This window comes from Strongylocentrotus purpuratus, unplaced genomic scaffold (genome assembly GCF_000002235.5).
Source record: "Strongylocentrotus purpuratus isolate Spur 01 unplaced genomic scaffold, Spur_5.0 spur5_scaffold_3, whole genome shotgun sequence".
NCBI classification, from domain to species: Eukaryota; Metazoa; Echinodermata; class Echinoidea; order Camarodonta; family Strongylocentrotidae; genus Strongylocentrotus; species Strongylocentrotus purpuratus.
Window position 1 is genome coordinate 32,181,270 of NW_022145609.1, and position 109,860 is coordinate 32,291,129.

Consider the following 109,860-nt stretch of genomic DNA (forward strand, 5'->3'; position numbering starts at 1 on the left):
CCTTTGACGGCATACAGGGGTTCAATTCAATTCAATTCAAAATAGTATTATTTTATTAAAATTAACAATTATGAGTCGTAAACATTATATTGAATTGTGCATAATTAGAATCAAAATAATGAAAAAATACAAGAAGCATAAATTAAGTTTGACTTGTTGTGCATCTTATTTAGGTATTTTTTTCTCCAAATGTGTGATATAGCAAAGAACAAGCTGAAGATGAGAGAATAATAATTTACGAACCTGATTAGATTCATATTAAGGGCATGTAACTGTCACCAGTATATGAACATAATTTGAGATAGAAAAGTATTAGGTTGGAAAGATAATTGACAGGTGGTACATACATTGACCTGATAATTCATGATTATACATAATTATGTACATGTATGTATTTTTGTTTTATTTTACCCTTCCAAGAAGGTTAATAATATGTCTGTTCCATGAATTTTTTTTAAGAAGCTGCTTTTCTAGTTTGGGCCTATTGTTATAGGATAAGTCATTCAGTGGACTCGACGTCCACAGAAAGTCAAATGCAGGCATGACTATTATCCCTTATCCGATTTAGGCCTATCTAAAGAAATTGTTGTTGATATATATGTTGGGACTTTCTATAACCCCCGCGAACAATTTAGCATACTGGTGTAGAACCCGTTAAAGCAGTCATAACACCTACAGACTGCTTTTTGTTCTCGACAAGACGTCTTCTTATCTCTGAACCTCTCTAGTACTCTCCTTTTCACTTTCTCTCTCCCCCTCTCTATAATCTCTCTAAAAACTCTCACTTCCGCTCTCTTTCTTTCTTTGTTTCTCCCCCATCTCTCTCTCTCTCTCTCTCTCTCTCTCCCTTTCTTTGTCTCTTTCTCTCATTCCCTCACTTTTTCCGATTTTTCCTTTTCACTCTCCTCTGTTCTATCTCTCCCTCTCCCTCCCCTCTCTCTCTCCCTCTCTCTCCCTTTCTTTGTCTCTTTCTCTCATTCTTTCACTCTTTCCGATTTTCCCTTTTCACTCTCCGCTGTTCTATCTCTCCCCTCTCTCCCCCTCTCTCTCTTTCTCTCCCTTTCTTTGTCTCTTTGTATCATTCTCTCACTCTTTCCGATTTTCCGTTTTCACTCTCCTCTGTTCTATCTCCCCCCCCTTTCTCTCTCTCTCCCTTCTTTGTCTCTTTCCCTCACTTTTTCCGATTTTCACTTTTCACTCCCCCCTGTTCTATCTCTCCCTCTTTTGCAAATCCCTTCCATTCACCATCATAAACATCCTTAAGAAACAATTATTGTTTCTTAAGGATGTTTATGATGGTTATACATGCACTTCCATTACCAAAGTGATGTGACTAAAATTTGACGATTAATTGTGAAGTAATATTTTTTCCAGTGGTATATTTATATTTTCCATATATTAAATAAGTTTAAGTGATCAGTATCTTTGCTAGATTTTTCATGGTAAAGCATTCGAATAATTAGAATGATTTATTAATCCTGATTCTCAGTGTATTGCACATATTTCCATTTCATTAATGAAGCATTCTTCTTCATCTCGTATCCTTCGATTGCCGAGTTCTTATTCAGTTCTCCATCTTTATCAGGCTTTAATAGTCGAAAGCGGTTGGTGGCATCTTGATAGGGCCACTATCTTCCACCTGCCTGCTTAAATCTTTGTGCCGACTTCTCAAGGATGCATCTCCGCTCCTCTCATCGGCTGCACCCTCAGCTGCCTTGGTGATCGCTTCTAGGAATCTTTCCCTCATCTGTTTTTCTGTTTCCCTGATCGTCATAGCGATCGCCTTCTTTATCATGTCATTGAGGAGTCTCTTAATTCACAAACCCCTCTCATCGGCTGCAACCTGAACTGCCTTGATGATTACTTCTAGGAACCTTTCCAGCATCTGTTTTTCTGTTTCCCTGATCGTCACAGCGATGGCCTTCTCCATCATGTCACTGAGGAGTCTCTTCACCAACCCCACTCATCGGCTGCAAGTTGAGCTGCCTTGATGATCACTTCTAGGAACATTTCCATCATCTGTTTTTCTGTTTCACTGATCGTCATAACGATGGCCAGCTCTATCATGTCACTGAGGAGTCTCTTCACCAACCCCTCTCATCGGCTGCAACCTGAACTGCCTTGATGATCACTTCTAGGAACCTTTCCACCATCTGTTTTTCTTGTTCCCTGATCGTCACAGCGATGGCCTTCTCCACCATGTCCCTGAGGAGACTCGCGACCACCTGTTCCTCCTTTTCTACAGACACCTCCTTGGTTGTCATGGGTACAGCCTGGCCTGCATCGCCTGCTTCAGTCAATGTCTGTTGCCGGATTGGCTGAAATGCTGTTCCATAAGGCTCCACTTTCTCAAGTCCTGGAGCGGCTGTGTTCTAAAATAAAAAGGAACAAATGAAAAACAAATAGTATGATATTTCTTCTATGACTCCGAAAGGGTCATGATTGTTATTTTAAACAAATCTTTTGAAAAGTACCAACAACAAAAAACACCATTAGTCTGTCATTATTTCTTTTAATGGGACATGCAAAGCGGGCTTGCCGAATAAATGTTAAGGTTTGCTGTAGCTCAAACTATATATTTTTGTTAATACATTGTACATGTATCTTATTGGACCAATTTCAGAAATTCCAGCCGTTCGTTTTCCTTAGTCTATACATAGATGCAGATTTTTCCTGTTGTTATACTTTTAGATATCTATCTTTTTTTTTACAAAATGCATACCTTAGTGACCTCTAAATTCTCTGACACCAGTTTTTCCTCGGCTCCATGTTCACCGGCTCCTAGATTTGTAACACCACTGCCTCGTTTGCTGTCATGATCGAGATCATCGGCGGTGTCGTTTGCCGCATATTTACTGTCGACAACACTCTCTTCTGATGAAACAGTTGATGAAAGCTCACTTTCGTCGACATCGATGCTGTAGTCACCCACCTTGTCGATGACGACTGTCCCTACGGTCTGGTAACTGCGACGGTTGATGACATCGAGACTCGTGATGCCGAGCATGTTCTGTTCGTTGTGGCGAAACAACAAATAATTTCAAATTGCTTTTGGTTTTGTATTGTCATGAAACTTATGTTAGTTAGTTATTTTTCGCCCGCGTTCCAATAATAATATTAAAGAGTTTACGTTTGGGATTTAATTATGTTAACAGTAAGTTATGCTAAAAATTTTGGTTGCATGTTTTTTGTTATGCCTGTAATTTCATTACAAGATAGAACGAGTAGTTAACACGATCACTCACTGTGATTGGATCATAGTCGGGATCTATGGGGTCTGATTTCCGGGATGATTCAGGGAATTCGATGTAATCGTCATCATCGTCGTCGTCGTGATGACGAAGGGGTGTTCGATCCCAGTGCGTCGGTCCATCTACATCCATGATGATGATCATCGGGAGGTCCTTCTCCTGCTCCCTCTGAACACAAACAAATGAAGCAATTTGTTTGTTTGTTTGTTTGTTTTTGTTTTGTTGTTGTATTGTTGTTACCTTCATATTCAATTGATACTGTTTAACATCACTTACGAGAATATTTAAACAAAATCATAAGGAAGAGATTTATAGCATAAGAAAAGTGTTTCAGAGAGAGGCCTACTGAGGAAAAGGAATTAACAAAATTAAAGCCCATACCTACATGTATGAGATGTTTTAAAGATGTAATATATGCCTGTAAATTTAGAATCATGGACTACTTACTCACATGATTTAAATCTCTGTATAGAACATGAACATTACATTTTTTCAATTCGGGGGGGGGGGGGGGTGGGAGGGAGGGAACATATAGTGCAAATACGACGACAAAATATTGAACATGAATATCATTTTTTCTTCTTCATGGGGGGGGGGGGGACCTGTAGTGCTATTATGACGACAAAACATTGAACATAAATATTAGGCCATGTGGGATCGGGATGAAGGCTGGGTGACGCCCCCCTCCCGCGGCTACGCTATTATTATTAGGTAAAAGGTTGATATATTTATATATATCTTCCTGTCATTATGAATACTCGCCTCCCTTTCTAAACGATATTACCAGTGTCAATATTAACCGCCCAATGATCAACAAGACTCTCTGATTCTCATTATTTTCAAATACCTTTTTATGATAGTTGGTTATTCTTGGACGTACAAAGTTGATCCCAAGTTCATATACGTCATCATCATGATCATGATGACGTTTGGACTGAATACAACCCATTTTGTAAAATGATTCGAAAGATTTCTAGAGAACGATAAAATCACAATGATTCCTCGAGAACTAGCTAATGCTAATGAGAGGCATATTATGTAAACAAAACAAGTCACATCGTTGCTAGAGCGTTTACCTTTGTAACGCGCATGCAGGGCGCATGCAGGGCGCAATTCATTATGACGAAACAATGATTACGCGTTGCATGCACAATTAGAAGGACAGGTACTATACGCTAACAGCTAGAGGTGACAATGACAATGGCAATGACGATGATATTTATTGTAATGTCACCCATAACCAGGGTATTAGAGAATTGTTAAAGACTTGATTGGCGTCCCTTTTTCGGCCGGCATCTTGTCAAGAAGAAGATAATCAGTGATATTTTCTGATGATAAACTATTAATTTACTGCGATTGGCAGCCTTTCTTTAAAGTCGTTGTTTCTGTATGCATTTGGAATAGATGAAGAATAATTTTTACCAGCCAAAACTCTCCAAAATATATCATTAAGTTTCTGACAAAAATATGGCACAAATTCTACAAAGCGTCCATCAAAAACTCTCCGAGAAACATATAAATCACCTGTTGTGCATACGTGGAAGACTGCGTATATGCTGCCTCTTTTTCACGTCTTAGTTTAGATTGTTTGTCCTTTCAGCGGTCACTGGCCTTTGAAGATTCTTCTCAACACCTACACCGGGGCCCTTCAAAGGGAATCTTCATTGAAATCACTCTAATCAATACCACATTTGGTTTAAGTGATTTTCTAGTTGAGCTTCTGCAGTAATTAATGGTCTCTTCCCTTGGTTGCCATTGGAGATGCAGAAGAATTAATCATCAATCTTCATTCGTTGCATGCACACTCTGAAGAGATGTTTATGTGGCTTTCTCCTGCCTACTCCCTACACGCCTTCTACCATGCAAACTGCCTTCTGGACCCCTCCATTAACTATTTTCCTAAGTGAACATAAAGGACATTAATAAGAGTTAGACAAGACTGTTTATTTCACAGAATTTCTGACAATTTCATTATTCAATTTGCTTTTGCATTGCTCCATTGTTGAAATAGGAAAATTTGAACATTGAGAATGCTTATAAGATTTAAAAAAATATTATTACTAAACTTTTTTTTAAATCATGACCTCAAGCAGTGAAAAAGATATGAAAACACTTCGAGAATTTCGCATGAACTAATCACCTGTTATACTCAGAAGAGCGGCTTTGTTATCTCTGCTTTCCGGGGTGCGTATACTTCCAGACATGCTGTCATGGTAGTTTGCAGCCCATATTAATTATAGATTACTCATGTGTGTCCCATTAGCGGGCAATGGACCTTGATGACACCTCTAAGCATCTATAATCCATGATCTTTCATATTATGATCCTCTTCGGAATAACTGCCATCAGTAAACAGATAAGTGATTTTCCCTGCTGCAAATGATTCTTTCATGTTTGGCAATTGGACATATGCAATCCCTAGCTCATCGTTGTGTTTCTGGAGAAGAAAAACAAAACAGATAACGATGAAAATTATACCTAACACTTCATTTCCAATGTATACATTTACATTATTCAATCAGGTAATTTCATTATACTGTGAAATCTGACTGTACATGTATGTCATAGGACATAATCGATAAAGATTGTCAACTTTATTAAAATCTTTTCTATCAGTGACCTCAGGCTTCACGCCAATTTAGCGCTTGTCAAACATAAGTATTCTGCACAAATTATTATCCACCTTTAAGTAGTGCATATTGCTAGGCTGAGTTGGTTGTCTTCCGGTCTTTATGTCTTCAATATCCGCGGGCATCATAGAGATATATATCTCTATGGCGGGCATCGATCCCCTGGGATTCCTTATAATCTTTCAGACCGGCCATCTCCTTGCTGCGAAATGATGCGAGTCTTCTGAAGAATTAAGTAGACTTTAGTCACTTACGGAGAAGGGCCGACCTCTCAAGCCCAATTCGAAGATACGAAGTCTCCTAGTTTCTACAAGCATGTATCATAGAGGACATAACAGAATAACAAAAGGTTATACTATACAACATCAAAGTTTCTCTTTATTATATAATGCAACTTTTTAGTGATATTTGCTCTGTGTGATAAATAGCCTACGTAATGTGCCTGAAAATAATATAATACACCTACAAAAATTGATCACCGACTTAATGAAGCATCAACCACATGTACATGTAACTACTATTGCAAGAGTATGTTAGTCACCTTGTATGCATATTGTGATGAATGAGCTTGCCGTCTCTTGGTCTGTAGAGTGCTGTCAAACTACTCTACTGTTAAGGTACATGTAGGTTCAGGTACCGTGCTGTATTGTCAATGCCCATATCTGGCATCGAGTGTGCTCCTTGCTGACCTCTAGCTTCATCTAGATGTCAAAGTTCAAAGTGCAAAATTATTTCCACATTTTCTTTCAAGCAATACTATAAACTACATTAATCAATTATATATTTTAAACAAAATTCTATTTTGAAATTTCAATGGACAATCATTATATAATAGGGGAACATACTGATCATTTTAGTTTTAGACCAACAAAGAAAATGAAAATTCAAAACTAGACTGCAATGGATATATAAAATGTGGTGGGATCACAGCAAGTCAGTAAAAACTGAAAAGTTTGGCGCTATTGCAAATTGCAATATTATACATCATTAAACACTACAGAAAAAAAAAAAAATATTAGAATGATACGCACATAAGGAACAAAATCCTATTTGGTTGTGCATTGCTTCAGGGTTTATACCATTAATGGATTCCTAAGATTTGAATCATTCAAACAACATTTTTGTCAAAATCATTCTTCTCTGTACCATAGCTGAGGTGAATGATCTCCTCCCTTAACTTCTGAAGGGATGGCCTCTTCTCTATGTGGCACGTATATACACAGAAGTCTTGATCCCCAAGATCCTTCAGACCGGCCATTTCCTTGCTAAGAATCTAGGCGAGTCTTCTGCAGGAATGGACTTACTCTTTACGCAATGCGTAGTACTGCCCTGTCAGACTACACGCTGGAAATGAATGAGATCGCCTGCTTTTCCAGCACATCTGGGTGCTTTTGAGAGAAACATAACAGATTAAAGACAATATCACTTATATGAAACACATTATTTCCAATCAATGCGTTATCAAAATTTGCCAAAGTCTAGAACATTCTTTATTGTTGCCTTGTGCGCAAAGTGACAGAATAATGACAGCATTGATCAAAGTAATAAATTACACAAAATGTTTTGGATTATTATTCATCGAATCTTTTCAATGCTTGAAGTTCAGGAATATTTTAAAAAAATTATTCACCTGTAAGTATTTGCAAACTGTGGGAAAGGGTTGGTTTTCTCTCTGTATAGCGGTGTCGAACAGTAGGCTATGTTACTCTCAAGATAGGTCTCAGTCCTTTCCTCCACGGGCCTCCTTCCACTGGTCGTTCATACAAGGTCTTCGTCTGAATCACTCTCATTGGTACGAGATCTCAGATAGTTAATCTCCTTGCTGAACTCCTGAAGTGATGGCCTCTTCCCTCGGGGGCTGGAGTAGATGTTGAAACCATAGTCCCCAAGTTCTTTCAGACCAGGCATCTCCTGGCCAACGAAGGCTGCAAGTCTTCCCAAGGAATAAACATCACTGCTTACGGAGAAACCCTTTCCTTTGAGAGCACACTCAGGAGCAATGTAGTTGTATGCCTGACTATACTTGTAGTCACGCTTTTGCGTGGCTGTGAAGGGCATCCAGGCTGGGGAGAGCATATTCATATCGCTGGACCATCCGAAATCAATGATCTTAGCTCGCCACTCTCCTCCAGACTTCACTAGGAGCACATTGTCCTCCTTGAGATCATTGCACAAGAAGCCCTTCTTGTGCATCACTGTGAGTCCATCTGCTATATCCAACATGACATTCATCCAGGCGTCTTTGTCCAGCTTGGGGCCCTTGCCATCTATACAATTCAGGATTGAATAGCTCTTGCCTTTTTCTACATCCCCACAGAACTCCATAGCAATGCCTACCACGTCAATACGCACCTTGCAGCATCCGTAGAACTCCGGGAACCACTCCATGCATCCCAACCTCTGGAGGATTTTCATTTCATTCTGGAGCTTCTCGATTGCGGATTTCCTATTTCCGTCAACGCCTCCAGGAGGAAGAGCGATGACCTTGAGGGCGACTGGCTCATTGGTCTTGGCGTGGCGGAAAAGATAGACGGTCCCGGCAGTTCCACTTCCAAGTTCGATTGAACCATTCGACTCACGAAATGGAACAAGGTCACGCATTCGTTTCACGATGGTGCCAGCTTTAGCCTTGCCTTTGGACTTTGGGGTAGCCTTTGCTGCATCGACGTCACTGTTTGACATTTCGATAACCTTGTCCAAAAACCTGTCTAGCCTCAAAGTTGACCAGGGTACAAATGCTTTCCTACACAAAGACAAAGTTATGAATAAAATCATACATTAATCCAAAATCAAACAGTTAAAATTTAGCCCACGCACATGTGAATAATAACGAGGAAAGTTTAACGTTGTTTCATAATATCACGTTTTGATATTAAAAACTCTAATACAAAATAGTCTATACATGTAGGCCTATAACTCCAGCAAAAAATAATTTAAGAAAATAATATGCTACTTATTTTTTCAATAATATTTTATCAGAAAGAATGGCTAATGGTCTGAGAGGTTCGATCAGGTAAAACGCATTGCTGAACATATTCAGGAAATTTCAATTGTTTACCATAAGTACTTACTCTTCATCAAACTCTAGTACATCAACAGCGTCAATGAACACAGGGGGAATCTTCCGCGGGCTTGTCGAGAGGGCGTCATAGAAGATCTCCTTAGTTCTAGCTCCTGATTGGTTGTCATCAATGGTGGTAAGGGCATCATAGAAGATATCTTCAAAGATATCTGGTGCTTGGTCGTCATCGATGGTGGAAAGGGCGTCATAGAAGATTTCCTCAGAGATGGCTGCCGATGGATCAACTCCCTGAGAGCTGCTTGAGGATGGGACCGATATCTCATTGTCCGTCTGAGTCTCTGATGTCTGGACCTGTTTGGAAAGATGACTCTACAAAAAACAAACATGCAAGATAAAGAACCATTAATACTCAAGCTGACTTATGTTAGGTTAATAAAATTATGAAGACTTTGCAGCACAATAACACAAAACGGTTGTGTAATATTAACAGAAAGTGTGTATGAACAAAGTATACATGGAGTTTGTCAAATATACAGATATAACACGATCTTTAGAAACACTTGGCACCTGAAAATCTGTATTATATCGAAAAGCAGGTGGATTTGTCATCCACTGATTTACTTGATATACAAAAGATGGTAAAGATAATTGACTTGTATTTCAGGATCCCTTTGTTTCCATGCACCAACTATAGTTTCAAACCCTATGAAGCAGTATGATTATCCATCATCTATGAAAAATTGCTATCTCTGACATCTCTTAAAAGTAAAATATTTAGGGATTGGAGTAGAACCTACCAGAAGTTCATCCTGTGCTTGCCTGCTTGCACGCTTCTCATCTTCCAAGCGGCTTTCCAGCTCATCAACGTGTTTCTAGAAGTTCATATCGGAAACCGTGGGATAACGATAAGCAGTTGAACAATATTATACTCCGAACATTCCAAAATATATTACTCAATTTAGATGTTGATCTTCTTATTCTATTATTGATTATCAATGTTACAATCATTGTGTCAGCTGATTTTATTCATTTTACAGTTTCATTATCTATAACGAGGCACAGATTAAGAATCTGAAAAAATCAAACAAACAATACTTTCTTATTCCAGACACACATAAATTATTTAAAAACAAACAGACAAAACTTTTGTATTCCTAGGTAATTGCAGAAGAATTTAAAATAATATAGAATCGATTGCTAAACAAATAACAATTACCTGTTGTGCATCCTTGGAAGACGTAGCCTGCCGCCGCTCTTCTTCCAGGCCAGTTTCCAGCTCTTCAATTTGCTTCTACAAAATCATAATCATTGATAGTTAGAGAATTTCTGCTCTTTTATATTTCAAGATTATAAACTTTAAATTACATTCGCTCTTTCCCACCGTTATCATATAATCACAATTATTAGTAGTAAAATCTAACTAAAATATGTAACTGTGCTCTTTTAGAAGAAAAAAAAACAGAGGCATCCACACTCAGAAGAGTTATCGACACACTACTTTGAGGTGGATTTCAAGAAATGCTGGAGTGAGTCCAACTCCAAAGGAAAGTGATTCCTATTGTGACTCCTAATCAATCGAAGTGCGATTGTTTTTATAGTTATGAATATTCATTACCTGCATTGCATCCTTGGTTTCCTCGGCCTGTCGTCTCTCTGCCTCGAGGATGGTGTAAAGGCATACTGCACTGCGCTGTGCCCTGGAGAGCTTGTCCACCATCATAACCAGGATGGAGGATGCGCATGCGTAGGGTTGCAAGCCCAGTGTGTCATTTAAATCCTGTGGTAAGTACACAAGAGTGGTACATATAATTATCAAGGGCGGATCCAGGTTTTATGAGAGTGGGGAGAAGGGGGGGGGGGGATTTTTTATAACGTTTGTTGACAAAAAAGCAATGTTATCCACGATTAGGTGAAGATGTATTACACAAAATTATCTGACAATCAACAACAAAAAACAGAACGATAAACTTTTTTTTTCTTCTTCAGTTTTCCAGGTGTCTAAGCGGGCAATATTTGAAATTTGGGTTGAAAGAATATTTAGAGGGCGGTGGTGGCACATGCTTTTGTCTGTCAGCTGTGTTAGTTACTTGGTTTCGAAAAAAACGGGTCGGGTGTGACCCCCCCCCCCCCCTCCGTAACTGCCACTTTTAAAAATAAATATAGGCCTATGTACATGTAGCCTACCTGTATAAATTATCTTATGATAATGTAAATCATAGACTAAACTTTTGGTGGGTGGTTATGCTTTACAAGCAACCTTTAATTCTCTCTTTCTCTCTCTCTCTCTCTCTCTTTTCTCTCTCTCGATCCCGATCATTTTCTCTTTCCTCTATCTTTCTATCTCTCTCTCTCTCTCTTTCTATCTATACATCTATCTGTCTACTATTATCTATCCCTTTCTATCCTTTCTCTCCATTCCTTCAGTCATTTTCCCTTCTCACATGACTATATCTAAGCCACTGTTTAAGAGAGCCCTTCTTCACCTGCCATCCCTCTATCAACACTAAGGCACTTTTCAAAGAACTTTTTTATTTTTTAAAGCCTTACCCGGATTCTCTTAGTCACGAGATCGAGTTTGTGCTGCGTGATTTGGGTGGTGAGTTGACCAGGCTCAAAGTGCCACACCCTAGGAATCTGCATCGGTATCGAAATGACGCGATCCAGGTCAGCAACGTCAGTGACGTCATAGGTATCCGTTTCAGATAGGGCATCACTTAATCCCAGATCAGTTGCGACCTCGGAAATCTGATATAAATTGGCGATTATCAGTTTATAATTTCGTTTTTGAAAATAACAGTTAAATATATATATATATATATATATATATATATATATATATATATATGTGTATTTTCTAATTTATGATTCATTGTCAGTAAAATACTTATTGTACTTTATATTATTGTTATCGAAAAACTGTAAATTTACATGAATGCACAAGAAAATCAAATCAAATCAAATTATATTAAGATGAAAGGGTTTCTTTGAGATACTGATTTGTTGATTTACTTTCTACCAGAACTTTGAAAGGGAAATTTAACTAGACATTAGCCTACGATAAATGAACAGGTGAATTAACAAACTTAAATTGTACGGTCAACGAACTAAAATTGTTCTTAATATGTGTCCAAAATGTGTCAAATGCCTTCTTAAAGCTTTATTGGTCATTTTCCGAAGTTCGGACATACACTTATGATAGGATGAGAGGTTAAAAGCGAATGATTCAGACAAAAATAAAAATATAAAATGCATGCAGGCCTACTCCAAAATGTAGTCAGAGATAAAGCAAATTTCTTGTGGTGCGAATTCATTGGTTCAAACTGTTAAAATAAACGAAAACATAAGTCGGTGGTACAGTTTACAACTAGATTATTCATACACTTCACAATTTTTGTACTTTATTTTTAGTATGTGAAATATCGATTTATATTTCTTGAGAATGTGACATGGCATGGTTGCGTATGGTTTGGTATTTATTTTCAAAATCACAATATAAAAATAAATACAAACAAAATAGAAAAGTACATATGAATTCAAGAATATAGTAGATGGCTGAATAGCCCACTCAACTTTGTTAATATTACAAAACTGTTTTTCCGTCGGGTCCAGAAAATCAAATGAAAAGTAAATTTACAATCAAAAATAAAATACAGCAATTTTACTCAAAACAAATTGTTCGTAGAGTTGGCAACAACAAATATCTTTCTAGTAATATTACACTGTTGTAATGAAATGCAAATGTCTCTGAAAAACAAATACACGGGTAGGAACTTAGTTGAAAAGTAGAGAAAATTAATCATCGAAATACATGTACAACGATTTTCGAACCTCTCACCTTGCTGCCGCGTTAAGGATTTTAAAACTATTTAACTTTTTAAAATTAATTTCATGAAAATCAATATGCCAATGCAACAAAAAAGAATGCAGTGTGTGCAGAAAATGTTGCCCTTTCTATACTCATGCATCTGAAGTACATGTAGTTAGGGATCTGAATCAAACATTATTACGCCAAATAACAAACTGCTTACTTACCTTTACATTCTTAGAGCAGTTCCATAGCGTCATTCCATTCATACGATAGATTATCATAGGGGGCACGGCTGGCCTCTTGATAGTGGATTGTGCACGCACTATGAAATCAGGCAATTCCTAAACCAAGGAGCAGAAAACGACAGAAAAAGTGAAATGAAATTGTGTTTTTTTAGTGACGGGATATAGGAAATCATTGACTTGGCATCATCTTTTTTTGTAAAATTATATTGATAGGCATGTATTAAGGAAAAGCAGGGCCAGAGGCGGCGGAGCGACTTCCAAAGTGTGTGTGTGTGTGTGTCGGGGGGGGGGGGGGGCACCAACAAAAAGGGCACCTTCAAAGGGAAATCTCAAAGGGAAAACACAATTTTTTTTAGACATTGGTATATACCCCTATGTTGTAATTACATTATCGGGGATGATTTCAAGATTTTTTTCTCTTTATACATCATATCAAATATTGCTTTAGTATCATACTTTGCAGTTGGGTGTGATGGTCTAAAAATTCATTTGCGAGCGGGGAAAATTGTAAAGATTTGTAAGGTCGCAGTTCGTAAAATTATATCTTATAAAGAGGAAAAAGCCAATCCTGATGGGGTTATAAGCACATTCTCATAACGGAAGACTGAAAAGATCTTTGATAAGTTACATAATTATGACATCTATAACTACAAGCGAGCTTTGGGAGAAATTGCTTTTAGTTGCTTGAAATTAGGGGCACGTTGAATGATGAGAGGAAAAGCGGAAACTTATCGAAAGATCGAAAGGGTTAAGACACTTATTAGAAAAGAAAAGGAGCACGTGTTAAAGTACAAAGGCTAATTATCAGGGGTGAAAATTTGGCACTTCTTACACCTAAAAAAAGAGGCATGCACCAGGGATGAAAAGGAAATGGGCATTTGCCCCCCCCCCCCACTTTTTTGACTGGGAAAAGAGGCACCAATCAGATTTTGATAGGGGGCATTTATAAGAAGTGAAAAGGGGCATTAATGAAAAAGGCATAGGTTCTTTATTATAATTTATGGGCACATATTGTTAAAAGGGTAATAAGAAGGGGAAGTGGCTCTTATTAACAAAAAAGAGGCACATGTTAAAATAAACGGGGCACTTATCAAAGACAAAAAGAGGTAATTATGAGAAGGGAAAGAGGCACTTATAAGGAAAAAGAGCATTCATTAGGAAGGAAAAGGGAGACATGTCAAACTAAAAGAGGCAATTATAGAGATGAAAAGAGCACTTATCAGGAGGGGAAGGGGTACTTATCAAAGTAAAACGAGTATCTCTCAGAATTGCATAGGGTTATTTACAAGAGATGAAAAGGGGCACTTCATGATGAGAATGAAAATTAACTATTTTCATAGATGAAAAGGGGCATTTAAGAGAAGAGAAAAGGGCTCTTTTTTAAATTGGGGCACTTATTAAAAAGGAAAGGGGGCACATGCGAAAATATAAGGTGCGCTTATCCAAGTTAAAAAGGGGTAGTTATTAAAAGGGGAAGGGCACTTTTTTTACAAAGGAAAAGGGAAACTTGTCAAAGCAAAAGGGGAACCTCACAGATTTTAATAGGGCAATTATCAGATGTGAAGGGGGCGCTTATCAAAAGTGAAAAGGGGTTCTTCTCATTTCAAAAAGGGGAACTTTTTAGAGATTTAAAAAGGCACTTATGAGAATTGAAAATGGACACTTATTGCATAGGAAAATGGGAACTTGTCAAAGGAAAGGGTCGTGTCAAAGTAAAAGGGGCACTTTTCCTATGCAAAAGGGGGCACATTTAGGGTACTTGAAAAAAAGTGGGAGGGCACTGTGCCCCCCCCTGCCCCATCGGGACCGCCGCCTCTAAGTAGGGCTCTCCAAAGCCCCCCCCCCGTTCCCCTTCTATTTTCTCTCTCTCTCTCTCTCTCTCTCCCCCACCCCCGGCCTAATATGCAGTATATGTAACTATCAATCACCCTTTCTTATCTTAATTTCTTTGTTACAACTGAGGGCAGCAAATACATCAAGCTTCACACTTAATACGCCTCGGCACTCCTTTCAGTGTTTATCATGCAATTAAAGGCAGGCTTTTACTACTTCAAAGAGGAAGGGATTAGATCATCCAGCGAGCCAGCGAGGTCGCTGTGACAGGTGGGTATCTCATTAACTCAGCTCTCATTTAACATTAAAAAAAGAGGATCATGGGGGACCAACAGGCACCGATTGGGGAAGTTTTCTATATAGAGGGAGCAAGTAGCTAAAAGTAGGACAGTGTGCCTTTAAGATGTTCCTTCGTTAATTCACATTTGCTACATACATGAACATGTATATTTTGTACAAGAACATTTGTTTCAGTTTCACATTCATGGACATGAAAACGTATCCTTGAAAAGTTACAAACCAATAAATTAAATTCAGTTCCCTCTGTACTATTAATACTTATTATACTACTACTACTACTACTACTACTACTACTACACCACCACCACCACCACCACCACCACCACATCTACTACTACTAATAGTACTTCTACTACCGCTTTTTACTTTTCGATAAGAGAGGCAATGTAAACTAAACAAGTGAAACGATATCAAAACAGATGCAATCATAGTTAAAGCAGAATTCTTGGTGCCATAATGTTATGATCATCATCATCATCATCATAATTTTTCAATACGAATTCTAAGGATATGTTCCTCACCTGAGCTCCGATGTTGGCATCCTTGATAATATCTCGACTGAAGATAGGGGTGTTGTCTTTCTTCAGCAAAGATTCGAATAAACGACGATTCGGTGATATATCAGACATTCTGTAACAAAAGAATAATATTTCGAAAACTAAACCGTATCGAATATACATCTAACGTCAATTTTAGTGGATGAGTACACGAACAAGCAAAGGCACGAGAGGTGACTTCAATGATTTCAGTCAGTTGAGCTTTTTAGAGTTAACGTTATTAGTAATTTCAACTGTTTTAAGTTTTGATTAAACATTTTAGTGATCTAGCATTCAAACACTCAAAGTATGTTGATCTTTGAAATCGAGATTGTAACAAAACAATGTTCTTACCTGAATTTGATCATCAAAAAAGATATTGATAAACACGATATATTATGCGGCTGTATAGCTTGAACACAATAACAATGTGAAGAATAACAAACAATGTGTTACTTGGGGAAAGTCCTCCCTCCAAGAAGATAAGTGCGTACAGAGTTACGTCATAATGGTCACAATACGTTCGTGCGCACAGACCCTTGTGTTTACAAACTTTTGACCAATCAGGGTAGACAATTTGTGGTTAAACGTCATAGTTTGTTGACCCTACGCCTAATGCGCTTTGGGCATGCACAAAGCATGACGCGTTATGCGCATGTGCCCCCTCCCCAACTCATGAATATGCAACAGCTACAGGCAAGCTTTGCGAGGCGAGCATACGTGTATTATAGCTGGGAGAAAGGGAAAGAGGCAGGACGGAGACGGATTTGAATTTCAAAACTGAAACCAACACGACAGTGGCCATCCATAAAGATAGCCGAATGTATAAATTAGGGAAATTATGAAATACGAAGTGAAGGCAAAAGGTATATTTCCAGCAACCTGCCCCTGTACGAGGCCCGAACTCACGACCTTGAGATTTAAAGGCCTAAAATAAAAACTTGTTGTATTGCCCTTTGCGACCGAACCAAAAATCTGAAAATCTACGGTCGGCATTTAAAGAAAAATAAAAGATTAACCGTTTTTTAGATTTTTTTTTAAATTAATGAATAAAAAAAAAAAGTACATTGTTTGTTTAAACGGGATATAAATGCATATTCTCACTCGTGCAAACCATGGATAATTATGAAGTGGAAAAGATATCAATGCAATGATGACGTTGAAATACATGTATTAAAGCATTAAAAACTGAGAAATATCAGCCAAAAGAGGGCGGAAAAAGAAGACAAAATAACAACATTCAAATATGAAAAATATCGGCCCAAAGAGGGCGACAAAAAAAAGTTTAAAAAAAAAAAAAAATCTTTTCCGATCGACCGACCCATGTTTTGGCACCCAAAGGGAAATACATCAAGTTTTTGCAGCTGGGGTTTGGGGATATAGTAAAGGGATCTGGGAGGAGGAAAAGGGGTTTTGTTTTTGCATCTGTTCCTCCTAACTGTCGCACATAGCTCCTTTTCTTTATTATATATAGCCCTGCACACAGATGCGACTCAACATCAGTTTCGAACCCGGGTCCATCACAGTATGTTCCTGTGTAGGCAGAGACAGAGAGGTGACGGTGCGGCACTCAAGACCACGTATATCCCTGGAGAAGCGAAGGCCGAGGGTTCGAATCCCGACACGACACTACTATCCTGTGGCAAGATATTAACCAGCACTTGCGACACCCCACCCAGGTGTTGAATGGGTACCCGGTATGATGCGACCGCAATTGTTGGTCAAACAGTTTTGAGCGTCCAGTAACGCCTGGCTGGAATACTCCCCAGGGAGTGGAGATTGTGCACACAATGTCTGCGGGCAAGCGTTGAATCCCATGACCGGGGTAATAGTATATCTGTAAAGCGCTTAGAGACATCGTAGATGTATTAAGCACTATATAAAAGCGGAATATTATTATTATTATTATCCCTAATGTTTTAAAACCAATTATTACAAAGGCACAACATATCGTAACATTCGCTTGGATGATATCTAAAAACCATTAGGCTGCTCTGAGCATGTTTATGTAAAGGCGGTATATAAATATCAATATGTATTGTATGTATGTTATTGTGATATCAAATATCAGTAAAATCCTTCTTTTTTTTTTTTGCAGCAGACAAGTGGAGCGAAAGCAAAGCGTTGGCGTTGTGTGTGCTTACTTCTGCGATTTTGTTTTTGTCGATGCATTATAGAAAATCTATCAAATAGTGATTCCAGAATAATATCTACAGCCTGTCAATTATTATTTCAATCAATCGTATCAGATGAAGACTGAATTACGACCAAAGCACACACACACACACACGCACGCACACACACGCACGCACACACACCCTCTCACACTCACATGCACACACACACACACACACGCACGCACGCACGCACACACACACACAAATCTCCAGCCCGACATGCCTGAAGGCTCATAAACAGGTTTAGAGTACACATTGAGAGTGGCCGATATGAACCGGATACGGGGTCATCCTGCAGATCACTTCCTGTTTCCTTTCTCTTACACCAGAATCAACAAGCAACGTAGCACGTCATCAGTTATATACACTAGATTTCATCAATATCTACTTGATCGATCGTAACTCTATGATGATGAGTAATGCTCTGATGGACACTGGACAATTCCACTTGATAAGGAACAACACGATAGTTTAATGTGATGATAGTAGTAATAACCATTTTTTTCGCGCAGTGTTTTGTTCATAAATAGAAAGGTTGAGAAAGAAAAATAAAGAGAAAGGGATAGGTGAAAGGGAGAGAAGAAGAAGAAGAGGAAGAGCAAAGGAGAAAGAAGATATAGCTCAGTATTTTGTTCAAAAATATGTGTCTATGCAGCGTGGAAGAGAGGGAGAGAAAGGAAAAGAAAGATGGGATAGGTGAAATGGAGAGAAGAAGAAGAAGAAGTAGAAGAAGAAAAAGAGGAAGAAGAAGCGAGTCAAAACAATAGATAAGAGTGACAGAGCATGCCCCTTATAGTTTATCATGGGCAGTGTTTCTATAAAAAAAAATGAATTTCTTTTTTAAGGGGCCGCCAGTATATTTTCCGGCAGTTCATTCCAAGAATATGTATTAATTCATTCTGAAAATTTCGTGATCGACAAAAGTTCATATAATTGGTATGGGTATAGTATATAAGAGGGACTAGAGGGAATATTTCTTTATTATCTTTATGTAGAGTATTGGGTAAGTAATTGGGTCATGTCAGTAGGGGTCAATCTTTCAAGGATTTTAGATTCGAATTAACCCAGAATAGAGAGGAATTTCATTAAAATGACCAAGATAGATTCCCTTTGAGGGCCTTTCCATTGTATCTATAATTCTTAAAGAGAGGGTTGAGCTCTGGGAAGAGGTGAAACATAATTTGTGAGCGTTATCATTGTTATTGTGCAAGTGTGGAAGAACATCAGATAATACATGTTCCCTGAAAAGCATGGCCCTTCAAATGCCTTCATATTCTAAATATGTCATGTAACATCGTAAAACTCGGGGGTAGGACTTTTACGCCACGTGTTCGTGTAGTCCCATATACATCTTTCTGTGTACAGTGTTTGTAACTTTACCAAGACTTGGCCAAATTTCTTATCATTTTGATGATTTCAGAACCTTGCAATACACACAAATTCTTATATGCTAGATGATCAACCTTTTCTGGTCGATTCCACACCGTTTCTTTCACGATGCAATCGCATGAACAGAACTCAACGTCATCTTTAATTCTGAGTTAACGAAATGCCCGGTTCATCGTCAGGAGTTGTACATTCACTGTTGCCCATAGAGATGGAATAATTTGTTCGCATCTCTTTTAAATAAATCATTATGCCAATATTGTTTTTTGTTGATAGATGAAGTTTATAACTTTTAGACCTTGATTGATTATAATTCTAAAGAGTCTTAGAGATTGATCAACACATTTCTGAGAAGATATACATTTTGTGGATCAAGACTAAACTATTTCGTCACAATCATTTCATAAATAGAGGATTTTCTTTGGAGAAATTCATGATATATTTTTATGCCAGTTGTAGGACAAATAATGCCTCATTCTTTGACTAAATCCGTCGTCAACATTATTTTGATTAATAAATAAGCCATCGTTGCACACTTACGGACATTCGCTGTTTTGCAAAAAAAAACATGTCTAGCCTATGCGTTAGCAATTTACTATTATTTCTGTTCCTTGTTTTGATGTATTTTGTTATTTCTGTTGCCAATGAGACAGCCCTTTAGACTTACATAAATACACCAGGAATATAAAACAATTTAGTGAACATAAAATACAGACATTTTAAAAACGGCCATTTAACATTAATTTCAAACAACTAACGAATAATCACTCTTATAGGATGTACACATGACTGAACCACATAACTTGCAAAACTTAAAAGCATTTAGAGTGATAATACCTGCATAAAATAATAGCGTATCGTCAAATATAATTTTGTTCTACCATCTTGAAGAAGAAGAGGGAAAAGGAGGAGAAGAACAAGAAGAAGTAGAAGATAGAAAAAGAAAAAGAAGAAGAATAAAAAGAGAATAGAAAAAGGAGAAAGAAAGAGAAGAAGAGAAGAGAAAGAGGAAGAGAAAGGAGATGGTTATAGAGAAAAGAAGAGAAAGATAAAATTGTTTAAAAGACCGGCCCGGAGAGAAGAGGAAGAAGACGAGGAAAGAACGAAGAAAGTGAAGAAGGGAAAGAAAGAGTTGGAGAAGGAGGAGGATGAGAAGAGAGAAAATTGCAGGAAGGAAGAAGATGCAGAGAAGATGAAGAAACTAAAGATAAAAGAATGATTAAACATAAGAAAAAGGAGAGGACTATGAGATGAGAATATGGATGAAGAAGATAGAAAGAGAAAGTCATAGAGAGAGAGAGAGAGAGAGAGAGAGTATGAAACAGCGAAAGAGAGAGATAAAAAAAAAGGTGGGACTGGGAGAGAGAGGGAGAGAGAGAAAGAGAAAGAGAGAGAGAGAGAGAGACAGAGAGAGAGGGAGAGAGAGAATGAATGAATGAAATAAAGAACAGATAGATATTATTGCATAGCAAGTGAGTAAACGAGAGCAAAAACCCAAACTTGGCACACGTTGAATGGCATACTTGAAGGGGCGGTGCTCCGAGTATACATCCGTTTTGTTCATTGAATGATTATACAAAGAAATGACAACCCATATATGGACTACATTCATTCATATGAAACTAGATAGAGACATGAAAGGCAATATAAGACAAGAATAATTATATTCATCAATTGAAACAAAACGTTTAAAGATAAACCATAATTCTCCTAACATGATTCCGTCTTTCGTGATCATAAATAAGAATGACAACCCATGTAGTGACTATATTCATTTATAGAAAATGAGATGAAGACGTGAACGCCATTATAAGACAAGAAGATATGCATTTATTGCAACATATCTATCAAAGATTAGATGATATTTATCAGGATTCTTAGCATATAGGTAAAAAAATTACAGAAATTGAATATCAACAACAATAACGAAAAGATGAATATTGGATTACTGGAGAAAAAAGAGAATGTTTGAAATTTATTTTAAAAAATAGCATGAGAGGAAAAAAAAGGCTAATTAGGGCTAATATGGAGGGGTGGTCTACCGTTGCCATGACAATCTGCATCATTTCCCGGAACTACTACCAGGAAGTGTTCATATCAGTCTTTTCACCCTCTGAACCAGACGACACCACTAGCGAGCTTACCAGATTACTCGAACCCATAGACAGCCTTTCGTTCATACCCGGGATCCATTACTAAAAAGCTATATTCGGAGACATTTTATTGGATATTAGACGAGTGCATCACACCACCAATTGGTGCATTAATACGCTATTGAGTTTCCCCTGACCGCGTCACGTTTACAGCTGATGTTGTGTCAAACTCGCGACGCTTCAAAACTTTTCTCATGGGACTGTTTTAGCTTTCAAAATCGCAGAAAATTGTTTTACTCAATCTTGTGTTTGACAGAGTGTTTGCAAATGTCTTATTGACAGTTAAACCATACGAATGATAGTGGACGATTGTGTTTTTGTGAGTATCGGGAATCAATTCGATATATTTACGTCAGATTTGTATGGAATAAAGAAATCTTCTCATCGGTTTGGATAAGCATTTTATTCCTTGTTTGGACCATGATCACGATGAGGTGGATACGTGGACCATGCCTTCTTCTCTTCGCTTTGATAATTGCCCAGTACTCTCGTAAGTATAACATACGATTCTCTTAATTTTCCCTCTTGTAAATAATATCGCCGGTGATCGTAGTGGAATGAATTGAAAATGATATATTTGCATATTTCCAAAAGCCCAGTGCACCTTATATGTAACTCTTCAAATATACCTTTTTAAGATGCTTGTATATGTATACCGTTTTGCATATTTTTCATGTACAGTATATGATTACTTTTGATGTATAATTATTTGTCAATGTATATTATGTACTATGTCTTTTATTGTATAGTTTAATATACTTTCCTGTACATCGTTATTGAAAACATATAATTTGACGTATTGTGTAGTGCCCTATATTTTTGCAAGATAAAGGTGATATGAGAAAAAAAATATGTCTGCCTGCAGAAAGTCGACAAGCTACACACATACCAAAAAGTTCTATATTCGCTTGTCGAACCGGGAAGTGTTATCAGTTTCCCCACTTAATTGCAACCACAAATCAAGAGCAATTTCAATACCATTTGTATATCGTATTGGAATCATGTGCCTACGTAATTGGTAATGTTCATATAATTCAATGAAGATTGACACGGGCTATACACAAAAAAAAAACCTTAACTTGACTTTTCGAAAGGCTTTACGATTGTGTTCTCAGCAAGTTTCGTACACTTTGAAAATCGGAAGTACATTATGACTATTATATGCACACAATTTGTATATGTCTTGACAAAACTAAAATAAGTGACAATCATATACTAATTTGATTTTAGGTCGATATTGAATCTTTCGTTCTGATATATTATGTCCCATTTATTGGTATTTCAATTCATAGTGGAGCAAGATAATGAGACAGGGATGAATAGTGGATGGAGGCCCAATTAAAGCCACGACAAAATCTAAGATAAATGACCTCAAAGGGCGAAAGCGTTATGATGTAGCAGTAATTGAGTTTAGAAATAAGAGTTCTTATTATAATTATATGGCATGTTGCTGAGCTTTCCACACGTCCCTATAAATAGGCCTTCACTATTGTCAAATCAAAAGTAAACTAATAAAGAGAAGGATAATCAGGTGATCAATGATATAATAGGAATAAACTAAGAGTGTAGGATAAAGGAGGATAAGACAGACAAAGACAGTGGTAACAACTGAAACCAAAGAAGTATAGGCCTAAGTGAGAGATGGAGAGTGGGATAGATAGAGTGTGTGTGGTTGAGAAACACTAGATGAGAGAGTGCGTGAGAAAGAGATAGAGAGAGAGAAAGAGAGAGAGAAAGAGGGATAATGTGAGAAACAGAGAGAGAATGTGAGCTAGAAAAAAAAAGAAGAAGAAAAGGATGTCAGGCAGGACATCATCTTACATGTGCATTTGAAATAAACTATATTAAGTTTGATATGTATTTTTGTATACTTCTTTTCCAAAAAATCACGTTGTACGAATTAATATCTCAAAATATGACACCCTTGCAGGAACAAATGGAGAAGAAATCGTCATCATCAACTCCACGCCGCTAGTGACGGGAGCCGTCACCCGGTTGGTATGCCTCGATGCGAGCGGGCAGCTAAGCGGAGATGAGCTGTCTGTTCAGAAGGTGCTACCAGCGGACGAAGGGCTACCCGTCCCAGCCGCTCCTTCCCTGGTCGACCCGGGTCATCTGGTAGCGGATTGGAACGCCAGCTGGGCAGATACCCGGTATGGCGTCTACTCCTGCCACGGTCTCGACGAGGCTCATAAAGTCATGACGGTCAAGATCAATAGAGATGGTAAATTTGATTACATTGTTTCTACCATTATCCTCATTTATAAGATGATGACGTGGATCCTAATAAAATGATTGGTTGAGAGCGTACACGTGACCCCGAGGCATTTATTTTGCCTAACATGTAACTTTGATAATGACCGGTCATTATAAAATGATAATGACCGGTCATTAGTAAAATCATGTTATACAACATCATTTTATAAAACAAATTAAACATAAACTTATAAAAACAAATAATACACATCATTTTTGTTCGGGCACTGGTAAAATTACCCACACTCTGTACCTTCAAAACCGTCCAAACACCCTCGGCATCGCCTCGGGCGTGTTAGAGTGTTCCAAAGGTACCTTGTTTTGGTAATTTTTACTAATGCCTTCACTGATGTGTATCATTTGTATATTATGCAGCAAAATATACCCCTACGTATAGTTCATGAAACAAAAACAAAATTGAAGTATATACGTGAAACTGAAATAAAATAAGAACAGATGCTTCTGAGCATGCTACATCACAAAGACACCAAGATGCATTTCCCTTCATTCAAACTTCAAATTACTTACAAGCACCCCCATAAACAAAAACAAAAACATTTAAAAGACAAACAAACAAACAAACAAAAACAAAGACAAACCCTGCTCACAAAGCTCCTTCCGAAATTAGGCTGTGTTATGGTTGTTACAGCAAGAAAGCGCTCAATTTTTTCAAATAGGATTGGTGAGATTGATCGATTGAATTCATTTATGGACTACTAAAAAACATGGATAATGACACAATATTACAAAGTGATTTTTGGAAAGAACACCCTGCTCAGCTGTGCCATTGCAGGGCGGCTGTTCTATACTGAGGGGTCGTAACAATAAAATAAAGACCATAACAATAACAATAAAATAAGACAGACGGGAGAAAATAATATCATGCAATCTAATTCATTAACATACCTACAACATGTCAAGTATAGTTTAGATAAGAGCCAGTTAACGTAAAGACAGATCAATGTTATACCATGATGATATATGAAGTGGATGACAAAACAAATAACAAAATATGCATATTCCCAAATTGAGTTCCTTTAAGGTAAACCACGGAAAAGTGTCATTGGCTCGTACTGAGTAGGGTAAACTAACCAAGGCGGTATTATTATCAATTATGAATTTGAATCAACCATTCTGATTGGTTCAGGGTCAGATATTTAAACAAGATGTCCATGCAACAATGTTCTTGATTGGTCATTGCCATTTTACGATTGATTGCCCCCAAAACTGTTACAAAGCCTCAGTTTTACTGACTCCACGTCTCCACCAATGTAATGGATTAAGCCTGTGGAATTCTATAACAAAACGAATAATCAGAATGATAGAAAATGATTGCAATCACGAAATGGAAATGAAAGATTGATGTCACGTTGTCATCGTCTATGTTCATTAAGTTACAGACATGTATTTTTTTAATGAGATGAAGAGATTGACGCTTATCGTTCGTTAATCTATGTTTTCTGACCACTTTAAACTTGGACAAAAGTAACTACACTTTCATGAATACCGTCCTACATAAACGTACAACATGATAAAAAATAATGAGTAGCATTTTGTGACTGCGTGGTTTAAGACCTTAAGAGTACGAGTTTTGTGTTACCATGACCGTTGATGACGTATATGTACCTTGATAGATAAAGATGAACATTGACCACTTTTGTCATTGCCACCAACTGGAAAACATGTACAAAAACAAGGATTGTTTATGGTTGGGTAAAGACTTAACAGTGCGTTTTGTTTTCTTTCTTGAATAATTTTCTTCTGGTGTGTTGTTGTTGTTGTTTGGTGTTATCGGCGTTTCATTCTTTTTTTAGAATATTTACGCCTTTCACTTTATTTTTTTTTCTTCTATTTTTTGGTACTATTTGTAAATTAGGTTGAGGCCTGCGTTTATATCTAGTTGCTATTTTGTCACGCAATGTCGCCTAACTCCGATATACGTGTAAATTGCCATACTATTGCATCGTGTGCGCCAACAATTTGTTATGTAACATGACTTGTACTAGAAATGATTATAGTTACTTTTTTTAAATGATACACGGCATCCTCTGAGCAGCAGCGAAGTAATCTGATTGGTCTATTTGGGACCCTCATTACTGCTGTGTGACCAGCTGTCAACAATTATATGTTGATATTCGAACTGGCTATCGTTTGGTTGCAAAGTATACCTAAAAATGTCTAGGGGCAATCGGGCGGGGTCGGGCATGGGCTCCTCTCTCAAATAACAAAAGAAAAAAAGAGAGAGAGCTAGAGAAGAGAGATTGTATAAACCGATTCCCTGTTCTTGATGAAGTTTCTTTATAACGTGAATAAAATGTTTGCATTAATGGTCATCACAGTATCTTCGAATACCTCACAAAGAGCTTCTGACAGTCTCCATACTTTTATTATAGCCAGGAGGATATGACCAAAACATAACAAAAGTGATATATGTTTGTTATAACGTTTTTTTCCCGATTCAAATAAAAAGCAAAAATGTCTAAAATTGGGTAAGATAAAGGGCATTATGATTAAAACTTGTATGCTACGATCGTTCAAACACTTTCGCCACCAGTCATGTCGGTCATATTATACAAAATGACCAAAGAACAGGAAGAAAAAGGAGAGGAGTAAGAACACGTACACGAACAAGAACAAGAAGATTAAGTAGAAGAAGAAGAAGGAGTACAACAACAAAAACAATGATAATGAGTAAAAAAACCAGAGGAACAAGAAGGATGAGAAGAACAAGAAGAAAAGAAGAAGTGAAATAAGTAGGAGGAGGAAAAGAAGAAGAATAACAAGAATAACCAAGAATAATGTGAAGAAGAAAAAGAAGAAGGTGAAGAGGAAACAAGAAGAAGAAGGAGACGAAGAAGAAAAAGAAGAAAAAGAAGAAAACAGGAAACATAAACTTATAAACACAAAACAGAAAGTGGAACTTCAAATGATCTTGCAATTTCTTCGTCAACTTTAGATCTTCCGATTACAGATGATGGTATTTCCTGAAGTTTTATTTGTCAATATTAATCATAATTTTCCTAAAAATCTTATTCCTCGTGATACTATTTCCAATGGTACAGTTCTTCAGGAATGGTAGCCAAAAAATGGCACCATTATTTTAGTTTCAAAGTCATCGGAAATTTAGGTAATGACCATCATTGACTATTACTGCGTTGTTAACCAGACAGGAACAACGGATAGTTGAATCTCAGGTGCTGGAGACTTAATGGAGAGTGTGTTTTTAGAACGTAATCAAGAACAGTTTGAAAAGCCTTGTAGATATTCAGGTGTACCATCGAAACGGGTATGATTCAAAATGGCGCAAGGTCGGCCTAGGAGGTTCATCAGAGGATCTAAAGTGGAGTTGCGATTCATTATTTTGGTGTTTCATTTTTTTTCCAAGCATGTGAGACAAAAATAGCGCATACTTTTTCAAAGTCATCGGAAATTTGTACAATGACCATCGTTGCCTATTACAGACAGGAACAACGGGTTGTTAAGGCTAGGGTTTAGAAGTTTGTTTTAAAAGCGTTGTAAACGACAACCTTGTAGTATTATCAACACAATATGTCTAATTCAAAATGGCGCTGGGGTGGGCCTTTGTCAGAGAGACTAAAATGGAGTTTTATGAGTGTGGTGGTGTTTCCTGTAGTAGAGGAAACTGAGTGAGGTTGTGGCAGGAGGTTTATCTACCCATGCTTCCGCCTGATTATAAAGACCAGTTTACACCAATAGAGTAAGTCTGGCTGTTGATATGGTGAAAGAGATGTACAAAAGATAAGATAATAAAAACGAAAAGATGGATTAACTTAACATTTTTTGTTGCCCTCGTTAACGTTAGTCTTAATTTGAATGTTATTTTTTCCCCGATCCTTTTCCCGAGCTCCGGATTTAACGATAAAAGTGGATGTAAATCTAAGACACTTATGTAAATGTGAGACATCATTTCTGAGCAAGCCACCGTTATAATGGGAAGGGGCGGGCCTTTAGGGGTTTGGGGGGCTCTTCCATTTATTGTCTACTACATGTACCTCGCTTCAATTCTTTCATAATGAAACCCTCCCCGTAGAATCTCTATATTGGTGACGTCCTTGGATTTTTGGTTGAGCTGGTGACTTCAAGAGTTTCTCAATGAAAATGCCATGTACTTCTGGCACGGTGTCGCTTTTGCTGGCCAAAAAAGCGTGTCGTGGTCGAGTGGATACGTCGTCGGACTGTCGATCACAAGGTCCGTGGTTCGAGTCCCGCCTCGGCACTAATGTCCTTTGGCAAGACTTTGATCTACATTTGCCACACTCAACCCAGGTGATGTAAATGGGTACCTGGCAGGAATTAATTCTTTGGAATGCTGGAGCGCTGTATAAACGGCAGCTAGGCTAAAGCCGGGGTAATACTAAATGCGCGTCGGAATAGAATTATCTAGTTAGACGGCGCTATAGAAATGTCTATTATTGTTATTATTATTATTAATCGACTCTGTGATTAATAGCAAAATTCATACCATACCTCTTATTCTGCTTAGCCGGACGGGTCGAAATACACTTGAATTTTTGGTTGAGTCACGGTGACTTAAAAAGTTTCAGTTTCATTTTCTTCTGAAGAAGAATTATTAATATAGAAAAACAGCGCTGTTAGGCGTGTGTAGTCAGTATAGTGCTCTGATTTGTACAGCCGTACATCTTCTAAGTACTGTATGTTAAATAAATACCAAGTCAAAAATGATCCGATACACTTTCTGATAGTGAAACGAAAAAATAAAGAAACAATTAATGCGCTAGTACTATTCAGAAAGTTATAGTTATATTAAAGCCCGTCTGTATTAGTTTGGCCAGGAGGGATTAGACCACCCAGCAAGGTCACTGATGGGTGGCTATCTCATCAACTCAGCTCTCAATTAACATAAGAAAAAGAGGATCATGGGGGACCAACGGGCACCTTTTTGGCATTGTTTTCTATATAGAGGGAACAAGTAGTACAGTAGGGCTTAAGCACCAAGAAATTGTGCGGCTACTGTATCGTTGGATGCGTTTGACAGAGCGGTTTTGTAAACAAAATGAGTCATGAAACAAACATACAGGGATACATACATGTACAGACATACACACAAACCAAACAATCAATTTGTAAGCTACATATAAGACTGAGCGAAATGTCCTTCTATCATTATGACGTAGATTCATTACTCATCGTTGCTCTTGATACCTCGCCTACATTTCTACTATCGCACTATGATGATACAGAGCTGCCAACTAGTACGGATTTCCCGTAATTGGTACGGAAATTAACGACCATTACGGAATGTTGTTTAAAATTACGGATTTAAAAAAAAAAAAAAAAAAAAAAAAAAAAAAGATTTTTTTTTTTTTTTTTTTTTTTTTTTTTTTATATATATTTTTTTCCCCCCCATTTTTCCTGGAAGACTGTGTTGTGATGATATGAAACTCATTATTTAACAACTTTGTGTGAGTAAAATCACCAAAAATGTCAGATAATCATGTGTCTGTGCAATGTTGGCGTGCCGTTTTTATTAGAGTCATAGCGCCGCATAGGAAATTACTGATTTATACCCAAAATTACTGATTTTGAGCCTTGTGATTACTGATTTTCGGTTCTGGAGGTTGGCAGCTCTGATGATATTCATTGACGTAACAATGGAAAGGTTTCAATAGGCCCTACTCATACTTTCGAATATATTCATCTGTAAGATTTGCCAGTTTACACTAAAATTTATCCCCCAAATATTCTTAAAAAGATATCGGACCTGTTCACACAATCAATTTTTTTCTTCATATAGGTATACATTAATCCACATTTGATTCTCTGAAGGGTTTTGGTTAAGTGCTCTAAAAAATGTTTGTTATGTTTGATATCGTTTGTTAACTTTTTTTGAACTTATATTGTAAGTAACCATGGTAACTGGTATCTACTCGCCCATACATCCTGATTTTCAATGGGGATAGAAAATGCCTGTTACATCCGAGGAAGTCGTGTTCGAACGTGTTTTTACGTTGTATTATTCAAGATACTTAAAAAATAGTGGGAAGAAAAAAATAAGGAAAATGCGAAGGACAAGATATATATTTAAGATAAACCATATTTCGATGAGACAGATCTAGATTCTTCTGTTATGATAGCAATAAACAATTAAACATGCCTAGACACGTTTGCGGTTGTAAATCATAACTTACAAAGGATTTTCAGGAGTAAGGGTTAGGTCAAATAGATACAATTAAATAGAACACTCTATTAAAAATAATATACAGGCCTTTTGGTTTCCTTTTAAAAAACTACTTCACTGTTTCTTTATGCATGCTTCTACTTTAAATGTAACTCAAATACGTTTGCTTAAAAGGCCAAGGTATATTATTTAAAAAAATAATACTTTTCACCAAAACATTTTTACGAGAGTTAATTATATCTATATCGGTGTGATTTTCTAGGCAAATACTTTATGGGTCCGTATCATATTTTTATCGTTTAAGAAAACCAATTTGAATTTTTATTGCAAAGTGTTGTTTCGAATGGGTCTTCATTTACTGGAAGCACCAATCTTTTGTCTGTCTCATTTCAAAACTATTAATTTTTCATTCTGTGTTCAATTATGACTTTTTAATTATTATTATTATTATTATTATTATTATTATTATTATTATTATATTGTTATTATTAATATTATAGTCATCACTTTTATGTTGATGATTATGATTATTATTATTTATTTGACCAATCGGAAATCATACAATGAGTATAACAATCAGATAATACATTTCATAATACATGCAAACAGTTTTAGGAAAGTGGAGAGGAGAAAGAAGGATACAATCTGCTGGTCAGGGATGATATTAAAAGCAATTGAAATTGCTATTACTCGAAAGCATGTCACGTCGCCCCAAATGATAATGATGATTATAAAGACGATGATGGTGGTGGTGATGATGATAGTTATGATAATTATAATCATCTTCATCTTCGTTCATATCAGTATTTCACTTCATCTAAATATTTCACTGAAATGTTTACACCGTTGTTCGAGCTCTCCTCATACTTCATACTATCCTTGCTCCCCTGATATCTCTTCACAAACCCTGCTCGATGATTGAATTAGTCAACGGGGCACGTGGATATATACTTGACTTTTCGTTCATTCAAAAATGATGACAAAACCCGAGCTTAGACCTCTCTTTTGATTAACATAAATCAAGATAATTACCTTTTCATTATCCCCAAAGTACTAAACCTGACACACTCATGCCCTCAGTCACACCGAGGCGCAAGACACGAGAGGCCTGTTTCATTATCCCTATTTGTTATCAGGAACAGGGGCCCGTTTCATAAAACTTTTTATCAATAACAAATGCTTAATTTCTATGATAAATTTGCTCTCAGCCAATCAGATACCTTGATTCAGTAGCTTATAACGGTAGCTTGTATCATGTTATTGATATCAAGTTTTATGAAACAGGGCCCAGATTCCCTTCTATCCGCTCCCAGCCAATCAAATGTTTAGATTGCAGTTGCTTAGAGACTTCGGTGGTAAGCGCTTTATAAGTAACGTTTTTATTATTATTATTATTAATGATTGTTGTTTGATATTGATAACAACTTTTTTTTTAAGGGCCGATATAAACAATAGACCGAAGAAGAAAAAAAATCCCCTAAATAGTGTGAGCAACAGGACCGACACAGGACCGAAACAAACATTACGTTACCCTAAATGGCCGAGAATCTGTTAGTTTAGAGTTGGTTTGGAGTAGGTTAGCGGTTTCTGAGATATTATAGGTTGTCGGATGATTTATTTCGGTTTAGCGGTATGACTAGGGTATCAGATTTTTGTAAATATTATCGGATTATTTGAAGTTGGTCTGCTTTGTGACCGGGGTTTCAGACACGCATCTCAGGTCGTGCCGATCGAGCGCGGGGACGCGCGGGGATCGGGATGTCTGGAGAAAGAGTTTGTTCTCGTTACCATGGTTACCACGTCTCGTGTGTGAATGAAAGAACAGCATCTCGTCATAAATGCATCGTACGGCTGTTGCTGGGCGTTATTATTAGACAAGAAATAGGGGAACGTGTTCCTTTTTTTGGACTTGCTACACTATAATGAGTCAAGCAGCTTGGAAACGCTCTGAAGCTCTACTACAAGGGAAGGGAAGGTGAAACAGAGTTTATTTTGACTTTCATCAAAATAACAGATTTCAGTTTTGGTACCCTACCTAACCTGTTTTGGCTATGACGCATATCAACCAGTTTTTCTTCCTCTTCTTTTAACACACTGTAATATATATATGTATACAAGTAGAACAAAATGCAATCTTGGTTTTTAAGAAGTTTCAACAATGCACTCTATGCGGGAAGCGTGTGGTATGGTTAATTTGATTTGACTAGAAAACGGTTACGGTCAAACCTGTTTAGAAAGACCACCTACATGAGACACAAACATCGGTCTTTATAGGCAGGTAGTCTTTACTTTCTGAACCTTCTGAATTTGGAGTCAGCAGGGCGGTATTCCGCATGTCGCTAACTTGTACTGGGGGGTGCAGGTGGACCACTACACCGGGGTTTCCCCCTACTCTTATACGAATAGTGCAGTGGGTTCTTAACGTGCAAAGGTAGTGACTCTTCTCTACACGGGGCCTCCATTTAACGTCATATCCGAGGGAAAACAAAACAAAACATGTGGTCTTTATATTTATGGACGGGCAGCTGATAAAAAACAGCCTGGACTGTATAATCAAATGCCAATGGTATTGTTCATTGAACTATAAGATGATTTTTTTTTTCTTTATTAATTTTTTTTATATTTATCCCTCATAATTTAAAAAGAGCGGCCCGTTCAGATGACCAGCTTTTTCATAGGGCCCTTAACGTGAACAAATTGAAATTCCAAAAATAAATGAACGTAATCAACAAATCAATATCCACATTTAACAGTGAAAACAGTTCGGGTATATCAAAGAAAAACCCACCAAGAATAGGATCAAGAAAAAGGCGTGGAAGAAAGTGAAATATATCGACCATGCGATGAGGAGGCAAGTAGTGTGACAGACTAAACAGGAAGCTAAAGTTACACTGGAGAAAAGAGAAATGTAGGGATATATGGAGTGACTAATATGTTCAAATAAACATTAAATATATATTTTACAAAAGTATAGAAAATCAATAAATATAAAAGTATTCAAAGTATAAACAAATACTCATCTTATAAATCGCATGTATCCTTAGCATATTTTGATATCTGTTGAAGTACATGTATACCCGTATTACGATGTTCATGTATTATTTGATTTTCTTATACCACATCCAGCCAAAGACCCGCTATCAACATCAAACATAATTATGTAAACCATGATTGCTCTGCACAACCCTTTAGAAACATTAGTTTTGTTTTCCTTATATCACTCTTGTAAAATGCTATCAAACTTTTCGACCCTCATATCTCTTTTAATTATCAGGAATGTAATCGTCGATGATAGGATAATAAAGAATGTGTTTATTATCTAAATCTAGTTTTAATAGCATACTTTATTGATTTATGAATTAATTTGCTTGTGATCTCAATCTAGTTTTAATAGCATACTTTATTGATTTATAAATTAATTTGCTTATGATCTAAATCTAGTTTTAATAGCATACTTTATTGATTTATAGCTCCAGTGGACTATCAACATCCATGCAGTGTTATCTTTGCCAATTTATGCAAACATTGTTTTCGATCATGATTTACGGTGACATAAACAAAAAGCAAAACTATCGGGAGAATTAAACTTCGTCTGAGAAAAATCGATAAGAGTGGCCTTCTTTCCTGACTTTCGTTTTCAGTTCAAAACGCGCCAATTTCAACGAAATGAGGACCAAAAGATAATGAATGCCGATGTGAATTAATAAAGTAACGCCAATGTTTATAATTTAGGAGGGGAGACAAATACAAATGATGTAGGTCAAATTTATTGACATTTGAATCCATTTTCAATGAGCATGAACAGGAGCCATGGGACGTTTTAACGTGTACTTTTTGAAGAAGAAAAAAAGAAGAAAAATACCCAAGAATAAAGTCACGACATATTACTGGGTTTTCAACAGGATTCGCTGTTACTCTGACTTTATCAGTTATTATCCTCAAGAATTTCATGATAGAAAATTAATCATAAAAGCAGTATATTCTTCAGTAATATAAAACCAATGGAAATACAATATAATCATTTAAAAAATATGAATTCTCTTTGCAGCCCAGATCAAACCTGAACACTTCACCATGACGGCCAGCCCTGGCGATAACATAACCATTACCATGCAGATAACGACCCGAACCCGCACCCCTGATTACCTCATCTGGGCACACGACGAACTACCACTCCCCTATAACGCAACCCGCTTCGGATTCAACGACAGGTACATTATACCAGCGGTGGGGCAAGGAGATGCGGGCATCTACCAGGCGTACCCACCCGATGACCACACCCTAGGCGGCTACATGAGACTCATTGTCAGGGGTAAGATGGTGACGACGACACCCTTGGTGGTGGTGGTGGTGGTGATTGTGGTGGTGGTGGTGGTGGTGGTGGTGGTGGTGGTGATGGTAGTGGTGGTGGTGGCGGTGGTGGTGGTGGTGGTGGTGATGGTGGTGATGGTAGTGTTGATGATGGTGGTGGTGGTGGTGGTGGTGGTGGTGGTGATGGTGGTGATGGTAGTGTTGATGATGGTGGTGGTGGTGGTGGTGGTGGTGGTGGTGGTGGTGATGGTGGTGGTGGGGATGGTGGTGGTGGTGATGGTGGTGGTGGTGGTGGTGGTGGTGATGGTGGTGGTGATGATGGTGACGAATTTCCCCGAGATATCATGCCACAGCTATGCAGATGACACACAGCTTTATGTATCATTCAGACCTGATGAACATGCTAAAGAGCGATGTGTCTCACTTCTAGAAACATGTGTTGACTATGTACGTGGATGGATGTTGCAAAATAGACTCATGCTTAATGATGGTAAAACTGAATTAATGATCATTGGCACACCTAAACAGACATCCAAAATCAACTTAAACAGTGTATCAATTGGAGACTCTGTAAGAGAACCATCTGTTAGTGCAAGAAATCTTGGAGTACAGTTCGATTCGAATTTGAATATGAGAGAGCACATCACAAATGTTTGTAAATCAGCATACTACATGATCTGTAATCTCAGACGTATTCGTACATATTTAGATAAGGACATTACGAAAGACATTGTTCATGCATGTATCACCAATAAGTTGGACTATTGTAATGGTCTACTGTATGGGATCCCTGACTCTCAAATAGTGAGATTGCAACGGGTTCAAAACACCTGTGCAAGGCTGATCTGTGGTTGCTCCAAATTCACACGGATCACCCCAATGTTAAGAAATCTACATGTGTTACCAGTACGCCAGAGAATAAAATTCAAAATCTTGCTGATTGTTTATAAAGCACTTCTTGGTCAAGCTCCCACTTATGTCAAAGAACTGTTGAATTTCAAACCTAATCAACACAATCGCAACTTGCGCAGTTCCCGAGATATTTTTGTTGCTGCAGATCCCATCTATCAAAACGAAAATAACGCTAGGTAATCGAGCATTTGCTCGTGCAGCCCCAAAACTCTGGAATGACTTGTCTTTTGAAGTCAGGAAATCACCATCTGTAAACATGTCTTTAAATCGAAACTGAAAACACATCTTTTTAATTAACTGTAAATCTAAGCATATCAGGAGCTCTTGTAGCGCAGTAGAATATATACTTAATGTTGGATAGTTTCTGTGCTCTATAAATGTATTATTATTATTATTATTATTGTGGTGGTGGTGGTGGTAGCGATGGTGGTGGTGATGGTGATGGTGATGGTGATGGTGATGGTGATGGTGATGGTGATGGTGATGGTGATGGTGATGGTGATGGTGATGGTGATGGTGATGGTGATGGTGATGGTGATGGTGATGGTGATGGTGATGGTGATGGTGATGGTGATGGTGATGGTGATGGTGATGGTGATGATGATGGTGATGATGATGGTGATGATGATGGTGATAGGGTTGGTGATGGTGATAGGGATGGTGATGATGGTGATCATAATGATGATAATCATAGAATTGGTTGTGAGAAAATGATGGGTTAAGGAGAGAAAACAATTGGATTGATAACGAAGAAGATAATGATAATAAAAATGACCATAATAAAAACTTACGAGTGATAAGAGAATATAATTTTTTCTTTTTTTTCCTTGCTCTCTTTATTTTCTCTCTCTCTCTCTCTCTCTCTCTCTCTCTCTTTCTCTGCTTAATGTGTGCTTTTTTTGTTGTTCAATATTAATATTCATCATGTGCTCGTTAACACAATTATAGATTTTACAACCATATCTCCCTTTTTTCAGGTTGCCCTGCTGAACGTTGGGGCACTGGATGCACCAACGAATGCCCGACATGTAGTAACGGAGGAGAGTGCGATGACGTCACAGGGGTGTGTGTTTGCCCCCCTGGGTTCCACGGTGATACCTGTGAAATAGGTGAGATATAAGAACATTGCTTTGTTTATTACTATACGGGTTCTTATATAATTCTCATGTGAGCGTGAAATAATTGATGATACTAAAAAGTAAGAGTATAAAATGTTTTACAAAAAGTGTATTAAAACCCTCCTATATACTGCGATTATTACACAATTGCGAATGATAATATACCATTATATACTCTAATAACTGAAATGTTAAATCACCATTTCAAAGGGCCGAGGAGTGACCACTCTTTCAAAAACTCTTTCAAAACCTGCTAGATTCAACCTTTAAAATGTTGGATTTATTATGTTCAAATTGTTAATCGACCATTTTTGAAAAAGTGGTCACTCCTCGGCCCTTTTAAATGAGATTTAACATTTCATTGATTAGAGTGAACTAACCATGAGAACGCCGTTTAACTAACCTGGTGCATGAATATCATATTCCGAATATTGATCCACTCAAGTCTAATTTATGAATATAGCTAATTATTCTTTAATCATGCTTCTATTTTCTCACCTTCATATTTTGTGTCCAGGTTGTGGTGCGAACGTGTATGGATCCAGCTGCGAGCATGAGTGCACAGGTAACTCATGTCGGTTCATGCAGTTCTGCCTGCCCGACCCTTACGGGTGCTCTTGCGCCACTGGCTTCGCTGGCCTCGCCTGTAATAAAGGTAAGATTTTTGTTTTAAACTTGTCCTTTCAGTGGCGCCGGATCTAGGGTTCGCTGGGGGGGGGGGGGGGGGGGGGGGGGTGATGGGGAATGTGCCGATATTTCTACACAATTCCCTGACTGCCTGACAAGGCAAAAAAAAGTAAGCATTAGTACATGCTTCTTCTTTTCTTCCTGCATTTCTTTCTTTCTTCCTTATTTCCTCCCCCACCCCCTTTTTTCTTTTTTCTGTATTTTTCTGTTTCCCTTTTCCATCTCTCTTTTGCTGGGGGCGTACCCCCTGTGCCCCCTTTATATCACCACTGATTTTAACCCATTTTAATTCTGTTTTGCACCAATGGTATATACGTAGAGATGTTGTGATCCAGACGATAAGTCCCCGGACTGTCCATCACAAGGTTCGGGGTTCAAATACACTGTAAAAAAATAATAGTCGAAATAACTCAATAAAATTGAGTAAAAGAATTGCCTTATTTTTATTAAGTAAATATTACCTACGGCATCTTAAGTAGAATTTACTTATTTTGCTTAATAAATTTTTACTCAGTTAAATCGAGTTACATTAACGTAGATAATTTAAGTATTGTAATCATTTAGATAATTTAAAAAAAAGCTATGATAGGTTTACATATTGCATGATTTGGTACCCATCTAATCTAACAAGTAACATCCACTAATCATTCACTTCTTCCATTTAAGATTAATCACTAATCACTAACACATACGCTTCAATTCGATACATATTGAAAGGCTCCAAATTTTATATATACTTGATCGTAGCATCTTAAAAGGAAAATTGGTTGACAATTTCCTGAAATATCAAGTTTTGATTTGTTTTGAACTGGGTAACAATTAAAAATTGTCTTGTCTTTGCTTAGCCATGTTAAATGAATTAGTAAATGTTTTAAAGTCCTTAAATTTTCATTCAACCACAAAAAAGAATTGTTTTATTTAAAAAAGAGTTTAATTTGGTCTTAATGAATATTCATAAAATATGTAAATATTTCTATTACGCACTGCATCGGTCCTTACTTTAAAAAAATAAGAATAATCAACATAAATTGTTTGAGTAATACGTATAATTTCTGATTTTGAGTTAAAATTACTAAATTAATACAAGCTGAAATTACTTAAAGTTCTTATGTATTTGATTTTACTTAAATATTCCACGTATGTTCTACTAAATTGAAAGTTTGAGTTAGCAAGACTTAAATTTAGTGCGTAAGTGGCAAAACTAATGTTTTCAAGTAAATTCTACATGGAAAAAATACGTAAAAATTACCAATGAACAAATACTTTTTTACAGTGTACTAGCCATGGTACTAATGTCCTTCGGCAAAACTTTAATCTTTATATGTCAATCTCCACCTAGGTGAGGTAAATGGGTACCCGGTAGGAAAAGATTCCTTGTATGCTAATATCATGGTAGCTCACATTAAGCACCTTATCAGGGAGCGACTTGGCACCTGTATAAAGCTAGGGTGAAATGATACGATACGTTATAATGAGCGCAGTAGCATCTATAATTGTTAAGTAGCTGCGCTATGTAAATTCATATATCAATTTACCTATTTTATATTTTTATTTGATATGTGAACGATGAAGTTCTCTGAATCTAAAACGTTAAAACCAAGTCCTTCCCCTATTAAACCCTTAACGTGTAATTATTTCTGTTTCCTTGTCTGTTCACGAATTCAAACTTCTTTTCTAACTTCGGGACTTTATTCCGTTCATTGACATATTTTAATCTATATTGATTATGAATAATACATCCGTTATCCCTGGGGTACTGGAGCCTTACTCTGTTAATTGATTATGAAAAATAGAAATTGATTGGAAAAACATCCGTTTTGTGGTCCTAGTTAACATTGCAAATCCATTAAGTAATTGCGAGGTAAACTACAACGGTTAAAACATGTTTCCGATCACGTCTTAGCCTAGCCGTGGCATGAGGAAGATAAATCATATTCTTTCCTGTTTTTTATCCTTAAATCTTCCAGCAGCATCACTAAGACAATAGCAATATCGATTTCGACACTGCGCAGACTCTTTTTTTTTGGGGGGGGGGGGGTCTGTCAATATGGTTTAACTGTTCCTGGAATTATGATATCGTTATGAAACTTGCCTAATGCATTTCCGTCTGCGTTTAGTCACCGAGCCTAGTTTCTGTTGAAAGTCACATTGAGATCAATATAGCTGTGTAAAATTATGATTGCATGCGTGGGGTGTATGTCCTTTTGGCAAGGCATATACATTTCCCACTCTCCACCCAGGTGATGTATACACGTACCCGGCAGAAAGGGATTTCTAGAATATCAGAGCACCTGATCTGCGGCTCATGACTTAATGGAAGTGTGTTTTAGTGTTAAATTAGAGTCGGTGCATGCTGACTAAGGGTGAGATTAGGTTTTAGGTTAGCTTCAGGGTTAGGTTTAGGTATAGGTATAGAGTTGGGTCTAGGGTTTGAAGTTATGAATTATACTTGTGTGACCGGGGACCGGCGGGCGTTATTTTTTTCGGCGGCACAGATTGGGGTTAGGAGCGTGTTGAGTCTATGGGAAAGTGTAGGGTTAGGGTTAGGGTTAAATCAAGATCCCTTTTAACAAAAAAGCCCCAATCTGTGCCGCAGAAGAAAATAACGCGACCGGGGGGGGGGGGGGGGGGGTTCTCGCCAGCGCGTAAGTCAGACAATATGGCGCCGGGCATGTATAACAGTTTTGTGACCTTTCACTTTTTTGTTTTACCTGTTTACAGTTCATTGTAGAATTATATCCTATATAGCAGTTAACTCGGATTGATTTTCACAGTATATTGAACTGAAATTGATTCATTGGGGGAAATCAGAAAACGTCACTTACAGGATTTCCCTAGAATTTCAGAGGAAAAGATATCTTGCAACTACCGTTATGTGCATAATTCCATCCAACTGCGGTTTCCCATTCCTTTGTGTGTTTAAGACCCTATTGTGTGTTTGTCTGTCTCAATTTGTTATAAAATTAATGATAAAAGAATAAATCGCCTTTCAGATTACATGAAAATGAACAAATTACTATGAAGGGCTTTGTTTGAGCTCAGAATGAGATTTTAATTCATAAACCCTGATTTTTTTAGTTCATTCCAAATTCATCGAAGAAGTATCCTATAGCATGATGGGAAAAGTCAGTGAAAGAAGAATACTGTAGACCACGACAAATAAGGGCGAGAAGGTATTCTACCAGAAATTGGATCCACTTAATGTTTTTCTGAATCGCTCGTGAAAGAAAAAGTAGGCTTACAAAATAATCTAGATTAATCAGTATTTTCACATCTATGAGTCACTACTAAAGTGTTTTTGTTGAGACTTGGTGGTTTATTTAACAACTGTATATCATCAAAACACACCAAACAAGCAAACAACAAACGGAATTGTGACTGAATGAACTGTCGGCATAGCCAGAGATTGAAATTTACAATATTTAGTCGTTAGATTGACGTGTATAGATTAGAAAAACGTCGATATAATAAACCAGACATTGATTTGAAAGGGATTTCAAAAGGATTTTGTCGGCTTTCTTACTAAGGAAAAGATTATTTGCATTTCCGGACAATATTATTATACAGGCGTATAGACATATTAACACCTTCTGGAAACCTTGCTGATAAGTTGAAGGACTAGGGTAGAAGGGAAATGGTCATGAAAATGTAGTTTTTATGATCATTATTCTTCAGTCAATATGTATCATGGACTCACCAGGTAGGGTTCGTAAGGAAGAAGAAGAAGAAGAAGAAGAAAACCGATTTCTGCCTAGTTTGGGCATCTAAACGCTTATACTCTTTGAGCATTTTTAGAAGTAGTAGTAGTAGTAGTAGTAGTAGTACCAGCAGCAGTAGTAGTAATAGCAGCAGCAGCAGCAGCAGTAGTAGTAGTAGTAGTAGTAGTAGTAGTAGTAGTAGTAGTAGTAGTAGTAGTAGTAATAGTGGTAGTAGTAGTAGTTGAAGTAGTAGTAGTAGTAGTATTTCATTCGGCACATCATGATAGAAACGAAACTCCTTATAAATGATGAAAATAACAGATGAAATATAAAGTTTTCTTGAGCATGCTCCCTAAATAAAGCTGCCATGTTGGAAGAAAAATCAACCAATTTAAATCACTCTGGTCATCCGGCCTTACTCCGGACTTTGTAGAGTATACCAAAAAGCACTAAATCAAAGTTTCATGTGATATAACGAGATAGATTAAGAAGAAAACGACATAATTTCAAACACTATTAAGGCGTTAATACTATCGTTCAAAGTGACCAATTTGATGACTTTTTAACATCATTTTAATGATCATCCTAGCACAACAACGAGACATAATAAACCAAGACAAAACCAAATAATAGGTAGATTCATGCAGGGCTATTTAGTGTCATATTGGACAAAATATGCCATAAAGGACATTGTTATAGAAAAAAACATGTGTAAACATTTAAAAGAATCGATTTAAAAATAGATATAATGGGTAATATCAATGAACCAAACAAAAGTGAAGATCATCATAAATGCATGTACTATTACTACTATGCTATTTGTAATGATGATATTAGGAATATACAAAAACAAAATGGTGGCACGAATAGAGTGCGCAATTGTGTTTCTATGAACTATTGTGGAGTGGTTTCTGATCTACATCGAAAAGGATGTTTACGGGTTTGTATTTGAAGTGTCAATTGATTAATCTGATTTCTATCGGAATTGTCCACTTACTCTTCTTTCCTGTTTAACTCAGACAGAAGTAGGTTTATATTTGAAGGGTCGATGAATCAGATTGGTTTGGGTTAGAAAACAAAATGAGTCATATTGATTTGATTTGATATTTCATTTCATTTAATTTCATTTATAACAGCAAATAAAGTTTACAAAGCTTTTAGTTTAACAAAGTCATTCCAATTGAAATATTAACAAACGAGAAATATACATAACATGGTACGTGCAATGCAGTAAAAGTATTCAATAGAAGCAAAACAAATCAGACAAGCCGTTAAAAAAAGTTTGAGCAAAATCGGATAACTAATAAGAAAGTTATGAATTTTCTATTGAAAGTAAGTTATTTTTGGAGTAGACTTGTACTTTAAGTCCTGTAAGAAAAAAACTCTCATGAATTTCTTTTAGCTGAACGCCCTTGGAAGCCCTTTACATCAGGAAGTTTTAAGAATTGACCCTTGCAGTCTTGAAGTCATTACAAGTCATTGATTCAACTCTTCTTGAAGAGGAAATATACAATACTATAGTCCCTATTTTTAATAAAAGGCGCAATTTTCCTGAAATTCAACGAAGCGTGAATCCTTCTTTTACCCGGCTGGGACATTTCCTTGTTACACTTGCGACTACGTGTTTACCGGGCACGAAATCTTATTTAAATCAATACATTGTACTTTTTGTAGATCGTTAACATATTTTAACAAGGACCCTATTTTGTATAGCTTTAAGAAAGAATCTAAAACAACCTGTTGAAATGTAGGGAAGAAAGTTTCTCTCGTTTGCCTTGGATGCCATATGTCTTTTAGTGACGCGAAAGAATGCCCAGCATATTTTCCTGAAAGAGATGGTTGAGTTCCGGGGAGAGGTGAAAAGTATTTTTGTGAGCGTTATCATTGTTATTATTCAGGTGTGGAAGAACATCAGAAGAAAAATGTTCCCTGAAAAGCATGGCTTTTAAAATGCTTCCCTATTCTAAATAAGACAAGTAACAGCTTAAAAACGAGGCCCCAATTTTATGGCACATGCTTGTGTATTCCCATATATATCTTTCTGTGTACAGTGCTTGTTACTTTACCAAAACTGGGTCAAATTTCTTATCATTTTGATGATTCAAGAACCTTGCACTGAGTAGACACCAATACTAAATATGCTACATGATCAACTTTTTCTGATCGATTCCACACCGTTTCTTTCACAATGCAATCGCATGACCAGAACTCAACTTTATCTTTGATATTCTAACCTTGTTAAAACTAATGCACACATACTTTACTAAAAATCAGCAGTTTACAAGGAAGAAGTTACTCGATTGAAGAAAAGAAAAAAGCTAAAGAAATACATTGGAGCATGATATTTCCTCTTCGTCTGTGAGCCCGTTCGAATGTACCTGGTATTTCTTGGAATTTCGTTCTCAAGTCGACCATAAAGATTAATTTTGTGCGTGAAATCATAATCGAGCTATGTTTACTTTATATACGAAGGGGAAATATCCGTCGTCGTTTTCGGACGAGGAGGAAAACTGAAACAAAGATTCCTAGATTAGTGTTCACTGAAAACTTTAATCACAGAAAGCCATTATTCCAATTTGCAGATTTGACACATTAAGTAAATTCCAGAGCGATAGAGAGAGAGAGAGAGAGAGACACTTGAGAGAAAGAAAGATAGAGATACGTAAAAAAGAGAGAGTGAGAGAGAACGGAAGAGAGAAATAGAGAAAGAAAGAGAGAGAGAGAGAGAGAGAGAGAGAGAGAGAGAAATAGAGAGAGAGAGAAAAAAAAGGGGGGAGAGAGAGAGAGAGAGAGAAAGAGAGAGAGAATCTTCATGGTCGGTCCGTCCATGTTGTAAGACGCTTTTCATGTCTGTGGTATAATGTTTAGGGACGTTTTAGATAAACTCACTTAATTATTATACAATTCCGTACAAAAGTCATGTCATAAACTGCATTTTGCCTTCACATTTCCATCAGAAGAATAATTATTTCCCCAATCATCTCCCTTGCGCGGTTGCGCCAGGCTTATTATATGAATAGCTAGACGATTTCCTTAAATGACTATAAGCAATATTTCTGCAGCTCAGTTCGATCAAGGGTAACAATACGGAGCACGTAGCTTGTTTTCAAGAGACCTCGGAATTGATGTTCATCACGTGACAGAACACAAAGGATTGTAATTGTTATCCCCACTGCTAAGCCAGCTTTGTTTTTTCGCGGTATCTGTTTGTAAAGTACAGTTTATTTAAGGGGTAAGGTTGATGGAAAAACCCAACCAAAAGTTTGAAACAAATCTTCTTCTTTTTGGTCACCTGTTGGTAGATGGGTTTCCTTCCTGACAAACAGGAAGTGAATCGGGGTCAGAGGTCACTTTGGTCTATACGATAGTTTCAAGCTGAACAATACCATGACTACTGTTTTATGAAACACAAACTGTTGCACGTAGATTCTTAACCTCTTTTATTGAAACGACCGTGACAGTATGATTAGTTCTTGAAAGATACCGTTCATGTCTTCACGGAGTATTTTAAGTTAATTGTTATGACTCATTTAGATTGATCAATAAAGTTCGGAGAAGATATAAACTTTATTTATCAAGAATAATCATATTGCCACAATCATGTCATGAAAAGTAGTAACAATAATGACAACAGTGTATATGAGGCTGGAGGTGGGGGGGGGGGGGGGAGGGGACACGTCCCCCAACTATAGCGGGCCTCGCTCCTGTTACATGCTAACTATTGCAGGCGTGTTGCCCTGTCCCGCAGAAATTTGATAAGCTTTTCTGTTTGTCTTGTTTTTACTTGCTTTGTGCAAAAAGTGTGCATAAACGTAGTAGACATGGCCCATTATTCATAACATCTTACTAAGTCTAATTGTAAACTAACTATAGTACATGACACAAGCTTAGTACGGTTTTATGAATACTGGCCCAAATCTGTCGAATATCGGTTTTAGTTTCACAACCTGCTTTTCAGTGACCCTGTTGTTCTGGTTTCGATAGAAGTGTGTAAAGGTAATTAGTGGTTAATGGTAATGATCTTATATCCATGTCAGCCATTGGTTAATCCATTACCATAGGGATGTGGTAAACAAAGTTAAGGTCATTGTTCTTAGAAATTAATTTACATTTGAAATAACAAACATGTTTTGGACACTCCTGTTATTGTTTTTATGGTGATTAATGAGGATGCCATTGACTCAATAGGGTTTCGAAGCAAGATGTGATCACTGTATTAACAAAAGTAAATGATGCAAAATTAGAAAAGGGATTTCCTGAAAATTTTTTTAGGCAAACTACAATGACTTTCGCAGCCTATCGGGTACCGATTTAACACCTGGGTAGAGAGAAGCAATATAGATACAATGCCTTATCGACATAAGTGCCTGTCAAATGTCTAAACCACTCAACTGCGAGACCTAGCCTATACCATGGACCTAGGTCCATGCTTATACCATCTAATTCACCCCCCCCCCCTTTTCTTTTTCATTCTCTCTGACAGCTTGCCCGGATGGTCATTACGGTGCGGGATGTCTCCAGACATGTCACTGTGAAAATGGGGGATTATGCGACCCTTACGCCGGGTGTTTGTGTGTTGGCAACTGGACCGGACCCACATGTGAAATAAAGAGTAAGTATCCCTATTTCAATAGGGAGGGGGAGAGGGGAGATTTAAGGTAGTGTTGTAAGTTATATTGATTGGAAATTTGTAAGGCAGGGCGAGAGATAGAGAGAGAGGGGGAGGGGAAGGAGGGAAGAGAGAGAGAGAGAGAGAGAGCGAGATAGGGAGGGAGAGGGAGAGAGAGAAAGGGAGAGAGACACAGAGAGACAGAGAGAGACAGACATACAGAGCGAGAGAGAGAGAAAGAGACAGACAGACAGACAGAGAGGGAGAGTGAAACTGAAACTTAAATAAGTGGAACTGTAAACGTGCACGACGTGTAGTTGCAAATTTGGTATGCTTTGCAAAAAAAGTAAAATTAAAAATAAATGAAGAAACATATCATTTTTAGCACAATACAGGTTTTAATCAATCAAAAGATAGAGAAATGTCTCAAATTAGTTGCCGGAGTTGGCTAAACATAACAGATCTCATTTTATCATGACTGTTTATTCAGACCATTTTGTTGTATATTCAACGACCCCGAAAGTGAAATGACCCTGTTTATCCTTCTACAAATATATTTCCAGTGTTTATTATCGACACAGAGCCTGATGTTTTGCTGATACCCTCTTCAAAATATTATGGAAATCTTATTAGGAAAATATAAAACCCTCGAGAAGCGTGAGTGAAATCTCATCTGAGAAAATGTGTTCTGGGATATTAATTCAGACTTAGGGATATATATTACAGGCATGGGTTAATACATTTCCAACGTGTCATGTTAAAGGTAAAGACCAGTTATGGTCATGCGATTGCATTGTGAAAGAAACGTTGTGGAATCGATCAGAAAAGGTTGATCATCTAGCATCTAGCATCTGCAAGGTTCTGGAATCATCAAAATGATAAGAAATTTGGCCCATTCTTCGTAAAGTTACAAGCACTATACACAGAAAGATGTATATGGGACTACCCTATATCTCTCACAGACCATGAGAGAAACAAATTTACCAAATATATGAATTAGTAGGCGGTTTCCCGGCAAATTTTTTATCATCATGAATTAGTCAAAACATATTCTTTCACATGATTGGTAATGAGAGCTTCCATTTCATTTTTTGAAATTGGGGCGTTTCCAATACTGGTCTTTACCTTTAAAGCGATTGAAGTCCCTGTTTGCGTTTGGACAATTCACAGAAATAGAATACACAAGACAGATCACTGAGCTCAGCTCCCTTAATATAAAGGGCATTGTTTGGATTTGCACAGTACAAGGATACAGTATTACACAACACACGAACCTTGTTTGCAATGTTGGGGTGCTGGCAGTAAGAAACGACAGATATTTTTTATTCAAATAAACAGTTCTGTTAATGGATGACAGTACTTTTCTAGTGTTTTGTATCGTGTTGTATACAATTTACGGATAATTTTTCCAGATAATATGGTCCATAAACACTTGTGTGGACTTCCAATACTTCATACGTGCAGCTATTTGAACATACCATGTTTACATCACTTACTATCACACCTGGACCCCGTCTTTCAAAGTGTTGAAATTAATCGCAACCGACTTATTTGCGATTGATATCAGTCGCAACTATGTACACGAGAGATAGGAGACTGCAAACTTGCGATTCATTTGGATCAATCGCAATTCTTTGTTAGGCGGGGCCCTGGGGATACAAAACGACCACAGAGATTGTGATCAAAGAGTAGATTTTGAAAAGGCCTACTCCGTGAATGTAACGGTGTGAATATACCTTTTTCACCTTATTTTCTTACGATATGACACAAAGTAAACACAGTTTGAAACACAGGGTGAACACACCACATTTTTGTTTTGACCACAGTCTCGAATTTGAACCCGGGAATCTGAAAACTGTCAATATGCGCTCTCTACGTTCGTTCTGTATCTACGTCTGTAATATCATTGCGAGGCATTGTATCCTCGTACACAAGGCCAGGGCCTACAATGGCGATGATGACTTTATGATGTGCGATACATGCACTATAAAGAAAGAAATGTTGTTGTTGTTGTTGTTTTGTATTATCGGCGTTTCATTCTTTTTTAGAATATTTACGCCTTTCACTTTTTTTTTTACTATTTGTAAATTCGTAATCTTCTAGAATCATAGTTTTTTTTATAATATTATCTCAGATCCACAGGGAGTAGGTATCAACAACTTGTATAACTGATGTTATATTTTGTATTTTTTTTTATCTAGCATGCCCGGATGGCACCATTTATGGCTCTCTCTGCGCAGACTCCGGAGAGTGCCAAAATGGCGGGACGTGTGACCCTTGTCTTGGTTGCCTTTGTACCGAGGATTTGGCGGGACCAACTTGCCAAGAAAAAGGTAACTTAAGTAGTTGTGCGGCACATGCTCCGCGGCAAAACCTCAGGAAAAACACTATACCAAACCTAAAGGTCCGAATTCACAAAGGAGGTTTGTCGACAAACCTTGGTTTTCGTACGTCATATGACGCGTTTTTACGCGCTTTTTACAAACCTGGTTTGTCAAAACGCGTCAAAACGATTATGACGCACGAAAACCAAGGTTTGTCGACAAACCTCCTTTGTGAATTCGGGACATAAAGTCTAACCCAAAATCCAGTTGCAATAATATCCCTATAAATCCTACCCTTATAGTTTTGACAAAAGTAAAGACCGGAGCAATTGCCGCTGGAGCAAAAGTACCAAACAAAAATACCTCTATTGTATATACAACTACTAATCAGATGAAGAATCTAAATTTTATTTTTGTTTGAACCAAAACGCTTTCTTCTAATTTGCTTTTTGTATAGTATCTATGCCATATCTCATCCTCGACCCTGTCCTCTCTTTTGTCCTGTATCTCTCATTTTGTACCTCTGTCTCTCAGTATCTCTATCTCTGTCTCTCATTATCTCTATCTCTGTCTCTCAGTATCTCTATCTCTGCCTCTCAGTATCTCTTTCTCTGCCTCTCAGTATCTCTAACTCTGTCTCTCAGTATCTCTTTCTCTGTCTCTCATTATCTCTAACTCTGCCTCTCAGTATCTCTAACTCTGTCTCTCAGTATCTCTATCTCTGTCTCTCAGTATCTCTATCTCTGTCTCTCATTATCTCTATCTCTGTCTCTCAGTATCTCTATCTCTGCCTCTCAGTATCTCTTTCTCTGCCTCTCAGTATCTCTAACTCTGCCTCTCAGTATCTCTTTCTCTGTCTCTCATTATCTCTAACTCTGTCTCTCAGTATCTCTATCTCTGTCTCTCATTATCTCTATCTCTGTCTCTCAGTATCTCTAATTCTGTCTCTCATTATCTCTATCTCTGTCTCTCAGTATCTCTTTCTCTGTCTCTCATTATCTCTAGCTCTGTCTCTCATTATCTCTATCTCTGTCTCTCATTATCTCTAGCTCTGTCTCTCATTATCTCTATCTCTGTCTTTCAGTATCTTTTTCTCTGTCTATCATTATCTCTAACTCTGTCTCTCATTATCTCTATCTCTGTCTCTCAGTATCTCTATCTCTGCCTCTCAGTATCTCTATCTCTGCCTCTCAGTATCTCTTTCTCTGTCTCTCAGTATCTCTATCTCTGTCTCTCAGTATCTCTTTCTCTGTCTCTCAGTATCTCTATCTATGTCTCTCAGTATCTCTTTCTCTGTCTCTCAGTATCTCTATCTCTGTCTCTCAGTATCTCTTTCTCTGTCTCTCATTATCTCTATCTCTGTCTCTCAGTATCTCTTTCTCTGCCTCTCAGTATCGCTTTCTCTGTCTCTCAGTATCTCTATCTCTGTCTCTCAGTATCTCTTTCTCTGTCTCTCAGTATCTCTATCTCTGTCTCTCAGTATCTCTTTCTCTGTCTCTCAGTATCTCTATCTCTGTCTCTCAGTATCTCTTTCTCTGTCTCTCATTATCTCTATCTCTGTCTCTCAGTATCTCTTTCTCTGCCTCTCAGTATCTCTATCTCTGTCTCTCAGTATCTCTTTCTCTGTCTCTCATTATCTCTATCTCTGTCTCTCAGTATCTCTTTCTCTGCCTCTCAGTATCGCTTTCTCTGTCTCTCAGTATCTCTATCTCTGTCTCTCAGTATCTCTTTCTCTGCCTCTCAGTATCTCTTTCTCTGCATCTCAGTATCTCTAACTCTGTCTCTCAGTATCTCTTTCTCTGTCTCTCATTATCTCTAACTCTGCCTCTCAGTATCTCTAACTCTGTCTCTCAGTATCTCTTTCTCTGCCTCTCAGTATCTCTAACTCTGTCTCTCAGTATCTCTTTCTCTGCCTCTCAGTATCTCTAACTCTGTCTCTCAGTATCTCTTTCTCTGCCTCTCAGTATCTCTAACTCTGCCTCTCAGTATCTCTTTCTCTGTCTCTCATTATCTCTTACTCTGTCTCTCAGTATCTCTAACTCTGTCTCTCATTATCTCTATCTCTGTCTCTCAGTATCTTTATCTCTGCCTCTCAGTATCTCTATCTCTGCCTCTCAGTATCTCTTTCTCTGTCTCTCAGTATCTCTATCACTGTCTCTCAGTATCTCTTTCTCTGTCTCTCAGTATCTCTATCTCTGTCTCTCGGTATCTCTTTCTCTGTCTCTCAGTATCTCTATCTCTGTCTCTCAGTATCTCTTTCTCTGCCTCTCAGTATCTCTTTCTCTGCCTCTCAGTATCTCCAACTCTGTCTCTCAGTATCTCTTTCTCTGTCTCTCATTATCTCTAACTCTGCCTATCAGTATCTCTAACTCTGTCTCTCAGTATCTCTTTCTCTGCCTCTCAGTATCTCTAACTCTGTCTCTCAGTATCTCTTTCTCTGTCTCTTATTATCTCCAACTGTGCCTCTCAGTATCTCTAACTCTGTCTCTCAGTATCTCTTTCTCTGTCTCTCATTATCTCTAATTGTGCCTCTCAGTATCTCTTTCTCTGCCTCTCAGTATCTCTAACTCTGTCTCTCAGTATCTCTTTCTCTGCCTCTCAGTATCTCTATCTCTGCCTCTCAGTATCTCTTTCTCTGTCTCTCAGTATCTCTATCTCTGTCTCTCAGTATCTCTTTCTCTGTCTCTCAGTATCTCTATCTCTGCCTCTCAGTATCTCTTTCTCTGTCTCTCATTATCTCTAACTCTGTCTCTCATTATCTCTAACTCTGTCTCTCAGTATCTCTATCTCTGTCTCTCAGTATCTCTTTCTCTGTCTCTCATTATCTCTAACTCTGTCTCTCATTTTCTCTATCTCTGTCTCTCAGTATCTCTTTCTCTGCCTCTCAGTATCTCTATCTCTGTCTCTCAGTATCTCTTTCTCTGTCTCTCAGTATCTCTAACTCTGCCTCTCAGTATCTCTAACTCTGTCTCTCAGTATCTCTTTCTCTGTCTCTCAGTATCTCTAACTCTGTCTCTCATTATCTCTTTCTCTGTCTCTCAGTATCTCTTTCTCTGTCTCTCATTATCTCTAACTCTGCCTCTCAGTATCTCTATCTCTGTCTCTCAGTATCTCTTTCTCTGTCTCTCAGTATCTCTAACTCTGCCTCTCAGTATCTCTAACTCTGTCTCTCAGTATCTCTTTCTCTGTCTCTCAGTATCTCTAACTCTGTCTCTCATTATCTCTTTCTCTGTCTCTCAGTATCTCTTTCTCTGTCTCTCAGTATCTCTAACTCTGCCTCTCAGTATCTCTATCTCTGTCTCTCAGTATCTCTTTCTCTGTCTCTCATTATCTCTAACTCTGTCTCTCATTTTCTCTATCTCTGTCTCTCAGTATCTCTTTCTCTGCCTCTCAGTATCTCTATCTCTGTCTCTCAGTATCTCTTTCTCTGTCTCTCAGTATCTCTAACTCTGTCTCTCAGTATCTCTATCTCTGCCTCTCAGTATCTCTTTCTCTGCCTCTCAGTATCTCTAACTCTGCCTCTCAGTATCTCTATCTCTGTCTCTCAGTATCTCTTTCTCTGTCTCTCAGTATCTCTATCTCTGTTTCTCAGTATCTCTTTCTCTGACTCTCATTATCTCTATCTCTGTCTCTCAGTATCTCTTTCTCTGTCTCTCAGTATCGCTTTCTCTGCCTCTCATTATCTCTATCTCTGTCTCTCAGTATCTCTTTCTCTGTCTCTCAGTATCTCTATCTATGTCTCTCAGTATCTCTTTCTCTGTCTCTCAGTATCTCTATCTCTGTCTCTCAGTATCTCTTTCTCTGCCTCTCAGTATCGCTTTCTCTGCCTCTCAGAATCTCTTTCCCTGTCTCTCAGTGTCGCTGTCTCTGTCTCTCGGTATTGCTTTCTCTATCTGTCGGCATCTCTATCTCTCTGTCCGTCTCTTTTCTTCATGTTATCTTCTTACTGTCAATTCACAAAGGGATCGACCAAAACCATGGCAGTTATGGAGCTTGGTCTTTTTCTGTAGCAGATGGGGGCACTGGTCTTGAAATCAACGCCGACAACATAAATAGATCTCAATATATAAATGATTGATTGAATGAATGAGTGAATAGATACACAAATAAATAAACAAACAAATACATAGTTACGTAATAAGTATTAGAAAAAAAATGAATCAATGAATGAATAAGATATGAAATTAATAGATGTATAAGTAAATTAATTAATAAATTGATGAAATAGATAACGAAAAAAAAATGGATAATAAAAAGTTCTCATTTTCCCCAGAAGCCTAATTATTCTTCAGACATCTCTTACAAGAAGAAATTGAGAGAACAAGTATGACCAGGGAATGGGAGGGGGCACACGAGTTACTTGAACATAATTTAGGCCTACTCCGTACCACACCCACCCACTGGGCCTCTTGGTCAAATCCACCGTCTTACCGTGATGATTACATGATTTATGATTCTCGAATATTTTCTTTCCAACTTACAGCATTCTATTTCAACACATCCCATGATGTAGCAATGGTAGATGAAACCCGAGTACAGCTGATATGCGGTTGCACGTCTGCGGTTCCCGCCAATCAATGTCCTGCATTTGAAATCGAGGTAAGGTGTACGTGCTTAGTGTCCGACGACACAGAAGTGTTGTAGCCGAGTGGTTTTAACATTTGACAGGAGTTGCCGAGGTTGTGGGTTCGATCCTCGCCCTAGCATGGCACTACATGTATGTCCTTAGGCAGGGAAATTAATCTAAATTGTAACCGGTAGAATGCGAACGTCCATGTGATTGGAAAGGCATGTGTGGGCTTGTAAAATGGCGCCTGGCCTGAACGTCTACCAAGTGAGCGGAGCGCACTGTCATTTGTAGGTTAGCAATTGAATCTAATAACCGGGTTAGGCCAATAGACGAGAGCTTTCGATTTGCACGACCGATGAGATCTACGACGTGAAGCTGAAGCACGAGTCAAGTTCATGATTACGTCGTCGGCTGGATCGTACGATCGCACTCGGGGTAAATCTTCGTTGTAGCGAAATCGAGAACTTCAGCTGTGTGTTGATCTCCAAGAGTGGGTCACGTGATCACAATGGTCATGCGAACAAGCCGTGCCGTCGAGTTGCGACATCGAAACAATTTTTTTTTTGTAAGACAGGGACCTGTGGGAAGACGTGACACCGTCGGTCAGTAAATTTCATGTCGTACATCAAGTTGGTTGTGCAAACAGAAAGCCCTAGTAATTACAATTTAAATTACAAAAGGAATGTGTCTTGCATTTCATTATGTATTATTTAGAACGTTTATGTGTTTTAATTTTCGTATGGAATGTTTAAACGTGAATTCGTATTTTCTTTTCCCGCAGCGATTAAATCCATCCAATATGATTGGTATGGGGGAAGATTATTCCTTTCCTACAAGCACGAGCCTGGGGTTGTCCTTTACCCCTGTCGGTTCGATTGGTAACTGGAACTTCCTGTGTCGTCCCGTTAACTTCCGGGGTCAAGATACATCCCTAACCCTGAAGGTGAACGTTACAGGTAAGAACGGATACAGTCCATGAGAACGGCAGCCCACAAGGTCGACAGTCCACGAGGCTGACGACCGACAACTCATAAGACCGACACATCGAACTTTCAGGACTTTTGACAGCTTTTCTATTCGAGTCTACTAGACCGACCTTATCGGTATCGTGGCTCACCGGTCTTGTGGGTTGTCGGTCTCGTGAGCGGTCGGTCTCGTGTGCCTTTGTTCTCCTTCGTTGCCGTAATGAGATGTCCAGTGTATGAAACTAGGAAATAAATATTATATTGCACCTGTAAAGTCACAAAAGCAGTAGTTCCAGAATTAAAATATGGTGCACGCTGAAAGGTACTTAGACCCTTGTACAAGTGCAGAAGCTAGGACAAAGACCAAAGGATGCAACTCCTTTAAGGATGCCGAACAACTAAAATTGGAACCTTTAAAGTTTAATTTTGCACTCTCGGATGTGCTGTTGACTCAAATACAATAAGCCCAGTCCAATTTTACCATATGCACATGGGAGGAAAATTATTATCTGTATCTGGTTAATTGTTATTTATGAACTTTCCCCTGAAAGAAAGTTATGGCTTATTTGCATTCCATGAAATAACGTTGGATGTATTCTTCTTCAGGAAATAGAACAGAAATGTTCATGAAGTTGGGCCATTCGGCTGCATCACATTGGAGTGATGAATCTAACATTCCCAATGTATATGGGACCTCTACACGTATAAAAACATCTCTGGATACACGGGGTCACTTAGTTATGAAATGGTTCTATTAAATACACCCATAGCTAGCTAATGTAGGGGAGGTTGCGATAGCGGATGTCGCGTCAGATAGGTCAGTCATTTCATGGAGCTCCATTATTCAATCTACAACAACGCTCGCACACATGTATCTTCATGTGTCGCAACTCGTATCCGGGCACCTAACCTCTGGACATCCACCCCCGGATTACCACCGCCAGTCAACTACCCCCTAGGACAAATACCCCTAGGACAATTCCCCCGGACAACTCCCCCCATGACAACTACCCCCCGGACAACTACCCCCCAGAAAACTACCCCCTAGGACAACTACCCCCTAGGACAATTCCCTGGACAACTACCCCCTAGAATAACTAACCCCAGGACAACTACCCCCGGACAATTACCCCCAGACAACTACCCCCTTGGATAGTTTTCCGGGGGGGGGGGTAGTCGTCCTAGAATCGTCGCAACTATCCCTCGCAATACGCTATGATAGCACCCAAGTAAACGACCCTCTTGAACTAATCATTCATCCACAGGTGACCCACCACGGATAAGGGAGTTCCGGTTAGCGGAAGTCGTCAACCTCGACCAGAGAGCGAAATTCCATTGTAAGGTGGAAGGATTATCCTACCAAGACGTGAACGTAACACTGTTAACCCCTTCAAGCAACGTGATAGAATCCGGTGAACCCGTCGGGCTTACGAGCTCCCCGACCTTTCTATTCTCCATCCCTGGGGTGACGAAGGGAGATGAAGGCACCTATCACTGCATAGCGAATGGAATAACGGGATCAGACCAGCAAGAGTGCAGCCTCGAGGTCTTCAGTAAGAAAGAAAAGTCTTCTTCACTATTTTATATTGAACACATGTTTCTTAATCGTGAATACCTTTTGTTCTTTTAGCGGTGCTGTAAATTATGTTTGCAAGAAAAGAAAAACAACAGAATATAGTCTTGAGTATTGCGCGATGCAAGAAAGACAAGGAACGATTCCATCTCATCAACAGCGCTTCCTTTAGGGTCAAAGCAGGATCAAATTGTTCTTAGATACGTCCTAGATTTAGAATACTATCCATGTCATCGTGATATTTTTGAAATGTGACAGAAAAGACCATTTTCAAGTTCTTTTCGTGTTGATGGAAACTTTTGCTAAGTTATTAGACCTTTTTATTGCATTTTTTCATAATTTTGTTGAATACTAACTTGTATTCTAATATGTCACTCTGGACGATTTTCTATCAAACTACTTCATATGTGCTCAACTTTTCTCTCTTTCCTCTCGTTCTCTCTCTCTCTCTCTCCATCTCTCTCTCTCTCTCCGTCTCTCTCTCTCTCTCCATCTCTCTCTCTCTCTCTACCCTTCCCTGCTTTTCTATTTCGGATCACTTTCTCTGCCTCTGTTGATGACATTGTCACCGTCTCCCCTTTTCCATACATATATCTCTTCATCTATTCACTCGTCTCATTTTTGTTTTCTCGACATTTACATCTTCCCCTTGCAGTTCAACCCGTGCCCGTGAACAGCCCTATCATAGTGGACACCAACTCTCGCGCTGTGGAGATCAACCTTAACATCGACGAATACACCGGCGACGGACCCATCCAGGGCGCTGAGCTCCAGTTAACACGAGTCGGCGGCGATGCTTGGACACCGATGACGGTCCCTATCGATGACGCGATAGCCGTCTTCGTGCCTAATCTCGTCCACAATCAAGATTACGAGGTCCGTGTGGTCATATGGCGACGAGGAACTGGTGGGCGAGGAACCTACGGTCCCACGACATCATTCACGACCACGTGTTCGAGTACGTAAAGAATGACGATTTTGCTATACCTTTGGTCTCTTCCGAAAGCTGCTCCAAAAAAAATCCTCCGGCGACAATCGATCCGGGTTTTATTTCATTCAAAGTACAGAGAGACGGTTGCAATCGAGTTTTGTGTGTAGGTTTAGGGTAAGGGTTTCGTCCAGCGTTGAAGTTCTGATTTCGGTTAGAGTAGCTAACTACCGCGGAGAAAGTTTCGTACAACCGTTTAGAAAATATAGGAATAAGTATAGCAGCCGCGAGGCTCTTTCCATGTATGATCGATTTTTCTTCGAAGGAATATCACTGCTTTTAATTTGAATTAATTATGGCGTTCACACTGTTTATCTTGCCAGGACCAACGACTGAATTTAGGTTGAAACTAACGGCGCCTATCGAAGAATGGTCATCAATCGAATTAAAATGGACGGTATGTACTTAATCAATAATAAATTAATTTGTTTATCAATGTCTATATACAATTCCCTTTCGATAGAATGATGTAATCTTCGTGATAGGGTATAACCAAAACATAAGACAGCCCTAGGTTTGTTTCTTCGTGTCTCCTTAGATCAAGATCAATGTATCTTGATCTTCGGAGTAGTTGCTACAACCGGCCGTGTCAGACACGTTTCCCCGGGGTGCGAAATAGGACTTTTGTAGCGTGCCCCCACTTAACACAATTATACAATAACCATTAACATCACATTTAATTAAACGAATGAAGCGATTAATATTACTCTCATGTCACGGGGAAAAAATATTATATATATTATGAATCAATTGATTTGGTCGATCCAGGTTGATGGCACAGACACGGCACTACTGGACAGAGATCCTAATAATTACAGAGCTTGATATTGTTGCTCCGTTCGCCAGCAGTTCAAGGATATGGGATCCCGCAGCACATTACTCACAAGAGTTCTAACAAGCCAAGCTTGGTAATTGTCATGTTCTTATCTAGTAAAATGTTTGTACACCATGCCCCCTCCAAAAAAGGCCCCCTGGTCATCTCTCGGGCATCATGTCAGGGATCTGATATTTCTTAAACACTATTTCTGCATTTCCAAGTTCGTTATGATATAATCGTTTTATAGTCTGTCCCTAGTTGAAACTATAAATGAAACCAACTGAATTTTTTTTGTATGAAAAATTAGCAAATTCGTGATACCGGGGACGAGCTGAGCGGTTTTCGGATTGAATACCAGAAGTCAGGAGGTAGTGTAAGGACTGTTGAGATCCCCGACTCGGGTACTCGGACTCACAAACTCACCGGTTTACTTGCAAATACCCATTACACGGTCATTCTGATACCCTTCAACTGCGGCGGTGACTCCGTATCGACGCTGTCGAGCGCCACAACCAGACAAGGACGTAAGTTCAGAAATCCTTTCATCTACTTGCATAGTCTTTTGGGAAATGATGTAGGCTTCCGAATAATGGCAATCGCCAAACCGATGATCCGAAGACATTAGCAATGGGAACCTCATGGAAGATATATAATCTGTTTGAAGCCAGAAGAGCCTTAACCCATATAAATTACACAAAGTTAACATCCTTTTGGCTCTGAATGGATGATACTTTTATTTGCTTTTTTTAATGTAAAATTATCAATCACATGTTTTTGGCCTGCTTTATTCGTGGATTTTTTTTCGGGTGAGCTGTATTTAAAGGTATATGTTGTTTCATGCAATTCATTGGTCAATAATATACAATATATATACATATCTTTAGTTTTAAGGTTGCAGTTAGGGATTGTGCAATCAATTATCTTCAACATTATCTACGTCATCATCGTAATCTTTATCGAAATTGATATCATCATTCATCTTCTTCTTATTACTATTATTATTTTAGGTTCATGAGGTTCATAAAGTTTATATCCATTGTCCATTTAACAATGGAAATTTGTGGTATGTACAATGGATATGAATATACATATATCAAAAACCATACATTCATTATTATTATTTTCTTATATTTATTGCTATAGCAATTATGTAATTGTTTTTTTTTTTACAAAACTCATCATCATCATCAACAACACTATCATCACTGAAGTTAATTATTTGGGGAGATTTTAACGGATGGTTTTATCTTTTAGTTATCGTATTTTACGATGGTGATGATAGTAATGATGATGATGAGGATGATGGTAGTGATGATGGTGATAATGATGATGATAATGATAATGGTAATACTGATTATTACGATAATCCTGATAAAACTTGTTTGGAACGCGGGCTTAGCTTTCTACACTCTCCCATATCTTTTATCCTATTCCACCCCTCCAACAATAAATATGAATCTAATTTGAACTGTACAGCTCCTGGGCCTGTGGGTAACTTCCAGCTGACCGTGACGTCATCGGACACGATAACGGCTAGTTGGCGTATCCCTGAGGAAACCAGAGGTGACATCGTGCACTACTCTATCAAGGTCTTTGAGAAGGTTGATGGTGTTGTCAGTGACACAGCCCACTGGGATGATACAACTCAAAATACAGTGTCTCAGGTGCTTACACAGTTCAGCCTTCTCATTTATTTTTGATAACAGATTTCCATTCGGTCGTTCAAATTGGAACAAAATAATATTTGCTGTGACAGATCAGTTAAAGCAAACATGTTTACAGCAATTGTACGTATGTCCATATACTGTATCTAATGTTACTTGACAAAGCAAATTTATTATGATAAACAGAAAAACTCACTCAACTTAATGAAAACGCTTCAACCTATTAATTAAAGATAACTTTTCCCATTTGCACTTGACAGAGAATATATAATGATGGGCATATGAAATAACAAGTTAAATCGAGCTTGTTTACCCTCTCGGAAACCAAACAGAAAGTATTTTGTTTTATTGAAAAATGCTCTCTTGGTATTATCTTTCCATAATCGATGATGTCATTATAAAACCAAAAACGCCGTACCTTATACCAAGGATTTAAAATGCGGAATGCCTATGAATGTAATAGAACTTCAAACTTCTGGAGATATAAATACTTTGAAGAGAATGTAACATCTATTCCAGCTTTATAGAACATGTGATTTAATGATAAGACGTGTATTACAATGAAGAAAAATGCATATTACACTGGTGCCGAAGTAAATTGTTTGTCTTTTTTTTCTCGTAGATCTTTAACCTCAAGCCTTACACGTCGTATGTAGTAGAGGTATATGCACGTACCGTATTAGTAGGCGAAATCAGCAGGAAAGAAGTCACCACAAAGGAAACAGGTAAGAGCCATATCAAACCTTGATAATTTCTGGGTTTATTTAGTCTTTACTACATTGACGAAGTCTCTAAGCGCTTTACAGATATATTATTATTATTCCTGGGGAGCTATCCAGCCATGTGCCATTTAACAGACGCTCATAATGCTGATCAAACTGCGATGGTTTTCGCATCCTACGTGGTACACATTTAGCACCTTGGTGAAGAGAGAGACAAATGTATGTTAATGTCTTGCTAAACGACTTGCCACCATGTTGCTCGTTTCACATGGGACGTCCTATTTCTGACACAGACTGTGTCAGCGATTGGTAGTTCCTGTCGTGTTTAGACCTTGCTTTGTGCACGTTCATAACGAACATCAAGGACTCTTGTCAAATATATCTTTTTATTTTACCTCAGCTCCTAGTGGACCGCCTTCTACTCCATCGGTTATCGGTCAGACAATGGACACCAGAATGTCCTTTGCGTGGCGCCCGCCTCCGGTGGACCAGCGGAACGGTGTGATCATCGTCTACGAGTGGAACGTCATGTACGTGACGACCGATGGCGTATACCAGAGCGACGTTGAGAACGTGACGGAGACGTTGGCGACATTGACGAACCTGATCCCGAATAGGAGATACACCTTCAAGGTCCGAGCCTTCACGTTGGAAGGACCGGGACCCTTCACGCCATCGATCAGCCACAAAACACTCACTACAGAAGGTAGGGAACGAGAGATTTGACAGGGGCATCATGAGGAAATGGCCGCTGGAGAGATATGACAAATTTAAAGTAGAGAGAGAGAGAGAGATAACAGGGAGAAATGGTACAAATCTACGTTTGTTGTTCAATCAACAATAACGTCTAAAATTCGGTTTGAACGTGGCCACGTAAATTGACACCAGTGCAAGTCAAATGTTCCCAAATTATAATTCACTCTTCAGACTACAGGTATTCGTCAAATTGATCAATACTTACATTTCACTTTGATACATTATTGAGGAATGTTAAAATTGTACTTCTGTGAATTTTTGACCTCAAATATATTACACCAAACATCATCAATAACTGTTCCAGGGTTACCTGTGCGAGTACCATTTTCATCATCTGTACCCCGCTCTCTACCAACCCGACCGTTCTCTGCATATTTGTGTGTGTGCGTGTGTGAATGTGTGTGCGTGGGTGTTTGTGGGTGTGTGTGCATATATCACTCATCATATATTTGCTTCTTTTCAATAACCTTACAGAAGCAGCGAAGTACCTCACCACACCACCTATTGCAATCACTGTTAGGGGAAATCCAGACCTGCCCAACGAAACAGGTGGTCGAACGGGACCTTCAATTAGTAAGTACATGTAACCTCAATAGTACCGTCAAAACAACTCTAACACAATGGTTTGAACACCTTCCAATATCCTTATGCATTTTGATGATAAAGATTGTCTCCTTTGAACCATTTTAGAGCAGGTGAGGAATCGTTAAATGGCACACATTTTTGTGTAGCCCATAGGAACGTCACAACATAACAACTTTGTAACATATGAGCGTCCCAATGCTCACTACCCCCCCCCCCCCCCACTGAGCGAGATATTGGTCGGCACGATTTTCACATTTTCGAGGTCAAATACGAGGAAAAAAAATTATGATCACTACCCCCCCCCCCCCCACTGAGCGAGATATTGGTCGGCGCGATTTTCACATTTTAGGCCCCCCCCCCCTATCGGCAAATCCTGGATCCGCCCCTGACCAATACAATGGGTTTTTACGAACATATAGACAACTGAACATTATGGCGTCGCACCATATGGGTGTTGAAACATAAGGGCACACTTGAAAAACATAATGGCGATGTATCATAAAGACATCGAAACGTAGGAGCAAGCACGAGAAAATTAATGACGTCGTATAGGGGCGTCGAAACATAAGAATCATAACATTTAAATCATTCTGATGAACTTGCGAGCCAGCAACAAAATGGCGTTGTAATAAACAAGTATTGGAACATCAGGTTGTTGAAACTTGGGGGCATATGGACATTAAGACGCTGTAAGAGCGTCGAAAATAGGGCTTTAATCAAAAAATCAAAAAACACAATCTTGGATAATCGTCTTACAGGTGAGAACAAGGCCAGTGGTGGAATATCAAGCAACACCGTGCTCGCCCTCGGCCTCGTTTGTGTCTCAATCATCATCATCGTCGCTATCGTCTTCGGAGGCTGGATGTACAAGAAGAGGAAGACGGCAGGGAGTGTGGAGTTCGTTGCGAGCATCGCCGGATCGGAGATCGGTACTTACCGGTTTAATGAAATGGTAAGAATCTCAGAAAGCGATACCATAAATGGACAAAAGCTTAAAGGTATAGACCAGTTTCGGAAACGCCCCCCCAAAAACGTCTCCAAAAAAAAATGAAATAGAAGCTCCTATTACCAATCATATGAAAGAATATGTTTTGACTAATACGTGATGATACAAATGTTGCCGGGAAACCGCCTACTAATTGATATATTTGGTAAACTATCATATCTATCCGGACTGGATAGATATCGCGTAGTCCCATATACATCTTGCTGTGTACAGTGCTTGTTTACTTTACCATGACTGGGCCAAATTTCATATCATTTTGATGATTCCAGAACCTTGCAGTACACACTAATTATTATATGCTAGATGATCAACCTTTTCTGATCGATTTCACAACGTTTCTTTCACAATGCAATCGCATGACCAGAACTGGTCTATACCTTTAAGGCAAATATACCGTAAGAAGATGGCGAAACATCATTCTGACGTTGGCCTGGAGTTTAAACGTCCCCAAAGTATAACGTTAGCCTAACGTTGTTTCTACATAGAGGACACATTTTGGCAATGCAACACAACAATCCTCTAAAGTCGGGCCATCATAACATTCTGGTGCTGCATGGCTCAACGTGTCCTCCATCCCAATGTCGTTGCTTGCCATGGGCCACTGTTGGCACATCGTGGTGTTTTTTAAATTTTTTAAATTATATATTTTTGTTTTAAAGCCCGTCAATACTACTGGGCCAGAATGGATTAGACCACACAGCGAGGTCACTGACAGGTGGCTATCTCATTAACTCAGCTCTCAACTAACATAAGAAAATGAGGATCATGGGGGACCAACAGGCACCGATTTGGGAAAGTTTTCTATATAGAGGGAACAAGTAGCTACAAGTAGGACAGTGGGGCTTAAATCAATTTAAAAGAGATACTCCTTCATAATTTAGTATGTTTAATATGTGTTTGCTTGCACAGTATCCCCAATGGTAAGTAATAACATTTGAATTATCCAACAAACCAAGATCTTAAGTAATTAAGCTACACAACTTCGTGTAATTCAGAAACTGTATTATTGTCTTATTCGCCTGTTATTGATTTTGTTTACTGTTAATCCTGCTATTTTAGTTGGCCCGACAGCAGTCCGCTCAGTCCGCTACAAATGACTACGACGAAAATAGCCGTGGACTGATGTTGGGTGCCATGGCGTCACCCCCTGGATCACCTCTGCCGCCGATAGACTACTGGAGAATCCCGCTCGACTGCCTAACGCTCGAGAACTTCGTCATCGCTGAAGGTAACTTTGGCCAAGTGATGAAAGCGACGGTGAAGAAGGACGGAGGCGTCATCGAAGTCGCCGTCAAGACGCTGAAAGGTAGCTATGACCCGTGGTCGACATCCAAATCGTCGAAGATTAATGAAAGTTGTGGCCTTTGAAATGTAATTTTGAATTGAAGATAAGTCATGATTTAGATTTAGTAACGGCTTGACCTAAGGCAAATAGAATAAAATTCTTTAACAACTTTTCGTATTATAAATTAACTTTTTCTTCAACAATGATAATAATTGTAACGTTTCCATAGCGCTTAATATTACTATTTTCAAGTGCTGTACCATTTTATCTCTTCATTTGTCATTATAAGAGGTCATGAATTACCTAAAAGTTGCGTCGTTAATAACATGTGAAGCATATTGCAGCAGGTTGGCTTGCTGAGGTAGTTCCTTTTTGGGAGATAATTTCAAGATTTTTTTAAATAAAATGGTATTGCCTTGTGAGTTTGTTATGTTGTATAAAATTGATTTCATCGGATAGCGTATGAGGCGGCTGTTCTTTTTTGCGTGTAATTTTTCATGAAATAATAGAAAAATATCTATACCTTCTAACAAATATTTGCTTTTTGTCTGCCTTTTTCAGATGGGACATCTGAAGCAGATCGCAAAGACTTTATGGGAGAACTTGAGATTATGTGTAAAGTAGGAACACACCCCAACATTGTGAACCTGGTAGGGGCATGTGAACACCAAGGTAAGTGATAGAGCTCGAAATTGAGGAACACGTCCCCATCTGTTTTGGTTATCATGCTCGTAACAGGTTCATAATTATGGTTAGTATGAACCAAAACAGGTGTGAGAGCTGAAGCTCATAATGCGCTAGGCAAAGGAAACGGTTGTCAGCGTTTCGTCGTAGTTAGAAGAGAAATTGTGGCCACAATTAACAATCTTTCATCAAATGTGAAAGTCCCATTTGACAACCTAACGGCAATGTGAGCTTATTGATTCTGTTCAAGATGTCATCACATTCTCCAGGGCTTCTCCCTCTTCCCACATCGACAAACCTGATAGTGATGATAAAAAAGCTCTGGATTTTGAAGAAAACTTACTGTTCCAAACAATACAATAATCATTGACGTGTTTTTAAAGGTAAAGACCAGTTATGGTCAGGCGATTGCATTGTGAAAGAAACGTTGTGGAATCGATCAGAAAAGGTTGATCATCTAGCATCTAGCATCTGCAAGGTTCTGGAATCATCAAAATGATAAGAAATTTGGCCCATTCTTCGTAAAGTTACAAGCACTATACACAGAAAGATGTATATGGGACTACCCTATATCTCTCACAGACCATGAGAGAAACAAATTTACCAAATATATGAATTAGTAGGCGGTTTCCCGGCAAATTTTTTATCATCACGTATTAGTCAAAACATATTCTTTCACATGATTGATAATGAGAGCTTCCATTTCATTTTTTGAAATTGGGGCGTTTCCAATACTGGTCTTTACCTTTAAATACACTTTCGTGTGTGAGTAGGAATATGCGTATCAACACATAGATCAATCAACAGTCTTTTTCAGGACTACACGCATTCAAGAAAGAAAAATTTCCGAGAGTCCTTTTCAAGACTCTACAATCCTCCCCCCCCCCCCCCCCCTGGCCCCCTCTCACATTGTGCAACCGCAATCCTACTGTAACATAAATCAGTATTTGGAATCGCGTCCAACTAGTAAACATTTTCATTATTCCCCAAACCAGGTATCCTTTATGTTGCGACTGAGTATGCTCGATATGGCAACCTACTCAATTTCCTACGATCCAGTCGTACTATTGAGGCCGATTCGCCGTTCCCTTCGAGTCCGACTAGTCGCTTTAAAGTCAACGTGTCCACGAGTTTGACAGCGGAGCAGATTCTTGGATTCGCTGCTGACGTAGCCCTGGGCATGCAGCATCTGGCTCAGAAAGGGGTAAGATATGCTCTGGGGAGCAGCGCAGAGGGTGCTGGAAGTGGGGTTTGAAAAACAGTACCAATCATTTATATTCATATTAAATGCTTATTGGTTATGCTGTTTCGAACATCACCAACGTGTCAAACGGAACGACAGCCCAAACTAGGATCTTATATCAAGGGTAAATGAATGTTATATACAAAATAAATAACTTAAATTTTGATGATAAAAGTGTAATGGTTGAATGCTAAATCGAACACGCCATTTCCCCCAGGCGAAGTCAGGCATATAAATGGCAATCCTTTTTTTGTCACTTAAAACTGAAATAAATACTAATATGTACCTAGATTTTGAGTCATTGTTACCATACTATTGGGGTAAAAAGGCGTTTTTGAAATAATGACCTGATATTGGAAAAGATATTAATTTATGACTTAAATATTCATAATTGTCTGTACATGTCCTTTAACAGTGTGTGCATCGTGACTTGGCTGCCCGCAATATCTTGGTCTGTGATAACTACGTTTGCAAAGTCACCGACTTCGGGTTATCAAGGAGTGATGAAGTTTATGTAAAGACCACTGCAGTAAGTATTAGGCCTTCTACCTTCAGGTTAATTTCATTTCTTTAAATACATACTGTACTGGAGGCACTACCAGGAAAGCTTATCTAGCGCCGTTTCAGGTCAGCTGTAGCAGTATGGTCCTGTAACTCGCTGCTTTCCTAACTGTGCTATTAGTTCCCGCATTAGGATGGCGGTGTATAATAAACAGTATGCTAGGGCAGGCAGTTTTTATGTTCAGTACCGCTTTAAGAGACATCGTTCCTCCTTTTTTTTTTGGCTCCAAAAAAAGATATAATCTCTAAATACTAGATGCATAAGAAGAAAAAGCAAAAACTTATGCACACACTGTTCATTGTTTCCTTACATTGGCATAACACGGTGAGATTCAGAACCGTTGCTTTTTTCAATCAAGTTGGCCATGTTTTCAACTTTTCGATTTTTCATCAATGCTAATTTATGCCTGCATTTTAAGAGGTAAGGTGGCATTCTCCTGCCTGTGGAGGCCAAATTTCTGTGTTTTTTAACGTGGACAATAAAATCTGAATCTGAATCTGAATCTGAATCTGAATTCCTTCCCTTTTCCCCCCTTTTACACATCTCCATTCTAATTTCCGAACCCCACGGTACACAAAATTCTCCTATAACCACAGAACCATTATGCTCCCGACTATGAATACCTAATCATAAATTCTCTCCTTTTTCTTCTTCCAAACTCAGGGTCGTTTGCCAGTTCGTTGGATGGCCATAGAATCCCTGAACTATAGTGTCTACACTACCAAGAGCGATGTGTGAGTTTTCTTTATTAACAATATATCCACTGAGTCAAGCATTTCCATATTTGATCTTTCGTTCGTGTCTCCTTAGATCAAGATTAGTATAACGTCCTAAATTAAATTAAATTAAATTAAATTAAATTAAGTTATTTCATCGCCCGTTGGCTGCGAAGGTCGTCTATTTAATAAAGGCCAGGGACCCGTTTCACAAAGCCTTTTCTCAATGACAAATGACAACAATCAGTGACAAATTTGCTGACAACCAATCAGTAGCAAGGATTTCAGTAACTTATAACAAAAACTGTCATTTGTCACTAATGACAAGTTTTGTGAAACGGGGCCCTGGTCTTCATCTGTGCAACCCAAGATGTGGACCATCGTCTGAGTCTCTCCGCAGTCGCAGAGAGTATCTTCTTCATCAGCATATAGCCCCATCTTGATTCAATGATAGTATACTTTTCATTTCAATTGGATATGAAGCACTCTGTTTAGATATTTATTTTGACTGAATTTGTCTTCCAATATTATCCAAAATCAATGAAGGCGTTGATCTGAGTTTTAAAAAAAACAGAAACATAATCATATCCAGACTTGAGGATCTAATCTTGAACACGTTCTTCATTTTCTTCAGATTTGCTCATTTAAGTTTTGTTGATAAGTCACTTTGTTATTGACATATTTCACCGCGTGATTTCATTTGTAATCCAGTACAGGCAAAACTATGGTTTGTTTGCAATCCTACCCAGCTACATAACATTGAAAAAAAATTGTTATAAGATGATGAAGTGAATCCTAATCAAATGATTGGTTGAGAGCCTGCACGTGACCAGGCATTTATAGCGCCTAACCCGTAATTTTACTAATGACCGGTCATTATCAAAATTACGTGTTAGGTACAATAAATGCCTGGTCACGTGTACGCGACGTGTATGCCTGGTCACGTGTGCCCTCACTGCTGTGTATTTTTGGTATACTATTGCCCGGTAAATGTGACGTTTCAGTTTTCGGCCCATTTACATGGATTACCCTTAGTTTCGATCAATCTGTATGATCAGAGGATTAGAATTGTGACATGCGGAACAATATACATGTACTAAATTATGCCTCGTCCATTTGAAAAGCTGGATTTAGTATGTTCTATCATAATTGTATTTCATTGTTTATTTCTACAATATAGATGGTCGTTTGGAGTTCTTTTGTGGGAGATTTGTACCCTGGGTGAGTTAACCTTAGCTTTATTTGCACATTTCCTCCGATTTCAAGCCTTTATAATGCAATATTTAAAAAAAAAATCAATGATAATGATAATGAGACGTCCACCTTTGTTTGAAATTTAAAAAAAAAAAAAAAATCTTCCAAAAAGTCGTCCTTAGTGGCTTAATATACACTGTATGTTTCTTTTAATGCTCTTTAGAGAATTTTTCAGTTTCTGGCATTGATCTCGATTTTCGAAGGATGAACTTAAATTTCAAACTAGAATTTGATAGATGGCTAAGAATTTACAATACACGTACTAGTAAGATATGACGGGGTAACCGATTTTTTGTTGGTATCCTATGGAAAAGGCGCTATACAAATCCAATTATTATCATTACCAGTTTTATTAATATTATTATTAGTAGTAATAGTATAGTAGTAGCAGTAGTAGTAGTAGTAGTAGTAGCAGCAGTAATAGTAGTAGTAGTAATAGTAGCTGTATTATTACTTTTATTATTATCATTACTTTTATTATCATCATCATTATCATTGTTATCACTAATATTAAAAACATCATTTTCAAACTAATGATAGCATAATATTCGTCAACAAATATTTGTTCAGTGTATTGTTTCCTTATAATCTTTGCAGGTGGGACACCTTACCCTGGCATGACGTGTGCTGAGCTGTACGAGAGGTTGCCCCTAGGGTTCCGCATGGAAAAGCCTCTCAATTGCGAAGATGAGGTGTAAGTAATATCATTTAACTATGCTGAACACTAAATCTAGCCTAAAACTCCATTTCAATCCAAGATATTTTCCGTAATCATAATGATAATATCACATTTTTGTGTATTTATGAAATTATATTATATTCATCGGTGTTTTATATCTAGGCAGTCTGACAATAAATAACAAAATGATCATTGATATTAAAGATTAATATTCGTTCGAACGTAATTCGTCTTTTAGCTTACACAACTGGCACGATACTAATAATAACAATCGATTGGCTTTTATATAGTTGATAAAGTAATTGCATGATTATTTGCAATGAAAAAAAAAATCATGAAATATAATAAAAACAACAGCAACAGCATTATGAATAATATTAAAATAATGAAACTAGTAATAATTTTTGTTTTCATCGTCCTCATCACCGTCATCGTAATAAAAGTATTAAAAAACCCTAGAGCCTGGAGCAAATTTGTTGACGATGTATTCATATTTATTTTTATGTTATTTTTTAATTCATTTTGACCCCCTGTTTTAGGTACAACATCATGCGTCATTGCTGGCGTGATCGACCCCATGATCGACCCACGTTCGATCAACTTTACACAGTACTGTCTGGACTCGTCAAGGCAAAACAGGTAAGACTCCATCGGCTGGGCTACAGCCTCTGAGACCGAAAGTCCACGAGACCGATATTTTCTGTCTTCCCGAATGAGACCGATAGTCCACGAGACCGACATTTTCTGTCTTCCCGAATGAGACCGACAGTCTACGAGACCGACATTTTCTGTCTTCCCGAATGAGACCGACAGTCGACGAGACCGACATTTTCTGTCTTCCCGAATGAGACCGATAGTCCACGAGACCGACATTTTCTGTCTTCCCGAATACATTTCGTTGTTCTGTTAGTATGATAATAACAATAATGTCAGTTACCAAGGGAGGCTTCATAAGCACCAATGATGTTCTTCCTGAGGACCCCAGCAATTACCATTTTAACATTTACACTTGGGCGAAGAATTACAAATGTGGAATAAAGTCTTGCCAAAAGACGTAGGTGTCGGGCTGGGATTCGAACCCTCAACCCTTGCATTGAGAGTCAAGTGATTGTAATCACTATACCACGACACCTCCACGATCAATATAGTGGGCAACATAGGTCTTGCAGATCTTAGTTTCTATATTTTCTATCGACCTTTGTGTCAATGTGGGTCTCGTGGGCTGTAGGTCTTGTGGGCGGTTGGTCCCATTGATTACCGCTCTACTGGGAGGACCCCCGACTCGATCAAGATTAAGCGGCGTGTCCAGGATAGGGTAAAGTTGATTTACGCCCCCGTCCTTTGTTTGTTGGTCCATGGGAGAGGGTTGTCGGTGCAAGCCCCTGTGTACGTCATAGGGACTTCCTAGGTAAATAACGTAGACCTAATCAAATCAAACCTCGATTTTAGTATATTTGTTTCGCTTTTCCTTGTCTTTTGTCTTTGTTTCCCCTACCTTTCAACCGGGGGGGGGGGGGGGTGGTACGTTTCCTCTCTACCTTCACCGACTACCAACTGATTTATTCTCATTGTATTTTATGATACAAGTAATCCTAGTATCTCTCTTTCTCCGCAGCCCTACGTAAATTTGGACAAACTTGAAAACGATCTTCAGTTCTCCGAGCTCAACTCAGATGAAGACTTCAAACACGATAGCTGGGCTATGTGAAAAACTTCCATGATAAAAAAACAATCTTAAGATCCCCCTTGTTCCAACATCGCGAACCAACCCGTCAACTCGGTATGAATGGTACTAATGATGTCTTCATCGTTCCACCCTAGCCTGCACGTCGATCATGCGAAGAGAGTTGACATGTTTTATCCAGCATAAATGACCGAGTTGGACATAAACCAGTTTATTGTCGTAATGTCTGATTGTGTGTCCGTTTGTCCGTCCATCCACCTCTGTGTGGTTATCTATTAGGTATCTGTTTTTTAAAAGAAATGTGTATCCTTTAAGATATAACTTGCTAACTCTGACAATGGCTATACTCCGGCGGAGGCATATTGGTGACAATGTCGTATTCATTCTTTTACGCTATGCCCGTTGTACGCGAGGCGTCAGTTGTATTGCGTTTTCAATCAAATTAATCATGCTTCTGAAGGGAATTGCCTATGCATCTATTTTAAAACAATATTGGCACTGTTCATCTTGCATTTTCACTGAGTTTACGATCTCGCTCTGACATTGTGCGTCAAAGATCCCCAACAGTTTTTGACGCAGTTTAACGTCAGGATAAATGACGCTTCGCGTGCCGCGGGCATTAAAGTACTAATGACAATAATTCAACCGGTCAGGGGCCCCCTAAGTAAGAGTCTCGTTATTCAGCAATAATGTACAACACTGTGTCAAATTAGTTAATAATGAATATCCCTCAATTTATACACGGCATTTTTTCTTAGACCATGAACAGAATGAAGAGATATGGTTATAATAGGAACATATTTCATTAGGCTCTCCTCTATATAAATCTTGGTTTTGGTCAGGGAAAAATACACCATATCCCTGTAAGACTTAAAGGGGCACGTTTCCGCCAGTGTAGTTATTGGAACATGCCATCTGCGTAAGAGCCGTATTCTGTTGGTGTCAATAGGCAGCTATAGCACCGTCCGCCAGCGCGTACGTATTTTGAACGCCCTCTGGAATACGGGGATCATGCCCCTTTAAGATATGAATTAAAGGAATTGAGAAGAGGGGGTGGTTAGGATTTTTAATAACGAAACGTCATTGAGAGAAAATGTCATTTTCATCAGTTTCATCGACGTAAACCAGTTTCCGAAGGATAGTGATGAATGTTTAGACAAACACTTTGAAAGGAAGAATTTGCAAAACATTTCCGTATCATAACTAATGAATGAATGACGAACAAATGAATGTGTAATGGCTGGAAATAAGAATCACTACCCAGTTTAAAGCAGACGACAAAAGCATACAATAAAGCGCGGCAAACGAATCTTCATTAAATTGATGTGATCACATGACCAGAAACGATATCAATGAACATCGATTGTGATTCGACATCCGTGTGGTTTTTTTTAAAGCGAGGCAAAACGTGTGGATACCGAATGATATCAGTACTGTTAAATAATATTCACACTGTTTGCTGCCTAGTATTGCACCTATATACATCTAATGTTTTGATGATATACTTCTATGTGACCTGATGAAATAGTAAATTGTCAAGTACTATATCACAATGTACTAGAATGTAGAGTACTCATTATTTTTTTTATAAACATCTTCGGTTTAATGAACTGGGATATCCTTTTCGTGATTCGATATATTTTTTACACAATTGAATTGAATTGGATTTCTTTATTCTTATCATTACTAGTCTTTCGAGATTACAATATTCACAGTATTATGTTTATTAAAAAAAGAAAATCATAATTCAGCTGTTTTGAGATTTGAAAGAAATTTATAAATATTTCCCATCATTGATGATTGATAATTTAAATTAATTTGTTGATTTCTATATCATCTTTTAAACATACATATTCATGTTACAATTACATTTGTTTCGTTGATATTATATTAGACTCTAAACCGTTTCAACGTTGACAATTTGTGTTCTCAATTTTTTTAAGAATAACCTTTTTATCATTAATTGAACCGTTTAATAACTTGTGGAAGTTAAATGGATTTATACCGAAAATTCATCGACTAATTCATTAGCTTAATTAGTTACAGCTGTGGAACCTAATCATTTGCTATCATGGCGTAGTGAAATCAAGCATCTACAAAAAATATATCGATGTAATGTTATTGCTCCTGTGGAAAAACGAAACGCGTGTACATAGATGATTTGTTCATCATTGTTAATCATTCTCATTTCACTGTTTCTTTGGAATTGTAAATATACCTGAATTTTATGAAAATAAATGTGTATAATAAATAACTGCATGTGTTAGGACATTATATTATCGCTTTCATGCCAGGAGCTCTAAATCTAACTTTGTAGCTGTAAATAACTAGCGTTTATTATTGTAAAATTAATAGCAATCTTAACTTTTTGCAATATTTTGTACGCATTTTTGTACATAGTAAGCTATTGGCGTTCGTCCGACGTTCTATGAATGAAAAAGGTATTATCATTTTTGCACTTTTACATACGTGGACATTCTAATGTAATAAGCAGAACTGCCAAAAATGGTGCGATTACGTAAAAGCTGTATATTATGCTATCTGCTGTCCAATCAGTATTAAGATCTATGGTTTGCCAAGATGAGACACGAGAATTTCATTGTTTGTATAGCTTGCAGTATATTCCATGTTGTATTTTCCATTAGAAATAACTCGCCTTTGTAAATAAAATCATATGAAAATCAGGATGATGTTGCTTCGTTTTCTTTCTTCATGATTTATCAAGTCCTGCCTGAATAGGACAAAACGATTCAATACCCATATTGTGTTAAAAATAAGAATGGTTGACAAAAAATTTGAATGTAATTCATGCCCCTCCCCAATCCCTCTGAAATTGTTTGATAACCATTGCAAAACGCAAAGATTTCACCTAGAGGTTTTCTTTAAAAATTTGAGAAAAAATCTTGTTCAGCAATCTTGTGGAATGTAATGTAGTAGTGCCTATCGCCCGTGTTTTTTTAAATTATTATTATTGAATCATATCAATACATGAATACAATAAAATCGTTTGATACAAATTCAAGTTATTAAATCTTTTCGAATGAAGAGGGGAGATTAAGACAGATAAACCAATATGCACCACTTCTGTTCAAATTGTACATCATTTTTCTTTTATCTTTGTATATGTTATCATCGCCTCTATCTGTCTCGCAGACAAATCATATTACTGGTAAAGCACTTTCGGGAAAAGTAGACATTCTCTCAGCACCCTATCCCCTATCTTGCTCTTCATCCCCTCCCTATCTCTCTCTCTCTCTCTCTCTCTCTCTCTCTCTCTCTCTCATTCTCACCCTCTCTCTCTCTCTCTCTCTCTCTCTGTTTCTGCTTCCCTCCCTTTCTCCCCCTTGACCTCTTACGACTTCCCTCTATTTTTCCTCCTTTCTCCCTCTCTCTCTTTCTACTTTCCTTTCTCTCCCCACCATCTCCATGTGACAAATGTAATGAAGCTAGAAAGAGAAATACGGATGGCTAGAAGGCTAGAGGGAAGATAGATCAGGAGATAGAGAGAGAGAAAGAGAGAGAGGGGAGAGAGGAAGAGGAGGAGAGAACGTGCGAGAAACTTTAGTGGAGGAGAGGCTTGGGGGAGGAGACGGGTGGGGGAAATGAGGTGACAGTGGAACCGAAGGGAGACGAGAATTGAATTGTAATGATGAAAACAATGATAACCTTTTCCTTCTCAGCCAGATTTCCCGTCCTTTCTATCTATCTCCCTCTCTCTCTCTCTCTCTCTCTCTCTTTCTGCCTGTCTCCACCTGTCTCGCTCTCTCTCTCTCTCTCTCTTCCTCTCTCTTCCTCTCTCTCTCTTTCTCTCTCTCTCTCTCCCTCTCTCTCTCCCCCTCTTTCGTTGTATCTGTCTCACAGACACGTATACCTTTGCTTTATGGATAGGGATCAATGCTCGTCGCATTATGGTTGAACTCTCGTACATCCTAGAGATAACCATTGTTTCTGCTTGCAGTGGCGTACCCCGACAGAATCTCTTTTTACCCCCATCCGCATACAATCAGTTTGCATGTTGGCTACATAGGCCTTCCAGTGCGCGTGCAGTATAGCCCTTTCTCAACCAAGTTTTGTTCTTCATCAGAAATACAATCAGAGCTAAAAGAGCTAAGAGCTGTCGTGTCAGTTACTACGATCTTACATTATATTCTACCAGCTCAGATTTTCTTCATAACGGATACAATTAGAGCTTGTCCGTCTGTCCGTCTGCTTTGCCGGTTGCGCTCTTCGTGAATGTTATCATTCTGGGGAGTATTCTGACCAATGAACTCATCGAGTGATTAGATGAACTTTCGATGCTCACGGTGCAAGAGCTCAGATTAAGAGGAACGAATAACAAAAACAGCAATACTAGCCCAAATATATATTCCCATGAACGCGGTATTAGTCAAACTGGGATAGTTGTTAGCCGGATATGCAATGTACATGGTTATAAAACCTGAAGTCGGAAACAGCAAAAAATCAGACAATCCAGATTTGATTTTCGAGGATTTGGAGATTTATACGTCGCGTCGTCAGCACTGTGAGAGACTTGACAGACGATACAGTAAGCTGGATTTGCATTCTGAGAACAACATCGGGAACACTCATCTTAATCCAAGGTCTCGGTCTTTCGAGACATAATTCAGGATCTCGGCATTTCGAGACTCAACTTCACCGTTTCGGTTTTTTGAGACTTCATCTGCTTTCTCCGCACCTCCAGACAAAATCCAAAGTCTCAGTATACTTCGAGACATAATTCAAGGTCTCATGTCTCTACATTTCTGGACAATCGATAGAGCAGAGACATTTTCTTAAAGTTACGTCATACAAAGCCACAAAAAAGTCCTGATTGGTAGATTATCATCAGCAAGACATCATGGTATCATCGGGGATGATTAATATCTGCTATCTTCTTTTGATGTGGAGCCATCTTGCTGTAGCGCAAGGTAAGTTTGCATTGCCTATTTTAAGATTTTGAAGGGGCTACTTTTAACTAAACCTAGCAGGTGCATTTAATAGCACGCGATGGATAGAGACCTCGAAAAGTTGAGAAAGTCATTATCAAACCGTCAGGAAATCTAGGAAACGACCGATTGGTTTCGGATAAAATATACTGACAAATGTCCTCAAAATCTACTAACCGTGAGAAATTCCTCTTTTTGTGTTTTGGGTCTAGGAGTTTTCCCACCAGCTTCCAACTGATCTCATGACCGTTCATTCCCTACATGAATAGCGTCATGTATTACGTAATTAAGTTCCAAAGAATGGGGAAATATTTCACCCCTTCTATCGTTTTCATTTTAATCGAAGATGATAGCTTTTGTACCCTCAACAATTGCCGTGGTAGACAAAGGAACATCCCTTCACTGCTATTATGTAAAAATGTGTAGAACAGGTGTCACATGCATATTCACCCGTTCTACTTATTTTACATAATAGCAGTGAAGGGATGTTCTTTTGTCTACCACAGAAATTGTTGAGGGTACTTATTTTACATAATAGCAGTGAAGGGATGTTCTTTTGTCTACCACAGAAATTGTTGAGGGTATAATGAGAAACTGTATATTTTGTCCTCTTTCTTTGTCCGTCATGTTTATAGTGATGTATGTATAACAGGTGAATAAAGTAGTTGGTAAACGTGGGTTCCCGAGAGAAACAGTATTATGTTCATCATTAAACCAAAATTAGAACTGGATTATAATCGCTTCCTGTAATAACAGTTTCCTTCACATAATCCTTTTTAACATGAATATTGCACCCCAAAACTAATGTGTAATATTAACTTAAAGATAGTCGTTTATCCTGTTGTCATGAATTCTTTCATATAGATAATAAGAAAGAAATCGAATGGGGGAATACTTATTTTAGGTTTGGTGGGTGTTTTGTTTCTATCTGAATGCGAAGAAAATAGAAGTATAACTTGCAAGAAGTCAACCACTATAGGGGATCGTCGGCTTTAAGTCCTCTCTGCGGGACTTGGTAATGAGTATTAATTCCTCACCAAAAGGCACTAGCGTATCAACTTGGTTTCGAACCCGGGATCTCCCTGTTACAAGACTACTCTATAACACTGAGCCATGGTCCATTAGTACTGTATGTTTTTGTTTCTATATCCCTATTTGTTGCGCAATAAAATTTAAGACAACCCATAAATGAAACTGTGTCATTGAGAGATGTCCCATCTCGGAAACAGTAACAAAAACCAGTCCCATTCCCCATTTATTTTAACAAACTCCCCACTTTTCTGAAAGGATTTAAAAATCGGCTCAGAAGAAGGAAAAAAATCAATCCTCCTTACAGTACCTACTCATGCCGGCTTATCCATGTTTACCTCCCCCCCCCCCCCTCCCCCGCTTCAAGAGGATCTTGCCCTCTGTTTCTAAATATCTGGATACACCACTCTAGGAGATTTGCAGAAAAAATCCGAACTTGAATAAACCTATAGTGAACATCGCAGTTCCTTGCAGGTTATAATTCAAAATTTGCAGACGTTGTATTCCGAAAGCACGAGAATTGCCTTGTAATACTAATGTCACACCACCGAACAGACATCTTCTTCAAACCAGGAAGCTGTAATGAATGGAGATACCGTCTCGAAAGAATTTTCCGAGGGAAAATTATTCAAGATTAACCTGGCTTAACAAAAAGAAATGTAACCCTCTCCCAGTGGCGGATCCAGGGGGGGGGGCCCGGGGGGCCCGGGCCCCCCCCCCTTGAGAAAAAAATCATGTAAAATCACGTGATTTTTACGATTTTTGGGGGTTGGGCCCCCCCCCCTGGCGCTCAAGGGGGGGTGCAAATTGAAATTTTTTTGAGGATCAAAAAAAAAAAAATGTGCTCCCCCCCCCCCCCCCCCCCCCCCCCCCCCCCCCCCCCCCCCCCCCCCCCTGAGCGAATTTTTGGCCGGCGCGTTTTTCAAATTTTCGGGAGCAAAAAAAAAAAAAAAAAAAAAAAAAAAAAAAAAAAAAAAATTGTGCTCTGTACCACCCTCCCCTCCCCCCCCCCACTGAACGACTTTTCGGCCGGCGCGATTTTCAAATTTTCGGGAGCAAAAAAAAAAAAAGTTGGGCCCCCTCCCCTAAGAAATCCTGGATCCGCGCCTGCCCTCTCCAGCCATCATTTCCATCTACAGCTGTCCATATCAATGCACAGTCCCTCTCTGGCATTCCAAATAGTACGAAATGTTACGCAACGCCATCTGCTTCCCTAAGTTCTCTATTCACTCGTTTGCAAAAATATGCAAGCATCGGGCTTTGAAGCCATGCGTGGCACCGACAAATTAAGTCATGTTCATGAAAGATGTATTTAGCTATAACATATAAAATGCAGAATTCACAACATTATGACCAATGCAACTTTCTATTAGTCATCAAATGCGTTTTCCGTTCTCGGATAGCTCTACTGAAGACATGGCCATTTTAACCAGCGAAATCGACCAAGGAAATCATGAGTTAGAGCGAATGAAAGATTTTCATAATCATGATTTTCTCATCTAATTATTGACATTTTCCGAAAATTTCCGAAATTTGTACTAGCTAGGAAGGTAGTCCAAAGGTTTATCTTCCTAAAGAACTAAATGAAATTGTGTTATATGTTTGCGCATTTATTGATTTAGGGCTAGAAGTTGTCAAGTTAGCACCACTATTCACCCAAAGTACGGGCCGGCAAAGCAAAAGCCGCCGTGCTCGCTGGGCTGGGCTGTGTGTGGAAAGGGAGGACTTAGTGCTACTAGGGAGCTGTAAGGTTTTGGAGGGGGATTAAGGGGATTACGGTAGGGGAAACAAAAGACGCGCGGTGCCACGGATGACTTCAAAGGGGCCTCTTGGACGGGATCTCCATTCATTACAGCTTCCTGTTCAAACCGATCGATTCAAGGTAATTGAGGGTGATATTACTATTTGATCGGACTGTTGTCAGTCTGGTGTTGGTTTTATTTGTGTGACTGGGGTTTTGAGAAGGAGAGTGGTGTTGTTGTCAAATTTATCAGGCAAGGATTCCTATCCTTTATCATTATGAAAAATTGAGCGACAAAAAACAAGAGCTAGAAGAAGAAAAACTGCAACAACAAAAAAAAAGCGTGAGAACGCCAAAGTTCAAATAATTGAAAAGACTGTGAGATTTAGAAAACAGCGATTACATAACCATTCAATATCCTGTCTTTCACTGATTCTCACAGATTTTCCTTGGGCCGAGGGTTCAGACTACGCTGATCCTCTTCCCGATGAGCAAATGCCCAGTCATGACTACGGTCAAAGCTATGTCTTTCCGGAACCAGCGAACCCTGGTCCCGTCTTCCCGTTTCCGAACTCCCCTTACGTCATCCCTGAGCCTGCCGTCGCCGAGACGCAAACAGTGGTTGCACTTCCGGTTCAGCCAAAACAACGCCAGGTTCCCCTTCCGGTGGAGCCGACAAATGTGGTTGCTACTACGCGTGTGAGTCCTAGTGAGTCATCAACGGTTTATTTTCAAGTTTCGATATTACGTTATGTTTGGAAAAATTATCAATTTGTATCATAACTTGTGGGAACTTCCAAAAACTCTCAAAGAAACATGATTGATTGTTTAACTAGTTAGCTACGGATCAACGTAATTCATTTCCCTTTCCTTGATTGTCATTGGTGCTATTTCGTTTGGAAAACTAATTTGTTATCATAATTTGTCATCTGCTTAGTGAAATCACAACTCGCCCTCTCTTCTTGTTTTCAGATTTAATTTGAAAACTAATTGTCATATTAGAAGTGCAGAACAGACCTTTCATGATAAGAATAAATCGGTTTTACACCATTTCTTAATCTCTTGGATTAATATTAAGTCAATGATATATTGTATACGTAAAAGAAGTTTGATCAGTTTTTCGTGTTTTTTATGATGCTATTAAATGCAAAATGCTTTCAAAGATAGTTTTACTTTTCATTGTCATTCGTGTATTTGTCATTTGAAATATTAAATGAGGCCAATTTAGCCTACGTTTTACTTTTTAGTTTTATTTCCAAACCCTTAGATTTCGTGTAATCATGATTTTCATTTGAACATTTTGATTCTTTTAATAAATTGTAACAACGTCGATTAAAAGAGTACTAAAAAATAATGTTATCTCATGATTGTGACCATATGATTTATTCTTGATAGATACAGTTTATTATCTTCCCGGAACTTTCTTGACCAATTATTACAAATAAATCTTCTTTGATCTAAGAAGATATTAATTTTATTTGAAGATGAATACTTTTTAGGATACACTTTTTCTTGGATATTCTTCCGCACTAACTTAAAAAGAATTAAAAAAACTAACAAACCATTTTTATCTTTCTTAAAACTCAACCTTCTCTTCCATCCTCTCATTAGGTACGGAACGAGTCCAAACTACTTTGAGTCCTATTCTAAGCCCCGATCATTATGTACGTGTTACGATGAGGATGGTGAGTCCGTTAGGGGTGGACCAGGGATCTTCATCCTTCAGCTGTTACCTCAGCCAGCCAGACGTGGGAAGATCGACTCTCTCAACAGGTATCACACTTCTTCCTCCTTCTTCTTCTCTTTCTCTTCTTCTTCTTCTTCTTTTTCTTTTTCTTCTTCTTCTTCTTCTTGTTCTTGTTCTTCTTCTTTTTCCTCATATCTTCCCTATCTTCTCATCCTGTTCCTTCTTCTTTTTCTCCTCCTTTTTAAAAAACCTTATTGCTGTCCTACTTTTTCATGTTTTAGTGTTTTCTTTCTTTTTCTTCTTCTCCTCCTCTTCCTCCTCCTCCCGATTCATCTTTTCTGTTGCATACTTTCTATTTCCTTCTTATTCTTCTTCTTCATCGCCATCATCTTTATCATCATCATCATCATCATCTCCATCACTCTCCCTCTCTCTCTCTCTCTCTCCCTCTCTCTCTCTCTCTCTCTCTCTCTCTCTCTCTCTCTCTCTCTCTTTCTCTCTCTCTCTCTTTAATTCAGACACCTTTCGACTACTTGATCTATTTTTGTCTAAGTCAACTGGTATATTGAATAAACCCACAAACAACAAAAAATGTACACATAAAGAGTGATTTTTACTTTGCCAATATATAGAATTTATTGCCAAATTTAAATTTCAAACGTTCTTTTTCATAAATGGCACAATATACTGTGACAGAAAAGGACCTTTCACTCCGATTTTTGCCCTTTCTAATGTAGTGTATGTGTAATTCATAGTAATCAAAAGTTGATGCCAAAATCTTGCTTAATGGTGACACTAAACAGCACTAGGTCAATAATGTTGGGTTAATAATATTGCAATGTCTTTCGAAATCGGATCTTCGTTGGATCATGTAATGTGTTGGCCATGTTGGGGCTTTAAACAGTAAGTTTGACCAAACGGCTACTATCATTGCAGGCCGATATTCTCAGACTGGAGATGGGGGCACAGTAGGGGCGTGGTCCCTTCCAGAAGGGCGTAGACTAGGAGGTCATGGTATGGCGGTGGACCTGACTACCAGTGGTACAGGTGGATTTGGGACCTTCTACTGCCAGGGATCGCAGCCTGGCAAAGATACTACGACAGTGGTTGGGGTCTTTCTGACGTCAAATCGTGAGTACATTGTATACACCATAGGAAGTTAAGGATTTCTTGACAGTGTTGAGTTTTAGATATGACCTCCCCCCCCCCCCCCCCACTCTCTCGGGCTTTTTCGTTAACGCTTTTCTCCTCACTTCACTTTGTCTGTCCCCGCTTTCCACCCCCCCTCTCTCTCTCTCTCTCTCTCTCTCATTTTTATTGTTATAAAATTACGTTGCTAATCGATTGGGGGAGGGGGTATATCCCTGGATAGCTATAACATTTAAATAAATAATAATCATGCAATTTAACTTTTAATCAATAAAGCCCCCTCCCCCTCCCTCAACCAAAGATAAAAGAAAAACTACTGACAGAATTAGGCGTGGGCCATGGTCGTGTACGTCACACGTAACCTTGACATCATGAAGCTTCTAATCTGTTCATTCCCTTTCCTGTTTTATAAGCATTATCAGTCTTTCCTCACCACCATGCACAGATCAAGATATTGAATGTAACGATTACAATCTGTTAAAACTTACAACTGAGTCATAAATGATATGATGAACGCGTCAAATAAACCCTTTCAACCTATAAAGATGTTTATCATCTATGTGCGCCCACCCCCTCTAACCCTTTATAACAAATTAAGTTCACGCAAACTTTGAAGGAGTAGAAACCTTCTTGTGTGAGTTCAAATTCATGTTGTTTCCAAATACATCAACATCATGCTCCGTTAATTTCATTTTGTGTCTGGAAGTTTATATTGTTGTTAGGCACATCCATTTATCCTGTTGATAATAGTTTTAAAAATAAATAAGTAAAGATATCGGAGAAATGGTTTAAACATAGGTCGTACGTGATTATGAAAATGCTGTAACCATTTGTAAAAGGAAGTTCAAATTAAAAAAAATGCTTTAAGGATTGTTTACATGTAGAGAAAACGCAAAATGTCATGATGAGAGTATAAAAACAACACATCGTCATCATCAACATTGCGGCCACATCCACCACTAAAACATCCATCACCATCACCAACTTAATTATGGTTGTCATCAACATTACCTTTGTATCATTATCATCTCCATCATCATTATGATCATCAACATCATCATCCTCAACATCATCATCATCATCATCATCATCATCACCACCACCACCACCGGCAGCATTGCTTGTCAGTGAAGGTAGCAATCTCCTCCTCGTTGGAACATGTTGTCAACGCTAACACTGTTTTATTATAAACGAGATCCTTCTCTTCATATTTTCGTTTTGGTAATACTTTGCTGAACAAACCGTATCCATTCGCAGTAACCGTTTTTAATGGCAAAATAATCATCCCTGAACTCTACCTTCCCTACATCTCATGATAACGACCGGGATTTTGTCGACCGAAATTTGAGGGAATTTACTACAAACGCATTTGGATAAAGGACTTTTTGTATCGAATCAAAATGTTTTTCTGAAACCTTGACAATTGTTTGGTGTTTAATGGCATACTGCAGTCTTATTTCGGTGGCATTATCATTCTGGCCCGAAACTAATTCACTGCAATTAACGTGTCCACTGAATACCTTAACTAATTATATTGCCTAAATGACCTTTTTGGAGGATCTATGACTTTTTATCACTTTTAATAAGAAGACCAGATAATCAAATTTGATTTTCCCTGTGCTCTGTAGTTTTCTTAATCAGCTGATGTGATTGTTTGATAGATAATTCATTAACATTAATACTAGAAATGCGATGCTCTGCTTGCAGGTACGCAACAATAATGGTGGTGGTGATCCTATGGTTTCATTTCCTATCCGAGGGACTCGGATTTGAGCCAACAAGATTATGCCAAAATCCATACTTCAAACTCGCCCCTAACCCTAATACTTTGTGTATGGGTATGCAAAGACGTTGGATGCGTGTGCGTATGTGTGCGAGTATGTGGGTGTGTGTGCGTGTATGTGTGGTATAGTGTACTTTCGAAAAAATTGAAGTGCTTATAGTTCACTGTCGGGTTGACGTCTCTTTTCTGCCATCATGACGTTGGAGGAAATAATGTTCGCGTTTCTGTTTCCGGTGACTTACATAGCCGGATGAGGAAAATATTGTACTCTCACTTATAAACGTTGCAGTTTCAATTATTTCCCAAATTGCCAACCCCTATACCACCATATGCAGGCCAAGGAAAAGAAATCGACTGCACATAAGGCTGACATGATACATTTACCCCTCTCCCCCCCCCCACACACACACGCCTAGCAATTAATGGATACGCATATGAATTGACACCCTTCCGCCTCGATGTTAAGAAATTTAATCTTTTGTGGGATTGAATATGAAATAGAACTCTCAATATATAAGGCAGTCGATACCCCCCAAACCAACAAAAATAACGTCAACAAGAAAAACAACATCACATCATCAACCATCACCACCACACAAAATAATTAGTAGCGTAAAAATATGGACCACATCGAGGAGCAGTGTTTCTTGTGACGCTTTGATGCAATCTTGTAAATTTTCCTTCGTTACTCAGTAGAACTATTTCGAAACTGCAATATTTCGGTACACCAAACATGGTCTACGTAATTTGTTGAGACACCTTATAGTTAAAGACAAATCTGCTTCCAAAAATCATACTTGTTCTGTTTTGCTGTAACGGTTTTGCATACCTCTCAATGAACTCTGCGGTTTATACTTTTTATATCTAAAATATAATCAGGCACAGTGGCGTAGCCAGGGGAGCACGATGGAACAGGAATATTCCCCTCCCTCCCCCACATTCAAAAGAGTAAGAGAGAAGGGGAACAGAATGTAGAGAGAGAGAGAGAGAGAGAGAGGGGGGGGGAGACAGAGGGGGAGAGAGATAGAGGGGAGAGAGAGGGGATATAGATAGAGAGAGAGAGAGAGAGAGAGAGAGAGAGAGAGAGAGAGAGAGGAAGAACTGGTGTCGTGAAAATAACTCGATACAATCCCTTTTCCCTTTAATACTCGATGACATTGTTACATTGCGTTTCATCCACGTAGTAAGCCCAACGCCCCTCCCCATAAACGTCAGCGCCCCCCCCCCCAATGCCTGGATCACGCTACGCCACTGAATAAAAAGCCCTCTGATAAATGCTTGGAATGACACTTCCATAGATTTTATCTTTGCACCTTTTAGGGCCCGCGCGTAGGAGGTTATGAAAGTTCAAAGTTATTCTTTCCTTCTAATGCCATCAACACCTGATCAAAGGTAAAGCCATGAGTAGTCAGTGCACTTCCGTATAGTGAATTTTCAAGTGCATGGAGTTGTAAACAGTGCAATACCTTGAACATTCGTTTAAAAAGCGGTTCTAAAAGGGGGCTTTAGGAGCTCAAGCTCAAGCCCCCCCCCTCCCCCTCAACAAAAAAGTTATATGAATATCAAGACCCCCTAAAAAGACTTGATTAAATATAAGCGAGCCATATGTTGACTTTAACCTGTTTCCATTACTAGGACATTGATGATTATTACAGACTGTGTAATTGCTTTCCCTTTTGTAGGTGCATATTAATGTAAACTTGACGAATCCCTATTTGTGTATGTAATTTATGATGAAAATATCGGAAAATTTTGGAATCTATTTCAGTAAATTGAATTGATCTGATTTGATTTAGTTTGACGTAAATGCGCCCTTGCAAGCCCCTCCCCCAAGATCCTCTCGGACCGCGGGTGTTTCTAAATGATCATTTCCCTTTGTATATGGTTATCGAAATCTCAAATACCACATGCTATTTTTGAGAAATAAGTCTGTGTTAAGAAACACAGTTAAGATAGCCAATGTTATTGCAATTTTTTTTTAGAGAAGGGGGACTTTGTGACAATACTCTTTTGATTTTTCAAAGCTTATTTCAAATGTAAATTGTGGATCTATTTTACCATGTGTAATATTTATAACTGCAATATTTTTTGAGGCGCGCAATACTTGCAAGAAATTTTTTCGTTTCATTCACAGATAAGTATATATATTATTGACTGAATTATTCTCACTGAGCAAATAAAAGAAAATTCATTCTTTTTTTACATTCGTATATACAGATACTCATACATGTCAGGAAATACATGTCGACATTATTTCCAAATGGAGAAATTGTTTCCTGTGCGAAGCCAATGCAGGTTTACAAGTTCAAACAATGTTAAAATTAACCGTCCTGAAATAATGAATACAGTATACACGACAACTATCATGATAAGGAAAAACGCTCTACTCAAGTCTAAGTTATCATTTGATGTTATTAATTGGAATACTTTAATAGCTTTCATCTTATTTTGCTTCAGCGAAAATCATTCCCACCGATGGAAGATTTACGAAGACAGTCAGCCTTGGTGACGTAGATGTGACACTAGCAATGACCCTTCGCAGCCCTGCCGACGCTCTGACCAATCAGGTTCAATGGCGTAGAAATGGACAAGAAGTTATAGAAGACATGTCGGGATTGGCCAGTGTCACATTTAGGCGACCAATCACAGAGACCGTTGCTGGCGTATATGAATGCTTTTATGCAAATGAGAGGAATCAGGCTCGCCATGGCATCGTGAGGCTCATTGTCCGAGGTATTATAATTATGATTATGATTATGATTATGATTAAGGATGAGATATTAATCTTGCATACACGTGAAAGGCCTTGTGTAGACCTGACATGGTAATTTGCCAAAACCCAGACAAAAAATAAATAATTCAATTAGACAAAGAAGCAAACTATCAACTATCACCTCGAATAAAGAAAAACATTCAAAGTATGGCACAATAATATGAAAAGGGTCTTTATGCCACAAATTTTCCTTAAAAAAGCTTTCTCTCTATGTTGTTATATCCACAATATTATTTAATGCACCTGTCTTTATGCCAATTTAGTTTGCCGCAATGTGTGGTTTCTTTTTGGTCGATTGCCCTGAACATGTGTGAAAGGTACTTTGTTTAAGAGTTTAAGAATGGATTAGATTGTTGGACTATTCAAATATTTCTTGTGAATGGTAAAATAAAATTGTATTTTTAATATTCTTTCAGCTTGCATGATATTCGCTGCAATCAAAGATGTAGCATTACCAGAAAATAAGCGGTTGGTGCCCTTTTCAAAAGGAAATTATTGAATTCAAATATCAACATCTTCCTTTCACATTAGGTTGCCCGACTGGTCGATGGAATCCACCTCGCTGTACCGGGGTATGCGATGCTTGTTATAATGGTGGAATGTGTGACCACGTGACAGGATGGTGCATTTGCCCTCCCGGCTTCACCGGAGAGCACTGCGAACAAGGTACTCTTCTTCTTGACCTCCTCAAAGAGCGATAACTGTCATTTTGGACAATAACCAAGCAAAGTCTATTTTACAACGTGACATAATGTGTAGACTTTTAATAGGACAATTCTTAGTCGGAACTATACCGCAGTGATACCGTCAAACTGAATTCAAACTGACCGATAACTGATGACCGATAAATATGTATTATGGTATAAGAAAATCACGATACATGTAGTCGTCTTCATCGTTCATCGAATCCATTAATATACCTAGAATAGTTAATGGAATAAATAATATTCATATTTTCAGCATGTGGTTTCAACAGCTTTGGTGTTTCGTGCGAGTTTCGATGTTCATCATCAGTTGACGAATCTGTCTCATGCCGAGGTAGTCAATTTTGCCTTCCAGACCCATTTGGCTGCACCTGTAATGCTGGATTTAAGGGACTTCGATGTGAAGCAGGTAGGTCACAACAGGACATGGGGAGAAGATGAGATGGGGATATTTTTCTTTTGTATGACATTTTGCAGTTACAGTGACAAATCAGAGTTAAAGAGCCACGTAAGGGCGTCATCCCACAAAAGATTGAGGTCTTTGACAGTGTGTAGAATATATTATCACACCAACAAGACAGGGTGACGTAAATGATATAATACCATCAAGATAGGGTGACGGATATGCTATATTTCCATCAAGACAAGGTGACGAAATTTGTTTCATCAAGATGATACATCACCAAGAAAGGCTGACGATTATGATATTAACCATCAAGACAGGATGACGAAGGACTTTTGATATCATACCATCCAGACAGGGTGACGAAGATGATATCATAACATGAAGACAGGATGGTGAATATGATATATCATCAAAACAGGGTGACGAAGATGATATATCAACAAGACAGGGTGACGAAGATGATATCATAATATCAAGACAGGGTGACGAAGATGATATCATATCATCAAGATAGGGTGACGGATATGCTATATTTCCATCAAGACAGGGTGACGAAATTTGTTTCATCAAGATGATACATCACCAAGAAAGGCTGACGATTATGATATTAACCATCAAGACAGGATGACGAAGGACTTTTGATATCATACCATCCAGACAGGGTGACGAAGATGATATCATAACATGAAGACAGGGTGACGAAGATGATATTATACCATCAAGACAGGGTGACGAACGTGATATCATAACATCAAGACAGGGTGACGAAGATGATATCATACCATCAATACAGGGTGACGAAGATGATATCATACCATCAACACATGGTGACGAAGATATAATTCCATCAAGACAGGGTGACGAAGATGACATCATTCCCACAACAAATGGTGACGAAGTATGTTTCATCTTATTTATCCTGATCATCATCCTCTCGTATTGAAATTATACCATCTTTCGTTACACTGTAATTGCAAACATATTATCAGACACTAACCTTGAGAGCTAGGCATAGACCTTAACGATGCCACTGTAAATGATTCATTGAAACTAAAAGTAAGGTCTGACGTCCATTTCTTTTCCCATGTAGATTGTGATGCAGGTCAATACGGTGCCGGGTGTCTTCAATCGTGTCACTGCGCGTCGGGTCACTGTGACCGGTTTACAGGTCAATGCCTCGGATCACCATCGGGTTGTTCTCGCGGTTGGTCAGGGGTGAATTGTCAAGGTTCGTATTTGTCTGATGTGTAATTACTCTGTGGTCATTTGTTATTGTACTTGTGTCATATATTTTGATATGTACGGAAACCCACCGTACGATTTTATAAAACTGACTGTGCCTATAACTAGCTGTTTCGGCAAACATTTGAAAATTAATTAGCAATGATGATACTAAGTATAAATAGTGAATTAGCATTTAAGTCAAAATTATATTTCAACAAAACATCTTCAGGAATTTAACAGTATCTCGGTATTTGAAATTAAAACATGTATTATTTTATTGTTCTCATTGAAGAAAACCATGAAGTATTTCTTGCCTATTAACTTGCGCTGAAATTCAAAAAGTGCAATAGGGATAAATCGATGATAAGCAATACTATTTTACGAGCAAATAATATCAACCTGACTGTTTATATATCACAATAAAGGCATCCATCATTCTTCACCTTCCTTTATGTCACCTTCTTTAGTTCCTGATGTCTGTCCAAAGGGGTATTTTGGAGCGGCGTGTCTTAGTAAGTGTTACTGTGACAACGGCGTGGCGTGTGATAAGGTGAGCGGCAAATGTCCTCAGAAACGATGTGCTCCTGGGTTTGCTGTATACGACGATGGTCAACATTGCTCAGGTATTACATTTACCATGCTCCGTTCTAAAGTAGTTTGACTATTTGTTATTATATGTTTGATTCTCCGTCTCAATATTCTCTTTCTCTTTGTACTTACTTTAGTATTCCATTTTGTTCTTAAACAATGAATTTATAAAGAGCAAAATAGACTTGGATGTCTTTGCATGCGCTTATCTATATCTAGCATTATGTATATGTTGTTGAGCACCAGAAATCTATCTATATATCTCTACTGTTTAGCATCTGTTCGAAATCAAGTTCTTATTCTAGCTCTTCAAAATGTTATATTGCAAGTTTGTCATGTTGCAAATCCGCTTTCTTTCACTCTAGTATATTGACATGTTCAAAAGTTTATGAGGACATTTATGAGGGCTTACTTAATATGCTGCTAATGAATTATTATGGAGAGCGGTGTCTTAAAATGGTGGTTTAAATGTATAATAAACAAATAGCTCAATAAATAAATGCCTATTTTTATAAATAAATAAAACAATTAAGAAATAAATAAAATGTGTAAATAAATAATAAAAAACATTTTAAACTAATAAATGAACGAACTAAATCGATAATTTAATCAATAAATAAATAAAATACATAATTTTCACACTGTCATGCAGGTTGTCGGCCTGGTACATTCGGTATTGGATGCTCGCATACCTGCCCTTGCCATGCCGATGCATGCCATCCGGAAACTGGAGAATGTAGTGGGAGATGTTTTGATCGGTTCATCAAGCCTACATGTCATGCAGGTAGGAAAACATCTATTTCCCTCTTTTCAATATCAAGGAAAACTAATAAATGCGTCTTATTTACCCAGGGTAGCCTTATCAGCATTCCTGCTGGTCTTCATATTGGCCCTGCAATGTATATTGCCATTGCCATATTCCCATTGACACCTGGATTTAGAGGGACAAGGGTGTAAGCACAGAGCGAGAATCGAACCAAAGACATCTGAAAGAGAGTCAATAGCTTTAATCAATATAACATAGTCCCCCACATGTTGATTGGATTAATTATTTTGTAGATATTATGCAATTTCTCATGTTTCCTGTGATTACCATTTTGAAATAGGTAATGGCTCAATTAACTATATTGTTTAAAGTCTATTTTGAGTGGACGTCTTAAATACCATGACCACGGTGTAAAACAAGTTAAAATGTATCTTGTTATCCAGTGTAACTAAATATTTCGGAAAAACAAATACATAAATACATAAATAAATGAAATTATACAAGAGAAATTAATTCAAGCATGTAGTCGAATGAATTATTCAACTGGTTTTCTTCCAAGAGTTCCTATGTTTAATATGGGTCCGATAATAGGAAATATATATATGGAGTTTCTTTCGAAACTTTATGCATCCCTGAATTATTCCCATCGTTTTTTATTCTAGGTATCTCGAGCGTGACGACAACCAGAGTAAACACGGGACAGACAGCCTCCTTCAATTGCACCATTACATCGTCCATGTCACTCTCATCGTCATCGTCGTCGTTGGCATCGTTTTCGAGAAGCCCATCTGCCATTCTTCCATCGGCTTCTACCGTTGTGCTCTACCGCATCTCCGGGGGTGAGAGCCAGGCCGGGGTGCTCCGGCTGGGTACCGTGGTAGAGCCTGGAAGCGAAACAGTCATGTTTGGTGTGGACGGTATAAGACCAGACGAGACGTTGAGATGCGTTGTGATGGGCGCCAATGGAGAGGTTCTGGCGCGCAGAGAGGTTCCAGCAGACACGTACGGTAAGTTGATGAAAACCCAGAATAGTCTCATCTGACTGGGCCCATATTTCATAAACTTATACAAATGCTAAGTGCAAACTTTTGAGTTATGGACGCATGTTCCTAATATTCTTCATAGGCTTGATTGGTGTACCGTAGGTAATTACGGTCGTAATTACAAAACCAGAACCGCACATTTTGTACAATGGGCAGTAACATATGGATACCTTAAAAGTTTGATAAATCAACTCTTAATATCATTTTCTGACCGTTTTAGTTGGCATCCTTTCTGTTTAAAATATATTAAGTAGATAACTACAGAGCTAAGTTAATGAAACATAAATGAATTATTTTTTTGAATTGATTCCCCAGTTCTACCTGTGATGGCCAATCCACCGATAATCACGGAGCAAACAGTTACCAGCATCTCCCTGCGATGGCAGCCGTGGAGCTCTACCGGACCGGACCATACCGGAGACCCGCCTCTCGTTGCTTACGTCGTGCTCTACCGTCTGAACGGAAGAAACGATTGGATGAGGGGCGATCGAATACCGGCGATCCGCACGTCGGCAACGCAGCGTGACCTTCAACCTCACACGTGGTATGACGTCAGTGTGGTGGGTGTGAGGGAGGGGCTAGGAGGTGAAGGATTGCCTAGCCCTTGGACGACTGTCCGGACTTTCTGCCAAGGTAATGGGTTTAAACAATCATAAAAGATCATCTAAATACCTGAAAGATTAAACATAAATACGTATGTCCTTTGCACACGAGGCGTTATCTTGCAGATGTAGGACTATATACTGTGCGGTACGGTGTTCGCGTCAGGAAATGATGCAAACGACAAATTTCATCATAAACTTGACTAGAGCTGGCGTAAAGATTTAGTAGAGATTGCATCAATAATGAAGACTGCAGTTTTATAACAATATAAAGCTACCTATAACAGTCTAATAACAATTAAAACTGACCAACCCTAAATAAGAAGCTTAAAATTGGGTACTGAATGTAAAAGCATTTGAGTACCATTGACAGTCTTTACAAAATGCTGAAACGTTTTTATAAAATTAAGCGGGTTCTTTTGATACATGAACAAGTGCTGTAACCGTTACTACTTTTGTGTTTATGAACTTACTTTCTTGTTAAGGAAATATAGATACATTAAGATAATAATAATAATAATAATTACATTTATAGGGCGCTTTATACAGACGTTTCTAACAGCACAGGTGGTACTGTCTAACTTATAATTATTGAACATGTTCAATACCTTAAAAGCAACAAAGTAAAATGAAATAATACTAATACAATGCAATACAATACAATTGAGTTGAATGGAATTAAGATCTTCTTCTCCTTCCAATTGCAGTGCCGAGTCGACCACCTACTGTGATAGCATCCAGCGATACGAAGTTTCCAGGACAGATCTTAGTCGCTTGGCAGGTTGCTGGCTATGTCAATCATGACAAAATTATTAAATTGATAACCGGTGGCACAGCATGGGTGTGGCCATCTAGGAGACACTTGTGTCATGGGATGGAGGGGCAGGGCCGTAGCCAGAGTTTTTTTTTTTTTTTTTTTTTTTTTGGGGGGGGGGGGGCACATACATGTAATTGATCGACGTCCTGGGGAGGGGTCTGTGGAGGGGTGGGGTGGGCGGGTGTAGCGGTCTAACTAGGTGAATGAAGACAATGTAATGAGCGGGGATGACGTATTTTCTATTCACATCACATCATTTCTATATATTGTTATATGACTGTGTAATATTATTGCCTTTTGTGACAAAACTTTTCATTTTCTTTTGATCTACCTATATGTACGACTATATCATTATCATTTTTTATTTATCAGATTCACAATATTTTTTTTTCTTCAATGTTTGATACGGCCCAAATGGAAACCGGTCTTGCCAATGTTGTGGCTTTTTACCGTCTATAAAAGAATATAAATAAAATATTAAAAAACAAACAAAATATTAGTAGAAAAATATTACGCAATCATTATGCTTTATCTCTTTCTTGTAAACATTTTTTCAAAACGTTTATTTATTTCGCACTGTTAGACTCCTGATCCAACCGTCATACGATGCCCATCTGGTCTGGTGGGATTCAATATTTATTATCGAGAGATAGACTCGGCCCACAGCGAAACGGGGACGCTGCGACTATTCACTCCTACAGTCACCAACCAAGTAGTGACTGGACTACACGTCTACACCAAATACCTCGTCAGTATAAGTTTATTAAATGAAGCGGGAGAAGGGGAAAGAAGCGAAGAAGTCATGGTTTTCTCTCCGCAAGAAAGTGAGTTATAGAATATCATTATGAACAAGTGGTTGAGGTTTTCATAATGTTTCGGCTTTATCAGTGCACGGGGCTAAAATGCACATTATGGACATATTTAATATAGAAAATAAGCTATTGTTACTTTTGTCAATTAAGCTATAAGGCCATTAAAAAAATAAACATGTTTAGCGTCCACGCCCGCTTCCTTTTTTGGGGCCGCCTCCTTTTTAAATTTTTTTTTAAAAGAAAAAACACATGAAAAACACTGCTAAAATTGATCAATTTCTGATTTTTAAAAAAATGCAGGCGGCCATCTTGAAAAATAGCGCGACTGTCAGGGCAAATGTACCGAGCGGCCATTTTGAAAAAGAAAAAAAAAGAAAAAAAAGGCCTCCTCCTTCCTATTTTTTAAAAAGGCACGACGCCAAACATGTTTTTTTTTGTGTGGCCTAATTGCGTATTTCCACGTGTCTTGTAAAATATGGTTTATGATAATTCTTCGAGAAAACCTATGAACTTTACTTCCCCCTCGAAAGTCATTCATATAGTATATTTTCCACAATAACTAACTACAGTAGAAGTGTTTTTTCATTGTAAGTAGGGAGATATATTCTTCAAATATATTGTAAGATTATATCTAACAGCATGATTTAGAGGCTACCCAAGTTCGAAAATGGTCGTGTTAAAGGTTACTTTCTTTCCGACAATATACACTATAACCTCAGTGTGTATGATGGGCCTAAATGAAATATTTATTCGGTAAGAGATTTCTTCAACTGTAAACTTTTTTTTGAGACGCACTGTATAATATTGTATTTTTAAAAAATAGATGTCATGAATCACATCATTCTAATATCTGAAAATGAGTTATCCCTGCACCTCTCGTTCATTTGCGGTAAATTTCAAATCAATTTCAGTTCCACCTCCTCCTATTCATCTGACTGTTGAACAGCCAACCAAAGAGAGCGCTCTGATTTCCTGGGAAACTCCTTCGCCATCAAATATCAACGGGAAAATAAGGTCAGTTTTCTAGCTACTGGGGAGTTCAATATGGGGTTGAGCAGATGAAGCCTCTTCCCCCTTTTTGAAGCGCTACAACAACTTGAAATTGGTTTAGTCCACATGAAGCGGGGAATTCCAGACGCTGCTATCCCTCTCTCGTCCCCCTTAACATTCTCTCCCTCTCTCATATTGTCTCCTCTCTCCCTCATTCACTCACATCCTCTTTCTCTTTCTTCTTTAAATCCTGTAAAATAAGTTCTTTCTCCCTACAATTCTCTCTGTCACCCTCCACACACAACTCCACGCACACCCTACACATCCTCTCTCTACCTTCCTCTCCCTCCCCTCCTCCAACGACCCCTCCCCCTCTCTCTCTCTCTCTCTCTTTTTCTTTTCTTCCTTTCCCAACGAGGCTTAAGCAGTTGCGTAGAATAAATCATCAATCACTCAAATCCTTAACCTTTATTCAAATACTCATGTATAACTTTCTCTATTTTTTCTCTCTCGTATGACAGATTTTTTGAGCTCCAATACAAGTTTTGGGCTGATCACAACGATGATCTTGCTGAATCACACTCCATTCAAATCAACAATACATCGTTAGAGATGAAGTATGAGCTGAAAGGTCTTGTAGCTAACCTTTCGTATTCCTTCAAGGTGAGTGAAGGCTTGTTCAAATATGGTGCGGTAAACTGCCGCAAAAAAAAAGAATACCATCGCAGTGTTTTTCTTATGGTGCGGTAAAACCGCGCAAAAAAGAATACCACCTCGGTTTTTTCTTTACGTGTTAAATGAATGGCAACTGCGCGGGACAAGAGGGCTTGCGCGATATGGAAATGTGAAGTGGATTAAACATTACATCATCAAAACAAAAATCCAACGTGATTTTGCCGCGTCATATATTAACAAATTAGTTAGTTTTTTTTGTTCTGCTGAAGCCCTTTCAGACTCGACGGCGTAAAGCGCGGGTAAATGTGAATTAATGTCTGGCCAAATGACGTTAGTGTCGGGCTTGGATTCGAACCCTAGGCCCTTAGGTTAAGAGTCAATTTAAACAACCGCACCTCGACACTTCCGAGAAGAAAAAAAAAACTTTAATCTGTAAACGAGTAACAAATTTCTTGAAATGCAGTTTATGGTGATTAGGGCGGCTGGGTCTTATTCCAGGGTAATAACAGTTTGAAAGTGCGCAGCCACTTATTATCATATTTTGATACACCCTTGCCAAACAAAGAAAAATTACAAAAATCGAATTTCATGATTATGTGTATTGTTGAAATTACAAGGTAACAATTCACTTTTTAAGAAGTTTGAACGCCATAAACATATTGTTTCAAGTTGCTTTCATAAATTATAACTTTGACAATTTATAGTTTTTTCGGATGCAGTCAAATGAGAATTGATCTTTATGAATTTATTGGCCTTATAGGTTCGGACGGTGAACGATGTAGCTCCTGGTGACTGGTGTGATCCAATTATTGTGTCAACTCAAGAGGAACCACCAGGTATTATATATCATTATTCTTGTTATTATTATCAATATTGTCATTATTATCATTATTAATATTATCATTATCATTATCATTATTATCTGGTAGCCTACTGTTATTATTATTATTATTATTATTATCATTATTATAATTATCATTATTATTATTATTATAAGAAATAGCAGCAATATTAATAGTAGCATCAACATCATCAACATGATGATGATCAATACTACCAGCAAGCGTAATTCTTCTTTTTTTAATTGGGCGCCTGCGTTTATTGTTTAAAAAAAGAATGGAAAAATACTTGTACTTACCGAGTATTCTAATTCTGAATAGTTGCATCATTTTGAAGAAATTCCTATTCTAATGCAATCGGTATTGTGATTGCCCATGATTTGATGCGTTGCGTTTACATTTGTATTTTCTCTGTTCCTTTTCAGCTCTCCTCGCTCATGGTCGGAGTAGTATCCACGGACCGAAAGTTGGCCTGAGCATTATGGGCGTGTTCGTTGGGCTCCTCCTATTGGCTGGTCTATTTGTGGGCGTGGTCAGATTTCGAAAATTTCGAAAGAGGATGCGTGCGCAGAAGAACAATGAGTTATCGACGCTGAGGGACACCGTGGCTTTCTCTCGTCGGTCAGTGCGCGTCAGTGATCTCAAAGGAAACGGGAACGGAAAGAAACTTATGGTAATAAGAAGGGGAGGGGAATCCCATTTTGACCTCATGAAGACGACTTTTATGGTTTTTGTAGACTCTTTTCAATCCTTCAAATAAACCTTGCTATAATATCACAGCGTGTGCTCTTAATTCACACGGGACGATTATTCATATCCAACAAATCCAGTTACAATGGAGTGCACACAACGCGCGTTTTTATTGGCGCAAGACTACGTCACCAACTGGTCTTTGACCTGCCATATTGACGCACTCATGAACTGCGTTCACAGGCTTAATGAGCGTAGGTAGTAACTCAATCAAAGTGACGTTTAATATGCAATTGGCATTAGTGGTCCAAATATCAGGTTACCTCTATAAAATCGCAAAGTCTCTTATTTTCGCTAGCCTCGCCTATCACGCGAATATTGTATTTACCTATTACGTAATCGGAACATAATGTATATGGGATATACACTAGAGTATTGGGATTGCACTTGACCTGATTTGTGAAAGTCTTTTCGATCAGGTTCCTCGTACTATGTGTTATAACGCACTCCCAATACATAAATGATACTTTCAATCTGATATCAAAAATTGAAAAAACATAGGTTATACGTGAAAATAGGAAATGATCTATTTCATGAGTCGTCAACTTCCTTTTCTAATATAATCTCTCTCTTTATCTTACACCGTCTCCCCCCTCTCTCTCTCTCTCTTTCTCTCTCTCTCTCTTTCTCTCTCTCCTTCTCTCTCTCTCTCTCTTACTTTATCATTCTCTACCAGACTCTCCATTTATAAGTGCGAAAATTCTCAACTCGTAATAAACGTGTTAAGTACAGCTACGTCTCACGTCCCTAGACCATTTTCTTCACGCATATAATATATATCTGTCTCCCTTCTCTACTCTCTGTTTATCACATGTGATTTGCATTTTTTTAAAATTTGAACTGTGTTGTATTTTATGCCTTTTGAAATAATGCCTTTTGAAAATGGTGATCAAAGGCTTTACGGGAAATTATTAGCTTGGTAATTAGATTAAATGTCGATTTTACACTGTGTTACGCACATTATCCATTCCAATTTTTGAGCATTCCAGCCAGGCGAACAGGCCCAGATCTAAATCTAGCCACTTTGAAAATCGCACGTTATCCCTTTAACACCAGGGTAATTATTGTATATAAAGTGCCTTACTAGTTAAATAACTTCTATGTTTTCGAATGCCTCTCATTATTATTATTTTTTTTTTACAACAGGATGACGTGTATATGACGCCTATTGCTACCGCCAGCTTGACGAAATCAAGCCGCAAGCCAAAACCGAAAGGAGAAGACGAACATAAATACGAATACATCGACCCAATGCGGTTTCCGGTTATGCGATTCGCCATACTCGCCAACGAAAACGAAACGATTATCCACAGCTATCGTTAATGGATCGGTGCTGTCGTCTGATTCTTACATTGCGATCGTAGTTTGTTTGAACTCTGAAAGAGACAGATTCGATTCATACGATGGACTATAGAATAAAGGCGAATGATTTGATACATTTTAAAACGTATATGAAAACGTTAAAGGGAAATAAGGAAGCTTCGATCGACTATTTCGTATTACAGATGTTTATGAACATGAATATAATTTGGAAATATATACAAGGACAACTTGAGGAAACTTTAATATAAATTTTAGAAGAACTTCTTTTTCTTCATTTCTTCCTTTGAAATATTATATCGAGTACAAAAGAAGTTTGGTAGAATATACTCATCCCTGCCGTCCGAGTGGAGACTTTATAGATATTACAGCGAAAAAAGGAAAAGAGTGAAAGTGGCAAGAGTGGATACGAGTCTGGTTCTTTGGATGTCATGATGTGTGGAAGACTATAATTCATGACTATCAAACCACACCTTCTATCAGGGTAGAGATGATCGGTCATATGTTCCGCACCAGTGAACACGAACGCGAAGCCTAGACGCTGCCTAGACACTGGACTGATTCATATAAACCACATCTGGCAGTGGCCCATCTTTACTACTTGGCTCTCATTTCTTTAAATATGTTTATAATATATATGAATATGCGTGTTCGGAATCAAAAGATATGGTAGATTGAAATCAAAGATTTTCAGTTTTAACATACTTTGGGCATTTCCTTGATGTTTTGAAGCGGTAAAAGAAAATAAACTTACTTTTCCCATCGAAAATTTAGCATAAAATATTTCTCAACGAGTTCCTACAACCAAGAACATTGTTGTTGCTACCTTGTTTGGCGTTCAACAATAGGGATAGAGCAACGTCGATCTGGCTGCCGGGCTCACGATCAATTGGGCAAAAAGAATTTCCGTTTCGGTTTAATAAAAATTTGGAGTGGACTATTAGGCTATTATTATTATTATTATTATTATTATTATTATTCTCTTTCTGATTTCACATTATGAGGGAAACTAATTAGAATATTGAAGAAGAATATTAGAATACGTAAGACCTGTGCCGATTGGTTACCATAACCGATGCTAATGCCGCTAGTCTCCTGTGTTCCATTATAACATACCAAACTAAAAATAACTAAAATGTCAATAAAAAATACCTATGTATAGCCACCCTGACACTTGCAGGAAATGTTGCACCGCTCTGCCAGGCATTTATGTTTTGTGTATACCAAGTCGTCCAATATTGTGGTACACCGCCAAGCCAATCAACTCTACAATTTTGCGTTATGTCGTGCCAGAGTTTCAGTTCAAAGAACACACGCACATAAATAGATATCTTCAAAATTGTTAAGCACTAGATAGACATGGTGGCTATTTATACATGCATATATATAATGCGACGAAGATTTCAGTGACATCAATAAATTTATACATAGTATTCTTGGACTTATTAGCATTTTTGCATCACGCCAATATTCGTACTCTGAAATGTCATATTTATTCGAATGTGAATAGACTCTATACGAGGGTCACCTAACGAGAATCTATTCAAATATTGTTAGATTCTAATAAATCTACGCTGCTAAAAGTTACTTGATTTCTAGTCACATTGACGAATTTCGGTTTCAAATCTTTCAATAGCTGTAAACAGATATAAAAATAGGCCTTATATGAGAAATAAAACGTGCAAACGTTAAGAGGACAAAAAAGTTGTTCTCTTAATGACAATGATTAAGTTTCCACTTCTAATGTTCGTCTAATGACGCCTTAAATAAAACATACATTAGCCTACTTAATTATATAAAGAAAACAGAGAGAGAAAGAGGAGGCGTCAAGAAGGAGAGGGGAAGATAGAGAGAGGGGGAGAGAGGGAGGGAAAGAGAGAGAGAAAGGGAGATAGAGAAAGAGAGGGAGGCGGGGAAGAGAGAGAGAGAGAGAGAGAGAGAGAGAGAGAGAGAGGGAGGCGGGGAAGAGAGAGAGAGGGGGAAGAGAGAGAGAGGAGGAGGAGGGAAAGAGAGAGAGGGGAAAAAAGAGAAAAAGGGAGAGAGAGAGAGAGAGAGAGAGAGAGAAAGAGAGAGAGAAATCACTAGAGATGGGAAGAAAGAGAGGAAGCGGGAATGTGAAAGGGCTGCAATCCTACCTGTTACATGTCATATTTAGAATATGATGGCATTTGAAGAGCCATGCTTTTTAGGGAACATTTATTTTCTCTGATGTACTTTCACACTTGCATAATAACGCTCAAAATAATTTTTTCACCTCTCCCCAGAACTCAACCTTCTCTTTAACCGATTCGGTCATTTTATGGCTAGATTGTATAAAGTTTACCAATCTTTTGATTTGAATACATTTCAGTCAGTTTTCAATTAAATCAAATTCCAATAAAAGCATAGACACGTACAAATAAAAACAGATACACACAAAGCGGATGCATATAATTAGACATAGAATCACGGATACCATGCATGCATTAAAGACAAAAGCGGTCTTCTCAAGAATTTTAGAGTGAAAATTGAATTAACAAGAGAAGTTTCCTAAATTTCCTCTTAAAACTATTACAAAAAAACGAAGTGATGTGAAATTATTTTTGGAGAGAATTATGATCACCATCTGTTATAAGCAAATCAGTAAATTATTTTATCCTGCGTATATAAGTGTAAAATTAAGAATGCAGAATGCAGAAAAAGAAAGGCACCTCCCGCGGCAAGTATAGTACCCATTTTACACATGGGTGGAGAGTGGCAAGTGCTGGTTAATATCTTGCCACAGTGTCGTGTCGGGATTCGAACTCTCGACCTTCGCATCTTGAGGGTTATACGTGGTCTTAGGCGGTACCGTCCCCTCTCTGTCTTCGAAACTCATGTTGAGTCGTATCTATGTGTAGAACTACAAAAAAAGAAAGAGGAACTATCTGCGAAAGTTGGGAGGAACAGACGAAAAAACGAACACCTTTCCCTCCTCCCAGATCCCTTTAATTATATCCCCACACCACAGCTGCAAAGACCTGGAAGTGTTCGACGTCAAGGTATGCTATAGGTTCTGCGTCCAGGCCCGGCTTGTGTAGTGACTCGATGATGATACTGATATTATTTGTACATGTTGGGGTTAGTACAGCAGAAGGAAATAATAAGTTACATTTTATACACAAATTATGCATTTTTGTATTAATTTTCAACAATGTTACCGAGTCTCTTTAGTATTGTAACTGCTTAAGTTCTTGAAAGTCTGTAGAATTGTGTGTAGAGGTCTATGTGGATAAATATTTAGCGGGAAATGAAAAGGAACAGCGAACGGGTTTAATAAGAAAACTGGTGTCCGTGTATCTCTTCAATAACAGCAGCCTTGTTGGCATAGTCGGCAGCGAGTGAGTCTCATGATTTGAAGGTCGTCTGTTCGGGCCTCACATAGGGCAGGTTGCTGGAAATATACCTTTTTGCCTTCACTTCGTATTTCATGTTAAAAAATATATTTTCCATAATTTATACATTCGGCTATTAAACTTCATGTATGGCCACTGTCGTCTTGGTTTCAGGTTTGAAATTCAAATCCGTCTCCGTCCTGCCTCTTTCCCTTTCTCCCTTTCTCCCAGCTATAATACATGCCGGAATACACGTGTGATCGCCTCGCAAAGCTTGCCTGTTGCATATTCATGAGTTGGGGGGCACATGCGCATAACGCGTCATGATTTGTGCATGCCCAAAGCTAAGGGCATTGGCGTAGGGTCAACAAACTTAGATATGATTTAACCACGAATTCTCTACCCTGATTGGTTTAAAGTTTGTAAACATAAGGGTCTGTGCGCACGAACGTATTGTGACCATTATGACGTAACTCTGTACGCGTATCTTCTGGGAGGGAGGCTTTCCCCAGTAACACATTGTTTGGTATGCTTCACATTGTTATTGTGTTCAAGCTATACAGCCGCATAATATATCGTGTTTATCAATATCTTTTTTGATGATCAAATTCAGGTAAGAACATTGTTTTGTTACAATCTCGATTTCAAAGATCAACATACTTTGAGTGTTTGAATGCTAGATCACTATAATGTTTAATCAAAACTTAAAATAGTTGAAATTACTAATAACGTTAACTCTAAAAAGCTCAACTGACTGAAATCATTGAAGTCATCTCACGTGCCTTTGCTTGTTCGTGTGCTCATCCACTAAAATTGACATTAGATGTATATTCGATACGGTTAAGTCATCGAAATATTATTCTTTTGTTACAGAATGTCTGATATATCACCGAATCGTCGTTTATTCGAATCTTTGCTGAAGAAAGACAACACCCCTATCTTCAGTCGAGATATTATCAAGGATGCCAACATCGGAGCTCGGGTGATATATCCTTAGAATTCTTCTTGAATAATTATGATGATGAGGATGATGATGATGATGATGATCTTAACATTATGGCAACAAGAATTCTGCTTAAACTATGATTTCATCTGTTTTTAGTTGACATTGCCTCTCTTATCGAATAGTAAAAACCGGTAGTAGAAGTATATAGTAGTAGTAGTATTAGTAGTAGTGGTGGTGGTGGTGGTGGTAGTAGTAGTAGTAGTGGTGGTGGTGGTGGTGGTAGTAGTAGTAGTATTATAAGTAGTAGTGGTGGTGGTGGTGGTGGTGGTGGTATTAGTATTAGTAGTAATAGTAGTAGTAGTAGTAGTAGCAGTAGTAGTAGTACAGTAGTAGTAGTAGTAGTAGTAGTAGTAGTAGTAGTAGTAGTAGTAGTAGTAGTAGTAGTAGAAGTAGTAGTAGAAGTAGTCTGGAGGGAATTGAATTGAATTAATTGGTTTGTAACTTTTCAAGGATACGTTTTCATGTCCATGAATATGAAACTGAAACAAAATGTTCTCGTACAAAACATATACATGTACATGTACATGTATGTAGCAAACGTGAATGAACGAAGGGACAACCTGATTGCATGATAAACAAATGAGTGTCAAGCTTGATGTATTTCAGTTGTAACAAAGACATTAGATAAGAAAGGGTGATTGATAGTTACATACTGCACATGGGGGAGGGAGAGAGAGATGAGAGAGAGAAGAAGGAGGGGAACGGAGTTGGGTGTTGGGAGAGCCCTGCTTTTCCTAAATACATGCCTATCAATATAAGTTTACACAAAAAGATGATGCCAAGTCAATGATTTTCTATATACCGTCAATAAAATAGACACAATTTCATTACACTTTTTCTGTCGTTTTCTGCTCTTTGGTTTAGGGATTGCCTGATTTCATAGTGCGTGCACAATCCACTATCAAGATCCCAGCCGCGCCCCCTATGATAATCTATCGTATGAATGGAATGACGCTATGGAACTGCTCTAAGAATGTAAAGGTAAGTAAGCAGTTTGTGATTTGGCGTAATAATGTTTGATTCAGATCCCTAACTACATGTACTACAGATGTATGAGTATAGAAAGGGCAACATTTTCTGCACTTCTGCACACACTGCATTCTTTTTTGTTGTATGGGCATATTGATTTCCATTAAAGGAATTTTAAAAAAGGAAAGAAGTTTCAAAATCCTTAACGTGGCAGCATGGTAAGAGGTTCGAAAATCGTTGTACATGTATCTCGATGATTAATTTTTCTCTACTTTTCAACTAAGTACCTACCTATGTATTTGTTTTTCAGAGACATTTGCATTTCATTACACCAGTGTAGCATTACTAGAAAGATATTTGTTGTTGCAAACTCTACGAAAAAAAAATTATGAGTAAAATTGCTGTATTTTATTTTTGATTGTAAATTCACTTTTCATTTAATTTCCTGGACCCCAAGGTTGATGTAGACTAAGGGTCCTCTTGTATAGCAAACAGATTAAAGAACGTACTTCCTTTTCTTATACATGAAAACCAGAAAGGCTTTATGTCAGGGCGCTTCATTGGAGAGAATATCCGTTTGTTATATGATTTATTATTGTATACTGATATCAATGACATTCCTGGTTTATTGCTGCTTATAGATTTTGAAAAAGCATTTGATTCTATTTCTCATGATTTTATTAGAAAAGTATTGCACTTTTTTAAGTTTGGTCCCTCTATTGTAAAATGGGTTAATGTATTCTATGAAAATGCTCAATCCTGTGTATTAATCAACATGGACACTCCAAGATATTCAATAGAGCCGAAGTAGTACGCTCTTGTCCATGCATCATGATAAAATTTCTTGCCAACCCTTATGGAATAATGATTACATTAAAATAGGCAATAGCTCAATATATAATAAAAAAATTGTGTCAAAAGGGAGTTCGTTTTGTTAACGATATTTTAGACACAAATGGTGATTTTTTTCTCTCTGGAACACTTTCAAGAAAAGTATAATATTCAAATAAATTTTCTTTTTTATCGTGGATTATGCGATGCAATTAGACAAGGGTTTAACAATTGTAATATTTTTAACAAGGTGCCACAACCTCTTTTCCCAGATATAATGGCATTTGTTATGAAACGTATTAAAGGATGTTCACATATCTATGCAATATTATTAAAGAGAAGAAAAGAACTATGTAAAAGTTTTCTTAAATGGAAATGCATTTTTGACCTGAATGATAAGAGTTGGGAACATATTGTTCTATTGGATTTAATTGTACCATTGATGTGGGCTTACGATGGTTTCAGTTTAAAGTCTTGCAACGCATATTATATACGAACGATCTACTGTTTAAAATGAATTTAGTCCCAAGAAAAGAATGTTAAAATATTTGGGGTAGGTTAGAACACTGGATTAATACTGGAACCGGAAATAAATTAACATTTTCATTACAAGATAAATTATTTGGTTTAAAAGGTTCAAATAATTATGCATTGAATTGTATACTGATTGTGGTGCGACAGATGGTGTATCAAGGCTCAAATTAATTTTTTGTCCACGGGGGCTCTTCCAAAAAAAAAAGAGCCCCCGTGAGCCCTCTCACGGGGGCTCTTTTAGTACCGACGGGGGCTCTTTTTTCATACAAATTTTCATTAAATTGGTACCCATGAAACTCCTAAATTCCTTGGTATTTTATCATTATCATTTAGTCGGCATTTTCCCTCTTAGAAAATTTACTTGTTACATAGCTGTTATTGACTTTTATCTCCGTGATGACATTCTCTCCATTTCTTCCCGCTCTGCACATAATGTCCTCCTCATTATTTGGAGCAACCTTATTTACATTCTTTCTTTACTTTTAGTTTTTACCATATCCTTCCAAAACATAGGGGCGGATCTAGCTTTTTGCTAAGGGTGGGGGGGGGGTAACCCAAATACGATGTGGAGCATCGTCCACGAGCCGCGTAGCGGCGAGGCGATTTTTGTTGTTGCTATTTTGAACCCCCGTAAGTGATGTTTTCCTGACATCTACTAACATGCGGAGCATCGTCGACGAGCCGCGAAGCGGCGAGGCGATTTTTTTTGTGCGCTATTTTGAACCCCCGTTAGTGATGTTTTCCCGGCATCTACTGACATCTACTAATACTGTGTTGGTCTGGACACAATGACACATGATAGCATTTTTCTATGCACATCACATTTTTACTTGGCAGCCCAAGGGGGAGGGGGGGGGTGGTGGTTGAACCCCCTTAACCGCCTAGATCCGCCCCTGCAACATCTTTGCTGATCTTCTTTTCAATATTGATTTACTGGTCGAGTTACATTATTTGCTGATCTTTTAGAATATCCAGATTTCAGAGGATTCACACTTTTCACAACGAAAAACTTCTCCATGTTTCAGTCCTTGCGCGATCGTCTCCAGCTCCAGCAGATATTGGGCGTCAGCGTGCACACCGGTACTACCGGCCCAGTATAGTCGCTGCTGACGGCCGCACTACAGCTGCACTGCGAGCTCTGTTGTTTGTATCGGTAATACTCATAGAGATGGGAGAGAAAGCGCCATCTAATTAGTTCCATTTTATTGGTTTAACGTTTGAACATTGATACTCAATATTGTGTTAAAGTTATATCAGAAAAAATAATCTTTATTTTATAATTCCACGGGGGCGATTTTTAATTTTGCAATCGCCCCCGTGAACCATCTGACGGGGGCGATTGTGGAGCTCACGGGGGCGAATCGCCCACCGCCCCCGTGTATTTTGAGCGTTGTGGTGTATACTTGCAAAATAAAGAAACAATTGCCCGACTTTGATAGTATTAGAGTTTCGATTATAAATTACTTCAAAAACGAAAAATATATTGCAAATTCGAATTGTAGAAATAATAAATTCACAAGAAAATGGTTTCAATTCAGGAATTTGTTTACTTAAAATGATATTTTTTCTGTATTTGTTTTTCTTTCCATGAGTGTTAGAAATGAATTATTGATTTGTTAGTTTTCTATTAACTCAACAGCTCAACAATACTTGTATCTTGAAAAGCCAATTTTATTTTATTCATGTTATTATGTAAATTACCTTGAATATATATTTTTGTATGTGTTTCAAATGAAAATCAATAAAATCCCTGTGGAGGGAAAAATATGGAAAAAAAAAAATATATATATATATATATTATATAAACTGTTATTTACAAAAACGAAATTATAAACTGATAATCGCCAATTTATATCAGATTTCCGAGGTCGCAACTGATCTGGGATTAAGTGATGCCCTATCTGAAACGGATACCTATGACGTCACTGACGTTGCTGACCTGGATCGCGTCATTTCGATACCGATGCAGATTCCTAGGGTGTGGCACTTTGAGCCTGGTCAACTCACCACCCAAATCACGCAGCACAAACTCGACCTCGTGACTAAGAGAATCCGAGTAAGGCTTAAAAAAAAGTTCTTTGAAAAGTGCTTTAGTGTTGATAGAGGGATGGCAGGTGAAGAAGGGCTCTCTTAAACAGTGGCTTAGATATAGTCATGTGGGAAGGGAAAATGACTGAAGGAATGGAGAGAAAGGATAGAAAGGGATATATAATAGTAGACAGATAGATGTATAGATAGAAAGAGAGAGAGAGAGAGAGATAGAAAGATAGAGGAAAGAGAAAATGATCGGGATCGAGAGAGAGAGAGAAAAGAGAGAGAGAGAGAGAGAGAGAGAGAGAGAAAGAGAGAATTAAAGGTTGTTTGTAAAGCATAACCACCCACCAAAAGTTTAGTCTATGATTTACATTATCATAAGATAATTTATACAGGTAGGCTACATGTACATAGGCCTATATTTATTTTTAAAATGGCAGTTACGGAGGGGGGGGGGGGGGGTCACACCCGACCCGTCTTTTTCGAGACCAAGTAACTAACACAGCTGACAGACAGAAGCATGTGCCACCACCGCCCTCTAAATATTCTTTCAACCCAAATTTCAAATATTGCCCGCTTAGACACCTGGAAAACTGAAGAAGAAAAAAAAAAGTTTATCGTTCTGTTTTTTGTTGTTGATTGTCAGATAATTTTGTGTAATACATCTTCACCTAATCGTGGATAACATTGCTTTTTTGTCAACAAACGTTTAAAAAAATCCCCCCCCCCTTCTCCCCACTCTCATAAAACCTGGATCCGCCCTTGATAATTATATGTACCACTCTTGTGTACTTACTACAGGATTTAAATGACACACTGGGCTTGCAACCCTACGCATGCGCCTCATCCATCCTGGTTATGATGGTGGATAAGCTCTCCAGGGCACAGCGCAGTGCAGTATGCCTTTACACCATCCTTGAGGCAGAGAGACGACAGGCCGAGGAAACCCAGGATGCAATGCAGGTAATGAATATTCATAACTATAAAAACAAAATCGCACTTCGATTGATTAGGAGTCACAATAGGAATCACTTTCCTTTGGAGTTGGACTCACTCCAGCATTTCTAGTAATCCATCTCAAAGTAGTGTGTCGATAACTCTTTTTGAGTGTGGATTCCTGTTTTTTCTTCTAAAAGAGCACAGTTACATATTTTAGTTGGATTTTACTAATAATAATTGTGATTATATGATAAAGGTGGGAAAAGCGAATGTAATTTAAAGTTTATACTCTTGAAATATAAAACGAACAGAAAATCTCTAACTATCGATGATTATGATTTTGTAGAAGCAAGTTAAAGAGCTGGAAACTGGCCTGGAAGAAGAGCGGCGGCAGGCTACGTCTTCCAAGGATGCACAACAGGTAATTGATATTTGTTTAGCAATCGATTCTATATAATTTTAAATTCTTTTGCAATTACCTAGGAATACAAAAGTTTTGTCTGTTTGCTTTTAAATAATTGATGTGTGTCTGGAATAAGAAAGTTTTGTTTGTTTGATTGTTTTCAGATTTCTAATCTGTGCTTCATTATAGATAATAACTGTAAAATGAATAAAATCAGCTGACACAATGATTGTAACATTGATAATAAATACTGGAAGAAGATCAACATCTAAATTGAGTAATATATTTTGGAATGTTCGGAGTATAATGTTGTTCAACTGCTCATCATCACCCCACTGTCTCCGCTATTAACTTCTAGAAACACGTTGATGAGCTGGAAAGCCGCTTGGAAGATGAGAAGCGTGCAAGCAGGCAAGCACAGGATGAACTTCTGGTAGTTTCTACTCCAATCCCTAAATATTTTACTTTTAAGACATGTCAGAGATAGCAATTTTTCATAGATGATGAATAATCATACTGCTTCATAGGGTTTGAAACTATAGTTGGTGCATGGAAACAAAGGGATCCGGAAATACAAGTCAATTATCTTTACCATCTTTTGTATATCAAGTAAATCAGTGGATGACAAATCCACCTGCTTTTCGATATAATAGAGATTTTCAGGTGCCAAGTGTTTCTAAAGATCGTGTTATATCTGTATATTTGACAAACTCCACGTATACTTTGTTCATACACACTTTCTGTTAATATTACACAACCGTTTTGTGTTATTGTGCTGCAAAGTCTTCATAATTTTATTAACCTAACATAAGTCAGCTTGAGTATTCATGGTTCTTTATCTTGCATGTTTGTTTTTTTGTAGAGTCATCTTTCCAAACAGGTCCAGACATCAGAGACTCAGACGGACAATGAGATATCGGTCCCATCCTCAAGCAGCTCTCAGGGAGTTGATCCATCGGCAGCCATCTCTGAGGAAATCTTCTATGACGCCCTTTCCACCATCGATGACGACCAAGCACCAGATGTCTATGAGGATATCTTCTATGATGCTCTTACCACCATTGATGACAACCAATCAGGAGCTAGAACCAAGGAGATCTTCTATGACGCCCTCTCGACAAACCCGAGGAAGATTCCCTCCTGTGTTTATTGACGCTGTTGATGCACTAGAGTTTGACGAAGTGTAAGTACTAATGGTAAAACATTGAAATTTCCTGAATATGTTCAGCAGTGCGTTTTACCTGATTGAACCTCTCAGACCATTAGCCATTCTTTCTGATAAAATATTATTGAAAAAATAAGTAGCATATTATTTTCTTAAATTATTTTTTGCTGGATTTATAGGCCTACATGTATAGACTATTTTGTATTAGAGTGTTTAATATCAAAACGTGATATTATGAAACAACGTTAAACTTTCCTCGTTATTATTCACATGTGCGTGGGCTAAATTTTAACTGTTTGATTTTGGATTAATGTATGATTTTACTCATAACTTTGTCTTTGTGTAGGAAAGCATTTGTACCCTGGTCAACTTTGAGGCTAGACAGGTTTTTGGACAAGGTTATCGAAATGTCAAACAGTGACCTCGATGCAGCAAAGGCTACCCCAAAGTCCAAAGGCAAGGCTAAAGCTGGCACCATCGTGAGACGAATGCGTGACCTTGTTCCATTTCGTGAGTCGAATGGTTCAATCGAACTTGGAAGTGGAACTGCCGGGACCGTCTATCTTTTCCGCCACGCCAAGACCAATGAGCCAGTCGCCCTCAAGGTCATCGCTCTTCCTCCTGGAGGCGTTGACGGAAATAGGAAATCCGCAATCGAGAAGCTCCAGAATGAAATGAAAATCATCCAGAGGTTGGGATGCATGGAGTGGTTCCCGAGTTCTACGGATGCTGCAAGGTGCGTATTGACGTGGTAGGCATTGCTATGGAGTTCTGCGGGGATGTAGAAAAAGGCAAGAGCTATTCAATCCTGAATTGCATAGATGGCAAGGGCCCAAGCTGGACAAAGACGCCTGGATGAATGTCATGTTGGATATAGCAGATGGACTCACAGTGATGCACAAGAAGGGCTTCTTGTGCAATGATCTCAAGGAGGACAATGTGCTCCTGGTGAAGTCTGGAGGAGAGTGGCGAGCTAAGATCATTGATTTCGGATGGTCCAGCGATATGAATATGCTCTCCCCAGCCTGGATGCCCTTCACAGCCACGCAAAGCGTGACTACAAGTATAGTCAGGCATACAACTACATTGCTCCTGAGTGTGCTCTCAAAGGAAAGGGTTTCTCCGTAAGCAGTGATGTTTATTCCTTGGGAAGACTTGCAGCCTTCGTTGGCCAGGAGATGCCTGGTCTGAAAGAACTTGGGGACTATGGTTTCAACATCTACTCCAGCCCCCGAGGGAAGAGGCCATCACTTCAGGAGTTCAGCAAGGAGATTAACTATCTGAGATCTCGTACCAATGAGAGTGATTCAGACGAAGACCTTGTATGAACGACCAGGGGAAAGACGCCCGTGGAGGAAAGGGCTGAGACCTATCTTGAGAGTAACAAAGCCTACTGTTCGACACCGCTGTACAGAGAGAAAACCAAACCTTTCCCACAGTTTGCAAATACTTACAGGTGAATAATTTTTACAAAATATTCCTGAACTTCAAGCATTGAAAAGATTCGATGAATAATAATCCAAAACATTTTGTTTAATTTATTACTTTGATCAATGCCTTCATTATTCTGTCACTTTGCGCACAAGGCAACAATAAAGAATGTTCTAGACTTTGACAAATTTTGATAACGTTTTGATTGGAAATAATGTGTTTCATATAAGTGATATTGTCTTCAATCTGTTATATTTCTTTCAGAAGCACCCAGATGAGCTGGAAAAGCAGGCGATCACATTCATTTCCAGCGTGTGGTCTGACAGGGGAGTACTACGCATTGCGTAAGGAGTAAGTCTACTTCTGCAGAAGACTCACCTAGATTCTTAGCAAGAAATTGGCCGGTCTGAAGGATCTTGGGGATCAAGGCTTCTGTATCTATACGAGCCACCCAGTGAAGAGGACATTCCTTCAGAAGTTAAGGGAGGATATCATTCACCTCAGCTATAGTACAGATGAGAATAATTTTTACAAACATTTTGTTTAAATGATTCAAATCCAGTAATGGTATAAACCCCGAAGCAATGCACAACCCGCAAATAGGATTATGTTCCCTATGTGTATTATTCTAGCATATATTTTCTTGTGTATAGTTTGGTGATGTATGATTTATTGCAATTTGCAATGTGGTAAAGCTTTCAGTTTTCACTAACGTTTTGATCTCATCACATTTTATATACCCATTGCTGTTTCGTTTTGAATTTTGAATTTTGGATTTTTTTGTTTGTCTAAAACTTAAATGATCTTTATGTCCCCCTTTCTATATATGTAATGATTGGAAATTGATATTTCAAAATAATATTTCGTTTGAACTATTCTTTTTAATGTAGTTTATGATTGCTTGAAAGAAAATGTGGAAATAATTTTGCCCTTTGAACTTTGACATCTAGATGAAGCTAGAGGTCATCAAGGAGCACACTCGATTCCAGATATGGGCATTGGCAGGACAGCGCGGTACCTGAACCTACCTTAACAGTAGAGTAGCTTGACATCACTCCACAGACCAAGAGACGGCAAGCTCATTCATCACAATATGCATTCAAGGTGACTAATATACTCTTGCAATTGTAGAAACATGTAGTTGATGCTTCATTAAGTCGGTGATCAATTTTTGTAGGTGCATTATATTATTTGCAGGCATATTAGGTAGGCTATCTATCACTTAGAGCAAATATCACTAAAAAGTTGCATTACATAATAAAGAGACACTTGGATGTTTTATAGTATAACCTTTTGTTATTCCGTTATGTCCTCTATGATAGATGTGGAAACATGCTTGTAGAAACTAGGAGACTACGTATCTTCAGATCGGGTTTGAGAGG

At 38.2% G+C, this 109,860-nt stretch overlaps 3 protein-coding genes across 3 annotated transcripts; all 3 read left to right on the forward strand.

Annotated features, from left to right (window-relative positions):
* The first annotated feature begins 21,293 nt into the window (after positions 1-21,293).
* TIE1/2 (Tie-like receptor tyrosine kinase) lies at positions 21,294-69,560 on the forward strand. The gene is made up of 27 exons (XM_030996160.1): positions 21,294-21,831; positions 23,272-23,565; positions 33,806-34,069; positions 35,958-36,089; positions 36,616-36,753; positions 44,967-45,095; positions 47,294-47,425; positions 51,900-52,015; positions 52,768-52,942; positions 54,217-54,504; positions 55,180-55,482; positions 55,836-55,909; positions 56,637-56,853; positions 57,806-57,993; positions 58,616-58,718; positions 59,116-59,421; positions 59,946-60,044; positions 60,815-61,008; positions 62,122-62,368; positions 62,909-63,019; positions 64,027-64,235; positions 64,690-64,803; positions 65,500-65,570; positions 66,733-66,773; positions 67,404-67,500; positions 68,025-68,124; positions 69,101-69,560. Exons 1-27 carry the CDS (start codon positions 21,762-21,764, stop codon positions 69,191-69,193), a joined length of 4,305 nt encoding a protein of 1,434 aa, XP_030852020.1. The 5' UTR covers positions 21,294-21,761; the 3' UTR covers positions 69,194-69,560.
* Positions 69,561-73,146: 3,586 nt separating this feature from the next.
* On the forward strand, positions 73,147-96,690 carry LOC105437641 (tyrosine-protein kinase receptor Tie-2-like). The gene is made up of 19 exons (XM_030996925.1): positions 73,147-74,097; positions 77,328-77,594; positions 78,497-78,658; positions 79,509-79,703; positions 83,962-84,237; positions 84,809-84,943; positions 85,238-85,390; positions 86,478-86,615; positions 87,079-87,234; positions 87,852-87,983; positions 88,628-88,972; positions 89,324-89,641; positions 90,318-90,391; positions 91,011-91,251; positions 92,151-92,253; positions 92,751-92,892; positions 93,665-93,740; positions 94,169-94,416; positions 95,640-96,690. Exons 1-19 carry the CDS (start codon positions 74,028-74,030, stop codon positions 95,814-95,816), a joined length of 3,408 nt encoding a protein of 1,135 aa, XP_030852785.1. The 5' UTR covers positions 73,147-74,027; the 3' UTR covers positions 95,817-96,690.
* Positions 96,691-107,454: 10,764 nt separating this feature from the next.
* Positions 107,455-109,500, forward strand: LOC115928565 (serine/threonine-protein kinase BCK1/SLK1/SSP31-like). Its single transcript, XM_030995888.1, has 4 exons — positions 107,455-107,783; positions 107,869-108,042; positions 108,090-108,369; positions 109,429-109,500. Exons 1-4 carry the CDS (start codon positions 107,455-107,457, stop codon positions 109,498-109,500), a joined length of 855 nt encoding a protein of 284 aa, XP_030851748.1.
* The last annotated feature ends 360 nt before the right edge of the window (positions 109,501-109,860 follow it).

Coding starts and splice junctions, on each gene's coding strand:
- TIE1/2 (XM_030996160.1), top strand. CDS start 21,762: ATGATCACGATGAGGTGGATACGTGGACCATGCCTTCTTCTCTTCGCT. Junction 21,832..23,271: donor GATAATTGCCCAGTACTCTC/GTAAGTATAACA, acceptor ACACCCTTGCAG/GAACAAATGGAGAAGAAATC. Junction 64,804..65,499: donor TTTATGTAAAGACCACTGCA/GTAAGTATTAGG, acceptor TTCCAAACTCAG/GGTCGTTTGCCAGTTCGTTG.
- LOC105437641 (XM_030996925.1), top strand. CDS start 74,028: ATGGTATCATCGGGGATGATTAATATCTGCTATCTTCTTTTGATGTGG. Junction 88,973..89,323: donor GGTTCCAGCAGACACGTACG/GTAAGTTGATGA, acceptor TTGATTCCCCAG/TTCTACCTGTGATGGCCAAT. Junction 92,893..93,664: donor ACCTTTCGTATTCCTTCAAG/GTGAGTGAAGGC, acceptor TTGGCCTTATAG/GTTCGGACGGTGAACGATGT.
- LOC115928565 (XM_030995888.1), top strand. CDS start 107,455: ATGTCAAACAGTGACCTCGATGCAGCAAAGGCTACCCCAAAGTCCAAA. Junction 108,043..108,089: donor AAGATCATTGATTTCGGATG/GTCCAGCGATAT, acceptor TGCCCTTCACAG/CCACGCAAAGCGTGACTACA. Junction 108,370..109,428: donor GTGATTCAGACGAAGACCTT/GTATGAACGACC, acceptor TTTGACATCTAG/ATGAAGCTAGAGGTCATCAA.